At 41.4% G+C, this 141,781-nt stretch overlaps 16 protein-coding genes across 24 annotated transcripts in view; 5 read left to right on the top strand and 11 right to left on the bottom strand.

The window, feature by feature from the left end:
• The window catches only part of RB195_017874 (uncharacterized protein), a gene marked incomplete at both ends in the record, with an annotated part of 4,210 nt that extends 1,956 nt beyond the window's left edge, over positions 1–2,254 (top strand). The window contains 3 exons of the mRNA XM_013441251.2: positions 1,558–1,793; positions 1,863–1,964; positions 2,111–2,254. Coding sequence (XP_013296705.2) covers positions 1,558–1,793; positions 1,863–1,964; positions 2,111–2,254 — 482 coding nt within the window. The remainder of the gene's footprint in view (positions 1–1,557; positions 1,794–1,862; positions 1,965–2,110) is intronic.
• Positions 2,255–13,385: 11,131 nt separating this feature from the next.
• On the bottom strand, positions 13,386–19,960 carry RB195_017873 (uncharacterized protein; the record flags this gene model as incomplete). Of its 2 annotated transcripts, XM_064185064.1 has the most annotated exons (5): positions 13,386–13,757; positions 14,366–14,438; positions 15,821–15,998; positions 17,551–17,635; positions 19,853–19,960. In XM_064185064.1, 5 exons carry the CDS (start codon positions 19,958–19,960, stop codon positions 13,386–13,388), a joined length of 816 nt encoding a protein of 271 aa, XP_064040945.1. The 2 variants fall into 2 exon arrangements, with proteins under 2 accessions (XP_064040945.1, XP_064040946.1); XM_064185065.1 differs by lacking the exons at positions 14,366–14,438; positions 17,551–17,635; positions 19,853–19,960 and having other exon boundaries at positions 15,821–15,886.
• A 4,815-nt stretch (positions 19,961–24,775) lies between these two features.
• RB195_017872 (uncharacterized protein) lies at positions 24,776–33,311 on the top strand (the record flags this gene model as incomplete). Of its 2 annotated transcripts, XM_064185063.1 has the most annotated exons (12): positions 24,776–24,802; positions 24,918–24,938; positions 25,217–25,371; positions 27,646–27,749; positions 29,267–29,368; positions 29,973–30,130; positions 30,186–30,290; positions 30,826–30,939; positions 31,144–31,285; positions 31,353–31,485; positions 32,343–32,442; positions 33,237–33,311. In XM_064185063.1, the coding sequence occupies 12 exons, from the start codon at positions 24,776–24,778 to the stop codon at positions 33,309–33,311; spliced, it is 1,236 nt and encodes a 411-aa protein (XP_064040943.1). The 2 variants fall into 2 exon arrangements, with proteins under 2 accessions (XP_064040943.1, XP_064040944.1); XM_064185062.1 differs by lacking the exons at positions 24,776–24,802; positions 24,918–24,938.
• A 360-nt stretch (positions 33,312–33,671) lies between these two features.
• RB195_017871 (uncharacterized protein) lies at positions 33,672–34,574 on the bottom strand (the record flags this gene model as incomplete). 2 transcript variants are annotated; one of them, XM_064185060.1, is made up of 1 exon in its annotated part: positions 33,672–34,574. In XM_064185060.1, the coding sequence occupies one exon, from the start codon at positions 34,572–34,574 to the stop codon at positions 33,672–33,674; it is 903 nt and encodes a 300-aa protein (XP_064040941.1). The 2 variants fall into 2 exon arrangements, with proteins under 2 accessions (XP_064040941.1, XP_064040942.1); XM_064185061.1 differs by having other exon boundaries at positions 33,672–34,457.
• Positions 34,575–34,889: 315 nt separating this feature from the next.
• Positions 34,890–35,969, bottom strand: RB195_017870 (uncharacterized protein; the record flags this gene model as incomplete). The annotated part of the gene is made up of 1 exon (XM_064185059.1): positions 34,890–35,969. The coding sequence occupies one exon, from the start codon at positions 35,967–35,969 to the stop codon at positions 34,890–34,892; it is 1,080 nt and encodes a 359-aa protein (XP_064040940.1).
• Positions 34,890–36,397, bottom strand: RB195_017869 (uncharacterized protein; the record flags this gene model as incomplete). Its single annotated transcript, XM_064185058.1, has 2 exons — positions 34,890–36,286; positions 36,340–36,397. 2 exons carry the CDS (start codon positions 36,395–36,397, stop codon positions 34,890–34,892), a joined length of 1,455 nt encoding a protein of 484 aa, XP_064040939.1.
• Positions 36,305–39,326, top strand: RB195_017868 (uncharacterized protein; the record flags this gene model as incomplete). 2 transcript variants are annotated; one of them, XM_064185056.1, is made up of 9 exons in its annotated part: positions 36,305–36,487; positions 36,847–36,984; positions 37,509–37,676; positions 37,787–37,954; positions 38,013–38,143; positions 38,430–38,565; positions 38,643–38,806; positions 38,866–38,964; positions 39,149–39,326. In XM_064185056.1, the coding sequence occupies 9 exons, from the start codon at positions 36,305–36,307 to the stop codon at positions 39,324–39,326; spliced, it is 1,365 nt and encodes a 454-aa protein (XP_064040937.1). The 2 variants fall into 2 exon arrangements, with proteins under 2 accessions (XP_064040937.1, XP_064040938.1); XM_064185057.1 differs by lacking the exon at positions 36,305–36,487 and having other exon boundaries at positions 36,874–36,984.
• Positions 39,327–39,778: 452 nt separating this feature from the next.
• Positions 39,779–56,973, top strand: RB195_017867 (uncharacterized protein; the record flags this gene model as incomplete). 2 transcript variants are annotated; one of them, XM_064185054.1, is made up of 9 exons in its annotated part: positions 39,779–39,796; positions 50,964–51,080; positions 53,165–53,257; positions 53,331–53,403; positions 53,513–53,610; positions 54,297–54,383; positions 55,224–55,448; positions 56,798–56,913; positions 56,970–56,973. In XM_064185054.1, the coding sequence occupies 9 exons, from the start codon at positions 39,779–39,781 to the stop codon at positions 56,971–56,973; spliced, it is 831 nt and encodes a 276-aa protein (XP_064040935.1). The 2 variants fall into 2 exon arrangements, with proteins under 2 accessions (XP_064040935.1, XP_064040936.1); XM_064185055.1 differs by lacking the exons at positions 39,779–39,796; positions 56,798–56,913; positions 56,970–56,973 and adding exons at positions 48,205–48,271; positions 48,676–48,761 and having other exon boundaries at positions 55,224–55,520.
• A 342-nt stretch (positions 56,974–57,315) lies between these two features.
• On the bottom strand, positions 57,316–76,458 carry RB195_017866 (uncharacterized protein; the record flags this gene model as incomplete). Of its 2 annotated transcripts, XM_064185053.1 has the most annotated exons (49): positions 57,316–57,458; positions 59,700–59,787; positions 59,858–60,019; positions 60,121–60,204; positions 60,369–60,481; positions 61,604–61,724; positions 61,784–61,880; positions 61,945–62,100; positions 62,157–62,323; positions 63,237–63,320; positions 63,604–63,753; positions 63,816–63,908; positions 65,450–65,566; positions 65,825–65,971; positions 66,035–66,220; positions 66,606–66,731; positions 66,794–66,907; positions 67,067–67,153; positions 67,218–67,319; positions 67,377–67,499; positions 68,611–68,749; positions 69,097–69,204; positions 69,280–69,438; positions 69,502–69,647; positions 69,715–69,855; positions 69,906–70,001; positions 70,080–70,178; positions 70,241–70,381; positions 70,437–70,574; positions 70,643–70,781; positions 70,860–70,939; positions 71,015–71,122; positions 71,182–71,372; positions 71,506–71,654; positions 71,704–71,834; positions 72,028–72,214; positions 72,279–72,362; positions 72,418–72,512; positions 73,146–73,321; positions 73,378–73,524; positions 73,585–73,747; positions 73,811–73,903; positions 74,036–74,080; positions 74,153–74,237; positions 74,299–74,399; positions 75,822–75,905; positions 75,963–76,141; positions 76,223–76,349; positions 76,411–76,458. In XM_064185053.1, 49 exons carry the CDS (start codon positions 76,456–76,458, stop codon positions 57,316–57,318), a joined length of 6,039 nt encoding a protein of 2,012 aa, XP_064040933.1. The 2 variants fall into 2 exon arrangements, with proteins under 2 accessions (XP_064040933.1, XP_064040934.1); XM_064185052.1 differs by lacking the exons at positions 59,700–59,787; positions 70,241–70,381; positions 74,036–74,080 and adding an exon at positions 58,898–59,066.
• A 3,338-nt stretch (positions 76,459–79,796) lies between these two features.
• RB195_017865 (uncharacterized protein) lies at positions 79,797–88,600 on the bottom strand (the record flags this gene model as incomplete). Of its 2 annotated transcripts, XM_064185051.1 has the most annotated exons (9): positions 79,797–79,882; positions 81,686–81,700; positions 81,730–81,823; positions 81,877–81,990; positions 83,537–83,686; positions 84,473–84,559; positions 84,622–84,786; positions 85,949–86,008; positions 88,580–88,600. In XM_064185051.1, 9 exons carry the CDS (start codon positions 88,598–88,600, stop codon positions 79,797–79,799), a joined length of 792 nt encoding a protein of 263 aa, XP_064040931.1. The 2 variants fall into 2 exon arrangements, with proteins under 2 accessions (XP_064040931.1, XP_064040932.1); XM_064185050.1 differs by lacking the exons at positions 81,686–81,700; positions 88,580–88,600 and adding an exon at positions 87,736–87,807 and having other exon boundaries at positions 81,709–81,823.
• Positions 88,601–88,630: 30 nt separating this feature from the next.
• On the bottom strand, positions 88,631–89,991 carry RB195_017864 (uncharacterized protein; the record flags this gene model as incomplete). Its single annotated transcript, XM_064185049.1, has 3 exons — positions 88,631–88,694; positions 89,290–89,352; positions 89,912–89,991. 3 exons carry the CDS (start codon positions 89,989–89,991, stop codon positions 88,631–88,633), a joined length of 207 nt encoding a protein of 68 aa, XP_064040930.1.
• Positions 89,992–93,179: 3,188 nt separating this feature from the next.
• RB195_017863 (uncharacterized protein) lies at positions 93,180–93,431 on the bottom strand (the record flags this gene model as incomplete). The annotated part of the gene is made up of 1 exon (XM_064185048.1): positions 93,180–93,431. One exon carries the CDS (start codon positions 93,429–93,431, stop codon positions 93,180–93,182), a length of 252 nt encoding a protein of 83 aa, XP_064040929.1.
• A 7,708-nt stretch (positions 93,432–101,139) lies between these two features.
• RB195_017862 (uncharacterized protein) lies at positions 101,140–101,870 on the bottom strand (the record flags this gene model as incomplete). Its single annotated transcript, XM_064185047.1, has 2 exons — positions 101,140–101,469; positions 101,679–101,870. The coding sequence occupies 2 exons, from the start codon at positions 101,868–101,870 to the stop codon at positions 101,140–101,142; spliced, it is 522 nt and encodes a 173-aa protein (XP_064040928.1).
• A 6,223-nt stretch (positions 101,871–108,093) lies between these two features.
• Positions 108,094–131,742, top strand: RB195_017861 (uncharacterized protein; the record flags this gene model as incomplete). Of its 2 annotated transcripts, XM_064185046.1 has the most annotated exons (24): positions 108,094–108,233; positions 108,298–108,367; positions 117,992–118,039; positions 118,193–118,297; positions 118,362–118,481; positions 118,543–118,647; positions 118,723–118,874; positions 121,182–121,240; positions 122,176–122,306; positions 122,366–122,482; positions 122,597–122,704; positions 126,240–126,387; positions 126,448–126,512; positions 126,569–126,694; positions 127,421–127,489; positions 127,550–127,725; positions 127,783–127,917; positions 129,840–129,959; positions 130,058–130,112; positions 130,212–130,341; positions 130,681–130,806; positions 130,881–130,959; positions 131,094–131,199; positions 131,587–131,742. In XM_064185046.1, 24 exons carry the CDS (start codon positions 108,094–108,096, stop codon positions 131,740–131,742), a joined length of 2,646 nt encoding a protein of 881 aa, XP_064040927.1. The 2 variants fall into 2 exon arrangements, with proteins under 2 accessions (XP_064040927.1, XP_064040926.1); XM_064185045.1 differs by lacking the exon at positions 117,992–118,039.
• Positions 131,743–131,941: 199 nt separating this feature from the next.
• RB195_017860 (uncharacterized protein) lies at positions 131,942–133,260 on the bottom strand (the record flags this gene model as incomplete). Its single annotated transcript, XM_013452143.2, has 4 exons — positions 131,942–132,112; positions 132,460–132,896; positions 132,950–133,061; positions 133,117–133,260. 4 exons carry the CDS (start codon positions 133,258–133,260, stop codon positions 131,942–131,944), a joined length of 864 nt encoding a protein of 287 aa, XP_013307597.1.
• A 1,968-nt stretch (positions 133,261–135,228) lies between these two features.
• On the bottom strand, positions 135,229–140,394 carry RB195_017859 (uncharacterized protein; the record flags this gene model as incomplete). The annotated part of the gene is made up of 16 exons (XM_064185044.1): positions 135,229–135,349; positions 135,417–135,524; positions 135,692–135,786; positions 135,859–135,978; positions 136,129–136,219; positions 136,282–136,412; positions 136,475–136,599; positions 136,667–136,727; positions 136,930–137,076; positions 137,547–137,706; positions 137,906–138,059; positions 138,130–138,238; positions 138,794–138,910; positions 139,022–139,166; positions 139,233–139,353; positions 140,298–140,394. The coding sequence occupies 16 exons, from the start codon at positions 140,392–140,394 to the stop codon at positions 135,229–135,231; spliced, it is 1,902 nt and encodes a 633-aa protein (XP_064040925.1).
• Positions 140,395–141,781: the final 1,387 nt, after the last annotated feature.

The raw sequence follows: 141,781 nt of genomic DNA, 5'->3' as shown, positions 1-141,781 counted from the left end.
TTCTAGTACCATCCATTTGCTAACATCGGAACTACATTCACCCACGAAATGATGCAGAAATAAATACTAAAGAATTTCCCCCAAATATTTATCTATTTGTTTATTTATTCATATACTCCAGCGGTCCTCCAAAGAGAAAGAAAACATTATTATGTTGCAGTTTAAACAAGATTCATTTCTCGATTTTCTATCAACGAAAAGCAGGTTCCGTTTTTTTTTTGTGCTAAGTAGATTAAGGCGTTTTCCTGGGCATACAGTGGCATTCACATTGAATGTAACAGAATAAAACAATTAGCGGAAAAATTGATTTCGTTTTTGAAATTAGACATTTTTTGGCACTTCTGACATCAAATTCAAGATATTTGCTAAAGAAACAAAATTTTCAAAATGAGTTAACTTTTCTTTCTTGGCTTGCATGTGCCTGAAAAATTACCCTTGAAAAGTTAAGTTGAAAGTAAAAAGTTACTTTCAAAAAACTAATGTTCGAGCATTCATATATCAGCTTCAGGTTCATCAAATTAATTTTCGACTTTATGCGAAATTCGCGCGGTTTTTCATATCCAGAAGGCAGCTTACTGGTATAATTGTATATAAGCATTGTCATGATTTTTGTTCCACTGGGCGAATCGTTGCCAGCCATCGCGTACCGCCGAGCGATGCGCCCGCAAAACAGCTCCTGAGTCGATCCTCACAATGATGTGCCGACCAGTGCTTCAGAGGGTACGTGGTGGATTTTGGGAATGCTGTTTTCCTCAAGCTAAACTAAAATGTTATGGAAACGAGCAGAGCCTGAATATCTTGGAATAAGCCAGCTCAACCGGATTTGGGAGAAGTGTGGTCCTTTCGGTGGCGTGAAAGACCCCACATGTGTGTCCCCTACTCCAGGAATTCATATGTCGTAGTTTACTTTTCACTTCTGACGTAATCACTGTGCTGACATTGTTTCTTGACGCGTTCGCTCACAACTTTGCCGGGGTGTGTCATCCAGAATAAATTCATTCCTTGTCGTCCCCTATCCTTAGTTGAGAACTTCCACTTTCGAGTAGCCAACCGTTGAGATCGAGGAGTGACGGAGGTTCCTATAAAAAAGGAAGAGAGCACTTTCATTTTACGGATTTGTAACGCTTCTCGCTACATGTTATTTTATTACTACATATTTCATTTATTTTTATTATTATTTTGCCCGAAACGACTGCCGCATTACAATGAGCGTATGCGGGACCTTCAGCGGTTGAGGTTTCGTTTGACCCTGAGGAGAATAAACTTACTATGAAAAGTATGAAAAGCTCATTTAACTTATTCTTTTTCAAATTGAAATTCAATTCATGAACTTAGAAAATTATGAAAAGTTTACGGAACAGTGAAATTTATAACCAAGACCACCACGCAATCACACCTACGGTCCTCTATATTGCTCTACTACTGGTGGACTCAATCAGATTGAACATAGTTGATCCTTCAATTGGGAAAATTCCGCGATGAATTGCACAATAACTAATATAACCTCAATATAATAATTGTATTGAATCTACGGTATCTTTATGTTCACCATTTCAGATGAGCGCGAAGAGCAGAACATAGGCGCGTGTGGTGCTGAAGAAGAAGGAAAAGAGGATGGCGAAAAGGGCGTAGAAGCACCCTCACGGGAGTTATGCGATAGGAGATCCGACAAAGGCGACAGTGGCGTTGGACTCGTTCATCTGCCGCAACCACTTTCGTCTTCGATTATGAAGAATCAGATCATGGCTCGGTATCAGCAGCTTGAACAGGCGATGATCAAGCAGGCCATAAATGTGAGGGTCCACCACACTTACATTTTTATTCTCAATAAATCAACCAAATTGAAGGAATTTTATTTTCAGACGGGGAAAAGTGTGATGGAATGGATGAACGATGAGGATTTCTTATACTGTAGGATTATCGGTGTTCGTTTAAAGAAGATGGAGCCAAGAAAGAGGAAACGAGTAAGTTGTAGCGTACAGTCAGCTTCAGGCGGATTCAACCTAGTGACCGCAACGCGTCTTCGCGAGATGCAGCTCTTCGGTTGACTCCATTTGGCGCCGGGCACAGATAGCCCATAAACGCTCGTGTGAGATCCTCCCTTTTCCAGATCCGTGCCCAGATCATGAGTCTCCTCGAGGAGTCCGAGAATGAACTGGAAGAAGACGACGACTCAATGAGCAGTCCGAATATGGACGGAACGGAATCCTCAGGCTATGATCATTCGCTGCTGGATGTGACTAACGAACATTAAATTTTGCTTAGACCATTGGAACTGCACTGAGATCTCTGTCCTTCGCCTTCATGTATTAGTTTCTATCATAGTTTTATGGATTATCTGTTATCAGTGGAGTTTTCGGTGACTTTTCATGTACCCATGCAATTGTATGTACACCCACCGTCGAACACCGCGTTCAACCGCGCTGACGCGCACGCGGAAAGGAGCTGGTGCATTGGCGAGCCAATCAGCGCAACGAAACCTGCCATTGATCGGTTGGGTCCGCCGGCGTCAGGGGGCCACTTTCCGCTTACGCCACAGGCGCGGCGCAGTTCGATTGGTTCGGCGGGGATCCCCTTATTCCCCTCGTGTCTGTGTTACCAGTTTTCATTTGTTCAGTTCTTCTTCTGCTAACCTTCAATCGATTCTATTCCTCTAGTGCCCTTGCCTTCATATGATCTGAAGCTCTTCTATTTCTTGCCGAACGTTTTCCTGCGAGTACATATCCCACTTTTATTCCGTCTTAATTTACACCTATGTTGTGAATGTTTTACGTATCAGCGCGGTGTAGTTGTTTTTCATCTTGTATGCAAATTTTGAAGCTTTTGTTGGATGAAAATAGGAGATTCATTCTGTTTGATTTTTCTTACGCAAATTATTCGTATTGATATCATCAACAGTTGCAAACCAGACGGGGTAGGTGAAAGCCAGCCTATTGTCCCATCGTGACTACAACGTTACTGGTTCCGCCTATCGACTGCACCGAGGGTCGATGGTTCGAAATCGCTCTGATGTCGTCTTCATCTCTACAGAGTCCATAAATTGGTGCAAGACTTGTTCGGATATCCAGCACCAATGACTAAGTTTATCGACTTTTTTGTTAAGCGCCAAGGTGTCATTTGCACCAAGTTTTTGAGTTACTTTGATTTTATTACTTTATAGTCCCTAACATGAAAGAGTAAAATGTAGTTTCGAGTCCCTCAACGCTGCACTAGTCGTGCTGTACTTCAGAGCGCAAAAAAAAGTTCTTTGAGGACAAGGACCGCTCTTTCCTGACAAATGGATTTCCTGTCTAAAGGCATCACCCCACGAATCTGGCTTGGTATGAATTTTCGTGGAAGTATACCTATACCGGGTCGTAGATTATGAATACAGAAGTGGTTCCGCCCATCTCTCCTTACATCACTGTAAACACACAGCTTCGGAATGCGGTTCCTTACGACGTCCTCTCTTGTAACTCTGCGTCGCGCCCCGCCTACGATTCGTCGAATGAAATGAATAGCTCATAAGGGCGTTCGAACGGATCGCAGGCGGGTGCGGATCGCAAAGGTGGCGCACTTCAACGGAGGGCGTCGTAACAAACAGCGTTCCGCAACCCTCTGTTTACAAAGGGTTTACAGGGCAAGGAGAAATGATCGGAACCATCCCTGTATACATAATCTACGACCCGAGATAGGTATGCTCCAACGAAAATCCATATCAAGAAAACGAAGAAGAAAAAAACCCGCACCTCGTCAGATTCGTGAGGTGATGCCTTTAAGAAGGTTACACTTCTTTCATCGACAGGTCATCAGTGGTAGTGAAAAGCTGAGTCAGTTGAAGGCCTAAAATCTAAGCATTAGTCTTAGAGGATCCATGACACGTGGGCTGAAGCTACTAAGAGAAAATGAAGATAGAGCTGAAACAACTACCTTATCGAACTTCTCAAACAGGCTTACTGAGAGTAGATAAGTCAAGTTGAGTCATATCATGTAGTACATGCAGCTGAAATTGGCTTGAGGGAAGGCTTCTTCGCAATCCACATTTAATAGTTACGAACGGTTTCTGTGCTCTAAAGACGTTTTTCTTCGCTCTAAGCTGCAGTTCGATTGGAGCAGTGGTTTAGTTCACCTCCATACTAAGGATGCATAGATTATATGTTTTCAGTTACCAAGGTAAGTAAAAAATGAAAATAAAGAAGGTAAATGAGTAATAAATAAATTGAAAGTTTAGTTCGTTTACCTGTGAGGTAAAACGAACTAAATGACTTGTAAATTATACGAACAGGAATTCATAGCTTCATAGATACTTGCAGGCCACTTTTCTTCAGACAAAAGTACACTTGTGTGGATTTTAAGAATAAGAAGCTTCGTCTCCGCTAGACGCTCCCTTCGAGATGTGACATAAGGATGAAGAGATTTCTGTTGAAGGCAGCGCAACATTGATTTGACGTGATCAGGAAACCCGCGGAAAAAGCTACAGCCGAGGTTGTAGATTCCGGGATCCGGTGTGGTTCCGCTCATCTCTCTAATCGTCGTAGGAAGCGGCGTAGAAGATTCCGATTTCAGTTGCAACGCACACACTTTTGCACTCGCCGCATCCACCTGCGCAGCGGTCGAAAGCCGGTGAGTTCTTCTCGACTGACTATTGAAACCAATGAATGGGCTGCTGAGGAGGCCAGAACGTACACATAAGAGAGCGTTCTAACGTACCTCGGAGAATTTACTTTTTACGACGATTCGGGAGAGATGAGTGGAAATACCCTGGACTCCGCAATCTACAACCGAATCTCTACTTTTCCCGATGATTCACTCATTAAGTCAGATTCGTGGTATGCTGCCTTTAATAAAAACTACAGCTGAGCTTGTCTCGTGGAACATAAATTTCTGCCCAATGTACTCCAGAAGCTTTTTTGGATTTCCTGTGGGACACGTCAAAATGAACAAAAAGAGAGCTCCTACAACCAATCAATCCGCTCTGATTATCGATAAACGGTAGGCGTAAAACATGTTCTAACGCCTTCCTCAGTCAAGGCTACAATATCCCGAGAACTCCCCGAGATCGGTTTCTTTTTTTGTTGTTCCTGTCTTTTTTGCCAAGGGAGTACAAGAATAGGATGACGTAGCCTTGACAAAAAATGTCATATGGTCGTTTGTTCTGTTCCTGGAATCCCTCTAAGGTCTTATTCTGTAGGGATCCAACCTCTCTTCGACTTTTTTGTAATCTTGTATGATTGGTTTTTTGTGATCGGAATCATAGGAAAGTTCCAAAATTTCCGTTTCTTTGTCTGCCCCTTTCTTCAGAAGCTTTCTATAGACGAGGATAAACCTCTTTTTTTGCTACGAAGGTGAGTAGTCCGAAACGTCTCAGTACAAAGTGTATTATTAAGCTTGGGCTCGACTCTGTTTGAAAATCTACGTAGAATATCACATAATGCCAAATTTTACCGACATTTGAATGTGGATGCTACACCACGAACATATTTTTTAGTGATGTGAAAGTGTCCAGAAATGAAATCTTGTAGAAATTATAGATTTTTCTTATATTAAGCATGGCAGCTTCCTTAAGCCCTTAAAAGCAGCAACCCACGAATCTGGAATGGTGGAGGTTTCAGGTGGAGTATTCCTGTACGGCTTAGTAGATTATGGAGAGGAGGAGGAGATGATTCGGTCCATTTCTTCCTAATTGCCGTTAAAAAATGGCCCGGAAGATGAGGCGCATGCACAAGGCTGGTGCGCTCCAATCGAATTTCTCGTGGAAAGTAACGCGCCGGAACGCTCGAAGCCGTATCTTCCGGACCGTTTTTTACGACAATTAGGAAGAAGTGGACGGAATCGCACTTCTCTCCATAATCTACTATCCCGTGTACGAATAATCCACCTGAAATCCGTACCACCTCAGATTCGTGGGGTGATGCCTTTAAGTTGAACCGCTGCACATCATCATGCTTTTTTTGTTCATGGACAGCATTGACATAATAAAACTGATGCTAAAACTCGCGACAATTAGATCATTAATAGATATGTTTAAAAAGAATAAAATATAAGTACTAAAGATGGGTATCCTTTGGCTCCGTTCTGTGCTCTCAAGTGTTCTGTGCACGATTATGCTAACTTAATTTCTGCAAACCCGCTCAGATGTGTGGCAGAAAATCAATGAAAGAATCTTTCCAAATAAAGAAAAGTAGAATTAGGTTAGGTTTAATAGGTGTCACGAGAATTTGATGTAGAAGAGAAGTTCCGATTAAAAACTCCATGGTCTTTGTAAACAAGATAGCGTTGTCGTTGACAGAGTGTTCTTTTCTTGAATCGAACGTCGAACGCTGTCATTCGTGAAGACAATTTCGATTTTTTTCCTCCATCGACACGCAGCGACACGTGACTCCGATTCGATGAACGATTCCAGAAGGAACCTCCACGATCACGGATTAAAAGGATTCTCACGTTGTGCTTTGCACCTGCTCTCAATCACGATTCAAAAAATATTACAGTCGGCGCGATTCGCCTTCGCCAGGGCAAACGCAACACATCGTCGACAAAAGTATGGGCAGATCGCAGTGCCTCCCCAACGCAGCGACTGATTCATGGCGCCGCTTCGCCGCTCTGGTAGGCTCCGGGGCGACGCGTCAGCTTGGCTGAACGGTATTCTGACTCTATTCTGAATATATATATATATATATATATATAACAAATATAGACAACAAATAATACAAATAAACAAAGATAACAAAGTATTTCCTATGAAGTAATCCAACGTTGACTTTTTCGACTGGTCAAATGTTTTTAGTTCCAGCTCTTCCCCTTTTATCTTGACCAAAGCTCGCACGTGAATTGTTGACCAGTTTTCCGTTGCGTGTTTCCGAAGCGGAGGTCATAAATTGTGTGAACTATGTATCTTGACGGTTTGATCGTGATGTTATCGGAAAAAATCTGTGAAACATAGTTCGCAATTCTCTTTCTGGATTCGGCGTTCACAGTGAAGCAATGATTCTGGAATGAGGTTTAGAACAATTATTGTCCAGGTTAGGTCCATACACATGTTATTATGGATTTAAGGAAATCAAAGAAAAACTCATTGTGGCATTATGAATATAAATATTTCTGCGCTAATGGTTTAATTTTAGATCATTGATAATACTAAGAGTATTATAAATTAATGTTCTAAGTAATTTTCTTAAACAATAAATAATTCTTATATGAGTTCCAACAAAATATTCTAGAAATAAGTCATCTTCATTCCGCTGATCTGAAATTATCATAAATTAGTGTTCTAACGTTTCTCCCTAGGATTTTAGGAATTCTTTAATAATGGAAGTAGTTGCATCATTAATTAAGGACGAGAGTACGCTTTAGAACTTTATTTTGTTTTATTTTCTTGTTTTTTTTTTGTTTATTTACATATACTGCAGTGCACCAGAAAAAAAAGAAAAAGAAACCAACAAAAAAAGGCGAAACTCTCCGCACCCTTAATACAACTAATATTCTTGTCAATTAATTGGAAAACGTCAGTGCTTTGTTGACAATCAGAGTGAGTGGATCTGACGGCATTCTTCAAAAGAAATTCACATTCTTATCAGAGGAATTATGGGAATGTAAGCCAGTAGTTCAGCGTGCTCACGTTCTCACAACATCACATTATTATCTCTTTTTTTTTCTTGACAATCAAGATTCTGTATGCAAATCTGTTTTATTACCCATCAAAATGGCGTAAACGTTGAAATTCTCCTTGGGTTTTTATATTGCTCAAAAACATTTGAGAAACGTGTGTTGATGTGCGAACGGTGAGAAAAGTCACTTTTTTCATCAATTCCATCTTCAGTGCTGATGCACGTGATTTTCAGCTGCTGTTTGCGTGCTCTTTTTATTTCCGATATAATATTTCTAAACATTTCCTTTTTCCAAATAAAAACTTTATCATCTCTAGATTTTCAAACCACGCCACGTTCCTTTGAACGTTTCAGTGAACCAGTAATCACTGACCGCTGCTGAAACTGAAATATGTTCGTAAGCATACGTGCTTCAGTTCTGTCATATAAGCTACAGAATAACTTTTCTCAATCTCCTCTATCATTTGGCCAGAAAATAAGACAGATTTCCTCTCTCTTTGAACTTGCTCCCCCATACCATTCTCCTCCGATTTTTTTTTCTACTTCCAACCCGTTCAAAAACATAAATTACGAGCGTGGCCCCGCCTAATTCCCCGTAATCGTACTGAAAAACGGCATGGGAAACTGCGGCGGCTCCGACGTGTCACGTGAAAACGCTCCACTTCTGAGCGAGCGGTCAAAAGTCGATGAGGTCTTCCCACCTGCCTATCCTAGTTAAAGGCATCACCCCACGAATCTGGAGTGGTACGGATTTCCGGTGGAGTATTCGTATACGGGGTCGTAGATTATGGGGAGGAGAGTGATTCCGTTCATTTCCTAATTGCCGTAGAAAACGCCCGGAAGATACGGTTTCGAGCTTTTCGGCGCACTATTTTCTAAAAGGAATTCGGAGCGCGCCAGCCCTATGCGGCGCCGCATCTTCCGGGCCGTTTTTTTTGCGGCAATTAGGAAGGAATGGACGGAATCACCCCTTCTCCATAATCTACTATCCTGTATACGAATACTCCACCTGAAATCCGTACCACTTCAGATTCGTGGTGATGCCTTCAATTGAACCACTTCTTTCAGCAAGTGCCGAAGGCTTGTGTCCCGCTCAGATCCCAATGTAAGGTCATAACACAACGTCAAAACCAAATTGAGGAAGGAAATCGTCCTTCCAGAGTCTATAAATTTGTGCCAGACATGTCAGGGAGGACAAAAAAACATTGACTTGATGCAGCAGTTAGCCCCCGTAATTCACTGGATGGGCAAAACGAGCGTTCGTAAACCTCAAACGATTCTGAATTGAAGTGAATGCGTTGGTGCTTCCCTACCAGGATGTTAACGCAGGACTCTTTACCCTTTATGTTTAACACCGATGCCATAAAGCTGAAAGAAATGCTTCCATAGTGCTCTCACTTCGTTGTTCTTGAAAGTCGCTGTCTTTCACGCTTTAATAGCTTGCGTGCAAGATCGATTGTCGAATTGGTTTACAGACAAATAAATTGGACAAAAAGCCGATGACCGGTTTTTCCTCAAAAATTCGTGAAGATTGTTCTTCGTCGTTTTCTCTAATTTCAGTTAAGTCTGTACTAAACGTGATAGTCGTCGGTAAGCCAAGCAAGCGCGCTGTACGTTAGCGGCAACAGTCACCTAACGCTTAGATCACCTTCGTACTTTTAGTGGATTTGAAAAGCTGTCAATGTTACGAGATCCTTGTTAAATTGTCAGGCTCTCGTCGATTACCTCATCTAGAAGTGTCCGTTCTGTAGCGCAGCACTCTCGATTTATTGTTTTTCATTCTTTAACTCATGAATACGGCTCTAACAAAAACATCACTACGGATCCTAAGCTCTCAACTCTGTTTTTGCTCAGAAATGAAGAAGTATAAGGTCAACAACAACCCTTCTGAGCAAAACATCTCGATCACAGATCTGTTCAACGAATCCGTACCGATTGTTACGGCCACTTCGTCGACGACTAGTCAGTGTTACACCATTGTTCTTGTTTTTCCGTTCACATTTGCCTGAAAAGAAGTCAACAACGCAGATTATCAATCGTTTGGAATTACACACTCAAGTGTTGCCAATGCATGCAGATTTGATCCTGTTCATGTATTACTTCTGTTTTCTTCTCTCCTGAATTCTGACCAACTACTTTTTTTCATCTTCAATGCAGTAATCTTAGGAAGAGAATTCGGTGCTGTTTTTTCTGCGGTTTTTAAAGGTTTCGTCAATATTGAAGTAAAAACAAACGAATAACAAGAACTAATTTAAATGTGTGTAGACTTGAGATGTTTTTCCACTTTTTTTGACATATTTACTACCTTGGGACCGCCCTCCTTTCCAAATTATATTTTTCTAAATTTTTAGAGGAAACTATCTTAAGCGCAAATTCAGTTTTGAATTTTTCATTATTTTTCCCTGTAGAGCCTAAGAAATGGGCAGTCATATATAGTACACAGTACCTGGAACATTTTATGCCTGACTATTGTAATTATCTTGTTGAATTGCATAAAAATCTTCTAATTTTGAAGAATACTCTACACCTCTACAGAAATCCCATAATTGTAAATCTGTTTTTCTTACGGCTGCTGGTCCAAAAAGCAACCAGGACGGAAAACGGAGCTGTTTCCTACGTCAGGTTTTTGTTGCGGAAACGTGGTGTTGCGCTATTTGACAGCTTTGCATCAATTATTCAATTCATTTTTCATCTAAACCCGGAAAAACAGTTATGTATTCAAAGCATTCTTTTCTCTTCGATAATACTGTTCGACTAGAATGATTGCCAAAAATGGCTGTTATACGCCTTGGCTCCATTGGCGTCGACCGTACTTTTGGTAGTTAAATGTATTGTAAAGTTAATACATTATTAGTTATATATATATATATATATTATAAAGTTAACCTTCGATCGATCGGAGGTTCGAATTCGCCCTAGTGCTCACCAAGTCTTTTATCCTCCGGGGTCGATAAATTGGTACCAGACTTGTCTGGGAGGACAAAAACACTGATCTGACACCTCGGCTGGCCCCGCAAGTCATTGTATAGTTACACGTTCGCAGACCTCAAACGATTCCGAATTGAAGTGAACGTGGTGGCGCATCCCAAGCGGATTGATCAACGCCAGAAACTTTATCCTTTATCCTTCATATGTATTATAAAACAAGATAGGCATGCCCCACGGTCGCCCCCGCCATTTCAGACACTTCAGAATGTTGCCGAAGCTGTTTGAAATTTAGTGCAATACCCAATCACTCTATCCTCCTGAGATAGTGCCCTCTGATTAACACTTATTCCGTCCCCTTAAGGCTTTCTTGGTTAAGAAAACTTTTACCAATTTTGATCACATTAGTCAGGTCGATCGCCAACTCCTTCCCAGATCGGGAAGAAGGTGATCGCTGACCTCCCAATTAGGTGGAGCTCTGCAGTAACTAACAATGCCGATTATACTGATGGCGGTTTCGCATTGTATACTGAAAAAATAAATAAATAATTGTGAAAAATAACAAAACTGACAAGACTTTCTTACCAACCTAAAATTTTTAAATGTGAGTGGTGCAATCCCAGTCTCAATCCTAGTCCTGACGATCCGAATCTTTGCTCTGTCCACATCCAAACCAAACAAAAGGAATCGTTTTTATTCATAGATAATTAACAACGACAAGGGTAGCGGAAAAAATTGCACTCAGATATGCGGGTATGTCGTAATTTAGTTCTTGTATCGATTTGAAATTGATAAGCAAGGCATTCACAGGTCAGAGCTACTTTTCAGAAGACTGTCTGCAAATGAAATATGTATTCTATCCACTTTCCTCGTACAAAGAGAATTCTAAGACATTCCAATCTCAGAAATTTTACATTCAGCTTTTTTCAAATTTCTTTTCTAATTCTTCTTCTTCCCCATGTTTTGTTTTCTTTTTTTTCTTATGGTTTTACTTGTTGGTAGTTCTCTTATCTCAATAAAAACCAAGAGATTTGCCGATAATTCTCGCTAAAATGGATCCAGCATATGACAACGTTTCATATGAAGCCAGCGATTACCCTTCAACTATAAAAGCGGATATTTGAAATGTATTTTTGCATTCCTCAGTCAGTGAATGAATCAGATGTAGAGCAGTGCTATGAGACACCAACAGCGTTTTGATCGCTGCCTTGAAACCGCCCAATTCGAACCGAGCCCCGCTATGGTCAGTAAATTGGTACCATACCTGCCTCGGGAGAGGGAGAGGGAGAAAAGGTGATTTCGTACAATATTTAGCAATCGCAGGCCATTGCTTAGGCTAAATATATGTTTATAAGCTCCAAGGTATTCTAGATTGAACTCGGACGCGTCGGCAGTTCCCGAGCGGATTCGCAAAGGCTGAACATTTGTCTATGTTTCCGAATAGTGTGAATAAACGGTTTTAGATGAAACCTTTATTAGCCCGATGTTAGACATGAGTCCCAAAGAGGAAACGACTATGATGTGAAATGTATGTTATATCGGCTCAGGAAGCAGAAATATCAGCAAGGAAGACGTTGGAAGCGTTTGGATTCTTAAAAGAAACCCTTCAATGAATAATAGGAATTAATTCTTTCCGATAACGAATGAGTTCTTGCCACTTGTACCGCTCTGTGACCTATAACTGCCTGATATTGTGTGTGTAGATCAAATCATCTCTATCGTTGCTGGTGATCCTCATTCGTTTGTAAACTGAGCAGCAGCAAATGCGTGCTGTCAGCTGCTGCACGTAAAACTAAATTCGATGTATATGAATTCCGATTTAACTACCATTGAACGAGTATCGAAACATTGATCGAGGGTGGCGTGGTGCTTGACGGAATAAACATGATATTATTTCGGTCAACTCATATTTGGGCCTCTGAAGACGTCGAAAAAGCCGAAAAGTTAGGTTTTATCGCTTAATCTTCATGTGTTTTCGATCATCCAAGAACAATTATAGGCGTTGATAGCCTTACATTCATAGCATCGCTCACACACATGGTGATAATTTAGATTCCATTCGTAATCCACAAAAATTGATAGCGGAGCCTTTTTCACCAATTACTGTACCTTTTCCTATCTCACTTCTCCTTGTTTAGGGAGATTTTTCTTGTGAATACATTTGAAGAAATATGAGTTTACCATCATTATAGAACAAAAAATATACTTTATGATTTGTAACGAATCTCAACGAATGCTCTCACTCTTGTTTATTTCAAAATGATTTATAAATAATATTGTTTTTCATCGCTGCAACACTTTGATTTATTGTCAACAAGAATGGTCTCTGCTACTTCCTCCTCTTCGCGAGGATCAAAAACATTTGTCATCTAACTGAGATTTCGTTGGAGGTTCACAGGTACTTCACAGGTACTTCAAAAGCAAGACTTTTCACGGATTTTCAATACTTCAACATTTGTAGATACAAGTAATTCACAATTTGAACTAACTTAAAATGTTGCTAACATCGTTCATTCCATAAATGATACGGTATTCGACTGTTATGTTGATCCTTTTATTTTTCAAACTAAAATGAACTGGACAATTCTTGGGATATAAAATCCAAAAATTGACCTAAATCGACTCCTGTGACCAAAATTTATCCGTTTGGAAGAATCGAACCATTAATTGAACGATCCAATATAAGAAATAATTTTTAGACCACGTTCAATTGTTCTTTTTTCAGTACATGTCAATGACTAATTTATGTCATTTCTCTGCATCTCCTGTATTCAGCAAAAAAGGAAAAATAAACAAATACAGAAAAATGAATGACTTCTTAGAGAACAATGGCGATTAACCAGATAATCCCACTACAAATCTTTTTTTTTCTTTTTTTCACCTCCCACTGGTGTGGTTACCCTCGTCTTCGTCGATCCGTGTCGTGCCTGAACACGGCTCTGTCAAACCTTCTCCATCTACAGCTCGCACAGTACCTATCCATTCGTCAGTGTTCGAAGGCCTGTGAGACTTGGTGTCTCGCGTGAACTGCGCATCGACACCGAGTGGTCGGAGTAACTTCGGGTCGACAATTTCCGGCAGTTCAGCGTTACGAAACGGAGGCTTGTTCCCGAAAATTCCGAGTATTTGACTCCTCTGGGTTGGGCATTGGCAGTTTGCTGGGCAATAACACTTTTTTGCAATATCCGGGTAACGTCGGCCACATAACTGTGCAACGCTCCAGACACCTGCGCGTGCCTGGAGCGTATGCTGAAACGTCTGATTGCATTTATTATTAGCAGAGCCACACGAGTAGGTAGCAATCAAACTACGCGGCCCCCCATGAATGGCAATATGAAGTAATGTGTAGTCCTGTACCACGTTACTACTAACAACATTTATTTGTAAAAATGTTTTGGTGGAATTTATCCGATGACTCATTGTTAAAAGTACAAGCTCTAGACTATGAAAAAACCTCTAAAAAAAGCATGAGTTTCTAATAAATGCACTTAAAGTGTAGTTTTTTAATCTGATTTTTTCCCTAGTGGATTTTTATAACTGTCGGGTGTGATTAGATCTCCCCTCTATTTTTGTAATCGCACTGCATTGTGAACGTGCCACTCTCATTTTACGAACGCACTGTAAGGGAAAAGTGAATGAACAGATGGCGGCGGCGGCGGTGGCGGTGGCGGTGGTGACGGCACAGATCAAGCGCTCGTACAGTCACAACTGGTCGCTTAGCAGGGAATTGCCGGCTATCACGGACAACAGTCAGAGAGTGCAACGAAAACAGCGCCAGTTGTCGTTGAAATCGAGCGGTGTGGGGTGGGGTGCCCGTGTCTGTTGAGCTGTGGACGGCTTTTGTTTGGCAGAACTACCTCCTCGATTTCACCTGCTCTTCGAAAACTGTCCGAAAACAGTTCTATTCGAGCATCATCACTAGTCTTTTCTCTTGACCAAAATGGATCATTACTGAGAAAAAACAGACAGTAAGACTGTAGAGCTCCTGATTATCTACACTATTCCGGTTCTTATTCCGAACGTGCTAACTATGAATTTTTTTTAACAGAGTTTCCGTTCCGCATCATCCGTCCATTTCCAACAACTAAGCGCACATGATTACTCCGAATTGTTTCATTCTGAGAACTGCTATTTGAAAATAAAAATGCTCTACCTCTTCCCTCATTTCAAATCATTTTCTATATTCAATAGGAAAGATTTAAGGTGAAGATTCCAGTTCAAACATTATCCACAATTCTGCAAGGATTGCCGAAAAATAAATCTCGAATAGGAGTAGGGCAAGTAAAGTGCAATTCATAAGCGGTTCAACAGCGTCTCTACACAAGCCTTTCATTCCTCCGGGGACGATAAAATAGTAGCAGAGTTGTCTGGGAGAATAAGAAGGAGGAAGACAACACTGGCCGCATACATCAGTTGCCCTCGCCTACATCGGTTGGCCCCGCCATATCAGCCGCAGACGAGTCTGCGAAAACTGAAACGATTTTGAATTGAAGTCAAAAGCCCTCTGGGACTCATTAAGCAGTAGACATTTCATCCGCTTTAGGATCTGCTCATCTAAATATTAAGAGGTCATTTATTGTATGTTTGTAGACCATTAGATTGCTATCATTGGGATCCTATCGCAATCGTGATTTTTGACGATTTTTAGCGCTATTCTACAACTCATTTTGTTGCACACATTAGGCACTTTATCCTGTATCATTTGAAAATTCTCGGAAGCTGCAGTGAACAGCTCAGAGAACTACCAAAATCCTAGTATTTGTTTCTCACCGAATGTTCTTTTAGAAGATTGATTTTCGCAAAAGGGACTCCTCTAGTTCTAAATGCTCATTTTCCAGAGAGTTCGCTGCTTCGAAGCAGAATTTGCTGACGTTCGTTAGAACAGATAGGAAAGTAGTCGTTTTCTTATGTGGAACACACCTATTCCACATGTTGTACATCATTTCCGATTAGGAGAACGAGTTTGTTGAAGTGAGGCCGGCCAGAGACGGAAATTCCTTTATCCGCGAACATGGATAAACACATCCAAAAGAACTAATGATGAGAGTTTTTCTCTCTCAAACCCTTAATCTGCTGTGGATGCATCCAGCGGCAACCACTCTGTACGTAGGCTGGCGCTGATAAGTGCCGTCGCCCATTTTGTGGGATTGACGGAGGCCATAAAAGTGATAGCGGATTCGTATACTGATTACATACAAGGAAACTCGCATCACGTCCACGGTGGGGCGGCGACCCCTCTGATTCTGCTTGAAACGCTGCAACGCAGCCCGCCGGGCGTTCGTTGTTCTCTCTGGAGGCGACAGAATATTCACCTTACATCCCATGTGATCCATAGCTGTCGAGCGAGTGCTGGGCTCTCGCTCGCGGCTCTTCTCCATATTTGCTCGCTGGTTCCGCCCTGCGGCCTCTGCGTCTCGCCCGCATCGATGATTCTCGCTCGGCTTGCATCATTGTCCGCTATGTGTTCTCGTCGCCTCAGCTGCCCTTCGGCTAAATATCCTCGTCACTCTTCGGAAAAAAGCCTATTCGGCAGTGTTTCTCTTTTTTGTAGAAAGCAACGTTGGGAATTACATGGTGAATTAGAAACTTCCTTACGAACTGAAAGATGACTTCGTGACGTCACAAGAATCACCGACTTTTCCGGGAGAACTCACTGGTTCTTTAATAGGTTTTTCCTCGATGTTGTTAGACTTTTTCTTTAACGACTTTTCAAGAGTTAATCACTGAGAACTCAATTAAGCGTTGTATTTCACCCCAAAGGGCAACGTCAGCTTTTTTTCTCATTTTCACGAACACTTGTTGTTCTGAACGCGTAGCAGGGGTGTTTAAAATGTTTTCTTTTTTCCAGAAACTTTTCAGCATATATGCCTTCCTGGACCGGGTGATGATGAAAACGAGTTTATGTACGTTTAGACTTCTCCACCTTTAAAGTGTAGCATTGTAGAACAACGAGTCTGGAGGAGCAGGAGCCCATCCCCCATCTTCGTTCGAAGAGAACCTGCGTTCGTACGCGTGTCTCGTCTCTTTTCTCATTCAAACTGTCCTAAAATGCGCGAGGTGCGATAAATTCCACAAAAACGCGCTATAGTTTGTATAAGAGTGTGAATCCAAATCTGCACCTATCCTCAGTTAGATAGTATTTTGTAAATTTTGTTCTTTTTTCTAAAATATCTTGTTACTTTCATTCATGCGGAGTTTTAACTTACTACTGAACTGCAATACTACTGAGTCATTCCTATCAGTCCAGAAATTCCCACTGGAACCCCGAATACCACGTCTTTTCCAGCTGCTTTCACATCAGAGCTGTCCTCAGGTTAGCTTTTCTTAGTTCGTTTATTTGAGGTGGCGCTTTGTTGGTGTTTTTGCAATCAGTCCAAACATTCGAACAGCTCCATAGGCCTCTTTCCAGTTCTTTTCTCGCCCTAAATCCGGAAGTTTAGGGAGCGCATGCAAGCTTCATAACGAGGCAATTCTAGCCACAGCAATCATAGACAACTAGCCTTGAGAGGTTCGAGGCGCGACGAGGAGCGCAGCGAGGCAACATCCCACCGTCGACGCCTCATGCGTTTCGTTCCTGTTAAAACTTAGAGGATTGGAACGATTATTCGGCCCGGCAATCACGTTCGACCCCAGAAAAATGCACAGGCGTGGAGCGTGCTTTTGTCACGAGTATCTTGGCGATTATCCCAAATCGTTGAGATTAGGTCTCCTGAAAAAAAGCGCTGGTCCTTATTTCCGTCTACTGTCGCGATTATTTCATGCCCATAACTGAATGAGCCTTGGATTAGCATCGGTATCCACCTCTTATTGTTAGTGAATGTTGATCTCCATCACTTTTCACATCGCTGAGGTAGCTATTTACCTCAATGCGTTGAATTCGCTTCACTATTCGCTTTTAAGCCTATTTAGTATTCAAGTGAATTAGCAGCACATAAACAACACTCCGCACACTCCAAGGCACGCAACCTCCAATTTTTGGCGACATAACAATCCACAAAGCAAATATCAGTGTTTTCTCTCCCTCCTAAGTTAACAATCCAACCTCTGCTGAGTGAGTCTTTTTTGAAGGTAACGAAGTCTCGACGGTGAGGCATCACGTGTATCGGTTTATCCAACGATGCAACTACCTAAATTCAAAAGATAACGAAATGAAGAAGTGCATAACGAAATTTTCACAAAGAGCAACGAAATGCACTTTGAGTGGCTTCATTTCCTTATACAATTTGTAGAGTAAAAAGTAGCCCCGTTGGGTAAATCGATCACTCTGAATGATGAACTTGCAAATGCTTTGGAGTTTTTGCGGCGACATATGTAAGCTGACCTCAACTCCCATTTAATAGAACTCCAACATCAGAAATTCCCGCGAATGTTGGCTCCAAAAAAAAAGAGCAGAAAGCGCAAATATATTTTAATTCTCATTATTTGGATTGAGCAAAAAGGCAGTACCTCTTTGTGACCTCCCTCTTCTTTCCTCTCACATTACGTTCATGAACTATTAAGCATAAAAGGAAAGCATAAAAGGAGGTGTTGTTCTTTTTTCTACATCTTCATTTAAAAAAAAACCAAATTATCAATGTAATACAACAATTTTCAAAGAAAATTACAAAAAAAAAAGTCGTCTAACCCTACTTTTTCAAACTCCCCATAGGTTTTATATCAATGAAACGTTGCCAACTGCTAGACTCATAACTACTGTTTCCGGAAGAAAAAGCTGCTTGCTAAAGATGAGTGGATAATGCGCAGCGCAGCAGAGCGGTAAGAGGTTCCTACGGCGTCTACGCAGTCGCTACAGTTTGGGAGAACCCTCTGGAAACCAACCCTTTCATCCCTCTGTAGTCAATAAATCGGAACCAAACTGGTCTGGGTGCATAAAAACACCGACCGTGTGAACTACGTGGTGGATATCCCGCACTGTTTGAGCTCTCCGCACACGATTTGGTAAACCTTTACGATCCTGAATTGAAGTTGAATGCGAAGATGCATTCCAGGTATCAGAAGCTTCATCCTTTATCCTTTAGCTCATAGGATATTCGCGTTTATCGTGTTTTGTTGTCATTATTTCTAAATTTTGTATTATTTTCGCTTCTCTCCATGTTCTTTTTGGCTGGTGCCGTGCGTGTACATAAATTTAAGTATAGGGTTGGAGAATAATTCGTGATCGCTTTTTTCACACCAAAAAATTCGCAGAGAAACAGCAAACAGTGGGGAAATGTTGTATATATATATATATATATATATATATATATATATATATTTCCGTAAAGCTTAAATGTTAAGTGTTTGTTTGAATTACATTCAGTCTTGTTCCTTCTGAGCGTCAAAATGGAGTGTCAAGTGGAGAAAACGGACGGTCTTGCAACATCTGCTTTTTGCATTTATGTGAGGTAATAAAGAATCGGAAACTGTTCGCAAGATTTGTGTTGTGTGTGGAATTCGTCGAATGAGCAATAAAAAACTTAGAAAAGAAAAAATTCTGAAAAGAAAACAAAAAATCTTTATGAAAACAATGATAGCCTTCGAATGATGTGACGAAGAGGTTGCGAACGATAGGAGGCGGGAGTATGCTATTGACCAGCAGCACCTTTCATTTTAGAAAATAAAAAAAGATGAATTTTCCTTCATTTCACAAGAGTTCATCGAAAGGTGCTTGATCCGCCTTTGATGACAGAATTTCCATTTTTGAACTGAATTCGAAATTTTGGATTACAAGCGGTGTGTGTTAAGTTCAAACACAACCTCTTCTCCACACACGGCGCAAAATGTTAACCTCAACGGTTCTGTTGTGTCGATTTTATCCAAAAAATAAAGATTGTCAAGGGCGAACCTTTCTTCCCGCTTGACGCTAATTTCGATTATCTAGGAAAACAAAAATCACCATAATTAGACATTGCTGTCTTCTGTGAAGTGAAAATCCTGCCAAACAATTGTTTAAAAACGCTTAATTGAGTTCTCACTGTAATATCTTGCCAACTTTTCTTCGTTCAAGTGAATTTTTAACCTTGAAATGAAATCGCCATGAATTATTCCTCAACCTAACATATGGTTGCGACCTCAAGACAGGAAAACCTCCTCCACTTACACGACGCTTTCATAGAATCACATCACTTCTGTGTATACTTATTTATGTATATTCGTTTATTAAACACGAGTAGAATTCCTCCCTGTCATATAGGCTGATAGATTGACATGTATTGGTCGACACTTTCACACCGAATCCATAAGTCTGCAATGGTTCAGAGACAATGCTGATGCCACTATTTGCCAATAATATAAACAAAAATACTACATTTTAATTAATATTTGCGGGATTTACCATAATTTCGAACCTGAAAGTAAAAACTAACTTTGAACAGCTTCTCAATATCTCTGCATCTGTATTTCCTCCTTCTCATGAGCTCTTCTGCTCCGACAGTCCGAAGGCAGCCCGAGTCATCCTCAATCAGAACCATCATCCACCCGAGCGAAGTCTATTTTCTAATACATACATGCGTCATTCCTCTTCTGCAATCTTCCGCATTAATGCGTCTGAAATTGAGCAACAGCTGAAGAGAAAGTTTTGAATGAAATTGATAAGTGAAATACAGAATTTTACTGTCGGTTTTTTTTTTGAAATTTGAACTGAGCAAAATTTGGGGGAATTTTTGTACCTTCTGCGATAGACCCCCGAAACTAGTTTTAAATGTATATCGGAACAGCAACGCAAAACATGCCCACGAAATCCAGATCGGGAAAAGGAGCTCTGGGCTGATCAGTTAAACGTACAAAGCAACTCTTAACACTCGTATGGATGACTAAAAGCACTTTGCTTTTTGACTGTATCAACCATACGATTTCAAAATTGACTCCGTTGGGGAAACTGATCAGTTTGGTACTTTGTTTCAAGCATGATGCGTCATTGGAGAAAAACCAATGGGCAAAGTCTTCCTGAACGGCCTACCTTTTATATTTTTATATATTTTTATAACTCACATGGAAATTTCTAAAATGTTGTCCTAACGACACATTCGCTCTATAGCCGGGTCAGAACGATCTGAGGCTTGGTGCAGTTGCGCAAGAAGTTGCAAAGTAGATGGAGACTTGAAGTGGGACGGTGGAGCTGCTGCGCTCTAGATGGGACCCTTTCTCATTTCTGCAGTCCGATCACAACAAGTGAGGGTCTCGCCTCGTTCGTAGCTCCTACCTCAAACACGTCCACAATTGTACCGGGGCTTAGATCCTACCGCACGTCCACAATTGTACCGGAGCTTAGATCGAATTCTGAACTGATTAGGCCATTCACGTTTTTCCACTCGCAACGGGTCGCCCATGACTTTCGTATGGACTCTCATACACGCATTTGCGTGCACATACCGTATGCTATCGAGGGCACGAACACGAATTGAACATGAACCTATTCCATTGCAACAAAACAGAAGAAAAAGACCAATCTTCGAACAAGAACGAATTGAGAACTCGATGAAACCTATTCCCCATTGCAACCTTCCATCAAAAAAGTATCCATGACCATTCTTTAGGAAACTGCACGTTTCTTATCAGTGCTGGGATTCCTCCATCAGCCACTCCTTTGTGACAGCAGTTGTTGCATGGTCTAGTCAATTTATATCACTTCAACAGCCTTAACCATGCATAAAGTGAATTTAAACATAGAGTTCATTTAATGAGAGGTTCGACATGGATGGTCAACAGCTATCACAGGAGCTAGATAGTCTATCAGCCCCTCTCATTCACTTATCCATTTCCCCTGATGAGGTTTTGGGTTTTGGCAGTTCGTGTCCAACCATTTTTGTTTCGTCGTTTGCTGAATCAACAGCCATTTTTGCGTTACTTTCAAAGCGAATACCACTTCGGCCGTGAATTTTCAGATGTTATGCCACTGATCGAAAACCTGGCAAATCTACTGACTTCCACAAATGTCTTTGAGCGCATCTTGACTACTGAAGGTGCCTTAAAGTCCTCTTTCCTTAACAGCAGCATAGCACGAATTTGAAGTGGTAAAGGGATTCGTTGGAGAAGCTACATAGAGATGGGGCTCTAAGTAGCGGACCGGGGTGATTCCACTCATCTCTCCCTAATCGTCGTAAAAAGCATCCAAGTGCGAGCGGTCAAAAATGAGCTTTCTCACCAACCTACTCAAAAAAAACCAACGAGTGCGCTGCTGAGGGGATCGGAAAGTGTACATAGAGGAGCGTCCTAACGTACCTCGTAGGAGCTAAAGCAGTTCTCACGGAGTTTTTCACGACTATTAGGGAGAGATAAGCCACCCCGGTAAGATGTTCTTCAATAAATACTATCTATTAGAAGAGATCGGTATGGTAGCCGCAAACAAAGGGCTATTCTAGGATACAGTTTCCCCTGGTCTGCACCATTAAAAGCAAATGATCATCACTTCTAAATCTGTTTCTAACACTACCAGTGCTGTGCAAATACATGAAAGTTTCTGCTCTAGAACGAAGCCTAGGGGGCCTCAGTAGAACCCTTCAGCTTCCAGAAAGCAGGCGGACTAACTCCAGAAGGGAGTTGCGTCTACGTTCGCTCAGGAAGAATTAAGTGGGCGTTATTGTTGCCGAAGACAAAGACGATATAATCATTCAGAGCATATATTATCTGCTGTATAGTCTCTGAAATCAACATACACTGGAAGAACCTCTACGGTAACATTATTCAGCGATACTGTAATCTATTTCTGGTAATGGGAACCTGTTATTGACCGTTGTGCTCACAGATTATAATGTTTCTTTTTATTTTTCTTACATATTTTGATATTGTTATTGGGTTGAGGAAAATGTAGGTCGTGAGCGTTTTTTCGAAATAGCAATAAAAATCGTTGGTGAATGTTTCTATGCCGCTTGGGAGGACTCTTTTTGCTCTACGGGATGGTCTGTTCCCACTTTTTCAATTAAGCCGACTTTGTAATTTATTTTTTGAAGTGAAACGGACAAAATGCAAAAAAAATGGTTCTGTTTTTTTTCATTTAATCCAGACTATAAGGCCGCTGAAGCTCTGATAGGTGTTGTTTATGGAAAGGCAGCAACCGTTGAAAGTACCGATCGTCGCCCGTTTGCGCGCGCAATCAAGGAGAACTTTTCTCGCAGGCGGGTCACATACATCCGTCGACGAATTTTCTTCGTTTTTTAGAAACTGAGAAATTGCGACAGATCAATCAATGACACATTCTTCGACGTTGTTCCTCACATCGCTCCATGCGTTTTCAAAGCTTAACAATGTCATCCCTCCCGTCGTTTTCCTCTGCCTTTTCCATGCTACTTGATGCCATTTTTGTTCTCTTTTACGTTTTTCGTAACACATTTTGTGCATTTCACATAAACTTAACGAGCAAACTTTTGGCTTCCTTCCTACCCCGACTGGATGTGAAGAGGGGAATATGTCAAAAATTGTTTCCTTTCTCTCATTTACACTCCATTCTACTTCCAAAGGAAAACCAACCAATAAAATTTGAAAAAGAACACTTTGTAGAGCACAAATATTTCTCTGAAAAGAATACGCTCATTTATTCCTCCATAATCGCTATACTACCGTAGCTGCTCCTTGTCGGTTGAGTTACGCAGTCCTTCGTATGCTCATTCGGTCCTGCTTAAAACCAGTTCTATGAACATAAATTCTATGATCTAAAGACCTGTTTTCTTGGATCTTTTTGGATAAAGTTTTCCCTACTGTAATGTCCGCAGTTCAAAGGTTCTTTCGCCTTTCTGAGAGTGGCTCAGATAACATTTATGGGGGCTGAAAAGATCAAACATTTGTTCGACTAGAACGTGCTCTCCACGTTTCACTACCAAGCACAAGTCTCTTACGATGGCGCTGGTCTGCATACTATAAAATGTTAACATGTTTGGATATCTCCAGGAAGAGCTACGATTAAGGGGTGTAGATTATGACTGCGGGCATTTTCACGCTCTTTTGTAACTACTATCGTAATTGCAAAAGTGAAATTACGGTCATTATTACGAAGGATTTACACCACTTGAATAGGTCGATGGAAAATTTTGTACATCTGTTATTTTTCTCGAAAAGAGTGTATCAACACAATCCATCATGCAACTGAATTTCTCTCCGTGAACCATGAAGGTCTCGCTGAGGTCTCGATTCGTTGCTACCGACTCAGTGCTCCTTCCTGTGTGTGAGTGGTGTGTGTCTGTCCAGATGCACTTTTGACGCTTCTAAAACATGCCCTCGATGTGTTTCCCTATTCCAGACGGGTCTGCTGCAGCATTATGAAAAATGCATCGGATGATTACGTCAGGTTGAGATGATGTGATGTCCCATACGACGTGCGTTTCAGAGAAATGGAAGGATAAGCATGATTAATATGAAGCAATTAGAACTAGTATTCTACGCTAGCTTAGAGGAATTTCCAGAAGCTCTTCTCATGAATTACGGAGGAGTCATCAGGACACCGTCAGCTGAAATTTCGTTCGAATTAAAAGTTTCATTTTTATAGTAGAGTTTTTCTAGATTTTTTAAGTTAGTTTTTTTTTTACTTGAAATTCCATGCTTCGACTTGTTGCTGGAAATAAGCTCACATTTAGAAAACCATTCTATTTTAATAATAACTAGAATTATATTTTTAGTAAAATTGTACCGTAGACGCCCGAAAGTGTGATCTTACACCGGTTATTCTCACCGTTACATCAAAAGCCCTTGATCTTTGTGTTGTGTACAGTCGTCGAGCGTACGCGACCACTTCATCGGGGGACACAACACAGAGATCAGGAGCTGTTGTATTGCGATTGCAAAGCACAGCCGCCACAGTTGCTGAGCAGAATTTGGCGAGATTCTGCAATTTTTGACCAGAAGAAAGATCGATTTGTTCTTGAAGGAATTGTTCGAAGGAACGGCGGCCGAAATGCGGAAGTAATCCCAGGAGGGCCCGTGCAATTGGCGAGGAGACGACGGACCGCTTGGCGAGAAAACGTGCTCCACTGCCATTCCGCTGGATCCGCATTCATTCGTCGATCCACCTCCTCTGCAAAAACTGCATCGATTTCGCCCAAATTCAATGGTTCTCTCCGTCCGCGATGTTTAAGTGTTGATGATGGCTGCTCTGCTTCGCGTGTCCGAGAGAAAAGTCCGCTTTTCTCTTTCGACGGCTATTTCCTTGTAGCAAACTTTTAATGTGGGAGAGCTGTTGTGTTGATGTTTTTTATTTACTTCTATTATATTTCATTTCAAATATGAGCCTTGTCATGTTCTCATGCTTTTCCTTCCTTTTCGCTGTATTTTATCACACTTACTCGTCTTATCTATGCGCGATGGACAGTGTGGAATGCAAGGAGATGGTTTTTTTTTTTTGCAGTATTCTTGGAATACGACTGCTAACCACTGCTCTCTAGTGCCTTTCCTCAACAATCCCAATTAGATGTCGATTAGAAGTAAAAAAAGAAAGTACCACAGGAGAATCTGCCTGTTTTAAAGGTGCGCTTCAATCGTTCTTTCTTCTTTCCATTCTTTATGTCTTAGCTTGCTTTTTTGCTTTTTTTTTCTTCTTTTCATACGTAAGAACTTGTTTTGGGAGGCTTTCTCTTGTTTTCTAGCCTACCATGAGTCTGATATTTCCTGTCTTTCCCGAAACACTTCGTGACTGTTCTTGTGTTATCTTGCAGAGAACACTTAGGGCGTATATCTTATCACCCACATCACGAAACTATTTTTCATGCACTCGGTAGGTTCGGCGTTCTTATTTTCATGTTCAGATGGCTGGCAACCAGGTGACTACACGGGTATGCTTCGCTGTGGATGTGGAAGACTTGGGCCCATCTGACTTTGTACTCGTCACCGGTTCCCCGGTATCACTCGGTCAATGGGATCCTCTTAAGGCAATGACGCTTACACAGGATGCCGACAGACCGTAAGTTTCATCGTTATTTTTTTATTATTGTCCAAGATCAGCGAATGCCAGGTGTAAAAGTGACGAGCAACTGTCATGAAATTGAATACCTTTTTCCAGTGAAAATTGCATAGGCGAGGTTTCGTGGGATGATAATCAAAGGTGAAAAAAACAATAACTTAGAAAAAAGGAATGAATAGACAATGGATTTTGCATGCAAATTATTTAATGCCTCAACAAAGAAGGAATCGCAGTCAGTAGATTCGCGTCAAATTGATTGGCGTAAGCTATTCACATAGCTAGGCATCCAGACTAGTTTCTTTGCATTATTCAGTCAGGAATCTCATCTTGCCTACCGACGGCTGCGTTAAAAGCAGCGAAATCACGAAATTGTCGTGGTGAGGAAATCTCAGAGAAGACGTAGATCTCGGGTTGTAGATGACGTAAGCGGACATGGGCCTGCTCAATTCCCCTAGTCTTACTTTTAAAAAAACGGCGTAAGAACCGCTTTAATTCCTACGAGGTACAAGAGTCAGAACGCGCACCCTTGTACACGCCCGGTATCCTCAGCAGCCTTTTCAATGGTTTTACTTGGGTGTATTGGCGAGGAGATCTCACTGACCTTTGACCACTCGCTTGTGAACGCGAGGTGTGCACAAGCATGGTGCATTGCAATTGAATTCATAGAAAAGAAAGTTTTTCACGTTTTTAGCTTAGGTGAAGAAGAGCGGAACCAGGTCCGTTTTTATAATCTACAACACGAACTTTACGTTTCTCCTGCAGTTTCCGTACCATGTCAATTTCGTGATACGCTGCCTTTAAGTGCACTTCTGGAGGCGAGGGGAAAGTTGCATGTCTTTCCTTATTCGTTAGTTCCAGTTTTGTTTTGTTTTTCTGTTTTGTAGATACTGCTGCGCTTGAACACAATGTTCTACATACAAAGGAAGGGAACGGAAATGGTAGCATGGATGCAGCTGGGGCGAATTAAATTTGTTTTTTTTTTAACAAAACGCGCATCTTGGTGTTCAATGATTTGACACTTCGTCACCCGCACATTATCTTTGAATAAAGCATTACAATAACGAGAATTGTGGTATACTTAGAATAAAATGCTTATACCAATTTTGAGGTAAATGAATGTTGAAAGTCAGCTACTTCTCCCACCATTGCATCTGTTTTGATACCGCTAGTTCATTCATTTCGACAGAATTTGTATTGTAGTCACTCAGTCAGCTGTTGGTAAGCAGATGCCAATTTCACTTTACCAAGTAACTCATGCGAAAATGACATGAACATGAGTAAGTGTAAGCGGCTGCACTCGAGACGCTGCTGTAGAGCGTAACGGTTAGGTTTGCAGGAAGAACCTTGCTAGCCAGCATCTACCGTTGCAGTTCGGGATGGCCCCATAGCGATTCCAAAAGCCAGCTCTACCGCGCCGCTTCGAGCGCAGCTGCTTATGGAAGTGCACCGTCTTTAATTTCTTCGATTTTACTATGAATTCGTGTTGATGTTGTCTGTATAGTTACTATCGAGTCAAAAAGATGTCTATCGATAAAGTGCAGAGCTTAAACTAACTTAATTAACTAACTGAAACTTAAATATGAATGTAAATCATTTTACATGCTGATTGGGCACGAAAGTTTGCTGCTGAGGCTCTTTTTGCGTTCCATGTAGCAGATTAGATGTTGTTTTTAACAAGTAGATATGCATACCCAAACAGTAGCCTCTTGTTACATGCATCTCAGTCTTTGTTCAAAATGAAAAAGTCGCAAACGAAGTTACAATTTTTGCAATATTTCCCTTTTCAATTTGACGACAGTTTCTCGCTTTTAAAACTGGCATCATTGATATTTTCACTTTCAATTCTTGTCACGTTCATTGTGGAAAAGGCTGCTACTGTGTAGCCGTTATGAAATAAACATAGCATTCGTTACAGCGCTTGGGAACAAGTATCGATTGCGATTGCGCGGCTGATATTGCCGAAGAGGCGGCTTAAACGCTCAAAAAAAAGAATTTTGAGAATGGACAGCTTTTATTCTCGCTAATTTAGTGCCTGATTTCTAGGGCAAAAGAAAATACTATGGGCGTCATTTTCAACTTCGCATTAAGATATTCCGTAAACTGTCATGTCGGAGGCAGTTTTTCTTTGTCATAAGATGTTTGTTTACGACTGTTACACTTTGGCAGCTTCTTCCGCATAGATTGCAACAGCTTAAAAGCGAACAGCTCTCTAAATGCCGCTCTTAAACACATAGTTTAGTTGATGGTGGTTTCTCGTGTATGATCGTATTTCAGTACTCGTTGGCGTGGTTTCGTGGACACAACGGACGATCTTGTCCGTTTTCGCTATTTCGTTGGATACTTTCTGTGTGGCGAGCAGGGGCAGCGTCTAATCATAGGTGAAGCCGTGTCCCACTCCGTAACCATAGTCCAAAATCCACACATAAATTGAGTGTCGACGTCGTTAGAAGTGAGTCTTGCACGCTGATGCACATTGTGTTGTACACTGTCATTGTGACGCTCGACGACACTCTTTGATATGCCACCTAGTTCAACTACAGCTGCCAGGTCATAGTGGCGCTTGCTTCGAACTAGTAGATTTTATCGAGAGTTCACCAGAGGGCTCATTGGCCGGTGCTTTCTTCATCCTGCCCGGTACTACTTCACCGGAATAAGCCCGTGCTGATAGGCGTAAGACAGATTTTTTGATGTTTTGTATGCTTTTTGTAATTGATCCTTCACCATTCGAGTGTCCACCATTATTGAAAGAAGATTTTGCCGATGCAAAGTCGTAGCAACTTATTCTTACGCAAAATCAGACAAAGTTTTCGATTATTATGCTAAAGGTTCATTCCCCCTTGAGGCTACAAATGTCCTGTTCAGGTATTGCGTAAGACTATGTTTCGATTATGCTTCTACGAAATCTTCGCATTTTTCTGAGAAATCTTTTTGCTTTGTTCACTTTCCTAAATTCAGAGTTTGATTGCTTGTTGGCTTTTACATAGTTTCATCCTCCTACGTCACCCTCAATTTTTGGGAACACAATAATGAAACATCTCCTAGATGACAATGTTTACAATGAGAAGGATTTATTGACTCGAAACATAGCAGTGAACACGCGAACACCAACTTCAATATTATTACAAAGAAACCTAGTGATTTCCTAGCTGCTTGCTTTTAAACCTAAAATATTAGTTTATTATCTCATTCTGAAGTTCACAGTAATAGTTAATTTCACTATTAGTGAAAGTTTTGATATTAGTCTTAGAATATTTCGGAATGTGGCGCTTTTTAGTCTAGATTTTATGTAACGTCTAAGTTGACAAGATTGCTTTTGGTGTCATCGTTCAGATGGACGAATTTAAATTAAGTGACTCTGTGAACAGAAACTTTCCAACATTTTCTTGGCTTCCTATTTTGAGGTTTCAAAAATGGACAAGTTTGGACTCTGTTCTTAAAGATACACTTTTCGTGTGAACTGTCAACTCATCGGAAGACAATTCAGACAACGCTCAGCTCTGGCAAACTTTCAAAAATAGATTCTGGAAAGAAAAAAAAAACGATGGGAATAAATTCTTCGCTAAGCTTTGCTCACTTCTGACTCACACGTCTAGTTTTTTCGAAGCAGTGAGGAAATCTGTGCACTCTCGGCTTTAGATGCATTTCCTCTACTGATTACACACAATATATGAAAACATATATCCCATCGAGTTTACGTCTTTTAAAAATTGTTTTTATTCATTTGCCAATTAAACTTGAGTTTTTGTAAATCTCCGTAATAGTTGAACTACATAGTTCTGTGCGAACCAGTGCTCACTTAGCTCTTCTGAGCTATAGTATTTCCTGTAGATTTAGTGTAAATATCTAACTTTGTTGTTGCTGCTGCTTATTCTACATTTTATATGTTCTCTTACAGATAAATGGGAGTCTTTTCTACATCCGCGTTCGTGTCTTGTCAAAGCGGAGCAGAGGGGTACAGTCTGCAGAGCCAATCATGTTGATCTTTTCGGGTATTACGGTTGGTTTTAAAATCTTGTTGCCTTACATATCACCCGATTTTGAAGCGATTTTCAAACGGATTAGAGGGTATCACTTATTGTGAATTCAGTGTTCGGATTTCACAAAGATGTGAACCCAGGTTAGTCAGTGGAACAACCACTCGTCATCTACATTCGTAGATCGAAGCGGACTTTTTGAGTCGCGTAGAAGGCTTTTTCAGTGCATAGGGGACCAGCGTATTTTTTGTGATCTCTGAATTGAAGATTAGTTGATAGCGAATGTGAAGAAAATGTGGTAAATTCAAAAGTACCAGGAGCACTGATGATTTAATCATCACGGAGAAGAAACATTTAGAAAAATGTTCATGAGATGAAGAATGAAAAAAGTTCAGGACTTACCTTGTCCTATTCTATCACCACTTGTTATTTTTCTTTTATGTGTTTTGAGTGTTTTACGAGAGTCATTTTTCACACTGACAATTCCTAATGGAAGGCTTAGTGTCGTTAATAGTCGTTATCTCATTTCGGTGCCTCTTTGTCCCTCCTCTTTTTTTACCTTTAAAGTTTTAGTTTAAAATTATTTCTTATTTTTGGCCTTTTCTTCAGTTAGACTTTTCATTTTAGCCGGACGTAAAGTTGTCTCGGAAGGATGGTTGCAATACGATGATGAGAATCAAATTCTTCTTCGTCTGCACGGAAATGCTCTAAAATTTTACAAATCAGCCAAAGAACGCAAGAACTGCACGGTTAAAATAAATCCAATGGATGTGCGGCGTCGTTTGGTAAGCTATAGAAGAAGAAAATTTCGTGTTTCTGCGATTTTTTTTTCTACTTCAGAGAAGCGGCGCTCAAATAAACTTTAGCTATGGAGTAGATGAGGAGGACGATGAAGATGATAACAGTGCGGAACCGTATCCAAGCCATTCTTCCATTTCTGTTGCGGTATGTTTTTGCATTTCATTCACAATAAAAGTCAACTTGGTCAATTACTCAGCATTAGATTTTGATATTGCGTCTCCCACACATTGTATTAAGATTTCTTCTTCCTGATATGTAGGATCTACGCATTCCATCAACAATCTACTCAATTTGCATCTTTGGATTAAATAGCGTAGATAAAGTCTCATATAGGTCTAGGAAAGGATTTTTAAAATAGTGCATTCAGAGAGCGGAGAGGACATTGCTATTGTTCGGAGTCTGCAGCTTGAATTGATTTTAATTTCAATTTTGAGGAGCATGGTAAAGCTGTGCTCTAGAATCTTGTGGAACTTCAGTGTTCACGGCTCAAGAATTTCTACATTTTGTTCTTTTTCCTACTCTTTTTTGGACTTCCTAATTCAATTGCGTCCGTATTGAAAATAACTAACGGTTCTTTAATCTTCTGCTCTGCTATTTTTTAAAAATACTTTGAGATTTTATCTTGAAATACGTAGATTCTGACGATCTGATTCAAATTTATGGTCTTTCCAATATTTAGGTCCTGTCTGACAAGAACCCAAAATTCAAAAACCAACCAGATGTCGGCATAACATTCAACAATAACAAGGACTATGTCGTTTATAAGACTCACTCCGTTGCTGTCGAGTTCCTGGTAGGTTTTGCCTACTAGGTTTTTCATGTGAGAAAGAGCGAGTATGCTGCTCATTAATTACCGTGCTCACTTGATATATCTTTTACGCTGTGGAATTCTCTCTTCCATGCCGCACATTTTTATTCGCATTCTTTACTTCGATAGTCTTGAGATACCAGCTAGTTTATCTTTACTATTGTTGTATGTAAAGCTTTACTCTTCTAGGCATTCTATATCGAGATCTTCTCCGAGGAAGGAAAAAGGATTGGTGCATGCTACGCGCTCCCATCATCTTTAGCCGATTCATGTGGCCAGTCGCAACTTCCTTTCATCAACTCATCGGGAAGACCGATAGGACAAATTACTGGTAAGTAGAAGTTTTGAAGGATTTTTTAGATACTTGATTGGTAAGATTGTTGATTAATTTGTTTCAGTGGAATATCTCTTCGTGCGAAATCTTCGCAAGCCTATTCCTACCCAAAATATGGAGGTTTCATACAGCAGGCACTGGAAAAAGAGAAACACCATAGAAGTTGGGCATCGTGGAGCGGGAAACTCGTTCACAAAGTATGTTTTAATTTCTTAGGATACGAAATGATTAGATCTTCATTCATATTCATATTTCTGGGTCATCAAGACCTCTTCTTACGAGAATTCAATTAAGAAGGTTATTAACTAACACCAGCCTGAACGTCCGGCTAAAGCCGGACATCAGGCTTTTTCTGGTATTCGCTTCGCTCGCCTTCAACAAGAAATAACATCAGCGACATTTTTTTTTGTAAAATTAGAATAGTTTTTTATCAACGCTTTCTTCAATTTTTTCGACTGGAAATTTAAGTATAGATGAAAGATTTTAGGGGTTTTCCTTAAAGGCATCACCCCACAAACCGGAGGTGGTAGTATTCATATATGGGATAGTAGATTATAGAGAGAATTCCGTCCATTTATTCCTAATTGCTGTAAAAAATGGCTCGGAAGATACGGCTTCGAGCGTTTCGGCGCGCTATTTTCTAAAACGAGTTCGATTGGAGTGCGTCAGTTGTGTGCACACGCCGCATATTCCGGGCCGTTTTCTTTTTACGCCAATTAGAAAGAAATAGACGGAATCACCCACCTCTCCATAATCTACTTTCCCGTATACGAATACTCCACCTGAAATCCGTGCCACCTCAGATTCGTGGGGTGATGCCTTTAAACGAAACACTTCTATATTTAGGGAACAATCAAACTTGATTTTACATCTATGTTTCTCTCAAACCTCCCCAATTTGGAAACATTATTCAAAGTATGAGTTTTCTCCGTTCTCAACTATTAGCAAAGAATGATGTGCTAACAGTAAGGAATCGCATCACCCATATCGAGATGGAATCGCATCACCCTTATCTCGAAGGATAGACTCAATGTTCAACTATTTCCCTATTCAGGTTCGCCATGGCACGCGAAAACACCATCTACTCGCTGAATACTGCTGCACAACATGGTGCAGATTATGTGGAATTCGACGTGCAGTTAACGAAGGATAAGGTAACAGAACATGTTCTTTCCTTCAAAAAGATCAGGAGAATAAAAAATAACTGCTGAGAGAGAGCTTAATGTCGAAAATTCGCTGCACTCGTTTCTGGGCGTTCGTTTTTCTTTATTAGTTTCGCTTACGTACTGCGAACGTCGTTTCCTTGTTCGCTTTGTTTCACTTCATTCATTGGATGATTCTCATCTTTTCAAAACAAATTCTTGTCCTCGTTAGCCAAGTCTTTGTAATCATCGCTGTACGTAACACGAAATAGCACTGCTCTTTTCCACTTCACATTTGAAAACCTTATTTGCAGTTTGCTGTGGATTGCGAAGTGTTTTATTCTAGAAACAAAAAAAAAAACAAGAATAGGGCATGTGAAGTTACAAACGTTATTGAAGTACTAGCCTGTACGCTTTTTTTTTTAATGTTCGCTTCGCTCGCCTTCATCGATCAATGAGAAGTAACAGTAGCTACATTTTTATAAAATTAGAATTGCTTTTTTTCTATCAACTTTTCCTTCACTTTTTTAACTCGAAAATTTAAGCATAGATGACTTTAACTCGAAAATTTAAGCATAGATGAAAGGTTTTCCTTAAACGCTCATTTCTATATTTGGAGAATATGTTTCTCTCAAACCTCCACAATTTGGAAGCATCATTTGAAGAAGTTCGAGTTTCCTCCGTTTTCAACTAATAGCAAAGAATGATGTGCTAACATGAAGACGTGAATATCACTATCGTAATGATAAAAATAACGTTCTACGTCAGATCGCGTAAACTGTTGGCTACTATGTGTTGTATTTAAGCAACCGTTCGTACGTGCGTTTCCTCTTTTTGAAGAAAGGATGTTAGCAGCATCGGGAAGACATGCTGGGAAATAGATATGCGAAGGAACCACAGAAATCCATTCTTCCGCGTTGTGGATCTCCCCAATCCGACGCAGTGAAACCCGTCTCTTCTCTCTCTATAGCTTTGGCACCGGCGCATCATTTCGACCCCGTGGGACCCGTCCTACCCCATTTTACATTTTACAGCTATCTGGCTCCGGAGCACGAATTTGACGTCGTAGGACCCGTCTCATCCAATTTTACCGCGTTGGGGCTCCAGCGCATCAAACCGGCGCCATGGTATCCGTCTCCCTCTCTTTTTGGGATTTCTTGACTGAGACACGCACATACACAGACGCGCGCACGTGACAGAATACGCCCATTACTATACAGGATACTTACTTACTTAGATACTTAGATGGCCCGTCTTCGCTGGACGTGTGGGCCCGAGCATCTCTTCCACTCGTTTCGTTCCTTCGCCATTGTCATCCAAGATGTTCTCAAGCTTCGTGAGTGACGTTGACGAGGTCCTTGAGCCGTATCCAGCTGAGCTCTCGGCTGGTCCATCCGTGCAGCGAACACGTCACCCCATCTCGTTGGCGGTCTCCCTCGGGGGCGTTTAGCGCCCTTTGGGATCCACTCTAGCGTTCTTTTAGTCCATCTATCGTCGATTCTTCTCATGATGTGACCGGCCCATCTATGTTTTGCTTTCGATACATATTCCACTGGGTCGCGAAGACAGGACATTCCTCTTAAGTCGGAGCTACGAAGACCGGCAAGGTGTTGTGTGCGCCGGTTAAACTTCAGGAGACATCTCTCAAGACCTCTGTGGGTAGTAAGTAGCTTCCTAGACGTGGCCGCGGTGTCTGCCCGCGTCTCCGCTGCGTAACAGAGCGCTGGAAGGACTGTCGAGTCGAACAGATGGGCACGAAGATCTTGGTCCGTCAGTTGGTCCGTAGCTTCCCTGACGGCTGCGAATGCTGCCCATGCTGCTCTCATTCTTCTATTCAGTTCTTCCTTCAAGTCGTTTTCCATGTTCATAGAACGTCCGAGATATACGTATGACGGAGTTTCCACGATTTGGGAGCCTTCAAGTTGTACTCCTCCGTCCTCGCAGTGGGCGTTCTTCATGAACTGTGTCTTCTTTCTGTTTATTCGTAGTCCTATTCTCTTCCCTGCTTCGTTCAATTCGTTGAGCATCGTTTCTGCTTCATTGGTACTGCTCGAAAAGAGAACGATGTCGTCCGCGAAACGAAGGTTCGAGAGAAATCTTCCATCAACACGTATGCCCCTTTCTTCCCAGGATAGTGAATTCATTATCCATTGCAATGCAGCCGTGAACAGCTTCGGCGATATAGTATCGCCCTGTCGTACCCCCTTTCCAATGGGTATGGTGAGAGGGCGGTGGAAAAGCTGTATCCTAGTCGTGCATCGATCGTAGCAATTGGCTAATGTCCTCACATAGGACGCGTCCACACCTTGATCGACCAGCGCTGACAGTATTGCATTCGTTTCTACGCTGTCAAAGGCTTTCTCATAGTCGACGAAGGTTAGAACAAGGGGCAGGCGGTATTCCCGGCAAACCTCTATGACCCTCGACACGGTCTGGATGTGGTCCAAGCAGCTGAACCTCTAGCGGAATCCAGCTTGTTCTTGATGCTGGGCTTCATCCAGCGTCCTAGATATGCGTGTGAGGATGATCTTGGTAAATATTTTGTACAACACGCTCAGCAAGCATATCGGATGGTAGTTCCGAAGGTCCTTTCGGTCACCTTTCTTATGGATAAGAACGGTTCGCGAGGTCTTCCACTGGTCTGGGATCCTTTCTTTCTGAAGATAGGATGTCATGTGCGCTGCTAAGATTACATGAAGCGGATGGCCGCCAGCCCAAAGAAAGTCTGCTGATATAAAATCAGGTCCGGGGGCTGTGCCAGGCTTCATGCTCTTGATAGCGACTCGTACTTCCGAAGGGAGAATCCGTGGTGGAGCTTCGCCAGTGGGGATGATTGGGCTTGACACAGGAGTTGATGAACGGAAAATGTTCGAGTAGAATCTCTGCGTAATAATTTCCATCTTACGATGAGATGACATGCGAGTCCCGTCTTCGCTCAGCAAGGCTGCTAGCGGAATATTATATTCGCGAAGATCCCTGCGGCACTTCTTTAGACTCTTTCTTCTTTGTGCTGCTTCTAGAATCTTCTTCTGCCTGTACTTCAAAAGATCCTCCTGCAACGCTTTTCTGCAGCTAGTATTTGCTACTAACCGCTCAATGTGCGATGCATTCGGATCAAGCCTCAAAGCCCTTCTTCTTTCCAACAATTCCTTGGTGGTCTTCGAAATTCGATCCAAGTTTGTCGTGCGCGGCTTCGAGGCATGTTCAGCACAGGCTCGTAATCCTCTGAGCAGCATCTCGTAGTCCACGTTTGGGTCCTCCTCGATGTGCCAGTCATCTTGGGACAAGAAGTCCTCGAGTATGCAATCGTCGTAGATGACTTCTTTTCTCCTTCGTTGCCGATAGCAGATGTTCTTTTCCATCGTGGGGCTAAGCCGTATTTTCGCACGAAGGAGACGGTGATCAGAACCACTACAAAAGGATGGTACTACTGAGACGTCAAGTAAACACCACCTCCGGTTGGTGAGTATGTGGTCGATCTCCGCACGAGTCGCGCCATTGGGCGATTCCCATGTCCACCGACGATGATCTTTTTTCATGAAAAGAGAGTTCCCATTAAAGAGGCGAGCAGCGGACGACAGCCCGGCGAGACGATTGCCATTTTCATTCCGGTCTCCTAGTCCAAATCTTCCAATCCTGTATTCCTCTTCTGTGGCCTTTCCTAGTTTTGCGTTGGAGTCCCCGACAACGAATTCGTAGAAGGACTTCTCGTTGCGGACTACTTCCTCCAGCTCCTCGTAAAACGCGTCCAATTCGGAATCATCACCTGCTGATGTTGGTGAATAACAGTTGATGATACTGATGGAATTTGGCGCAGAGGGCGGAGGCGAAGAATGGCCAGACGAGGTGACAGGATCTCGTGAGAATCGACGAGATGGACGACAGATGGGTGCACAACAAAACCAACACCGCCTACATTTCGCGACGGAACCTTCTCTCCACGAATGACGAGTGTACCGTCATTCATCTGTCGTACGTCGCTCCTTCTGCACTTGGTCTCCTGCAGAGCAATCACGTGAAATTTGATACGCTCTGCAGCTCCGAGAAGGGCATGCAGGTCAGCGTCTGTGGAAACTGTTCTCGCGTTGTAAGTACACAGTCTGAGACAGTCTCCATGGCGAGTCGTGCGTGTGTCGCCTTGGTCCAGAATCAATGATGTCCTGAGCAACCTGAGATTTTATCGCCTCTCACCGGTCGCCATACCGTCCGACGTCTGAGACGGCAGGACCCAGTGTGCAGGGTACTGAGACAGTGAATATGCTGGAGTGGCAAAGAGACTTTCTCCCAAACTAAGCAGCTATGCCACGGCGAGCTTAGCTTTCACCACAGGTCGTCGCCCAATCTATATGGATCAGGGAACCACCTTGCGACATTTTGCCAAGATGGTGGTGAATCTTAGCAGTGGTTTACTCTTAGCTAGGCTTCCGATTCCGAGAAGTCGGAATGTCGGATGTGTCGAACTCCTTCTCAGCTTGGGAGACCCTGCCGGAGGACGAACCTCCGCTGTACATCGCAGTTCGACGCCCAGTGTCACCTCCACGCCACTATGAGGCGGTAAACCGTTGTGGAGGTTATACAGGATGATAGTTTGCAAATTTGGAAATATACATTCACATAAAAGTTCATTTGCCCTCAATAACACATGAGTTAAACTAACTTGCCTTATCAAAGCCAAGATGCATGCCCACATAGGTTTGGACAATTGTGAAGAGGTAGAGTGCTCGCCTATCAAGTGCATGTCGATGGTTCGGCATCTCATCGGTGCAGACTTTTGCATCATTATGGAGAATTTTCGTGACACACAGGCAAACACACACACACACAAACGGACTAAGTGCGTTATTATATAGCATGGCTATACCGTAACTATGTCGTGCACATAATATTATTGTGCTAAATCTCGTAAAAACGCAATTGCATCAGTTGGAAAACATATGATGGAGCCTCCCTAGTCAGCCATTTGTTATTTTCGTAGGAATTGGTTCTCTTACAATTTTTTGAAATTCCAGACATTTTCTGGGATTTCTTCCTAGCTATCTGCTTGTTATATTTCAGCCTAAACCGAACTTCTTTTTTAGGTGGCGGTGATTTATCATGACTTCCATGTGCTTGTTTCTGTGGCGAAGCGTCATTCATCTGGTATCCCGGAAGTTCTGCATCCGTCTGACATGCACAGTGAAAAGCACATTGATTTCCACGAAATTCCAGTTAAAGATCTGAAATTGAATCAACTGAAGCTTTTAATGGTAGGTTAGGTGATGCCCTTCTTTTAGCCATAGATGTAGCTCAATGGATCCTGCATTTTTTCTCTGGTTTTCTTTTCTCTTCTTTAACACTATTAAATCTCCATTTACAGCTGGATCATGTTAGCTTCCGTCAAAAGAAAGAGAATGTAAAGAAACTCGTCGAAGATGGTGATGAAGAAGAGGACTTCAAACCGTTCCCAACATTGGTTGAAGCGCTGACGAAAGTTGATGTAGATGTTGGTTTCAACGTTGAAGTGAAGTATCCTATGATGCAAAGTGTAAGGACATTTTTTCGTTGATATCTCACATATCAATATGATGATAATTTTATTTGAGAACGGAGAACACGAATGTGATCACTATTTCGAGCGTAACGAATTCATAGACGTTGTTCTGGCCGATCTTCTCAACAACGCAGGCAGTAGGAGAATCATGTTTTCCAGCTTCGATCCAGATATTTGCTCCTTGTAAGTCTCTTCCTACGACAAAAATCGCCGCTAAAGCTGTCAAATAAGTGTTCTTTTTTGCCGATTTTGTATAATATGTTGTAGTCCGCTATAGTCTGTTATAATAAAAAACGTTGACTAGTTTGAATCATTTAAACCGAAAAAAGCTAGGATTATTATGAAATTTTAGCTGTTTTTTAGCATCATAACACAGCATCATTTTTTGGAACTTTTCTGAACTTTGGAACTCTTGCTCATACTCATACCCGTTATTCATGTGGTTGTAATTCACTTTTATACTTTCCAGAATATCCATGAAACAGAATAAATACCCTGTGCTGTTCCTTTGTGTTGGAGAGACGCAACGCTATACTCGATTCCAAGATCAACGCAGCAGTACTAGTCTTACGGCAGTGAATTTCGCTGCTGGGGCTGATATTATGGTGCGCGAAGTTCCCCGTTATAAGAAATCTAGACTTTCTTGTCATGAAATCACATCATTCTACGAAGATGCTTTCAGGGTGTGAATTTCAACTCAGAAGATCTTCTCAATGATCCCTATCCAGTCAAAAGAGCTAACGACTTTGGTCTAATCACGTTTGTTTGGGGAGATGATCTAGATAAGAAAGAAAACATCAATTACTTCAAAAAAGAGCTCGGTGTTGACGGTCTGATCTATGACAGGTTAGTGGTACGAGGTGCAGTCCAGATAATAAGTCTTAATCATCAATGTCTCTCTTCAGGATTGGTGAAGATGAACGCCGTAGGAACGTGTTTATTGTGGAACGCGAGCAGAAACGTGCACTCTTCAAAATGAGTTCAGGAACAAACACCCCACAAAGGTAAGCTATTCATAACTTTCCTTCCTTAATTTCAAAAGTGCTAAGCTAATCTGAGAGCTTAATGATTGCCTAGCTTTGAGTTATATGTAGTCAACCTTGGAACGTAATGTTCACTGTTTTAATTTCCGTTTATTCGTTGTTGTTGTGTTTTTTTGCTATGCAAACGATTTCTCTTTTCTCATAGGACCATCTCTCCGCTGGGTTCGAACAGTTCCCGTTCTTCCCTGGACGATGCTTTGATGCTGCACGATCATGATCACGATACCTTGAAGAGTTATAAAGGAGTTCCTGTAGAAATTTCTGGTAATGCTTCTTTAAATGGCCTGGATGTTGCTCCCACGGTGCAGGTCACCCCCTCTTAGCTTTTACTGTTCGGTCGTGGAATTCTTCTTTACATACGCGTAATGTCCACGATACATATTTGCCTTCCAGTACTCACTAGTTGATTCGGATTTGTTCCTATTTTCTTTGGTTTCTTGACTTTCATTTCGGTGTTCATCCGATTTTTACGAGCGCTTATCGTTTTAGGGACGGAATTTCTGTCCAATTAGTTACCATATCTTCCATTGTGACTCAGGATACCTCAAGCGCCTGTCTCGCTTACTTCACAATACTTTACAGTTCATATTTCTCTGTGTGAAACACAGGTCCACATTCGTACATAAATATGCGAGACACCGCTTATCCTTATACATATGTTCATTTCTTCTTAATTTCTTGTTTTTAAGCGAAGAATTATATGAACCGGGATTTCCTATTCTTTTTGTAGCATATTTCTATTGGCTGCATTTTTTACGGTTCCTTTCATCCATAAATGTGTACTGATGCTGTGGTGAGCTTTTAGTGCTTTCGCTTTATGACGCTTGCCTTTTGCTGTTTACGCGATACATCGCTGCTGCAATAATGACGAGCAGTGTGCCTAAATTGCATATCTTGTGCTTGCTCTCGAACGCTGTTCCAGATTAGAGATGCTCTTCACAAGAGATGAACCGTATCCCGCTGATCGCGACAGGTGTCCAAAACAGCACTCGATTGCGTAACAACACTGCTGTCACGAAGTGTTCAAGGGTGGACAGTTTCGAATGTACACGCCTATTGTTATATTCGCACAAATGATGACGTCTTGAGAAAACAGTGCCTGTAATTAATGGAATGACGGAATGTTAAGACAGAGCAATACACGTGTAGGGGGATTTCACGGATACGAACGATCATGAACACTTCGTACTCGCTTCGTAATCTTTGCAGAGTACTGCTTCAGCGATAACTAAGTTTTGCAGAAGTTTTTGATTTTCACGCTCACAAGACATCGTACGGATGAGATTGTGCTGGATCCCTAAATCACCTCGATTCAATCTCATTTAAAAAGTTGAGCTCATTCAAATAGGCACTCTAGCAAATTGTTTGTGCACCTATCCAGCATAATGGATCGAGTACTGTGTTAATAACCCAGTGACCGTAAAACAGCGAGCATTAACTGCGGACAGCATATGTCGTATGAGCTCCACAATGCGGAGAAAGCACATAAAGGCAGTGCGTGTCTCAAATACAATAGGTAGGTTTCGCGACGGTTATTTTTCAATCTGAAGTAATTTACAGAGTATTTTCTAGACAACGAAGAAGGGTAGTTGGTGGATTTCCATTGGCTGTTTTCAATAGATTTATCTTCGTGGGGTCCCGTGTGCATGATTTAATCATGTTCAGGATTACATTCGTTGCTAGTTTCAAAACTGTAGAAGACCACGTTCTTGAGACTTACGACAAGAAACTTCTTGGACTGAATTTTAATTTTTGCAATCTTTGAGACCTATGTATACTGAGGACATTGACGAATGCAGCTCTTGATAATGGTGAGGACACTGTCAAGAAGTGAATGAGAATACGTGCAGAACGTCTTCAATTTCACGATTTACAGCTGCTAAAATATGATTTGGAGAGCAGCGAAGGCAAAGCAGTGGGCTTCTTTTCCACTCCAACTAGTACTCAGCTTCACTTACTTCATTCCTGATTTTCATTTGACAGACAGACATTTTTGAAATTTTGCGATTTGCCTGTTCTATAGTTGACAGCTAAACTGTGCTGCTAAACAAAAAATTTTAACGACGTGTTTGCGAGCAAATCCGGGAATATTCAGTAGAAAAAGCTTTCGTCAACTATTTAATCTGCTTTCTCTCCCATTTTCGCAGGGAAAAAACTTAAAAAGTTAAAAAGAAAGAGACTTTCTCAACATATTTTATAATTGGTGCTGACTTCGAATACTTCCTCAGAAATCTGTTGTTCAAATTTAGAACTTTTCACATTTATTCGACGTGTTTCATCCATGAGCTGTTACGTTACATCTCCTCTGTAATACGTGTGAAAGCCTACATAACGGTCGAAACAGTTCGCCAGTGCTTGTTACAGTACGCCGAAAATTTCTCGGATAAATCCCACGTTTTATCCTGCTATTAGTGCTCGACTTCTTTCATAATGTTTAGTCAGTTTTTCAAAATATCCAGGAGAAGCTGGCAGCGATATTCACCGTTTCCTTTCAATCAAACAATTCAACGCAGTTAAGCAGGAGTAGATATGGTACTCAATAATTTTGCTTGTAAGTTTTCCGTTGAAAAAAGAGAACAACAGGTTTACTAACTAGCAATAAAAATAACACATAAGTTAAAACTAAGGAAAATACAACCTCCATTCGAACGATCACATCTTCTTGTTCTTCTTCATCCGGACTTCTTGAAAAATTCTCCCCTTACAGTGCGAGCGGTGGACTGCGATGAAATTGCGCAATGTTTGCAAATTTGCGTTTTTTTCCACGTTCGCTCATAGCTTCCTTTAACTGGCAGATATCCACGATGTGCGCTATTGTTATTTGCGTTTCTCAGTGCTTATTCTCCGCTCTCTATAATTGGAAAAACGTTAGCATAATTCGACAACTACTGTATCTACACTGAATTTTCCTTTTTCTCTTTGTACCGGATTTATGCATCTCAGAATCATTTGGCAGAATGGATATGTATCATGTTATCATTGTTTTTCCCAAACTTCCAGGGAGTTGTAGTAGGTCAAAGTCCAAATAATCAAATAAGTCATGTAGGGTCTAAGTTTAAAGAGATCATTTTGCTGAGATTCCGTTTCTGGACGTGGAAAAATAGAAAATCCACCGTCCTGGGAAGTATGGTTGATCAAGGAAGGATTTTCCCCTGAGGGCTATTTGAAGAATGGTTGATCCCGAAGCCAGTGTGTCTCCTGCTGTCCTGTCAGCACACTTCCGGTCGACATCCGATGAGGGCGTTGTGTGGCGTCTGATTGTTTCCCAATCAGTCTCTGTAACCTGCTATTATCTTCTGCCTAATTAGGAGTGTACCGAAAACAGCAACGTATGTCCGTTGATCGTTACCTTTCAACACTGAGTCGTAACCTAATCATGTAATTTACCGCACTGCTCATGTGCCAAAAATTAAGGTTTAAAACGGGAAAAAACACCTACAAGTACACATGGAGGAAAGTTTGAGAAAAGGGGAAAAGAGAGAAAAAAGACTGGTTTTGCAGCTGTTATATCCGAAGATGCATAAATACGTCCACTAGAGGCTGTTCCTCAGATTCCATTAGTTAATTTAAGAAATTAGTATGCTTTGTTTTGCTGGTTTTTTTATAATACAGTATTTGTTATGAGCCTTGTAGAAAATCGAACCTACATAACATAAAGATTATGTAGTAAAGTGGTCCTGAAACGTTCTGCTATGCTCCGTGCAAAGCAAAAGATCTTTCTTCGAAATAACAGGATTGTTAGAAGAAATCCTCTAACAAAACCTGAAGAATGATAAGTCGGTTATGCAGTTCAGTTAAAAAAGGTCTTTATCTGGAACATTGACTTAAAAATCAAAAAGAGTGTTATAAAACGTTAAATGACCTCAAATTATGTACATTTAAAATGCGAAAAAATACTGAGGCTCGATAGGAAAATCAGTACATAATGTCCATAAATTTGTTGTTTTTGAGAATAAAAAGGTGTAAATCTAACGAATTTCCGAAATCTTTCGGTTGATTTTGCTCAATTTCATCGCCATTCCTTTACTTTTATTGCTGTTACTTTACTAATTGCTGCTGTCATTCACCTTCTGGTACCGCTGTTTTGATTTATGCCTCTTGTTCATTTTTGATCATTCACCGTTCATTTTATTCGTCTTTCTTTTTTTGCTTTTTTTCCACTTCTTCTTGTTGGTTTTTTATTTCAAATTGTGTTTTATTACTCAGATTTGCGATACCTAAGAGGTTCGAAGCGTTCCACTGCGACAAAGAGATCATCACTCGTAGTCCTCCTGAGCGAATTTCATCACGTTGTCAGTGCTTAGGGCCGAGTTTCGCGCGCCAATTACTACCTAACCCTAGGGATTTGCATGAATATCCATGTTTCGATGATCGCATAATTCCGTATTAATAACCAGCCAGGGCGGTCAATTGAATGAGGCATATTGCAACACAAATTAGCTTCTGTCTGACCCTCGGCGCCGTCTCAAGAGCTGACACCGGCTGCGCAAATCTGCAGATGGAGGATCCTAGAACACGGGGATACGTGCGGCCACCTTCTTCCTTTTCCATAATTAAAGCGTCCTCGTTATGGGATTGCAGTTGTAAATCATGTGCAGAATGTGCACCTCATGGGGCTAGCCCATATTACTGTGCGGGAACGAGGAAGGCTCATTTGACCCTCGCAGACACTTCCCGAGACCGCCGCGACATTATTGGCCTCTGTCATGCGTTGGCCCTGCGTATATCAAATTAATGGAGCACCATGGGAACCCCGCTAGGACATTTTCAACAAACACACGCATTCTCACACATCTCATCAAATCTTCGCCAAGGATAGCACGCAGTTTACGTAAACTTATTATCTGTACAGCTTTTACTAATAAGACCCACAGTTTATGATTAATCAAAGGGAGTTCATCAGCATCCGATAAGTGTGAATCCAAGAGTGCTGACCTCTAAAGATCAGTCGATGAGATCATAGCTCGGTGATGAGCAGTGAATAAAAATCTTGGAAGAACTTATACAGATATGAAAATTGTCATAAATTCATAATTTCTGATAAAAAAAATATTGAGGTAAACAAACGTTACATCGCTGAGGAAATCAGTAGTAGGTGAGTGAGAACTTTGATTGTGGACCGCTTACACTTACAGTAACCTTTCGTAAGCCGTTCGTTCGACTAATTATGGTTATGTCTATGATTAGGTCTATAATTTCACAATTGGAAAATATTCATCGCTCTGTAAATGATAAATACATCGTATTTCTTGATCTGAGACAAACCCCAGGGAACAGAACCAGGGTTGTGACCCACGAATTTCAGAGAGAAATAGGAGATCGGGCACCGATCGGAGACCCCGTTAGAAATCGCTCGAATGAGTTCGACCTCGATCACGTTCGAGAGCACTTTTTGTTCCTATTGTGAGTCTTTCCGGGTGTTTCCTTTCTCGGCAGACGATTCTCCGCTCAGTGTCTTATATTTCGCGGAGGCTATCATAACTGTCCATTATTAATGTGGTAATATCGGTCCGGCGTACTTTGATGTGCCGACAGCCGGACATCATACAGTATTCATCTTGAGTTGAGGATCAGAGGCGGCGACTCAGAGGGGGAAACGCAGAGAAATCTGGAAGGAATCTTCGTAATGAATGCATACTTCCCCCTTCAGATGAAACCGTTCAACTACGAATGAATAGTAGTGCAGAGGTTCGCCCTAAAGGGAAACAGAGACCCAGCTGCACGCTCGCCGCTTATGTTGCAATCCACACACTGCTGATTATATCCTGCAATCCGTTTATGTTACGAAAAGTGAGCTTTTCCTCTCAGCAACGGCGAATCTTCAATCATTTCCTTGGAACACGAATTAGGACATGACTAAGATTTGTATGAGTATATTCATCCTAGAAAAAGAAACCGATTCCGAACATCACAATTGTCTGCCTGTGTGCCACTAATCAATCTTTGAAGAAACTTCTGGAAAATGAAAAAAGTTCCCAAATCAGCTGCCAATAATGCTGCTATTATAAATACTACTATTGAAATAGAAAATGATCATTTCGTGGTGATGGAAATTGATTTAAAAGCTGACACTTCTTCTAAAGAAAAGTTTTTAGTTTTCATATTAATGGACAAAGAAATGTACAAGTTTGTCTTACTTTGTTTTATTTATGATGTGCGCTACGCATCTATGTGGCCCGCAAATAAATTTAAGCAATACATCACAAAACACCTACGGATACATTTTCAAATAAAAGATGTTCATTACTCGAAGATAGTGAATCGTAGCAAAAAAAAAAAAGAAACCTTGCCTAATTCATTGAATTGCTGTTTAGAAAGCGTTCCGATTTTCATAGTTGAATGAATAAATGAATGAATGAATGAATTTCAAAATTCTGCACAACGTTTTGCAGCGACATCTCTTGATCGACAAAACTGGCTTTAAATTATTATCCGCTTCTTCAATTTTTCATGTAAGCTTCAGCAAGTCGCATACATAATTTTAAGTTCCTGTCTCTGGAAATGTTTAATTTTTCAATGTCAAACTTACAACTTTGCTCTATTTCCTTATTTTTCCCACTTCAAGCACTGTCAACGGCCTTCAATGAACCCTTAAGTCTCAGGATTCGATATTTGTTTAGAATTCCCACACATATGTCAAAAGAGAATCAATTCTTCAATTATATTTGAAACCAGCAGCTCATTTGCATTCGAATGGGATTTCCGAAATTTCATTTCACTTACCCCCAAGAATTTTGGAACGGTTTGCGACGGGTTTAACCTGATTCTTGGGCAGAAGTTAGTAACGGTGCTGTTTACAAAAGTAGAAGTACCATGTGTTTAACGGAATTTTTTCCTGATTCAATGCTATAATGATTAGGAGGAATGAATGAAGGACGAATTTCCTGGAAGTATAAAACTTCTTGAATCTTAGAAGCGAAATACATTTTAAAACATACGTATTTACAGCAGCTGAGCAGAAGTTTCCTATTTTGCTTCTTTTTTCTCAGAAGAAGCACATGAAAAATACGTAGGCGAAGTTGCTCCCGGCTAGTTCCTTAATCGTTTCGTTAGGCGTTAGAAGTTCTAAATCCAGAAAACTGGAACCAGAAAGCCAAAAGCGCTCGAGATTTCCTACTTGTTTATTTGATGGTGTTAGCAAATGTCAACAATGTTCGGACACAAGTCATACACTTAAGGACTGCCGCAAAGCTCATCAACTGTCTTACATTTCCTTGTTCAGCCTTGATTACACTGAACCAAAACCGGATCCATTCTCTCTGTTCTTTAAATCCCAGAATCCTCTCCTCTTTATTAAAAGTTTCGTTTCGTTTCGTCTTACTTCTTGCTCCAGTGATAGATTTATTCATTTGCAGTCTAATTTCTCCGAAAATCACTCCTAAAGGGGACTAAAAGAAAATGTCAAAAACCACCGTTTCCACCTGTAAATTAAAATCTTCTTCAAAAACAAAATCAAGTGTAGTAGTGCTACTTGGTACCAAACGCTCATTGCCATTAACTTGTAATTCCTTCATTCTGTAGGTTCAGACGACCGAAATTCACAAACATTCTAGGATCTCATAAACATTTTAAAACATTGTAAACATAAACAGCATTGTATTTGAGATCCTGAATAGCATGTAGCTGATTAGAGGAAGCACGTGTAAATATGAATTATGCAAAATTGAAGGAAACATATCTAATACTCCTAGGGATTTCTGTGGATTTCTGCCTAAAAAATAGCTCGGCGGATATTTTAACGTGGATCGTCATAAATACAGTACATGGTGACCCAATTTTTTTTTGCGAACACGAGTTCCCATGCGAGTATGCGGTTCTCATGGCGTACATATGAATACGTGATTACACACACCCTCAACAAGCAATACATCACAACTGGATTAGTGTCCAAAAGTTGACGTCCATGTTCTATTTTCAACGAGTTCACGCTTGATGGATGATGTTGCCCTGAATGCACTAGCCAAGTAGTCACTACAATATAATAATTTTATTTATTCACCTACTTTTCTCAAAGTTTCATCACATAGAAAGGTAAGAGGATAATATCTTGTCCGAGTCAAAAAAAATCTGGACTCAATTTTTTTTCGAACAGGAATTGACATCGTCCACAAGACAGCAGGTAAACAATGCCATTCTGCTTGTACAAAAGTCGAAAAATCCTCTTAGGAGGTCACTTCACAGGATAGTGAATGCCTTATTTAGTTATAAGTTAATAAAGGTCTGATAAATGATTTTTTTTTAATTTTTCCATTCATTTTATTTTTATTCTTATTTGATTTTTTATCTTGTTTTTGTTTTTAAACATTTCATAGATGTAAACAAAAATCAAGAAAAAGATCAGTCAAGCATAATTTTTGGAAGAATCACAAACAAAACATCGAACTCACTAAGGTGCTGCTCGTTCATCTGCTCATTTCCGATAAATTCAACCCACAAGCGCTCTTTACGGTCTCAGCACCCCGAAGTGATCGCCATTTAATGCTAATGTTGCCGCCTTTGCTAAATACGCGGAGTCCTCATTCTGGGCTCACCTCATCTGCTGTAAAGCTCGGCCAACAGGTGAGAGATTGTTGTGCAGGATGTCCACATGTGTAGCTGAGAGGTTATGTTGATGATAGATTGATGTTCGACGATGTGTAACAATCCGTTCTACCCAGTCCACAACCAAAAACAACAATGGTGTCGATTTCATCTACGGATTCTATGGAAACTTTCTCCGGATTTGAAGATTGAAACTAACTTCGATTAGACAAGTACGTGTGACTTGAAGGATCGACTTCGACGGGGAATTCTATCTTTGAATGCGATTACCGTATGATGTTTCGTTTTTTCAGCATGGTTCTTGCATATTCGACTCATTGGATGCAAGTAACTTTTGATTTAAAAAAAATGGTTCATATTAAGTGAAGTAATTAAACATTACCTATAGTGGATATTAATTAGCGATTAACTCACCACAATAATGGCTATTCAATATTTCGGACCTGTTCACATTCAGTAGATTTCCAGACCTTTTTGACTAGTCCAGGAACAAACTATCATTGCATATATTTTCGCCTTATGCTTACTTACCGAACGAAATCTAGGCAATCGTTTCTATACACATTTATATTCGTCCATATTTTTATTCATGTTTTGAACTCCTTTACTAACATTATTTTTTTCATGAAATTCAGAATTTCTGCTCTCTCCGTAACACGAATGTATGATGTTGTAGCGCCTCCGCCTCCTGTTGAGGATGAAGCTCAAACTGAGATTCTCATAAAGGGTAAAGTAAAGGATAAAGTGCACCGCGTTGATCAATCCCTACGGGGATGCGCCTACGCGTTCGACCTCAACTCAAACTTCGTCTGAGGTTTGAGTTGAATTCCGGATTCGCGTTTTTTTCGTTTTCTTGCGAAGGCCGTGACTTCTGTATCATGGGATCCCATAGCCGGCTACTAGCCAATTACTCATTATGAAAGTGTTGAAGAAGCGTCGAGAAACTATGTAGTAACTAAATACTGATCTTTTTATTCTCTCCAAACCTGTTTAAAGAGATATATAACTGTAATACCATCGGTAATTCTATCTTCTTCATTATTGTGTTGTTGTTTTGTATAAAAGCGTTTGGATTAAGAGGCATCATTTTCGAGGGCTTCCTCCTTTGTACATCTATCAGATTATTTCAAGGTATTAAGGATGTCAAGCCCTTCCTTTACTATGATGCACTATTCGCCACAGTATCTGTCACTTCTTGCATAACTCGAAATTGGGCGGTTAGGTGTTGCTGGAGTGAAGATACATATACGTGCAGTCTAAGAGCTATACGAGGTCCCTTATAACTTACCGTAAATTCAGGTCACTTGATTTTGTCAACATTTCCGATTCTTTACATTTTCTTGTAATTTGGATCTCATTCGTATTGGCTAGGTAATTAACGCCACTTGTTTCCTTTGAAGAAGAGGTGTGCAGTTCCTTTCACCGTACCTCCTACCTACTTTTTCACGTTTTTGGGGGAAGGGGTTTAGATAGCATCATGAATATGAAGGAACTCTTTAAAAAAGACTTTTTCCGGGCAACACAGCGGTGGTCGCCGTTACCTGGCGATCGGCCGCAGCTACAGTGTGATGATGACTGATGAAGAGGCCAGTGGCATACACGTTTATTGCCCGGAAGATTTACGACGTCGATAGTGGTCTGCTAGCGGAGCCATATTGGCAGTAAACCCGTACCTCGGACAGTAATTAACGAACATTCCCTCGAGAATTTAAACCGCATTGTAATCTTTTAAAAGAATGTGACATCCAGAAGAATCTCTATTTTCTGGAACTGCGGGACTTCGCAAAGGAGTCTGTCGCGAAACGCTATCCGCACCTTCAGCCGCGCCGACGCCGCGCATCCGAGCTAATTAGGGGGCGGGGCGCATATTGTAGGCGTCAGGGCACAACGGCTGTGGCCTCGAGAGTTCCATTTGTGCTAGGATCGTCAGCGATGATTTGGTCACTTCGGTCCTCTTCAGAGAACCTCTTTTATTCCTGACTCATCTACCGTATCGTTTCTTGCTTAACTCACACACCAATGTTATTAGTATTATTGTTGTATTGTTATTGCTATTCAATTTAGGTTTAATGAGGAAAGTTTTTTGTGATGAGAAAAAAAGTGCTACTGTCAAGTTCAAGTCAGTTTTTTTGAAGTGGTAGGAACAACTATCTTGGCTTAGTTATTAATAAACATTTTTAACAGTACACCACTTGTGTGTTGAAACTACTACTTACTACTTCGAATGAGTCAAAATAAGTCATTGTCTAAGAATTCAATCCAAAATAACATTCCTGATCCTACTGTATTTGATGAAAATGTGTCATTTGCGCGCGAGATCTACATAAAACGCGAAAAACGGAATTAAAAGAAGAGGACCATTTTGAAATTCCTTTGAAAATGTAGGTCATCTAACTGGGCGTGACTTTGTCCTTGGAATTTTCGCCCCGTACGTGGCAGAATTCCTTTTATGGAATATCACGTAAAATAATCCAAGGGATAGAGTTTTTGTCCCTCCATTGTCCTTCTACTTGTCATTGCTCTCCTTTACAAGTGTGGAAAACATAATCCATGATGGTTTTGGGTCAAAGAAGGATAAGCCAGTTCATTGGTTGAAAATTTCATGGAATTTTGTAGAGATTCTCAAAAAATTGTACTAAACCCTTTGGTCATTGTATTCACGAAATTTATGAACAGCTCAAATTGCTGGAAATTTGCTAATGCGACTATTTTCCCAAGATATGAAATGAAATATTCACTTCGCCATTTAAAGAAAATCTCACCTCACAGAATTTTCTTCAAATTTTTGAAAAGGGAACGTCGGAATCTGAGGATCCTACATCTACTACCAGAACACTCCGTTTCAACTCATTCCTTAATGAATCCTTCAAAAAATCCTGGTTTTCAACCATTGATTTGAGAATTTTCTACAAACTGTAAACTTTGACACCGTAGCACCCATTCATCTACACACACGACCTTCTCAAGAGTTCACTAAAGTACGATGCGATTCCGAGCGTGCGCGCACATCCTGCGATAATCCCCTTACGTATGATTATTAGATTCGTTGAGCTGCCACACTGAACGCAGACGTCTTCATAGGAGTTGTACATGGGAGCATGTCGGAGCTGAGTCTGCGTAGAGGCGGCGAATTTAGTTTTTACGCAGGATACTGTAGATCTGCGATTGAAAAAACATAGATAATTAGTTTATGTATGCTTTCAAGTAGGTCAAGCTTTTTTAGGGGTTCCGAATTCTAGACCTAGCCACAGCGCTGCAGTGGCCAGTCTATCAGCGAAACCTGTGTTTCGGGACCTCAAACGCCTAGGAAATCAAGAGCTATTTCCTTCCCTTCAATTTTCCTCGATTATTCTCCGTGTCTGCTGATTACTGGTTTAAATCGCTCCTTTCTACTCTGAGTCTACATCATCATATTTCAGATGACCATCCTCGTCTACTTCATCCAATTCTTATTCGCCGCCACCTTAGCTCAAGAACGACTCAAAGATCTTCCACTACCTCCGGATTACTGCAAAAATGGAGGAGTTTTTGTTAATGTGAGTTTTTTCGTGCTTGCCTGGCTTTTGACTTACTCTGTTACTCCTGAACGAGTCCTAGACTCGTAGGAGCTGCACTGAGAGTAGAACAAGTCTTTCTCTGACATTTACCTTTCGAAAAAGATTTCCTGCAATTGTTCCTCAAATAGGAAAAATAGGGTCGACGACGAAAATTGACCAATTTTACTGTCAAAACGTCAAGTTACTTTGTAACTCAACTTACCTCTGAATTATTTTGTACTTAAGGAGAATGAGCTAAACCTTGCTTGCACTCTTAGTACTTTCCGTGAAAGATTGATATTTTATTAATGTTTTCATCATCTCTAAGTACATATCAATGGTGAAACTGGCAGCGCTTGCATTCGTGAAAGTTCGGCGATTCGCCTTCCGCAGTTGCGTATAAGGTTGTCTCTTCAAATCAATCAGTCAACTTCAATCAATCTCATAAAAACACAGCGCTGTCTATTTTTCACTTAAAAAAGTCGAATTTCTGAAATAATTCGCAAAATTGTGAGGTCAATGGTGCTAGATCGCCAGAATCCTTTGTAAGTTAGTCATAAATACCTTTGACAATAAAATTGTTGTGGTTTTATTTTGTATTGAAGTAACGAAAATGTAAAGAACAGTGACAAAATTAAAATGTTTTTTAACATAACAACAAAATTATAACACCAAAATTAAACCCAAAAAAAACTATATCAAAACAATTCTACTAAAACTAAAAAGAAAACTTGTTTATACTTTCACATTAAATCAACAAACTTTACTAAAATTTCTGTAAGATAAGTTTCTGCTAGCAATTGTCATTTTAATTCAATTTGTGAAATTCCATATTTTCACTTGTCTGTCTACCTTTTGCACATAGAAACTAAGCGATCCATCTTTTTTGGAATATTTTTGTAGGATTTGAAGTGTCTGCTCTTTGCCATAACTCACATCCAACTTTCTTTATGAAATGTTCTACTAGATATAGATATTGACTAATATTCGAGCAGGAACACCAGTCCGCTGCTGTTGTAACTTCAGCAGAACTCAACATTCGCTCGCAACAAAACATCCCGACAGGTACTGTCGTCGGCAAGTCAAGGTCCAACGGACATGGCATCTGGCGAGGTGCGCTGTGTGGCTGTCGGAGCGCGGCGGGCGGGGCACGGCCTGCTCGGACGGACACCTGCCGAGCGATGCTCGAGTGCGTGGGAATCAAAGAAGTGCACATGAATGGGGATTAGCTTTTTTGATTGGGCGGATTAACCTGTATGCGTGGATTATGGCGCTTGGCCGACAAGTGTACATCGTACGAGTATCTCAATAACGGCGCATCGGTGTCTTTCCCGACAACAATGACGCAAATTACAGACTACTACCGGAAATAGGAACCGAAATAAACCGTCAATGATATGGTAGATTCCCTACTTTTGTAGGACGAGCAATACCGATTTCAACATGTTTTCGTATGTTCATTTTCATATCAGGACCTCTTGCCAGTTTTTACTGTCCATTTCGAAAAAGCATGCAGTATAGTGTGTATAAAAAGTAGTAAATATTGTTAATTTGTTTGTGGTTGTCTAACTGCAAAATCTTTCTCCACTTGTTCAATTCGTACCCGCGTCTGGATAGGTAGAGATGCCGATGGACCTACGAGCAGAAGAATAATTCGCGATGCCGGAGGATATGTGCAAATTCTTTCAAATCGTTAAATCCTTCAAATGTACGGACTTACATTTCTGTTAGAATTCGCAACCTCCGTACTGTGTTTCACTGTCTCCGGTGAATCTGCAGTGCACTAGCTGGACCATTTCTTTATTTCGAATTTGTCATGGATACAAAACGTGCGTTGCGTGGTGCGTTACAATCATATGTTCCTAATCACTTGCAAATGGTTGAAAACTTTGTCGTTTTGTGTGGCACCGTTTAGGAGATACTGTATTATAAGGCAAAACCTACTCATGAGAATAAATTGAGTTAGAAACAGAGTTGAACCGTGGCAGTATATTGGAAGCCATCCTGGACATAAAATACAGCTAGCTAATTTCGCTACGGAGAGCGCATATGCAGCGACCGCAAAGAAAATGAGAACCGTTCAGGGTGAATGCGTCTGTACCCTCCGCTACGAAGGGAAACAATGCGAGCAGGAGCGATGTCTGAATGGAGGTCGTCGCCATAAAGTGAACGGACAGGTACACCTACTCAAGTCAACTCAAATTTCCCTCCTAACATCTCGGCGAAATCTAACTCTTCTAATATTTTCAGGTACGGTGTCATTGCCCTTTTGGGCTTTCCGGCGATCGTTGTGAGAAGGTCACATATTGTGAGCCTGGAAAAGGTTAATTAGCCCTAATTACTCTTACATTCTTGACCTTACACCCAACCAAAGGATCAGATGGTCATTCCACATTCTGTTACCACATCCATATTGAAATCAATAGTTACAGGAAAATTGGTGAACGGTAAATGTGAATGTAGCGCAAGATGGACTGGACTCTTCTGCCAGATGCGCACTTGTTATAATGGGATCCCTACCGGTGGAATGGTGAGATGATTTCCCTAATGAAGCTACAGCATCCATGGAAACCATTGATCAATCGTCAACAGTAGTTTTAACGATATTACTAGCATCGTAGACGTTAGAGGCATCACCCCACGAATCTGAGGCGGATCATCAATTCTCTTCCTATTCATTCGAGACAATAAGGATAATTTATTAGGGGTTATTTAGTTGCTGTTTTCTCACGAAAAGTGTACTGCTTTACCTCACGAAAACTAAAGGCATCACCCCACGAATCTGAGGTGGTACGGAGTTAAGGTGGAGTATTCGTATACGGGATAGTAGATTATGGAGAGGAGGGTGATTCCGTCCATTTCTTCCTAATTGCCGTAAAAAATGGCCCAGAAGATACAGCTTCGGGCGTTCTGGCGCACTAATTTCTACAAGGAGTTCGACTGGAGCGATCCAGTTTTGTGCACGTGCCGCATCTTCCGGGCCGTTTTTTACGGCAATTAGGAAGAAATGGACGGAATCACCCCCCTCCCTCTCCATAGTCTCCCATCCCGCATACGAATACTCCACCTGAAATCGGCACCACCTCAGATTCGTGGGGTGATGCCTTTAAAGAAGCAATGAACCAGAGATGGATCTTTGGTTCTCATTCATAGATATTTACCGTTATTGTCCTTAGTTATTAAAAGAAGTTCATGAAGCTACAGTTGAAAATTCAGGAAGGTTTCTGTCTCTGCGACGTTGGTTTCACCGGCCCTTTCTGCGATGTACCGTTGATTTGCGAGAATGGAGGCAAAGTTACTCAGGTGTGTGATCAAATCAAAAATAAATGACCAAATCCCGGATAGAAGCCTAAAATTCCCCGACCTAAAGTATTCCCAAGTCTGGATCTTGTAAAGCAACGTAACACGTGCTAATATGCTCCTAAACTTTCGAAACAACCAACAAAAGTAAATGTGCAGTGATTTCTGAGCGCTATACAATGCCCCGGTAGTTTAAGCCATGCTGTTTCTGAAACCATTTTGAAAGGCAAGATTTTCAGTTCTAGCTTCTCAGGAGGCAAAAAGATCAGCTCCAGTGGGAGAGAGAAGATATTTTTTTCTCCTAAATTTTGGAGTATTTTCGTCACCTTATGTTTTGTTCCGTATGATATTGCCCGGTCGGAACAACGCGAAGCTCGGCGCTGTTGGGATTGGAGTGTGACGAAAGTGAACTGCAGCGAAGAACGGCGCCAGAAACTTGAAGCGGCACGGTGCGTAGCCACTTAAGCGACATGTTGAGAATTACTAACCTAGTAATCTAAATACGTTTGCTTCAAGAGTGTGAAGTTTGCAAAGTCGGAGCCGAATGCCTTCAACCGGGTGAGTGCGACGCGCCATAAGCTTGGGCTGGGAGGAGTGTCAGGCATAGGAAGAGCCGCCGACGCATCGCTATCACCCGGTTGCACACATACGGTGCCTCTCTGCATTTGTCTATCAAAACCTTCGAATTCTATCGCCGCTTAAGAGTTATCAGCCGGCAACCAGTCGATGCCAAACTTTTTTTACTTTAACTGCTCACCTTTTTTCACAACTAGCAAAAATTATTATTCATAATTATTGGATTATTTCCTGATGTTACATAAAGTTTTGATCCATTCTTTTCAGGATAACGAATGCTCCTGTCCGTCAGAATACACTGGAGAACGATGCGAACTGTGTGCTATTGGTCATATCCTTGAAGGGAAACGTTGCGTTCCTGAAGTGTTGGAATCGTCCCTGGTCGCACATGCAGGCTCCTTATCGTCCAGATCTTTCGCGTGGCCTATCGTAGTTATAGGATGTGTTGCTGCTCTCGCTGTAGTTCTTCTCATCACCGCTATCACACTTGCAGTTCGTCGATGGAGTTCCAAACCATCGAGAGAGAACAGCGTTCGGGGACAACCTGACGCAACTGACGTTTAGGCGCTCATCATATCTTGTAATGATGAAAAATTACTCGTATATGATGCATTTAAGACCATTTAGACACATTCCAATCCTTTTTTCTTCTTGCCAAAGCTAAACGCTTCTTTGATGCAACGTGAACCGGCGCCTCCACAAAATCTGTGCAAATCTCCTATATGGTTGGAAAAGTAACATTTCACCTACAGCAGCAACTGTACAAAGAAGTTATGAGATTTGCAAAACGGGATTGATCCAGACACATTACTGTAACCGAGGAATCCTTATCCAATCACAATAGTTTTCAAATTATATGGTGCTTTTGCAATTTAAGTTCTTATGAATCTACTAGAGCAAGTTGAATGTGTGATCGTAGCTAGAGCAAGAAAGCATGAATATGGTTACGGTGGATCCATGGCGAAAAAAAATCTTGGGCAAACAAACGACCAAGCGTTTGGCTATGCACAGACATTCTAAGGAAGCTAACACAGTAACAACGGTAAATTTTCGAAGGAAATCCAAAAAGTCTGTCGAGGAAACACTTGGTATAGTGATTGGTTCCTTGAAAACATCAAAAAGGTGTTAGCACTTTTCCACAGCTGGAGTTGCCGATAAGGAAAGTGCCAGAACCTTTTTCGCATAAAGTCTCTGGCGTAATGAAAAAGAATTACCACAAGTACCCAAAAAATCCCAACATTAACAACTACTCATGTTATCATATTTTAGATTTACAACGCATCTAAAATTTTTGACTCTACTATATCAATAAAACCTGTGTTCTTAGCCGCTATTTTAGCCTACTGTAAATCTGTAGCTGTGCTCCAGAAGTTGCCAAAAATTTGATGCGATCATGTCATCTTACTTCTTCGATTTCGTCAGTTGTGATAGTTTTGACCATCGCTGACCATCGTTACTTAAAGGCATCACCCCACGAATCTGAGGTGGTACGGATTTCAGATGGAGTATTCTTATACGGGGTAGTAGATTATGGAGAGGTGGGTGATTCCGTTTATTTCTTCCTAATCACCGTAAAAAACAGCCTGGAAGATGCGGCGAGTTGTGATAGTTATGATAGGCTGGCGCGCTCCAATAGAACTCGTTGTAGAAAATAGCGTGCCGGAACGCTCGAAGCCGTATCTTCCGGACCGTTTTCTACGGCAATTAGGAAGAAATGGACGAAATCATCCCCCTCTCCATAGTCTCCCATCCCGTATACGAATACTCCACCTGAAAACCGTGCCACCTCAGATTCGTGGATTGATGCCTTTAAGCATAATCAAATCTGCGCCATCTCTAAGGTATGCAGCTTTGAACGTATCCTAGCTGGTGCCGTTTCCGAAGCTAATATCAACCACTTCAAACCTACTAGATATGTGGTTCATGGACTTCTATATCCAGCTATTGATGCATTCAGGTATTGTAACCGCTCTCATTCTCAGGATTTACCTTTTATTCATTGCATATGTACAGGTAGACTCGCATATATTATACCTCCTCATAATTTGAAGCAACTGCTTGTATTGTTATCATTTTTGTTGTATTTTTGTCGGTGAAAAGTGCACGCATAAATTTTAAGTTAATTTATCTCCATTGAAAAAAAACTGAACCAGGGACAAAATATACAAGAGGTAATTATTTAGATGAATGTAGAGTAAAGCATAATGATGCGCAATAAATTAGCAGACAAAATGGAATGGATAGCCAGTGTGAACCGTACTTGAAACTGAGAGCTGCAAAAGCAATAAAGGAAATAGATTAGATAATAATTACAATTATGCTAAAAGTTACTCTCAAACTGAATGATGTAACGTAATTATTATGTTTTCACGGAGTCTCCATCTTCACTTGGACCATAAGTCGAACCGCCAGGTGTGGTCCGCGACGACGGACGTGCTTCTCCGACCTCACTGCCACCAACCGAACTCGATCCACGTGCTAGGCTAGGAGCAAAGTCGTCACCTAAAATAAAAGGAACCTATCATATGCTACTTACTATGGATCACTACTTACTATGGCGATTACTATATAAACACCTTCGCGTACAACCTCAGAATACGAACATTGTTACCGCGATCATCAATTCTCTTTCTATTCATTTGAGACAATAAGGATAATTTATTAGGGTTTATTTAGTTGCTGTTTTCTCACGAAAAGTGTACTGCCTTACCTCAAGGGCCCGGAAGATGCGGCGCCGCATAGGGCTGGCGCGCTCCAGTCGAACTCCTTGTAGAAAATAGTGCGCCAGAACGCCTGAAGCCGTATCTTCCGGGCCATTTTTTTACGGCAATTAGGAAGAAGTGGATGAAACCCCCCTCTGTCCCCCCCCCCACTCTCCATAGTCTCCCATCCCGTATACGAATACTCTACCTGAAATCCGTACCGATTCGTGGAGTGATGCCTTTAAATTGTTAGGTGAGATCTGCATCCGGCGCGCACAAGGGAAGTGCTTTGAGGTGACAACCGAAATCTGAAACGCCTTCCACACCGTTTTTTAAGCCGATTATAATCCCGGATCCCGCAATTCACAACCGCATCTCTAGTTTGGGGATTCCCTCACCACGACAGATTTGTGGCGTTGAAGGCAGGTCATCACGAAATTAACGATGTTGAAATCTCCCGCTATATACGGTTCAAGGTGTAGATTAAGAGTATAAGCGCGTTCACGCTCAATTCCCCCCTACAGTTGTGAAGAAGGGAACATCCATGATATCTTACAACGCGCCACCCCCTACACGAGCCGCGTCCCTGAGCTGTTTTCCACGTTTTTCAGGGCGATTGGGGAGAACTTAGTGTGAACACGCTCATACTCGTAATCTACGTCCCGAAACGTATATTGTCCATGAGAGATTAAAACGTTGTCAACTTCGTAACACGTTGCCTTTAACCTCTTCTGAACACTTCTGAAAGATGAATAAATTGCTGTTCTTGTGCGAAATGATAATTTTTTAGCGAACCGAAGTTAACGAATAGAAAAATCACTCAACGCGTAAAATCTCATCGAAAAGTGGTCAAAAAGTTTCCCTAGATAAGAATGGTAAAACTCATCGGTATGACCATTCTGAAATTGAATTGAAACCCATAGAATTCAACTGGTCAAATAAACGAAGGTTAGTGTTCAAATTCAACAGTAAATACAGTCACATCTTAATGCTGTCACTCAGCGAAAAACGCATACCATTAGAACTTCCTAATGTATAAAAGAAAAGGAATCAACCAGATGAAAATGACCGAATTTGAAGATGAAGCCTTTTCAAATTGTCTCACTGCGTGGGTACGTTATATCTACAGAATTAAACAGTATAGTAGAGTCAAAACAACATGAACCCCGGTAACCTTGCGTAGGCGGCTGCGCTCGAAGCAGCGCTTTGGAGCGTAGCACATAGTATAAAAGGAAGCACCATTTGTCGCTGTAGTTCGCGATGGTCCCTCGTAGATTCCAACCATCATCTCCATCGCTTCAAGCGCGGCCGCCTGCGCAACTGCACCGTGCTTCATGTCAATGTCATGTTCAATGTTTGACCCAAGTGGACGTTGTCTGTTTGAGTGAGATAGCACGAAAACGTATCTCTTCAAACTCCCCGTAATTCTCAAAAGCAGTACTTATTTTCCCAAAAAAAAGAAAGAAGGTCTCGCACTAGTACTGCACCCTAACGCACTCTTAAAACACTTAAAGGCATCACCAACGAATCTGAGCTGGCACGGATTTCAGGTGGAGTATTCGTATACGGAATGGGAGACTATGGAGAGGAGGGTGATTCCGTCCATTTCTTGCTAATTGGCGCAAAAAACAGCTCGGAAAATGCGGCGGGTGTGCACGGCTGACGCGCTCCAATCGAACTCGTCGTAGAAAATAGCGCGCCGGAACGCTCGAAGCCGTATCTTCTGGGCCGTTTTTTGCGGCAATTAGGAAGAAATGGACGGAATCACCCCCCTCTCCATAATCTACGATTCCGTATACGAATACTCCACCTGAAATCCGTACCACCTCAGATTCGCGGGGTGATGCCTTTAACCACAACTGACTGACTATATACTGAAATTTGCTTATTTCAAATGGGACTACGACATTTCGTGTATTAACGGGATTTTTTTAAAGAAATTCTTGAAGGGATAAAAAAGAGAGGAGAGAAGAAGAGGACAGAAAAGGGAAAAAAGTAAAAAGATAAAGTTGAGATGATAAAGTATGTCATGAAAACCAGCCTCTCGTTAGAGAATTGTTGCTGCCAAATCTTCTCATATCACGCGACGAGCTAATCATACGACGATCACCAGCAATCGCAACACGAGCCTAATTTCAAAGGCAAGTTAGTTAAGTCAGAAGAAGTGTTCGAATTCATAGCTGAGAAATTAGCACTCACTCGTAGAGCGTTTACTTCTCTGGTGAGAGTATCGTTAGCTTCATTTGCATCCAGCAACTGTCTTGACAATTCACGGCATTTCGAATTAGCACTATTCAGCTCTTCTTCCAGGTCACAGGCACGACGCCGTTCCGATTTGTAACGACAGTTCGCTCGTTCAGACTGAATGAACAATACGAATATTCAAATTTGCGGGAAATATTTATTTTTGCTACACATTATGAATACCTTATTGGCACCATAAAAGACAACAATAAGCTTACTGATTCACGGTGTTGCTCAGTTTGTCGTTTTTCCTCTTCAAACTGTACATTCATTTCCATCAATCGAGACTCAAGTCGCCGGAGCTTAAAGCAACGCAAATTTGAATGTTTCGTACCCAACGTAACTTGAATGAAGTAAATTCAAAAACCTAAGCATATTCGCGTATGTACTACCGCACATATTCAAACTCACTCTCCCTTAATACTGGCACAGACACAACGTATTCAGGAAGATGCTACGCGTATACCTGGCGACCGAGTCGATTTTTCTCTTGTTCTTCATTCTGCAACTGTTGCTCTAGCATTTGCGTTTTGGCTTCAGCTGTGGCAAGTTGGGTGCGTACACGAGCAGCTGCACTTGCTAAAGAAAAAACAGGGATTTCCACACTTTGAATTCTGCTTGAAACTGAGATAGAGCTCCATACTACAGTTTCCTAACAAAAAGAAAAATAGAAATTCCCATAGAAAAACAACTCTAGAAACATTTGTACACGTCACAGAACGGCAGTTTTGCTTTGCCAGTCGTTTACAGCTAAGAATAAGTAATTGCAGTTTTGATGGCTAGTTTATGTAGGATTTCTGTTCGGAATAAAATAAACCGCCAAATGCAAGTATAGCTCCACTACGAACTATGATGTGTCCGCAAAAAGACACAGGCACTTACAAATATCCAATAAGAAACCGTGAAGAAAAAGAAATTAATTTCAATATCTTTGCGATGTAATCAAGTGGTACAGCAATAACACAAAGTAGTATACTACTGAAGCGTACCGGAAAAGATATACGAAAAGAGAGAGAGATAGAACAATGGGAAGTACTAAGAAATAGAAAAAAAGGGACTACTGTTGTACAAAGACCAAAAAAAAATTGGAACGATTACGCACAAGGAAGATGAATGAACTTTCTGTTGATCCAAGCTAACAGAACAAGCGCTTTATTAGCAACCTCAACGAGAAGAAATGCAAGAAATGAAATAAGCGGGAGGACCCCTATATTCAACGTTGTGAAATGGCCGCAAAACGGTCACGAAATATCAAGACAGCTTCAAGATTTGAAGAACAAATATAAGAAGTGCTCATTTTGGAAAATAACGTGATTAAAAGCGGTGTATGACGGAATTGAAGATGTTGGGATCTCTCATGGACAATATGAGGTTTTTGGGTGTTGATTTCGAGTATGCGCGTGTTAAAGCCCAATTTCTCCTAATCGTCCTGAAAAATGGCGAGGGAAACGGCTCGCAGACGCGGGTAGGAGGATGGCGCGTTATAAAGCATCGTAGGGTAGTGCTGTATAGTAGTGCCCACACCGTTCTTCAGGACAAATGAGAAGAACTGAGTGTCAACACCCTAATACTCGGAATCAACACGCCGAACCCGATACTGTCCATCAGAGATTTCAACATAGTTAATTTCGAACTATGCTGTCTTTAAATCAGCGTGCACAGAACTATTTGACAGTATTTCTACGTTACATAAAACACTACCTTCTGCATCTTGCAATTGCGTTTTAACATCTCGCAATGCACGCTCTAGTGTGACTTTATCAGCATCTGCGCGCTCACACAGCGATCTCTCCATTGTAAGTTCAGACGTTAGTTGTTCCACCTGCGAAGAAAAGCTCCAAGAGAAAGCTTTCTTTTTTTAAATTATGTAACAAAGTGTACCTGCGCTTGAGCTTTCTTAAGCTTCTCGTTTACTAACTCATTACTAGTCTGCTCTTCTTCGAGCATTTCTTGCAAATCCATTATGCGTTTTTCAAACCTGAGATAGAAAATATAAAATACGAATTGTCAGTTCAGTTTCTCTGAATTCGTTTATTCTTCACCTCTTTTTCTCATCTTGTCCAATAAGGCCACCTTGGCGGATATTGGATATCTCTTCAGCAAGATCATCTCGCTCCGCTTCTGCTTTTCTTCGTGCGGTTTGGATTGTTGATAAATCCCCAGATAGTCGCGAAAGTTCCGCTTCAAGAGTTCGTAGTCTGACCGTAATCACTACGATGAACCAACAATAACATGGTGATCATGAAGCACTTACCTTTTTTCAGCATCCCTAGCTTTACATAGCGCCTCATCCATAGCAGCTCGAGCTTCGGCTCCTTCCGTCTCAGCTTCTTTGGCACTCAAATTAGCACGTCGTATTTGACGATTTGCTTCTTCATTTTGTTTAGCAAGACGTTCCACATCTTCTTGCAACGTTTGTAACTAAAACAACGGACACCCATTAGAAACTTTGTAGAACGCAGTGTTACACTGTACATTAGACACATGTACTTTTATGGTGTGATATTACTTTATTCCTGCAACGAATTAAAACATCGATTTTTTTTTCTGCAAGAAGGTGAAAACGACGTGAGCACTAGCACTCCGTTGCAAATAATTTCAAAATGAAATGTGAGCTAAGCAGAAGAAAATTCGAAGAACATCAAAACGTCACTGTGTAAATGTTGAGATAGAGCGCAAAATATTACTACGAAAATTAGCATAAAAGTTTAGCACGTACACTTCAAGCAAGCCGTTTTCACTTAATATATGATGGCTGTCTTCCTGCATCAATTATCTGCATATCTGCAGAGAAAAATGAAAAAAGCACTGCTCATTGGTCAATACGAACCAGATGACCATGGTCAACGCCAATTTCAATGTCGTAAAAAATTTCGTTTATACAATATAATCGCTGCTCTATAGTGACTTCGCAGCGAAACACCGTTCCATCCTGCTAAGAAATCCATAGGTCCTACTAAACCGCTACTTTCTCCACGTCAAGTAAGGAAAATCGAAGAAGCAGTTAACATTAACTGAGATTGCCGTATGGATGATTCTGGTCCAAAGATGCTGCTTAAAATAAATAAAATACGCTTGAGTGTTCCTCGAAAAACGAAGATGGCGAAGCGTGGCTGTGAAACTTGATCAGTCATGTTCACCGCCACTTCCCAGTTCATGATAGCTAGCCTCGTAACCATTTTTTAATTGTCGTAAGGCATTCACATCATGAAAATCAAAGGTAGAGTACAAGAGAACTACGTTACAGTACTCCAAACTCAGCCTCCGTCATAATAAGTCAAGTTGCCAACAAAGTGAAACAAATCCTTGACGAAACGAATTGATGTTCGTTTACCTGAGCGTCTAGCTTTTTCTTCGCCTGAACAGCTTGAGATCGAAGGCGCTGCTCCATGCCTATCTCTTCTTCAAGTTCACGTAACTGAAATGAACTCAAATATAATTTAATGGGTCTTCGTTTGCAAAGAAACTACTCTATGAGGGCCGGTTTGCGCCATAGTTGATTAAGCAAATGGAGCAGAGCTGGTGAGGACCAAAGCACGGCAGTGCATGCTAAGGGCAGTATAAAAGCCATTAACACCTTTTCAGATATTTAACTTGTTTACAATAACGGCATCACTTACAGATGTCAAAAAACACCAAAAATGGTTGTCAACAAAAGCTAAAGACTCAAAACTATTCGCAAATAAAAAGTAGTTACGCACTCTCTTATTCAAGGACCGCCTTTGATCTTCCTCCTCTTCACCTCTTTGTAACAGTTGCCTCTCCAAATCTTGTTTAGCTGCTTGTAGCATGACTTCTCCTCTGGTCTTTGCATCGTCAGCTATCTGTAGCGCGTCTTCCAGTTCAATAATCTAAAACGAGTTGTGGATGTAGTGAGTTTAATTGGTCAAAGTAAAAATTAGCACTAATAAACCTGGTCCTTAGCTTCTGCCAGTTCTTCCTCAAGACGTTTCTTTGCCTTTTCCAATTCAAAAACGCTTTTTCCAGCGTCATCCTTTGTGGACGCCTAAACGTCCGTCATACTTCTCTTCTTCATATAAGCGGAGATATTAGGGGTACTGATAAGAAATCAATTATTATTAGCGTGCAATATTCTCTTCAGTCTAGTTCATAGCGTAAAGGCATTGCATAAAGGCGAGTTTTAAATGGCAATATCAGAACTCGCGACTTTGTTGACAATTAAGTTCAAGTTTTTATTACGATATTATAAATCAGTCTGAACGTCGGGCTAAAGCCGGACTTCAGACTTTAAGTGGTGTTCGCTCCGCTCGCCATCACCGATCAATAAGAAATAACAGCAGCAACATTTTTTTTTGTAAAATTAGAATTCTTTTAATTAATGAAATTGCAATTAATAATAGTGACATTTTCTGTAAGATTAGAATGGTGTTTTCTAACAACGTTTTCTTCTTTCTCTTAAAGGAAATTTAGGCTAAAGATTTCATAGTACTCTTTGTAAACGCATCAGTTCTACATTTGGAGAACATTCAACCTTCACCTTTAAGCATCCCTTCGATACCAATGTAATATAGACACGACTTGGAATCATTACTCAAAGTATAGGTTTTCCTCCTGTTTCTTATAACAGTTATCACAGAACGATGTTTCATAAAATGAAGTGAACGACATCACCGTACTGATAAAGATAACGCTCCACATCAGACCATTTAAACAGCTGGCTGCTGTACAAGCAGCAGTTAGCATTCGTGTTTCCACTTTCTGAAGAACGGAGGAGTCGTAGAGGTGAAACGCAACGCGGAAAGTGGATACGACTATGAAACGTTTGTGACGTCCCATTTACCTTTCGCGACATACACACGAAATTACTGCGCAATACTTCTACACCACGACACAGGAATTCCAGTGTTGTTATCCCATTGATGGAGTTGTTCGACCGGGTGTTCGGTTGCAACAACGAAAATTTGTCCTGTGTATGGAGATAAGTGCCAACGATGGTCTAGAAAATTTCCCACCGGTGATTTTGACTTGTATGGTAGCGATCGAATTCGGCGCCCCGTTGAGTTTGGTAATGACGCTTTAAAATCACTGCTAGAAATTGATCCCAAACTGAGTAATCGGGAAATAGCAAACACTCTTCAGGCTACTTAGTCAACAGTCCAAAGACAACTTCAAAAACTAGGAAAGTTCCACATCTATTGCAGCACGATGACGCCAAGCCGCATGCAGCAAGATTAACCAAGGGAAAAATGAGGCAGCTAAACTGGGAGGTTTACCACATCACCCATATTCTCCAGACATAGCAACATCTGATTTTCGTTTATTCCTCTCGATAGGACATTCTCTAACAAATAAAGATTTCAAAAATATCGATGGAATGCGAGCTCAACTAGTATCATATTTTTCTTCAAACCAAATTTTAGGAGCAGGGTATTAAAACTCTACCAGCAAGATAGCAAAAGGTACTGAATAATGGAGATTACATGGCTGACTAAGGATAAAATTAAATGTAAGTAATTCTTTTTTTCTTGTTGCCACTGAAATAATTGACTACTTTTAGGTACTCCTAATAATATTCAAATAAATTACCAAGTTATCCACTTCCAGCCGCAGCATGCGGCGTTCTTTCTCCATAACTTCGATTTGATCATGAAGATCCTTAGTTTCCTTGACTGCATTAAGGTATCGAGTTTCTGCGTCTCTTACCTGAAAGATGGTAATTTGAATTAAAGTGTTTTTTGACTACGATCTAAAAATATTTAATCTTTATATTAAAAACACAGCCCATCAACACGTGAGAGTGAGTACTCCTATGTCTCCAAAATAATACTGAACCGCTTCACATCTAATGTGCTATCTTGACAAAAGTACATACGTGAATAATATAATTTACGCAGAAACATAATTCACTGCGTAAGGTTACATGTTAGAAAATCTCTAGATAGAAATTTTAGATTAGACTACCTGTTGCTGGGCAGTATCCCTCTCGCTAATTGCTTTAGTTGTGCTTGCTTTTTCTTCAGCAAGCTGTTGATCGAACTTCCGTTGTTTACGTTCACATTCTCTTAATAAGGAGGTCGTTTCTACAACCTCGCGTGCTGCATCATCCGCCTGTAGTTAGTTCCATTTGTTAAATTAGTACGCACTAAGTAAATTGTTGGTTTGTGCCCAAACCTCTTGCTGAGCCTTCAACTTGGCACGCTCAGCTTTTTCACGAGCAGCATCCGCTTCCTCGACTCGACTCAAAGCTTCAGCTAGATCTCGTGCTGCCTTTCGTTGCAAATCACCGACGTGTTGTTCCAGCTCCTCGTCAAATCGTTTGCGCGTTTCGGCAAGTTGAGACTTCAGAGATGTTACCTCCTTTAAAAAATCAATTTTTGAGGACAGATATCTGAGATCTTCAAAATCGTTCTATACAATAATGTGTGAGTGAAAAAAATTCTGGTTGAAGGGGTCAATGGGCTTATTCTCTTTTCCTAGATTCCTTTTAAAAATCACCAACCCTCATTTCTCGACCCAAACTTGGGGAACTTCAACTTCTTTCCACCACCCGCATCGGTGGTGTTGGAATTATTCGCATGACAGTACTACCACGAAATGTGGCGAAATTACAGAACTAAGTTGGGGCAACACGATATAATTACATAGTTCAAGTGCATTTTACTTGGGGTCTTCCTCATGTGTTGTGGTGGTAGCAGTACTTCAGTGCAATATTAGTGACTGATGTTTGTAAGATTTCCTCTACCTTATCCGCCTTTTCTGCAGCCTGCTTCAGATCCTCCTGAGCGTCGAGCACTTCAGCGAGTTCATCCTCTGTCTTTCGAAGTTTTGCAGTAAGATTCGAACGGTTTCTGTCTGATTCCTCTGCTGCCTGCAATGCTGCTGATGATCCCATGCGCTCAACGTAATATATCCTTGAACTCCTTGAATAACCTCTGTCATTTCAGCTATCATCATGTCAAGATTAGCAATTTTCTTCAATAAGTTCCCATTTCTTTCCACATCAGACTCACGAGCCTTCGTTGCGGCTTCAAGCTCACTTGAAAGCTAAAAAAACAATCTCAGCAAAGAAAATCCAAATACGAAAGCAAACAATAGTTTACTACATTAAGTAGTTACAGACATTAGAAGATAAAATTTGCATTATGCAATCTATGATCGTAGTTTGTAATGTATCTTTGTATCACCATTTCACATCAGAATTACCTTTGCTACTTTAGCAACTAGTTGTTCATTCTCTTCGCAATACTGTTGCAATCGGTTTGCTTGATCCGTGAGCTGGTTCTCTGCCATCTAAATGACGACATACCCAACCTGGCTGTGCTCTGCAAGGAAATGTCGTTTCATTATCACCTACCTTTCTTCTTCGCTCATTTTCGGAGCGAAGTGATAGAGCATTGCTGAGTTCAGCTTGGGCGCTGACTAACTCACTTTCGAGCTGAGCTTTCGCCTTCTCAGACTAAGAAGAGAATTGGATGCAGAAACAATAAATGGGAAACTGCCGTATCTTCCTCACCGCTGCTTTCGACCTTTTCAGTTGATCCATTTCCTCGCTTAGATCTTCCACTTGCTTCTGGTACTTAGTACGCAATGCTTCGTATCTCTCATCGGCCTCACGAATGCTTTCAGACAGTTGGTTCTAGAACATGTAAGCAGAAGTTATGCTAGTTAGTTGAACGAAAATAAAAACCTCAGCGCTTCCTTAAACTCGCAATGAATAATTTTGGAATCGATTCTTTAAAAGAAATAAATGGAGAGACCATAAAAATGCACTCATGTGAAGTGCAACTCAGCACCCAAGTCAAACAAACGAAAACATTTTGCAAACAATACTTGTGCAAAAACCAGGAAATGAATTCCTAAGATGTTTCTTTAACTGGTTGTGTTGCGTTTCAGTACGAAATAGTATCGATCTCAACCGTTAAAAGACGACTAGCTTCGCATCTATCGCATAGGCGTCAGAACCAATGAATGCACGCTCAGCTGCCTTATGCACAGAAGTTTTGATGGGAGTTTAGGAAATACGTCGGAGTACGTCGCGCCGCTCCGTCTTCTTGCTTCGCAACCAAGTCTTTTCTACGAATCCCACATATACACGCGAAGTCACGGATGACATGGCGACGAATTCAAGAAAAATATAAATAAGCATGAAGATGATAGCAAAAGCAAACGAGAGTTAAGGAAATAAAATAGTGTGCGTGAAAGCAGTTCAAAGAAAATTCAATAGAAGAAAGGAGCGTAGGGCAAGAGTGAATTACATAACTTTTAAATTTGCAAAAAGGAAGTTAATTGAGAACATAATGCTGACTCTTCTATCAGACCAGTGGTGTGACTCCATAGGTGCGATAGAGAGGAGCCGGACCCTCCTCAGGTGAAGCGGTTTCAGCTCTTGGGGTGCAGTTTAAATGGTGAGGATCCCTTCGTCAATCGACCAAAAGTGAAATGGGTCGGAGCACCGTGTCCGACTACCGCATGTATATGTGACTCTACATCGAAAATAAGTTCAGTTGAGCGATATGAAGAGAATCGAGACGAAACAGTTCACATTGTGGCAGGAGCAGATTCTACCTGCTAACCTTGGTCATTGTATCTCAAGTGGGGTTTTCGTTTTGTTTTTTTTTTGTTTATCAATATCGTCATCACCATTACTGCAGTACTCTTCAGACTGTAGTCACAAGCTTACACTGATAGTGATAAGGAAGACAGATGTTTCAGCTTGATAGAACTAATACAAAATCAGTGCCACAAACCTGCAACAGGGTATACTCTTCTTCACGTTTTGTTCGCATAGCATGATGAGAAGCGGTCTTATCTTGAGTTTCTTCTAACTCCAATTTATAGCTTTCCACTTCTTCACTCAAATCTCGCCGGGCCTTTTCAGCCTTGGCTCTAGATAGATACCATTAGTATGAGGTCTTAGCAACACGCCATATCTCATTATTTGAATAACATAAATACTTAGTGCTCAACACTTTATAGTTGGGTCAAAACGAATTGAAGCAAGGACAGTTGCTCAAGTGGCTGCGCTCGAAGCGGCGCGGTGGAGCGTAGCGGTTGGGATCGTGAAAGGATGCTTGCTACCGCCACCCATCTCTGCAGTTGGTCCCACGTGATTCCAACCGCTGTCTCCACCGCACCGCTTAGGGTGCAGCCACTTGTGGAACTGTCCGTGCTTCATGTCGTTTTGACCCAACTATATGTGTCTTGAACAACGCGTGATGAAAATAATGTTTCACCTTAGCGACTGCTCTTGTTTAAGATCCTCAACAGTTTCATCTAACTGGGACTGCAGATCTCGCAAAGACCTCTCCAATTGTTGTTTCAACGCAATCTCTTCATCGTAACTGCGAAATAAAAAAGTAAACGACATAACTAATACGATAACAAAAGTCAGAGAGTCAGTCCCGAGAGATTCTTACTTAAGTCTGACTTGTGTTAACTCGGAGTCTTTGCGACTGATTATCTGAGCAAATTCTTCGATCTTCCGAAGGCGCTCCGCTGCTAGATCTCTTTCTTCCCTTAGATCAGTATCAGCTGATCTTTTTGCAGCTTCAGCATCGCTACGAGCCTGCCTTTCCCTTCAATTACTTCGTTTGAAAAAATCACATTCAACTTCTCTTTTGTTTGATTTATACAACTACTTTTCTAATTCTTCTTGTAAGTCCACTAAAGCAATATCTGCTTTGTTCTTTAACTTCAACAGTGACTTAGCCTTTTCCTCTTCGTCTATGAGCCGTGCTGATAAGTCTTTCATTCGCTCCTCCAACACTCGTTTTTCTTTTCCAAGCTGGAATCTCAACGGGCTCGCGCAACAGAAAAGACGTGATGATAAAAACTACGTATGTGAAACTTACACGAGCAGCATTTTCCTCATGTTCCACGACACGCGTTTCTAGATCGCGCAATTTCTTCTCCACTTCAACTTTCTCAAGGTGTAGGCTTTGACGTGTGCGTTCTTCTTCTTCTAGTTGAAGCTCCAGGTCATGAACATTCTCCTGAAGCGAGCTGAAATTAAATGGAATCGTCGTGCTCAGGAAAAAATTACCGAAAACTTCTTTCTGTCGCGTTCAGCTGCCTCGCGACGCTGCTCTTCGACGTGCAGTTGCTTCTCCATTTGGTCCAAGGCTGCTTCCAGCTCAACCTGAAGTCGCAAAAATAACACCAACTATCCGAACTCAGCCAAAATCTTGAAAACGCGATTATCTACTGTTGATCTCACCTTACGAGCAGCTATACGCTGACGGGCTTCATCCGCCTCTGCTCGCTCCATACTTTCCAAGTCTAGCTTCTCTTGGAGGCGATTCCGTTCCTCCCCAAACTGTATCAGCAACAATACGATGCGTAGAATTTCTCTTACAATTATATGGGTAATGCGCTCACCTTTTCGATTGTTCGAGACATATCATTGATAAAGATCTCACTTCTTCTAAGCTTTTCTGAAGTTGATTTCAGTTCTTGCTCTTTTTCGGCGATCACCATGTCTTTGTTGGTAATTTCAAGCAGCGGTTTCACATAAAACAACTTTTATTTCCCCCTTTTAACGTAATATATAGTGTGACAGCGAACATTATCAAACCTTTGTGAATAGTCTCCACCACTGCCATTCGCGCAGTCGCATCCAGGCACGCCCATTGCGTTGCAAAATCCGAATCGCAGCAGCTTGTTCGCGCCGTTGATTGAAGTTACGACGAGCCAACTGGCCACGGCAAAGCGCCTGTAGAAATGTCGCAGTTAGTCGACAGAAGCAACTATAGAAATCCTGACAAAACTTGTAAATGAAACCTGAAATTGGACAATAAGAAAAGCAAGTTTCTCGTCACGATCTTCCTCCAGTCCGGCAATGACACCCGTACGGAAAAACACTTTGGATTGACCGATGCGATAAAGTGAAGGCTGCACATCAATAGCTTCAAGGATTCGGCTAGAAACCATATTTCGTATCAGAATTAACGAAAATTACAACAAGAACTCCAAGAAAATTGACAGAAAAGCTACCCACCGAACTGCTTCCCGTCCGTCCATAAAACCCTGAGGTATTGCATGTGGAGCAAGAACTTTCTCATATCTTTGCCGGAATTCCTTAAACCGTAGTCAGTGAGGAAAATATAGCTTTCCTATGAATTTGCAGAAGTTTCCAGAAGCAATGAGACAAACTTGGAATGTGATTCGATTCGGGAAACCTTGACGGCAGATTCGGATTCCTTCGAGAACGCCATTGCATCTTAGCTGATCCAACACAAGATGAGCATTCAAAACACCATGCTTAAATATTTTTTTCTAAGCACAAGTGAAACGATTTGCATGCTATGAGAAGCGCATACCTTCTTCTCATGATTAGGGATAATGCATCGCACAAAATGTGGCGCTGTATTATTCAAGGTTGTCATTAAACGTGACAGTTGCTCTTTATGCATCTGAGATACAGTGCGGAACATTCCTTTTTTGACGCGAGCGCCAAAAAGTGTTGCAGCTTCGCCAACTTCTGTTGCTCCCATACAACACATGTCGCTCACTAAATGATGAATTTAAGAAGCTGTTAAGAGAACGTAGACAAAAAAAGCAAAAAGAAGCAGGGTAAGAGAATTATCAACCATTGCCTATAAAGAAAAATACCTACGGCCCTATATTTGCCTCTGCAAACTTACCGTCCTTCCAGATCTCACAAACGAGAAGATCTTTGCTGAGCTGTAGCAGCTCAACAACGTTCTCATTCAGAGGATCCATGTTTTTGACACGCCATCCTTTCGCCTGGTAATCGACACGTCCTGCATAGTGCACAATAGCGAAATCGCTCCTAAACGAAATTGTTAGGATTAGAAAGGAATCCCAACAATGGAACTAACTTCGATCTCATTTCAGGCACAATATATTTAGGGTGATTTTGGTGTTGCGCGGTCAGTCTTCCTACGAATCCTGAATCGTTTCCTTGTGGAAATAGACAGATATCGTCCAACGTAGACAAGACACCCATCGGCTGCAAGAATAACGATGACATGTTGATAGTATATGTGAAGCAGGAGTCAAAATTTAGTTCAACACGAGTTAACGTCACGAAATGTCGCATTCCAATTAAAGAAACCCGTAAAGAAATCATAAGAATGAGGTTGTTAGTGACAACTATGTATGTAGAAAGGCATGGAAACCCTGAGACGTCACGGAACGAATACCTTTTCAATCAGGTCAATAGTTGGCTTCAAATTGAGACCAAAGTCGATCATATCCCATTCGAGCCCCTCGTTTAGATATTCTTGTTGTTCCTTTTCAAACATCGTATTATTGAACAGCTGCTGCAGCTTCTCATTAGTGTAGTTTATGCACAACTGTTCAAAAGAATTCATCTCGAATATTTCGAATCTAAAATGATTAAATGTTAGAATAAGATAACTAACTAAATAATTTTAGACGAAAATTGTTTTACCCGGCGATGTCAAGGATCCCCACAAATGAAATAGCATGCTGCCGAGTTCTATCTAAGGATTTGTTCAAACGCTGCACCAGCCATCTGTAACCGTAAATGTGACATAGGCGCTGAGAATGTGCAAGGAGAAAATTCTCACCTGAATAACCTCTCATAACTCGCTTTCGAGATAGCCTCAACTGAAAATTTCGCTTGTTCTTCATTCTGGCTGCGATGCACGTATTCGCGTCCCACCTGAAAATCCCAAATCCAGCAATGAAGAAGCCTAATGCTTTGGAACAGACGGTAAACTCGTTGGCGTTGTAGTATTCCGACTGCTCTGAACTGACTTCAACAGAAACGATACCCTCCTTTGTAGAGAAAAATTTCAGCAGAGAGCTTGTTACACCTGATGCAACTTGGATGAGAGCAACTATGACGAGGAAATGCCTGATAAATTTTTGAGGTTTGGATCTCTGGACCAGTAGCTAGGGGTTACGCGTAGTTCATAAGTGTCACGGGAAAACGAACGATGTCCCACAATAGTTCGGAAATTTGAGTAATCCGGGGCAGTAAGAGCTATCACTCTGCACAACATCTCAGAAAACACGTTCGACAGCAATGATAAGCTCGCAGTCACAAATTGAGGTCGTGCTCGAGCAATCTTTAGAATCTTTTGAAAAGCTACAGCTGATAACTTGTCTGGGTATCATTCTCACTTTGCGATGGGGCTTCACTGTTTCGGACAAATTTTAGCTTATGCACTGCGGAGCGATGGCTCCGAGTGTTCCGGATGTGGCAAATGTGGCAATTTAATTAAAACAAGAAGACTCAAACTTTTAATTGAATGATGCTGATTTCCACATAAAAATGACTCTCCGAAGTCACCTTGATTTTGGGCTTGAGAAATGCTTTCATAATTTCTCCAAGGTTAAGCCCGAGAAGGTTACAGATCTTAAGTGCCACGCCATCGTTCAGAAGAACCGCTTGGTCGGAGTTTTTACTTTCTTGTGAGAACTGTAGATTTCCAAATAGCATTACTGCCGAAACGATACGAAGAATCGCTGGAATAGTGAAAACTGTTCGAGTGAAAATAATCGAAATAATTCTACCCAAATACCTTGGATTTCAGAATCCTGGAAACCAACTATGTTCATAGCACGCATAGTTTCCTCGTATTCGTTTGCATCGTCAACTCCTGGTATAGTTATATCGCCATTGGAGAAAAAGTGATACTTATCGACATTCGCCTCCAGTAGCAACTCATCTGAACTTTATGAAAGGTCGAACATCCTTAAAATTGATGGTCACAGATAGTAGATCAAACCATGCAAAGCGGGACTAGCGCCATGCAGAAGTTGGTAGAAAATGTGAAAACATCTTTCCATAGTCGATTGCCGCAGAATTCTTGACTTCTCCAGAAGATAAAACTCTATATTTGCACCAGAAATACAACCAGATGCGTCAAAATGAATTCTGATGAATTTGCCCTACAAAGCATGTGTTAGAAACTAGTTCTAAAGAAATAGAACGGATACTGCAATAAAACACACAAAGCGTGATGAATTATCATTTTTGATCGTTTTGCTGTTTCCAAACGCCTCCAGAATAGGATTTGCCTGTAGTAACTGCTCCTCTAGGCGTCCCTATAGTAAAAATGTCACATAAACTTCTCTTAAGAGTACTAAAACTAGTTGATGAGCAATCTCTCCAATACAAAGAATGCTGTTCAGAGCCACACCATGCACAACTTTACATAATAAGAGAAAACGACCTACAACAAAACGGGGACTTGGAGAATCAGAGCCATGGTTTCCAAAGTGCTGAAAAAAACTCTAACAGTCCAACCTCGAATCCTGTGGTTCTATGAAAAACGGCAATCCTTCTTCATTTACCTTGTGAAGACGCGTTCCTGCTATGTACGCAAGATACTGGATTACCTTCTTCGTATTTTCTGTTTTTCCAGCACCGGATTCACCACTAAATACAGCTCTTAGAGAAATGGAGAAATTTAAAAAAAAACATACAAGAAAAAACTAACGTGCACAAAATAGATTGATCTTCTCTGTCTTGTAGCATGTTACGATACGCTTCGTCGGTTACTGCAAAGATGTGCGGAGGCATTTCTTTTCTTTTCCTACCCTAAAAAAAACTAATACCGTCACAATACAATTGTATTAGTCGTCAGATACATAAGGTCCAATTTTCAATTATTTCACATGTTAATTCTTCATCAATCTCGACCTTTACGCACTAAATAACATCTAAATAACAACAAGGAAGAAGTTTGAGGAGCGTATTTGTTATCAGGTTACTCTTGCTAGGCTATACATGGAAGTATGCGAGTAATGCGAGACAGGCACTTTCCATCTTTATTTCTACAGACGTTTTCGAACTAAGTCGATCGCACCATCCAAATGATTCACAAAATAACAGAACATTTGAAAGCTAATTAGTCCAACCCGTGATTTTCACTAATTGAATTCATATTCTTTCTCAGGTGAGTAGTTCGTTTCGTCGTTTTATCCAAATTTTATTCCAATTTTTTTTTTAATCTGAACTGCTTGCGCGATCGGTGAGTAAATAAGATATCCTGAAAATACCAGAACGGTTTTTTCTAGCTCCTAACTTCTTAACATACTTTCTATACCACCATCAGATCAAATAAGGAGTTGAGGCAGACTAAAGTTCAAATAGAAGGGATTGAAAGATTCATTTTTCTTCCACATTGTACAAATTTCACATAATATATTATCCCTGTCGCCCGAAACAGGCTGGTTATAAATGTTACATGTCACAGGAATAATTGAAATCCAAATACTGCAACCAGTAACTGGCCACAAATAATCAATAATTTCTCTGAAAGGTACTCCATAGCCATTAGCTTCCTACGTCAAAACCAGTACCGAACAAAAATATTGCAAATATCAATTTGTAATCTTTTTGGTGTCACTTTGACTGCAGTAAGAAAGTGAAAAAAAGACATTTTACTAGATTAGATTAGATGCACAGACATTTAATGTTCCCGATAATTATTCAGAAAAGAAAAAGCTGAAAACGAATTCATCCACGGACTGTCTCAAACACTGAAGTACTGTGGATTTCAGGAAAGAAACTCTATCTTCTGATTTCGTCCCAGTAACAAATAAATAGACAGAAGAATGGAAACGAAAAAACAACTTCTGGAAGTGGATGTCCACTTCTTTGTTATCGAAGTAGCTACCATTTGACGGGATCTGTCAACCATAACTTCAACATCCTTCGCAGTATCTTACCCTAGCAGTGCTAATTCCCACTCCTATCTTAAAAATGGTGACAGTCCCCGCTTGTTATACGTTTGTATGGACGAACAACATGATGCCAGTGACCTTCATGAAAATGATTTTGGAACGAAATCGTAGGCGAATTCTAACAGATGAACAACAAATATCCAGAAGCAAAAATTATCTCACTTGTTGTTTGCGGGTTTAGAGCAGGGGAAACCCAACTCGTAACGTATTTACAGTGTCTTCTACGCAAAATACTCTACGTAAAAATATTAGGAGAACATTCGAAAGAATCTACCTTGTACTGTTCCGCGATTGACTCAGTGTATATTGGAAGACGTTTGTATGGATTTACTACGACACAGAAAAGACCAGAGTAAGTCTAAAGCAAAAGCATTGGGTTTCAGGGTTGAAAAAAAAAGAAAAACTGCGCACTCACGTATATAAGGTTGGAATAGTAGCGCTGCTTCAGGTTGTGCAAAACCGAAGCTTCGTTCAAACATGACATACTTGACATATCTTCACACTTGTCGAACCTGGGTGGATTCACCTTTTGATAGTCGTCGCGACTGACTCGGTGCCTTTCATGTGAATCGAGCAACTCGACTTCGACACAGCCTTAAGATGAGAAAGTACTCCTACATCACAGCAAGATGATTCCATTCCAACAATTAAAGTTCATAGGTAGCAGAAATCAACCTTCGCTGTCGGGCTCATTAATGATAAACGCCAGTACAAAGCCATCTTTTTCATGTGGTACCCACACCAGAGTTCTGCCGTTGGCTTGCGCTGCCTTGATCCGGCTGCTCAGCCCTTCTTTCGTAACCTAGAGCGAAAAGACCGAGTTTACTCTGCACTTCATGCAACAGGAATAATGTAATACTCACTTTAAGAATGTCCAGTTCATCACCATTCCGTTCCAAGTCCGAGGTCATGATAAAGATATCCGGTAGCAGAGAAAAGACACACCACCTCCTTGTAGCAGCTACGAGTGAGAATGGTGCGACCTAACTATTTGTGAGCAAGAGATTTCTTAAATATGATCCACATACAAGAAGATAACACGGAAATTGGAATAAATAAGCAGAATTATTTATTTGAAAACGAGATGCACTTCAAAAAATGAGGGACTAGAGAACAACAGATGACTCAATAACACAGCCCAGCCGCATACGTTGGCGGCCAAATCGGCTGCCGAACTTGAATCGAGGACTTTCGCGCCCATTTCACACGATTTTAACCTCCGATAGAGCGACCTTTCTGGCGCAGTGCAGGTTCCATTGAACTAGTCCTCAATTCTACCATATCGGAGGACTGCATCCATAACTATAATATGGGTGATTCCCCTGTTATTTGCAGTGGTGGTGGTAGTAGGAGCGGTGACAAGGAACTAATAGTTGTCTGTACTTTTTTATTTAACCTCGCTAGCAACGGAAACAGATGAGAGCTCGAAAAAACGGTGAGGTTGGATGTTAGTCTGCGCCTGTTCCATTTGGAAACGTATCTTTAGTGAACTTGGGCTAATGGTGGGTGGATTAGCTACATCGGGTTGGGATATTTGGTGTTCCAGATCCCAATTTGGAAAACATTCCTAGCATTTGAAAAGGGCGTAATTGTTGTAGGGAGGTCAGATCGCAATCATTAGAAAAGTTCCAACTAGGAAATCATAGGCCATAGCACATTTGAATCCGATAGGTGCGGTGGTTGTGGAATATCATCCTGTCACATGAATCTGCGAGCTGTGTTCCATATCCCGAACTAGGATTTTCGCTACGCTTCTGAGTGGACAAGCATTCTTTTTCGCCTACTTCCGTTGCCATCCCAGAAAAATGAGTGTGGTTGATCGATACATTTTCACGACTCAAGCGCACCAAGCGATAATCGTTAAAAGGCACCATGAAGTGGACAGTGTTGGGATCTCTCTATGAATAGAATAGGAGTAAAGGTGTAGTTAGCGATTTTGAGCGTGATCACAATCTCAATTCCATGGAGTTACTCGGAAAAAAGGTGTGAGAAACACCATTGGTTGCACCGGTTCCCTGCAGAAAGCAACTTGTTGCCCTACCAAACGCCCGCGATTCCGTCGTCGTCCAACGTCCGCAATTCAATCAGTGTAACTCAAATAAGCAGCAAAATAAGTTCTCCAGGGTGCACAACCATAGACATGTTGCAGATTAACGTCGTTTTACTAGCTGTGATGGGTTGCATCGTTGGCGGCATCGGCACAACCTATACTGTTTCACACGCCTTTATCCGGACTAGAGGAGAAGTGAGAGTGATTGCGATCATTTTTATGAACTACACCCCCAACCGTATCTATTCGTGATGCGATTAGATACATCGTCGGTTCTGTGGTGTACCTCTCCTTCCATCAATTAAACATATTTTTGATGTTCTGTTTAAATTTCTCGTTTATTTCTGTAGTCTTGCGGACATATTTGGCTCCTAAATCACTATCGCACAGTTCTAGATAGGTAACTAACAAAATATGGCATAGAGTTTGTTGCAGAAGCGAATCATCTATCCGACAGGACGAGAATGTCCGCGAAAAAACAGTTCAGTGGCGCGGACGTTGTGGTAGAGATACGTTATAGTCGCCATGGAAAGTACCTCTTCGGCCTCACGCGTTACATCCACAGTCAAGATCGTTTTCGTGATGGGACCGATGTAAACGAAATAGAATTTTGCAATGCAACAATGACAAAAAACAAAGAAGGACAAACTTCCAAAGAAAAAAAAAAAACAAAATACAATGTTCTCAGCGCTCTCACTCTATCAAGTACCATACCACAGAGCAACGGAGGTGGATCACTAACTCCTTTCGAACTGCTGAGATCAGTGAAGCCAGCGACGGTCCCACCCCGCTCGCAACCGCGCTGACTCCACCGCACCGTTTCAAGCGCACTCAGTTACGCAAATGCACCAAACTTCAGGTCTTTTTGATTTGATCATATGGGTAATCTGTAAATGCAAGAGCCGAAACTGCGGTGTCGGGAGTCTGGACTTCTTTTTCGATTTAGCTCGTTCGATTTATTGACTGTACTCTATGTTTATGAAAGAACAGTGAACTATCTTTGAATAATGATTAGATAAAAGCGTACAAATAGTCCATCATTGGGATATCCAACGTTTGGTTCAGATCGAATTTCTCCAGCGTCTCATTACATTAAGCTACAAACAAATATACTACAATAAGCTACATACAAGCTGATATATAACCTTGATGTTTGTTATACGTTACTTTACCTCTTATCACTGTCCCGTTTTGCACCGTCTACCGTTCTTTAATCTCATACGTTTCTTTTCATGAACTCCTCTTTGTTGTCATGTATTAAACAAGACATATTTCTGAAACTTTGATCCATGTACCTCATCTAAAAATTCGAGTCTGTCCGTTCCAAATTACTTATGTGAAATTTGAAAATCTAAATCACAACACTACTTCTCAGTATCACAAATCGTTCAATAGTTTCAGGACCAAAAATTTACAATAAGTTTACAGTAATTCACAGTATTATCCTATGCTTTCATTTTAATGCGCAACGGCAGATCAAAGATTAGAACTGTCCTCCTAGACGGATACATTAACAGGCAAACCGAGATCGTACATCAGACTGACCAGTAACTTAATACCTGGCAGTCTCGTCAGGAGCTAGGATTTGGAGTTCTGTTTCACCAGATGTATCTAAATTTGAAGCCAAAAACTGACCAGTACGAAATGACTAGTTTTAACGCACTTCATGTCTGTGCACTAGGCTGTTGTATGAGTTACGGCAGAAATGAATCTTTCACAAATGAAATTCTGTAGAAGATATCGCCGCAACATCTTTTATGAGTTTCAGACAGATACGAATTTTATCTCTAAACTGAAATGAACACCAAGAACATAACAATTTATGTCAAAGAACGATTTCTGGGCATAACCCAGACGTGAACGATGGTGGAAAACAGAAAACAGGGCAAAAATGTTGGTGTAGGTGTGGCGATCCAAAACTATTCATGGTATTACATTCACTGCTTACAATTTATAATCAATACAATACTGCGGAAAACATAAATAATAATGGTGCGATGTTACAGTTTTATTTGCAGTGAATATGAAAGATTTGGTCGCTTCATGCCGCCCGGCTACCGCCGATCTTGTGGCGGTACTAAACATAGTTTGGTTTAATTACAGTTGGATTTTAGGTTGTACGGTAGCCTAGCGTACGGTTAGAGCAGTTGTTCAATAGATATATTGGTGCCATTTGAAACGGGGGTTCTTCAAATTCGATCATGTAGAGTATTTAATTGATGGATAGAGAATTTGACAGTTGTTGCCCTCGAAACTGAATTGAGGAGTGGAGTTGAGACCATTGCCTGAAACAATAGAGATGCGAAGAACTAAAATAAACATGCGATTTTTTCTCCCTTTACACTTATACATTACCATTCATTAATGGCCACTGTAGTTTTTTCAGATCGGGATCTACAATAATACAGATAAGAAATCTAGCATACTTACTAATCGAATGAAAATAAAACTGACAAATTAAACATTTACTGTAAAGCTTCTATGGGAAATAAAGTGTGTCATCTGACATAATTAAAGAATAGATTTTTTCTAAGCACAAAGTGTTCTGTGAGTGCACAATGCAAAAGTTCAGGTTTTTCAGTTTCACGAGATTTTTTTTTCGGGAAAAGGGAGAGTACGATACAAGCTACCCCTGAAAGAGCAGTCCGAAGGGCTCACTTATAATATTTCTTTTTCATTCATATGTCGAAGGAGAAGTTTAGAGACATGATCATGATCCAAAATGTCATCATTCTTCATTATGAAACGTACCGTAATTATAAGTATAAGTACAAGCATAAACAAGACGCTATGTAACTTTGTTTTTCCTTCTGAAAATGGATCCAAAAAGGTCCAGATTTCGCACCACTTCGCATCGAAAAATGACGGTGTATGAAGTTTTTAGATTATACAAAAAAAAAACATTTGAACGACACTGTACTCGTTCCAAAGTAGGAACATCTCATAGAGAATGTAAATCATCAGTTGCCTTGTTCACTATACGTCAGTGATGACGAAAATGACACCACAGAACAACATGAAACTGAACTGAGCTGTAAAACCAAATTCACGAAATTCATGTGCCATATATGTTTGAAGGCAATCTGATCGTTGAGAAAATGCAAAGACACCACGTAGATGACGTAGAGAGATTTCCGTTCTGCATCACGTTTGATTATGCATTTTCGAACACGAATATCAAAAGATCGCATCCACTGCGTAGACAAGTTTTGCATTCAAAAATCTACGCGCAAGTGACTAATAAAACGGTAAGGAGTGAGATAAACTTTTTTCATAGAGTGGTTCGTCCACTCATCAGCTGGTTCGATTTTATCCATTTCCATATCCGACGACTAGCATGATCGTTGTTTTGCACAAAATGTCGACTTATTGAAAACCGCAAAGCAAAAGTTTGCACGCAGGCATATTTTTCTTTAGCACAACAGTGATACCAGCAACACGCAAAATATCTATTTCATTGGTAGTGGTTTATAAAAGTCCAGAGCGAATACTCTCGCAGTTCTGCACGTTGGCAAAACGGTATAAGGTTCTGTTAATTCCTTCAAACAATGCAATCAAAAGAATTGAAAAAGATAGTATTTAAGGTATTTGGTGCAAGCAGAATGTACAGCAAGAGGTGTTGCAAACTCGTGCATTGAATTGATTTGAAATATATTTTCTTCAATGATATTTAAAGGCATCACCCCACGAATCTAGAGTGGTACGGGTTTCCGGTGGAGTATTTGTGTACGGGGTCGTAGATTATGGGGAGGAGGGTGGTTCCGTTCATTTCTTCCTAATTGCCGTAGAAAACGGCTCGGAAGATACGCCTTCCGGCCAGCCCTGTGCTGCGCCGCATCTTCCGGGCCGTTTTTTACGGCAATTAGGAAGAAATGAACGGAACCACCCTCCTCCCCATAATCTACTATCCCGTATACGAATACTCCACCTGAAATCCGTACCACCTCAGATTTGTGAGGCGATGCCTTTAACCAAATTTCGCGCCATACACATCATCTGACTAACCCAAATTCAAAATTGTATCGTGGATACTACTTCTATCGAATTTATTACACTTTGTTCCGAAAAGAATATGCTGATATGTTCACCTAAGCATCTGTATCCTTAGTACCGTTGCCGTTGTTTCCACTACCGCCACCTCCACGACCACGGCCTCCACGTCCACGTCCACCACGACCACGACGTCCCCTTCCACGTCCTCCCTCACCGCCATTCATCGCATCACTCTGATGAATGCAGATAAACTACCTTAAAAGAGGTAAAAAAAGGTATACCTTACCTTCTGTCCTTCAGCTGACCCATCCTCGTGATTACCTGCCAGAGCTCCACGTCCGCGCCCTCCACGGAAACGATAACCACGTCCACGACCTCCACGGAAACGACGCTGGCCACCCTATAATGACTGGCCTTAGTTTGAAGAAATACAGCTAACTGTATTTATCTTTCTTTCTGCATACTGTCAACAGACAAAAAAAAAACATAAAGATGTTATATTTCTTGTATTGAGTGCTTGCTGGACTGCACAAACAAAGACACACTAAAACAATATTTTCAGTTCGCCAGATATAATAGCAAAACGGTCAAAGGATGACACGCTGATTGTAACAATTTTATTTCACCTGAAAGTGATATGCGATAAAAGAGCAAAGAAATGGTTGATCTGCGTCCCAATAAGACAAAATTAGACGACTTCGTCTACTTCTAGGCCTTTTATTGTGATGTATAACACCGAAGATTCAAACTGTATTACATAGGGAACGTGGGTTGCCATTAGAGCTACACAAATTTGAAAATAGCTGTTAATTACTTAAAAATTTCTAAAGTGCTAGCTTCTTATAATTTATTTTGACAGTTACTTCTTTAATTCTCTGATCTTCTGATGTACTGCTGATCATTTACTACATTCTTTATTTTCTTCAATAACGTTTTCCGATGCCGAGAAAATTCGTATAGTCTATCACTAGTGTTCTTCAGCAAAGCCACATTTTGGAGATCTTACATCTGCGGCAGTAAGTCAGAGATTGCTTCACACGAATTGTTTGGTGACGTATCACAGGACGCAGTACTCACTCGATCAACATTTTGAACTCAATTGTCTTCTTATTCTATTCCTCAAGAGCAGTCTACTTCTACAAATTATACATGACTATTAAGAAAAGATAGTTAATGTAGACAGTGGAACCACTATATTCGTTGTAAAATTGGACATTAGCTTATGTTCTTTGTCTGCTTGGAACGAACAGCTCACCACCTTTTCTTCTCTAGATCACCGTAACGTACGGAAGAGGCAGGAAAAATTACGGCTTGACTAATTAATGTTCAATTCAATTACATATTTTTGTTTAGGAGAACAAATTTGCCGTTTTGTGCGCGTGGAATCTATATTCTACTATAATAAATTAGATCAGATAACGATCACATAAAATGTGAGTTCCAACATCAACTCCTGATGCTATACCAAGAAAAATGAAATTATGGTTACATTTCAGCACCGTTCGGAAGAACCGCTTAAAGGAGAAAAAGGAAAGAATTAAGACGCAATTTTTGAAAATCTCATAATCGCAATATAAGACGGAAATGGAAGCGAAAGCAAGGGGACTGCTTCTAGGTTATTAGAATAATTAAATGACTATTATCATTATCATGTTATTGTTGTTCTGAAATGTTATTGTTATTATTAAAAGAACAATAGGCAGCGAGGTATCACATCGATAGCAGACGTATCGATAGGACACATGGAGCAGCCATGGCCACTCCAATAGTACAGACAATCATTTGTTTCCGAATTTGTGACGTTCCGAACGATCTTTCACAACTAGAAATAATCGCCCAAATCCGAGGGTTGTGATGATTGAATTCCTATCAAGGTCGTATTAGCGCGCAAAAAAAAAGAGTATTTCTTGTTAGTGAATGGCACCAGTCAGAGGAAAATTGACTACCTCTTCTGGTCGATCTCCGTCATGCTCATTGGCGACACCATCCGCATCCGGTCCCTCTCCACTGGTAGGAGCTCCACGACGTCCACCACGATAAAAATTGCGGCGTCTGAACCTACGCCCTCCACGCTCGGAATTGCGATCAGCAGCATACTGAAATTTGAAAAAAAAAACTCCAAATTATTTTATTCAGGACAATAGCGATAGTCTCCCGAGTCTAAGCAAAAAAAAAGAATATAGGTGCAGTAAAGAAAACTGTATAGCCTTTACAATCACATTTTATCAAAGAAAAAGGATGCTAGTTGGTGCTACTAAAAAACACCGTCGATCCAACCCTTCTTATTTATTGTCACCTGGGCAAGTTCGAATAAATAAGTCAGGAATACTAATGTGTATAATTAGTCGAAGATCATCACAACTATATTATTGAGGACCTGTAGAACACTGATTAATAAGAAAAGAGTAGAAATAGTTGGCAGAAAAATCTTGAAAATCGTTAAGCAGCATGGCTAAAAAGTGATTCGAAACGGCAATTAGTAATAGCTTCCGGGTTCTTTAGGCAACCACTATGCTACTTGATAACTTTGTTATTGACCTTTATTTCGGCCAAATCGCTTTTCAGAGCCACTAAACCACGAACAAGCTACCTTATGGAGACAACACATATGATTTCATGCCAATTGTCAGGTAATAATCGAGTTGGCTAAGCAATGAGAAAGAGTTGTGTTTAGAGCTAAGAAAGAATGAACCTAAAATTTGTACATGCCATTTGTGTACATTAATACGACCGTTCATGCACATGAATGAAGACGGATGAACATCAAGTAAGGTAACGCGTTCAACTCAAAAGAAGGTTCGTAGCAAGCAAGAATGAGACTGAAACGCCAACTAGAAGAGAGAAGAACCACTACACCTGAATTGAAATAAACCAAAGCAAACCTTCGATCCTTGTACTGGTCCACCATCTTTAGCAGTTACATTGGACGCTTCTGGTCCCTTCGCGCCCTCCACGACATCGAATCTCACCTGAGAAAAGATAAATATCAAATCAAGAACATAGAAATGTGTGAAAAACTAGGTGATCCTACTTCCTCTCCATCCCCGAGGCTACGAAGGAACTTGTTGGGATTGTTGTTGGTAATAGCTGTTTGATGAACAAATATGTCTTCGTTGGTATCGGTTCGATTAATAAATCCGTAGCCGTTCTTCACGTTGAACCACTTCACAACACCTGACACGCCCTTCGCAACGACCTAAAAATGAATGAGTACTTTTACTAGACTCGTAGTTAATTCGCCACATAGAGACTATTCTAATTTACGGAAACTGAACGTCCTTTCACACAACTAGTTATTGCGAAAAAGAGCACTGGCGGAGTGCTTTTTTTGGAGTGACGAAGTTCAGAGGCAGTGTTCGGAAAACCTTTCGATATCTGGCTCTCTCCAGTAGTAGATAAGGATCCAATTTGCATTTTTCGTGTTATTCTTGACAACTGCTACATACCAAGCGATAAGAATTCAATACTGGAGATTTCGTCGCTGCCTACAAATTCGATTAACAACTGTTGCTTCCTATCACGTAGTCAAAGGGAGCATATCACAATTGCTATGTGATATGCTCCCTTTAACTACGTGATAGGAAGCAACAGTTGTTTCGCTATGTGATGCGGAACCCATAGCGAAAGCGTAAAGTTGAGGTAATAGATTGCGGAACCTAGCGTAGTTCTGTTGATCCTTCCGTAATCGTCGTAAAAGACGACGTTGAAGACGCTTTTACGACCATTTCAAGTGCAAGGCGCCACACTTGTACACGCAACGCGTCCACGAGCGAGCAGTCTAGGATAAATGAGGTATCTTCACCAGCCTATTCAAGTAAAACAAATCAATAGGCAGCTGAGAGCACCGAAAAGTGTACATAGAGTCACGTTCTAACGTAACCAACGCATGAATTACAGCCGTTCCCACGCCGTTTTTACGACGATAAGGGAAAGGTGAGCGTTGTTCTGCAATCAACTATCCGAAATCAATGCTTTCGGTGTCAAGAGAATCCTTTCACTTTGGACGGTTGGCTAAGGGATCCTCCTCACTTGAGCTGCACCCCATGAGCTAGAACCCTTCATCCGAGGAGGCTCCGGCTATCCGTATCGCAGCTATGCTCTTGAACAAACCTTTCAAAAAACTAACCTCTTACGTGTGTAATAAAAAGATAGCTGTTCTGCTATATCATGAGACAAATCCAGACAAGCGCAGCGTATGGGTCACTTATTCAAATAGCATGACAGGTTCGTAACCACAGAGACCACTTCTTCAGGTGAGATGCATCACTGCACTTTCACCTACTATTATAAGAGAGACCTCTATATGAACCCAAGACTATTACTTATAAAAAGGAAAACGAAGCATCAAATTAACTTACAGGCTTTTCACTGTTGGCGGGTTGTTCAGTTTTTTCCGCGCTCGGCTTTTCCGCGACATCCTGAAAAAAGAGTAAATTGAGCGGCAAAACACATATAATTGTATTTCAGTTAGTCTTGTTGCGGAACTGCTGCCCATTCCACACGTTTCTGCTTTAACTAGACCCGAAGTTCAGAGACTTGCTTATTTTTACGTTTGCTGAAAAGATCTTTTTCACCCAATGTAAGTAGCCATTTCATCAAAATTAGGAGAAAAAAAAACTGCCAAAATATCAAAAAAAAAACGGCGTAAAAACTGCAGTATTGCACTGCAACCGGTGATAGCAAGTAAATGCAGACAAGAAGGGGAAGAACAAGAACTCTCCTAGAAATAGACTTAAAAAAAGACTTGCGCCATTGATAACGCATCCGAATAAAATTTCATAACAATGATTCAGTTCTAATGCAAAAAATTGGAATGAAATTGTTTCACAATACACTATAACAGATGTGTGTGTGTTTGAGCCAATAGAGCAGAGGTAGAGAAACGCTCGCAAAAGTAAGTAGGAAATATATTCGAGTTAAAGACATCAGGCAGCGAAAATTATCTAGTAGGACATCAGCTCACAAGTAGTTGATCATTATATCGAATATTCAACAATATCTCATTTCATGTTTGAAATAAAAACTGCGTAATTTCGAAAACAGCAACTTATTTTAAAAAAAAAGTATGGCATAGAAAGAAAAGCATCGCGATTCAGAAGGAAATTTATTACGAAAAAAAAATCAAATAGAATCGTTGTCTGACCTGCCTACTGATATGTATAAATATGTAAATACAGTAACAATATGTAAATATATGTAAATACATTGCGTGAATACAGTCAATCACGTTACAGATTTTAAAAAAGTGAATTGGAAGTAAGGAACAAAATACGTCAAGAGGTTCTGTTCTTGTTCATTATATGTCAGCCCTAGAGAACTAGGTGAGTGATTTCAAAAAGTACAGAAAATGTTTGGTGGGGAAATGTACAGTCTTCTTATGAATGATATGGTTTTCGACGGAAATTGAGGAATATTTCCATTGATAATTGAATTCTGAAAAAGGGTACCGAAAATCTACCAGAAAGATGGTAGGCGATAGTAAAAAAAGAAGCATAATAAAATTGTATAAATTCTATAAACTCAAACATATTTTAGACTGCGAAGTTTTGTTCATGTGTTTTAAAATGGAAAGGGAGTATAAAATACCGCATCGTTTATGGGATTATCCAAAAGAGACCATGTAATGTAACGTACTTCCGAATAAAAGGGAAATTGAAGAAATGGATCATATAGAAACTCTTTGACACTCTCGGTCAGAGATGCGAATAACAGTAACAATGAAGGAGCGCTCGTTCTTCGATGAGCCAAGTAACTATTCACTAAACAGAATGAATTAGCTGGAAACAAGTATCCCCTTCATCGTAAGGTCTCCGCATTTTCAGATGTACTAAAATATTTTCTTGTTGCTGATCAAATAGCACCACACAAGCACTTTCCGTCTGAACTGCAAGGAAAAAGCACAGCTTTGAAAGCGCATCGCATTTAAAATTGAGCAAGCGTACAAGAAGAGCATATTATTCTCAATAGTAATAGTAGCCAAGCAATTATTAAAATAGCAACGAATACACAGACTTCACACTCCAAAGAAATTAATTTGATTATTATTATTATTTTAGTAGAATCGTAAAAGAGGACAGAATGGATTTCCCTGGGAGAGACCTTTTCATTCTGGAGAGGTTCGTCCCTTTCTTCCCAGTGTACTTACTTTTCGAGTTACAAACACGTCCCTTAGATGGAAAAACTTCTCGACAACTTGCCCCAACAAGCATCGTTTCATAAATGTAACTGGATCTCATGCGATTGCGAAACAACTTTTTTTTTATGAAACCACACTCCACAGACTCATATTCATATTACTGATCAAAAGGATTAAAAAAGCAAAAAAAAAATCCCTTCCTGGAAGTTGCGAAATCCGAACATGTTTTAAAAAGTGCTTGGGTATAGCCGCAAAATCCCTCCAGGTGTAGAGTGAGGTGTTCAGTAACTATGGGAACACTCCGAAAAATGAAAAAAATGAAGACGAATTTCTAGCAAAGCAGATAGTAAACGTTATGCTAGCAGAACCTGAACAATGCAATTCTTCTGCTACTGTTTGAGACAAAGTAGTGCTGCAAGAAAGAAGTGCATGCTTGGTATAAAATTTTTTGTTTTCGGTGTTCTTTGGTAAAATAAACACTATCACGTGCAATCGCGAGATTAATCGGGATTCGTTTCCACAAAAACAAAATCCTTCTGTTCATACCACCTCCGCTCTAGTATGGATCATGTGAATGCAAAGAATCCAGCATAATAAGAAGATTGCAACTAACGAAATTCCACAACCTATGAAACGTTTCAAGAAACACCCTTACTTCATAAAAGATCTGAAAGTTTGCTCGGGCACGCATGACTTATGATTCATGATTGGATGACTATATTTTTTATCCAACCGACCTAATTACAAATGAAGAGGAGTAGTTATCTTATAACGTTCTTGCTAACCACAGTAACTTATTAAGTGTTGATAAATTGACTGAAAATTTGCAAAATGACTCGATGTCGCCACTTACGGGACTCTTGTTGTCGCTCATGTTGTCTCGGTGTCTTTCAACGCTCAGATGTTACCAGTTGGTAGTTGCGATTTGACACGCCGTGCGCACACTCCCGCTGACGCGATGTTCTGCGCTGAAAACGTCGCGAGTAGACAAACCAGAACACGTCATTATAAGCATTCAACTGCGAGAGAAATCAACAAATAGATGAATGGCTAAGGCAAAAACATATCTAGTTCTCAACGAATTTATTCAGAGATGATTTTCTAGTTATTCCCCTTCCTTGAAAAGCAACAGTAGATATCCTTCCCGCTCTAGTGTTATGCGTCCTACCCGCGAACCACAGGAAATCCAAACAAAAGTAATTAGATTGGGGATACTTAAAATGTCCTATCTCACAAGCAACTCTTTACTTGGCGGTAAATGCACTTCTATAGAAGTAGAAAGCTCGTGGAAGCACTTATAACATCAGGAGGTCTGATGTTCGCCCTCATTCAGAACAGCAATAAATACATCCCTTCTGCCGTAGTCGAATATTATAAAGTTTTATCAGCACTGAACGCGCAGTTCAGGAGCTCAAATAAACGACTAAGCAGATTTCGTATGAATCATAGTGTTTCTGACTAGACTTCGCATAAATGAAGATTTACAGCGAATGACGTGTCCGGCCCAATCTGCATTGCGAAAAATGGACTAAATATGTTCGATATTGCACGGAAAAAGCTTACGGAGAGGTGAGTTGAAAAGTGCAGTTGGGAGCGTGAGGGAGACGTGAGAGAACGATTAGAATTCTTCAAGAATGAGAAGAAGGCAGCAATGGGAGGAACGCAACATAACCGACTAATAAAGGGCCAGCAGCTGCGCTATTTAGGCTAGAAAGAAGTTCACCCGACTATAGATAAGATATCGTTGCACAGCGAGTCATGACATGGCAGACGTCGCACCCAATTCACCTCGTAGTTGTCTATCAAGAGTGGACAAGGAAAAAAGATGAACGAGGGGGGAAATAAATAATATGAGAAAGCCGGATCGAGAGGACTAGCAGGGGCGAGGAATCAGGCGACGGGCAGCGTTGGGGGCGGAGCAACCGTGGCGGCGGCCAATCGATTCGCGAGCACGCGGGTTTACAAAGGGTAGCGAAGTAGCAACGCTGCGTCGGCCACAATCAATCTAAACAACACTTGTGTTCGTCCTAAACCCGAAAAAGCCAGCATATGGCTGGTCCGCGTGCGCGGAAGAAATCCGCGACGGAAACACATCAGATGCACTGCGGTCCTTTCGGGGAGGACCACTTTCGAACTCGCTCCAGAACATCTCTGATGACATCAAAAAGAATGAGATTGATCTCACGCGTTGGACGGAGCCTCGGACGCATGTACGTGCGCCTTGGGCCTCTTTTCACCTATCTTCAAATCTGCGAACACTTTCATTAATGCTTAAATTACTAGAAAAAGAACAAAGAAACCATAGTTGAAGTACAAATCTTACTCCAAAGAGAACAGTACTAGTTCTAATTTTTATTGATCAATGAAGTCGAGCGCAGCGAACACCACTAAAAGTCTAAAGTTCGGTTTTAGCCAGACGTTCAGACAGATCTTCAAATAAGCGACGTTCTCCGTTCTGCGGTTTTACGTCAAGCAGGTGAGGCGAAGCATCAACCGTGACGACAACTTCGTTTATTTCGCACCCTAAAATTTCCACGGATCTTGTCGATATTAGGACGTTTCTGTGAAGTTTCAGCGAAAGCACTGGAGAGATTACAAAGGGCTGTGCGAGTGATCGTCAGCACCGGACGCGTGCGGACATTGTTACAACGTATCGGGAGTTAGGGTTATATTTCCTTCGTTTGCGGCCATACTTTCCTAGGAGGTATAGGGAAGCCAGCCCTTCGCTACTCTGAAAACACTTCCTCTCTTTCCTTTGTTAGCAAAGAGTGCATGCTGGCTGCCACAGTCAGGCTAAAACGATCTGGAACACGAGGCAGCAGCGTAAGCGGCTGCGCTCGATGTTAGCAGAGAAGCTAGCAGCTGTGATCGAGGCGGGACCTTACTCATTTGTGCTGTCCAGCTGCAGCGAGTGAGGATCTCGCTTCGACCGCAACCGCTACCCTCACTGCGCCACTTCGAGTAGTGTCGCTTACGCAGTTGCACCAGGTTTCAGGACGTTTCTACTCACCTATAGTTTTGAAACTTGCTGAACCTTCGAAGTACTTATGTGACTTGTAGTTATGCAAACAAATGTAGCCTAAAACAATGTTGTTGCTGCTTTTAAGAAGTTTGCTTGTTGATTTGATTGTTCATTCTCTGAGAACAGTTTTGAAGATACCCAAAGCAAGAGGAATCAACTGTGGCGTAGCCGAAACTGAAGCTCCACTTCACTGACGGTTTCTAGACGTTACTTTCATGAGAAAGAATCAATAAATATTCCATAGTCTCCTTCAATGTGACCTAATGATAAGTGAGGGTCACTGACCGTTCATTCGAAGAATTCTTTCAAACGTTCTGACATGTGAGGCCACATACTTATACTAAATACAAACAGAAGTTTGAGTATACACTCGTAAAAAGGTGGTGTTGTAGCCCAACCCAAATAGGTCAAATGTCTAGAGGGAGCAATTTTTGGTAACAACATTCCGTTGCGTTGCGCCGAACTTGGAGCTGCGGACATTGTCGACCCGAGGGTACTCAGGTCGTTCGCTGTCGATAGACAATTCACGCGAGGCACCAAGTCTCACAAGCTATGGAACCGTGACAAACGGATTCTTTGCAAGCTGTAGATTAAGGAGGCATAAAACTGCGTTAGGTGATAACACCAGCCGAAATCCTGGCATTTTTCAAATCACCCTGAGATAAAAAAAACGAGAATGAATTTGTAGTACATATTGTGGCCTCATTGTTCGATTCAACTTGGTTGCAGCAAAGTGCATCCAGCAGCTGCGTTTGTCAAATAGAAGGGGTCACTTTTCCTGGTTTCATCGATTACTTACCATAATTGCCGCTCTGTTCACTTAATCCAGCGTCAGAGAAAATGATTTACTCAGCGAAAAATCCGGGAGCATCAAAAGTTAAAAGGAGAAAAGTTAGAAAATCACTTATGACCAGTGGTCCTTAGAAGTCGCTTGGACCGCCATCAGATACTAAATAACTTACTAGAAAAGGATCAACGACGAAGAAAAACATAAGAAAATTTACTTCTTGCGTATAAAGCATCGTAATGCATCGATTTCACCTCAGACGATGTGGACGATGGGATGAGATTAAAGACATCACCACACGCATCTGGCGTGGTGTAGGTTTTCGTTGAAGAATACCTACATCGGGTCGTAGATTATGTATAGACGGTGATTCCGCTCATTTCTCCCTGTATCCCTGTAAACAGACGGCTCCGGAACGCTGTTTCTTACGACGTCTTCTGTCGCAACGCGCCATCCTTGCGCCCCGCTCCCATCTGTGATTCGTCGAAAATCCATTCGGACACCCTGATGGGCAATTCATTTCATTCGACGAGTCGCAGGTTGGGATGGGGTACAAGGGTGGCGCGTTCCAATAGAGGATGTCGTAAGAAACAGCATTCCGGAGCCCCCTGTTTGCAGGAATACAGTAAGAAATGAGCGCAACCACCGTGTATACATTATCTACGACCCGATGTAGGTATACTTCAACGAAAACCCATACCACGCCAGATTCGTGGGGTGATGCGTTTAAGCCGCACACTGAAATGCCAGCTACACCTCATTGTCGACGCTGAATATGTTCAAGCTGGTAAGCGTGACGCATCTGCCTCACCTGGAATCCTTCCTCTGTTTGACCCACGCATGCTCCTGATCAGGTCGGAAGCTTGTACACGTGTACTCCTTGTACACTCAGCAGACCATTAGTTGGTCTTGCTTGCGGAGACTGCGGAGGAGACCTCATTGGTCTTTAACCGCTCGCCAGTGGATGCGACGCTTGCATAAGTGTGGTGCGTTGCAACTGATTTCGTAGGAATGAACGCCATCTTCCACGTCGTTTTTTTACGTCGATTAAGGAAAGATGAGCCGAGCACCGCTCGTTTCTGTAATCTATAACCCGAACTCAACTTTTTCTCTGAGCTTTCCATACCCAGTCTCGTTATTCGGTGCCTTTAATCCGAACCGACCTACAAGCCGCACACATCGTCATTACACGTTCAGTAAACCTTAGATTCTGGATTGAAGGCGAACGTGTTGGCTCGGCTTAGACGCGGTCTTGCAAATTTGGTGTCTTGCAACGGTGGCCTGAAAGGGAGCATTGCAGGAAATTGATTATATTGGGACCTCTCCACAAATACAGAGGGTTAGGAATGTAATGAAGTTCATGTAATGCAACGGTCTTGCAGTACCTTTTCCTTCTACGAGACGCCTTACAAGGTTTAAGTTCTTCGAGGCGCACGCACCATCTCTGGTAGCGAGACAGAGAACGCCAACTGCCCTTTGATTGCCCGCTCATCGGCAGACGCTGCGTGCATGCTTACAGACGTAGCACGTTGCTAGGAACCTTATGGGAAAATCGGAATAACCCTCAATTTCATGAGATGTTGCATTCAACTTCCACAGATTATTTCAAACGACTCAATTTACTTCACCTGGCAGATAGTGTGGTCAAAAGGACTCGATGCATGAGGCAGTTGCGTGAGCGGAGTGGTGACGAGGAGCTAGCGGCTGTGGTCGCGAGAAACCCTTGCTGACGAAATATTGTCCCATATCGAACTGAGCTTCCGGCTGATGGACCGCTTCAAGGAACCAGTGGAGCAGGTCGCAGTCATAGGCAGCGAAAGATCCGCCATAAACAACGTCGACTTTCGTGAGAGCAAAAGGAAACCAATTCCATCGAAAATGCTGGGAGGGCGGCATGTTCCCTTTGGATTTATAGCGAATAATTTAGCTGTTTTGTACAAGATGATACGAAATGTTCCTAAATTCAAGTTTTTACCTTCTAGGAGGTTTTTGACGGCAATAATAATTCTTGCTCTAAGTCCGTATATACCACAAGGTCCTAACGCAAGTTCATGCGGGGAACCTCCTATATCCTAATCCTGATCCTAATCTATTTGCTCGGGAGCAACTAGATTTTTCAAACATTAGCGTTAGTGTCATGCGGAAGCGAAAAACAGTTAGTACTTGACTGCTTAAGTGTTCAATTCTGTAGCTCCAAAATTTACAGTCTTCCTCACGTTCTTTTTCAAATATGCATAACATATTTGATAACTTTCATTTCTTTTTTCGACTTCAAATTTTTATTCTAGCTTGTTTCTGGAACAGGTAATGGGGTCGCGATTGAGGTCGCGCTGCTGCATGAGAATGCGAGACCTAACCTGGCGAAGGTGACGCGAAAATTTCTGAAGCTCTTGGGCTGGATGAACCTGCTACACCCTCCCTACAACTCGGAGCTTGCCTCATCCGACTGTCACCTGTTCCGGTTCTGAAGAAGCATCTGCTCGGAAAAACTTTCTAGATGGCCTCAAAAATGCACTCAGAGACTTTTTGTCATCACAACCCCTCTCGTTCTGGAAGAAGGGCAGTGAGATTTCACTCAGCAAAGGATACATGCTGGTGATAATAATAGTAATTACGCTGTTGATCTTTGATTTTTACCAACAGGACTGAAAATTTTCAATCTTTCTCCAAAAGAAGAAAAGACATGCAATGATCCAATATCTGCCGTCTGCCTTTAACTCATTCTTAATGGATTGCTCCAAAAAGAAACAAATGCTATTTGGAAACTGTGTGCTTGCAAAAGGGGAACCATGAGAACTCAAAGAGCTTTCAATCAGTTCCTGTAACTGGAAAACAAGGATAAAATGAGAAAATTTGATTTACAATGGAGGAATGCTAACGCGAGCCGTGCGCTCTTGGGCTCCTTGAACCGGGAAGTGTTACTCCCTGGCGGACTGGAATGATCTCAAACCTGGGTGCCTGAACGTTTCGATGTAAATCACCATGGACAAACACGATAAAAGGAATAGTATGTGGTAAGTACACAAAAAAACATAGTGGTCGTCCGATGATTTGTATAAATGCACGAGTCAGAACATAAGCATTCCTATATGGCACAATGCTATAAATAAGCCGCGACCATCATCAGAACAGAACATCTTCAGAACCGCTTCAGAATCGATAAGTCACATCGTGATGCTTCTAGATTCGTCGGTCTTGTCGACAAGTGACAAACAAACGATTGCCTTGAACTGTTATAAATAGATCATAAATAGAGTAGGAATAACACAATAAGTAGATAATACGAATATTCGTAGCTCCGGTTTAGTTCGCCGGTCTTGTCGACAAGTGTTGATAATGAAGAGGGTACTAATGAACTGCTAGCTGCAAATTGGTTAGGGAGTTCAGTCAAATTGCATTATGGGCCATTGATGAAATCAAATATTTCAACATTCAGCAGCAGGAACAAAGTGTGAGTTCTAATGATGTGTAGAAATACGAATCAACACGAGGACTATTTTGTTGTTGGTCCATTTCCTCGTTTTTTTCTGTTAATTACATGGCGCAATGCTTTCGTTCAAAGTCGTTTAATAAGGAAATTAAGCAGTTAAGTTGAAGTACTCGAAAACATTCTGGAAGTGGAGCAATTAATGTGAATCAGTTGCAATGCAAACATTTCGATTTGTTTTTTTTCAAAATTCTGTCAAACACAGATAATGCAAATCATAACCGTAAAAGAAGAGCACAAATTCGCTGCGACTAAATTCTGCAACTTTCACGAAAATTTGCATAAGCCAACGGTGGATTACTGGTAATATTGACAAAAAGCCCTGATAAAAGTACGACGACTATTTCTTGGTAAATTTCAAATGCGCTCCGGTTAGATTTGTGGATAATACGTGATGAGAGGAGCCGCGTGTATCAGTGTGATTGTTACTTGTCAGCCCGGCGTTCACGAAACGCAATCAAGCGTCGGAGCGTGAACCTTGCGAGCGGCGAGCTATACAACTTGCACTCTTACATGCCGCAAGTTTTTCAAACATCGCAAAAAAGTGTTGTCTGGCCCAGTGCCAGATATGTGAGATACCTAGAGAGAACGAACATTTGGTAACAGACAAACATATGTTGCTACCTGTCAGTTATGTGGGACTGAGTTCACTGGCGAAACAGGAAGATCACTATGTACCGGCGTCAAGGAGCACGTAGACGGACTCGTAAAATCAAAAACATCATCCCTTTTAGGTGCTCACCGCAGACAGTGTCATGACGGTACCCCTTTCAAGATTGCTGTCACAATCTTAGCGCGCAAATCAGACGTTCTGGCGCGAAAAACATTGGAAGCGTTTTATATCACAGCCAAAAGTGCAATCATGAATCGTAAAGAAGAATGCATCGCTGTGACCAACGAGCTGGCGCCATATCAAGACCTTTGCGGGTTTTGACCTACGGGGTCAGAGGCGGGGCATCGTTACACATTACTAGTTAGCGGCGCAACTCTAACAACTGGTGGTCCGCTAACATCACGATTTCGTGGCTATCAAGGTGAGCGCTGGTCTGCTTTTCTGACGTTGCCTTTGAATAATCTGTTTGCTAAGTCATATCTTGTGGGATGACGAGGCGTTTGAGAGAGTAGATTACACGTGTCTTTGATTTCGCAGGTTCTGAAGAAGGCGACGACGCCAAAACGCTATCCAGAATAAAGATAAATAACAATCTTGGTTCTGCTTAAAAAGTAGTACACAATCAAACAGACAAACATATGATTTAGGATGAGACTCACATGCGACAGTGTCATGTCGCTGTTCGTCCTACAGGGTACGAGGTGAGAAGCAAGTGTTTTGAAATAATAATAAAATCGTTAGTTTTTGCTTCGAACGAAATTTATTGACAAAACAAAATAGGTAAGAACATATCATTTTAAAAACTCATGGACAGAAAGTTACATTTCATTCTGCTCATAAAGAGCGATAATTTGTTGGTTGTGGAAAATTCAATCGTTGGATCCCATACAATCAACTACTGGACAATCCCCATTCTGTACGGGTGAAAATGTAATTCGCCATGCAAAATCTTACAATACGATCGCTGATTCGCACAGTACATGGAAGGTTACGCGGTTTTTTCATTATGTAGCGGACTATTTTCAGATTATTAACTCAACGTAAGATTGTGTCACGCACGGGAACAGAGTCATTGCGATTAGTGTTGAATCTCCGGGGAAGTTCACATTGAAATTTCGCTACGGATTCGCCACTTCTAAAATAGAATCATACGTGTTGCCCTATTGTCCACGGCTTCACCTCAGCAGCTGAAAGTGAAATGCCATGAGACGGGAAATGGATTATAACACGCTCACACGCTCCTCCAGTTCTGATGCCCGAGTAGTAGCCACCTCAAAAAAAGAAATTGGTTCCCGCTCCGCACCATTTCTGATCACCCGGCTGAGTTAGGACACTTCGTTAAAGGCATCACTCCACGAATCTGAGGTGGTACGGATTCCAGGTGGAGTATTCGTATACGGGATGGGAGACTATGGAGAAGGGGATTCCGTCCATTTCTTCCTAATTGCCGTAAAAAACGGCCGGGAAGATACGGCTTTAGGCGTTCTGGCGCACAATTTTCTACAAGGAGTTCGACTGGAGCGCGCCAGCCCTGTGCAGCGCCGCATCTTCCGGGTCATTTTTTACGGCAATTAGGAAGAAATGGACGTAGTCACCCTCCTCTCCATAATCTACTATCCCTTATAAGAATCCACCTGAAATCAGTACCACCTCAGATTCCTGGGGGTGATGCCTTTAACAGCATTAGCGTAGTACTTACCTTACACTAGTGTAGTGTCCTGCATTTCTTGCCGGAAGCAAACTAATTCGTAGCAGACGGCATTCCGTTTTCGGCTAATACGACGCTTTCGACGCAGGACCCGAACCTGCAGCGCCACTGGTCCACTGTCTAGCTTGAAGCTGGAAACAGATCAAATGATTTTGACACGATATTTGGCGGAACCAGCGACGCTTGAAGCAACTAGGGAAGGACTAGATAGTTGCTATCCAGTTTACTAGTAGGGAGTATCGGTGTGACTGTGATTATATACAGCAAGCAAATTCTGCGTTGAAAAAGACGTATTATGATACGTTTTGGCAAAGATAACTCCCAATAAATGTTGTTGTTTAGGGAGGAACAACGTCCTGCTCGTTGCACCTAAAATAACAGTAGAAAGTCCTACTTATTAATCGTACATGTAGAAACGAACACGGTCGAAAAAGACCGTGAGACTCTTTCCTTCGTAAACTGTATTTCAATATATATTTCACCATTTCAAGCACAACTCAAAATATTGTGGTATTACCCTCCCTTCTGTTGTTTAGAGTCTGTATGTCGTACTCCATGAGTTTTGGGGACGAAAACGAACCACTTGGGAGGCAAAATGTATACACTGAGTATGCGTTCCGAAGATAGCGAATAATCTCTTAGCTGACCAATTTCCAATAAATCAGACGTCCAACAAAACAACAAAACTTTTGTGTGCTCCTTCACTCTACATAAAGTTAAAAGTTTGAAGTTTCTGGCGTTAATCAATCCGCTTGGGATTCGCCCCCACGTTCACTTCAATTCAGAATCGTTTGAGATTTACGAACATGTAACACGCCTATACAATGACTTGCGGCGGATATCACAAGTCAGTGATTTTGTTCATTGATTTGAAAGATCCAGCATTCGAAGAAAATTGGCTTAATTTGAAGAGCAGAGTAGTCTATGGTCTTCGATTTAAAACGACGGTTCTTTCCAAAACATCAACTTCGGCTCAATTTTTGCAATTTTTTCTTTTCTTTTTTCCTTTTTCTTTCTTTCTTTCATTCTTTCTTTTTGCATCTCAGTTAGGCCTTCCTTGTGCATACATAGGGAATTTTTAAATAGCAGCATCAATGTTCATCGTTGAAATAGTTGAATAAAATTCAGCCGGACGTTCCATCCTCCTTAGCTACGGAAAGTTGTGAAAGACGATGCTATAAAAGAGCGAATCCCTTCAGAGGAAAACTGACTTTACAAACAAGAACATTATTATTTGAGGGTTCTGTTTGAGTTCCTTCGATATGAACTCCGTCTTGGAGATCGGGTGCCAAATAGAGGAAAAAATAAAAGAATAAAAAAAAAAACTGAAGAAAAGAAAGGTTTTTCAAAGTTTCAACTGGTCCAATGTACGAACAAACTTCGTCTGTCTATATACCACAAAAATTCAAAAAAAAGCAAAAATTCTAAAAAAGTTGGGCTAAATCGCAATTTGATTCTCAGTTTTGATAACTTCCAACAGAGGTTTTATGTAAGAACCATCTGCAATTTTCACAGTACCAAAAATCGTACAAATGAACAAGAACAATAAATCAGCGATCTCGTAAAGATGACTTCAAAAATGTTTCGACGTTTCGATAAAATGTGAAAGATTGAGTTTTTAATACTCTTCATCTTTACCCGCAGTCTGTTAGGTTGCAATTGTTGTCTGTTGGCGAACATTTTCCCCATCTCAACGATATGTCGCTTTTTGGATAGAGGAACCCTGAAAAGAGGAATTTTATGATGGCTTTAGAAATAGTCGCTCGCCTTCCTCCATGTACAGTGCCACGCGGGTTTGCCAGCCCTCGCAAATATTCGCCACTGTTGTCGTGCAACCTCAATCTTTGGTAGGTAAGTATTTATTGTAATATACACAAATATTTCACGAATCAAAGATTAGAAAGATGAGAATTACCAATGATATCAAGATAAATTGTAAATTAAACGTGGTGAAGAAATGTAAAAAAAACAATAGGGGAAGAACATAGAGAAGCATTCCTCGGAGGGGTCCACTTATAGTGCAGTGCAAACCGTCTGGCACAGGTGCACCGCGTTGTTAGGGGGCCAAAAAGAGCTGCAGCTGTACCAGAGGAAGAATCGCTGGAGAAGGACGTCTCAAAGCAGCTACAATAACACATGGCTAAATGAGAACACAATACTTGGCTACGAAGCTTCATGGCTCTATGAATGAAGATGTATCGAAAAACGAAGTTGGAGTCGTTATAAAAGTAGTGATAAAATTTTTTTTCGAAATTTCGTATCTTCTGAGAAAATAAGAGCGACCGACAGTAGCGGAAGGTGCCACACGATTACTCACCGCATGTTTTTCAATGTTCATGCATAGTAGGTACAACCACCACGTTGGTTCACCAGCACCGCTAGTCGGCGAGACTGGCCAGCTTCTTTTCCTTTTGGAGTTCTTGCGTAGTGTAGCTAGAACGATGTCGAGGCTTGGCAAGAAAAGAGTAGTAGTTTTATGGGATAAGCGGAGCATCAAAAACCTCGAACCATTTTCAGACATTTGATAAAGATGATGGATTTGACAAGGATTTCACCAAAACCTCGTTGGCATAACAAAAAAGCATGAATACAGTTCCCTATGCCGAGGTTTCGAAAAGAGAAGACTTGGAGATTGTTGGACACTTTGCTGTTTCGCTTAGTATTATGAGTATCAATATAATTCTATAGCCGAGCCGTTAATTCCTTCAGCGACACCTTAAAAAGAGTCTAACTTTTGAAACACGGTGAATTTGCAAGTTGACTTTTCTAAAGACCGAATTTTTCTTAAAGTGTAGTTGACGTTTGAAGAGAGTTACTTGCTCGAGCTGCTTCAAGATAATAGCTATAAATGTTTGTTCTTCCTTTGGTTAGGGAAGAGATTCCTCCCGTGTTTTTCTATACATAGGAAGCGGTGAAAGCGAGACAGAAGCTGATTTTTTTCTTCTCCTTCTGTCAATCAGTTGCTGTTATTACATAGAACGTGCAAAATCGCTTCAAAAAGATTTTCACGTACCTCACGAAAAGTTTCTTCCTGGAAATAAACTTTCTACTTACTTTAAATTATTTCACAGTGCGGTGCTACGGTGGGAGATCTATTAGAAGTTTTCTCTCCATGTTGAAAATTGGATACTTGTGGCGCCAGTATATGTACGTCGCTAAAAACTTCAACGATGATGTCATGTGGACTGTCAGACAGTCATTTACATTTCTCAATAGAGAACGAAAGGGGGTGGAGGGTAGGGGGAGGGTGTGGCGTAGTCGAATAGTGGTCCATTGTGGGGCCAACCAAGCTTTTCACCTCTCCGACAAATTGGTACCAGAACTGTCTGGGAGGATAAAACCACTAACTCGTTTGACAGTTCCCCCCCCCTCTTTCCGAGTCCTTGTATAGGTCAACATGCGTTCCAATAACCCCAACGATTACGAATTGTAGTAAAACGTGTTGGCACATCCTAAGAGGACTGATGCGCCAGACACATTATTCTATATCCTTTTGTAGAGAATGTACTTCCTAAGTAATGCTTCATTAATGCTGAAATTCGAACTTTTTAGTGAAATAACTTGAAGGACTTCGTAAAGAGGTCTTCCTGCGGTGCCTTTGATGTCGCGTGCTTTCCAGTCGCTTACTGCTCTGGTCCAACGATTTTCGTTGAAACGCATCACGTGTACGGCCCACCTAATTTTGCTTTCCTTAGCATATGCTGCAGCATCGCTGACCTTCGTTCGGTGACGTAGGAGTGAACTTTAAATCCCTTCTTTCACTTGCGTAAAGCGGGTTACTCCTAGCATAACCCTTTCAATTCCGCGTTCCATGACGCTGATCGCATTTTCCTCCGGCTTGCGAGACGCCTATGTTTCTGGTCAGAGCAGGAAGAACGGAGGTGTTGAATAGGTGAGCACAGAGCCGGATGTTCTTGGTCCTCTTCACTACATCCTCGATGCTCTTGAATGCTCCCCAAGCCGCTCGTTTACTTTTGCCCAGCTCGGAGGTCAGGTTGTTCATTATGTTGATTTCCCATCCTAGATATACAGGGCTCAAGCATTCGGATATGTTCGTACCGTTGAGCGTGAATGGGGCATCAGAAACCCATCCGTTCCTCATAAACATCGTCTTGTCCAGGTTCAGCTGAAGACCGATCTTTCTACACGTTTCCTCAAATTAGGCCAGCATTCGTTCCGCCTGATTGATGCTTGTTGTTATAAGAACGATGTCATCAACGAAACGAAGACGGTGTAAATGCCGGGCGTCAACTTCCACTCCTGTGTTATCCCATTCCAATCCTTGCATTGCGCTCTCGAGAGTGGTACTGAATATTTTGTATCACCCTGACGAACCCTTCTCTTCACGTCGATTATGACATCATTGTAAAATGTTGAAATTGTGGTCGTGAAGTTGCTATAGAACTCACGAAGTATCTTTATGCATGGAGTAGGGACGCCTTTGTTGTCCAAGGCCTCCATGACCGCTCCGGTCTCAACTGTTTCAAAGGCTTTCTTCAAATCGATGAAAGTGAGACACAGCGGCATCGTGTACTCTAGCGATACTTGTATGAATTTTGAAACTGTGTGTATGTGGTCAATCGTACTGAACCCTTTTTGAAACCCTGCTTGCTCGCATGGCTGTCCTTCATCTAATGTTTTTTTCTATTCCGTGCAGGATAACTCTTGTGAAGAGCTCGTAGGTGGCAAAGTTGGTGTTGAACCACATCTTCTCATCCGTAAATGTCCGATTCGGGTTGTAAGTTGTTCGAAAGAGTTGATGTTTACTGCCATATTCGTGTTGACGAGGACACCAGCTCCACCAACTCCTCTACTGTCGCATTTACCTAAGAACAGTTCCTTTCCAGTGTCATACACGGCGTTCAGTGGGCGGCGTCGCCTCGTCTCAGTCAGTCCGATGACGTCGTACTTAAACTTCCTGGCTCAATAACCGCGTTCGATGCAAGCGTTCGGGCGTTAAAAGAGGATCGTTATCTAGTTCTTTTCCGTTTCGATAGCCTACATGACTCCGGCAACCCGGTCCTTCCTGGCGCTACCGTGCCAGGCTTTCCTCCGGAACCAGGAGACTCATTTCTATCACTGTGTTTTTGCATAAAATTTAAAACCAATGGCCAGGTTGCAAGCCTCTATTCCTATGAGTTTTGGGAGAACGTTGCGACCTCCTGGAGTGTACAGATGGAGCTTATTTGTTGGAGGCGACTCCAAACCGCCTAATTTGCAGCTCCCAGTCATTTGATTGCAGGCGTTTAGCCGGACCGACGTGCGGGATAGTATTATGAGCCGATACTGGCACTGCAGAAGCAGAGGATCCATCCCTTGAATCCACCTGCGTCTCAGGGCAGGTATAAGGTCGCATTTGGTCCGCCATTTGTCCTACTATCCGCCACATGGGGACGCGCCACGTAGCGTCGCGACTAACCGGCTGTGTTCCCTCTAATGAGGAAGATCCATGCCATTAAGAACTAACATCTAAAAATTAGGATGTCGAAATCTCTGCTCAGAAGACAACTGAGGGCAACATTACTGTTTATGGAAAGAAAGGAAGGTCACTGCGCAGATGTTCGACCCCATGGCTAGCAGCGAAACTGCAGCTAAACGATGAGGGGTTTATTTGAACCCTAAGAATACATCGCTGAGTGAACCAGTTTTGCTTTCCTTTCAAACAATCGATATTTGTACGTAAAGCGGAAAGAAATTCAAGTTCTTCAAGTTCTTAATATGGGTTCTTTATAAGTTCTTGATGCAATCTTTCGCAGTAAGTCATTTGGCTTCGTACACAACCACACAAAGTAAACAAATTAGAAGGATCTGCACCAAAACGTTCTGTCTATTGAATTACTGGAACTGTTCATGCAAGAATTCTCTTAGAACTGGAAACAAATAAAAAGAACTGAACACAATGGCAAAACTTAAGAGCAATGCATGTTTGTTTCATCGTTCTCGTTTCTCCCCATCAAAGCTTGTAATGACGGTAATTTTTGGTATTGTGGCGATTTATTCCTTTTGAAATCATATTAGTTGATTAAAAAATCGAATGATGCTTAAATAAAATATTAATCGATGTTACGAATACATTCATACATTCATTCTTTCGTTCATTCACACACACCAAAAAAAAATGGAACATACTAGATACATTTAAATAATTAGAATGGAATATCCAGAAATGATTATAGAAATGGGAACATTGTCAAAAAATTGCCTTAGAAATCTAAGTAGTCTACAAAAATGCGTCGAAAATTTTCCAGCTACTCCCTCCATGGGTGTGTAGACGTCTCGACCACGTACTTCTCAAAAAGTGCTTTTTTCAGAATGTCCTCAAGTGCTTTCCGTTCCGCATCGGAAAGTGATGTTGTTCCAAAAAGAGTTGGTCGCCGAACACGCCTTTAGAACTGGTTGCTTCTAGCATATGATGATGCTCGAGAAGTAATGTCGTGTTTGTTGATACCAGACCGCACGTTTCCACTACTTAAAGTCACTAGTTGACCACAACTGCCCGTTTTGTTATGTCGCTTTCTTCCTATCTGATGCCGGCCGTACAGTTATACTGTAGGGTACTTATGCTAACCATACTGCCTTTGTCCAAGCTACTATCGACGTTCTTACTTCTTTTTTCACTAGAACTGGGGCCATGCTAAAACAGCGAGCACGTCTAGGAAATCATAATATCCAGAGTGAATAGCTAAGACTGCGAATTTCTTACAGACACTCTGGAATGCTTCAATAATTGTTAGAGCAACCTTTTATTACTTTTGAACAAGTTCATCTGTTTAAACAGCTCGGTAATTGCGGAGTAAATTTATTTATAGTAGTAGTGCTAGTTGGTTTGCTGTTAGTTCAAGAAAGCTTCGTTATTTGATCACGTTCTAATTTTTTCTATACATAAAACTACTTTTTGGGGTTTTGTCACATTTTCAAAGTTACCTAGAAGCTGTGTTGTCAAGAAAGATTCCAATTTCAAAAAATGCACACGAAGTAGCGGAGCAAAATTTGTGTTTCATTCTGTGTATATCTCGAAGCTTTAAAAAAAGCAATGTTTTTTCTAAACATTCCAGTTCAGTTCTCCTTGCGTTCTTCATCGATTCTCTCCTACGCCATCCTATGTATTTCGTTCATATTTATATGCTATTATATTTATTATTGCTATTATATTTGTTCTACTCATACTTATTTCCTTCCTAATATTGAATATACTGTATTGGTGGGAAAACCACCAACAACATTCATTATAGTTGTGCCTAAGCAAATTCTTCACGCTTTTGAAATGTAATAAATCACTAATAAGTGAAGAAGTGTTCTTGTGAGCATAGTTTTTCCACGCCATAAGGATAGAAATTTTGCAATTAAAATGCTGTTTTGATAGGAAAATCCAGTGTTTCTCATATACGAAGCGAGGAGTCCACGAAAAAAACTCCCACTCAGAGCATCACGTCAAATATTCATCGAACGGATAACACTTGATTTCACCCTTTTTTCACCCAGTCTCCGAGAAGGAGACGAAATCTTTGGCGGATAGGAATAGGTATGTTGTTGTTTTTCTGATCTCTGTCTTAAGAGCGTAAAACAGAGAAATCAAACTATTTTACCCCATTAACCTTTTTGTGTTGGTTCCTACATAATGGGATTTTTTCAAGTTCTTTGTGTACGACTCTGAAAAAACAGAAATGACTCATTTTTGCTTGTCCTGATGGTTTTTTCCCGACGTTATCACCTCGATCCCCAGAACTAAGACATACTGACATTTAACACTAAATTCATAAATGCTTCATCTGGTGAAGACACTAGATAACCTTGAAAAGTACGAACTCGTTTTTTTTCCAACCAGAATGGCTTGTTCGTCAAACAGAAGGATAACATTTGCTGATTATCGCTTTGGAAAATTTGTCGACATCTCAAGGTCGTCTGGCTCTTTTTTTGTCAAAAACACCTTTCGAATAAACATTGCCACAAATCCATAAAAAAATATGAAAAACCCATAAAATTCACAGAAAGAGTTGTCGTTTTGGAATAAGGTTTAAATATTTTGGAAAAAAATTCCACTCTCATTCATTGAGGAGAAAATTCAGGAAGTAAGCAACTTATAGAGCTTGAGACCTCGAACAGAGCGCTGTTTAGGTGGATGCAGGTCGCGTTCTGCGAGGGCGAACTGTGCGGCTAATGGGCATTCCCTTGGTGATCGTTCCCTCTACTTAATACTTCAAAATCGCCTCGTTTTTGCCCAATTCCTGAAGGAGTCTCCGCGTTGTGTTCGATTCCAAAAATCATTGTCATCGATTACAGCGTGTTACAAACCACACTAACTCCTTACTGCCTTACCTTTCCACTAAACATGTATTTCAAACAGCGAAAATCACCGAATAACTTTTTCATTTTGTTTCCAATGTATCGTACGCTGCTACGGAACTCATACGACATTAAGAGACTTTCTAAGGAAATGTTCATGCATTGATAGTTTTTATCGTGTTGAGGGGAAAACTCTCGTTTGAGCAATAAAATTATAGCAATTCCCATTTCCCAACTGGTTTCCTCTTCCTTAGAATTGATGCGATTTCCTGAACACCTGAAGCCAACATTGTTCCCCATTGCCATGAAACACATTAGCGTCGCTCGTCGTTGTTCTTCTAGTGACCTTATTTTTTTGCTTATATTCTATCGGAAGCTTAGCCGTGGTTATTTCTTGATCCACCAACTACGCACTTCCTCAAATATTTCAGCCCACATTTTTTGGCAAAATACTTTCCGGTGATGTTGAGCGGAATATAAGAGAACTAAAATTCGTCACTCATCTTTCATTCACATTCGCTGAGATCATTTAGGAGCATTTCTTCTGCTACTTATTCTTTATTTTTATTTTACTTAATGCTACCTCTTTATGTTATTTATTTCACTTACTTGCGTACTTCCTTAAGATTAAATATTGTTTTTATTTACAATAACATGAATTATTCAATATTGCCTTGAAAACATTCCACATTTCACGTTATGTTTCCACTGGACGCTTTTTTCTTCGTTAGTTTCGCGTGATGTCTCAATTATCGACAAGCAAATTTATCTGTAGATGTGACTGGAATTGAAAAAGGTCACATTCCCATGATTGTTCACAACTGCATTATGAAATGGCATTTCGTCAGACTCCTTGAACATTTTTTATTCAATACTCAAACAATTCCTGAAATTCTGGAACATGATGTAATTGAATGCTTAGAGTTCATCGAATCATCTCAATATGCATTATGCTCTTAGGTTGGTGCAAAAATAATGCGCGCTTTCAAACATTCGCTTCGAAACGCTATAACTCGCCTCAAAATCACCTTTATCAATCGAAATAAGAACTGCTAGAGTCCACGCATCTCTGGCAACGAGACACAAGTTTGCTTATTCCCGCTGCATGAAAGTATAAAAGTCGGGGCTTTTGGAGTCCACCAACTTCCGGAAGTTGATTTCGGCATTACCTTGGTTTTAATATATCTTACCTCTTAGGCAGCTGCCCAGAAAAGTGATAGTCGGTTTACGAAAGGTCTGGTGAATATGGTAAGTGAGACAGAGCCTCGCTTCATTGTCGTGTGGGAAAATCGGCCCCTTTCTGTTCACTAACGCCGGGCGAGGAAGTTGGAGATGCATTTCATCCAGTTCTTTGCAGTACTTCTCGGCGATGGTGGGGTCAGGTTTTATGAGGCTGTAGTGGCTTACCTTAGCCCACAACCACGCAATCAAAATGGTCTTTTTTGGGTGCTTTGTAGGCTTCAGAGAGTGCTAGGGAGATTCATCTTTGTCCATCCATTGAGCAGGACGCTTCCTGTTGTCGTAAAGGATCCATTTCTCAACACAGGTAACAATACGATCGAGAATTGGATCGTTCTTGTTGCGCAACAGAAACGTTGAGCAGATCTCAAAACGACGGTTTCTTTGCGAGTTGCTCAGTTCATGCGGCACTCACTTCTTCAACTTTTTCACCTTTCAAAATTTTTTTTCAAGTGGCGGATGACTGTTGAATGGTCAACGCCTAGTTTTTGGGCAACCTCTCGTGTTGTTTTAAACGGTCCATCTCCCATGATTGCTTTCAACAGGTGGTCGTCAACTTCAGAAGTGCTGCAGCGACCATCCTTGTCGTCGAGGGTCATATCGCAATAACGGAATCTTGGGAACTAACGCCATACCTTGGATTCGGTGACGCTTCTCTCACCCCAAATGCCGTTCATATTCCAAGCTGTCTCCGCTGCAGACCTGCAAAATTTGAACTCGTAGAAGAAAATTTAGTGAAAATCTTGCGTGGATACATTATCTTCTAAGTCTTGCTACTGACCAAATACTGATCCTCGCTCAAAATCACTTTACTACTAATAGCCCCAACAAAATGCGCTACAAAACGCTGTACTGCTTCTAATATTATGAGTTTAACCAGAAAAAATTTTTGTTGTTAAGATAAGGCAACGAAAAACACGCCTTATTTTTCCTATCAACCTAACAGCATTGTTTTATTCCACAAATACTACAAACGCAATTGAAACGTTACATTTAGTAGACTTTTGTAACCTTTTTCAGATTTTTACCAGTATTCGCTGCCTCTGTTTTTTTTCGCTAATAAGGGACATTTTGTACAGCTTTCACGCAGTGCAAGTTGTGAAGAAGTTTCTTCTGCACAAGATCTCATAGGATTCTGACGTATGTTCGATCTCGCCAATAGATGTCCCTAACCCTTCTCTTTCCTCATTCTTTTTCTTGCATTTTAATTTTGCTGCTGCTAAAGGCTATGGATGAAATGTGGTTGACAAGAGGTTGTGTATGGGTGTGCAGGAATGTCGGTGCAGCGGTTGCTACATGGCCACGCACCACTATTACCGTTTGTTTCGTCATTACGGCTCTCTTCTCACTTAAAGCAGCATTTACTCCGTAAGTGCCTTTACAGAAGACAGAGCACAAAGTTCTGGAGTTCTTCTACTGTTCATGTTTTTAGGCAAGTCAGTGCTATGGATGGATGGGCTAATGAAAACGCTAGGTCTCGTTACGAATTCAGTGTCTTTCAGGTGAGTTCGACTGTAGGTTGGACAGGCCCAGTTCTAGTTTTTATGAGCATGTCCCATTATTGACGATCACTTGACGAAAATCGAGTTACTCATTTTGCTAACTTCAAAGTAAAAATGTTGATAAGTTGTTCTTAGAGAAAATTTTCTAACCAATCTTAAATTCCAATATCTCGGAAAACTATGAAGTTTTTTGATATGACACGGTTGTTATGGTCTTCAAGAGAAACTATTCCTCCATAGAAGGATGAGAAAAGTGCTCTTTTTAGTAATTCAAGCGTTCCTGTGTGCTGGTGCCACGGTATACTTCTGCCTATGCTTTCTGTTACCGTGCCTTCGAGGTTTTTAGACGGGACCTCCACTAACCTGCCGTTTCGGCTTTTTCAGCGTTGAGAGGCGCAAATAGAGGAGAAAAAGCTATTGAATGGAATAACCTCATGTTTATTCCGTCAAGTGTCTCACTACCCTGAGTAAGTGTATCCTTATAGTGTCCAAGATCTACGATTTTTTGAGAAATTCTTTCTATCGCATACCAGTTCAAACTCACCATTTCGATAGAGCCTACCAAAATGCACTCATCACATAGCTCCACCAGCTGTTCGTGCATAACTGGTCCTGATTATTCATTGCCACTCATTCTCTGGTTTTTTCGAGCCAAATATCCTTCCTCTAGTTTTAGAAACAATTTTTTCGAGTAATAAGTTATGTTCTTAAAATGCAATATGAATTTTCAAATCCAATCAGCTAATGATCGACGACGCCGCATTGTGTCATAAACAAGTTTTCCCCATGAAAGTTTTAAATGGGATATCCAAATGCAAACTTATGGTCAATAGAATGTGTGCTGGCCTGCAGGAAAAAAGGGACGTCTTTGTCCAATTCAATAGCTCCTAATTAGTTCTGTTGCTGTAATGCAAGTATTTTTGATTGATTTTTCAAAGTATTTTCATAGATGAAATACAGTACAATACAAATAATAATGATAATAAAATTAATTACAAATCAAAGCTGTTGTGCATACATTTTGGATTCTTCGCAAACTGTGACCTTTACTTATTTCACTGTGAACGCTTTCGTATTTTCGTGCGTTGATTCTTCACAAACATGAACAATACTCCGGTCGTTCTTGTAAACTTATTACCATTATTCATATTATTGTTATTATTTATTATGGTTCTGTTATGCCCGCACTGTCGGTGGTTCGGAACCATCCTGGTGCCTACCAAGTCTTTCATCTCTCCGGCCAACGAAAGCTCAGTGCAATGTTTAAGAATGGAAGAAATTATAAAAATGGAACGCAATTATTAGTTCGTTCTCGAAAAAAACAAACAAACGCTAGGAGCCCCGTGACGTGCTGAGAAACCAACTCTGATCAAATCCAACCAAGTCAAATTGGGCGCATCAGATGGAATCAATTCTTCTTCTTTAGATACAATGCGCAACCATAACAATGAAATACGTCATTTGTACTTGCATTCTTCCACTTTCTCTTCCTTTTTTTTCTTTCGTTCATTGTTCGCCTAATTCTTTCTGCGGAACTAGTTGCTGTCTTCTCAAAACTCTCTAAACTGCCTTGCGTATACGTCATGCACTCATTACATCTTTGTTATATTGTTTCGCTTTCTAGCAGGTACAATTAAACGCGAATGAAGCAATTTCCCGCGCATTTCAACGAAATTTGAGTACTAAAGAGGCAGAAAAAACAGAGACATACGTGGAAAAAGAAACAAGTTCCTATGGTCACACGGTCCGCATCAGTTCTGATGACAATGAAATCGTCGAAGCATTGGGGACGGTTACAATATGAACAACGTTTAAGAGAAAATTAGAACAGCTTAAGGGTAATATGTAGTTGAGGGAGGCCACTCTGACGTGACAGAATCGAACTGTGTTCCTACTGTAATACAGCGTGTACTGTCCTGTACTGCGAACGCGAAAAAAGGCCATCGAGCACATTGGAACCGTTCTCGTTGTTAAAGGCATCACCCCACGAATCTAAGGCTTCGGGCGTTCCGGCGCGCTACTTTCTACAATGAGTTCGATTGGAGTGCGTCAGCCCTGTGCGGCGCCGCATCTTCCGGGCCGTTTTTTACGGCAGTTAGGAAGAAATAGACGGAATCACCCCCCTCTCCATAATCTACTTTGTCGTATACGAATACTCCACCTGAAATACCTACCATCTCAGATTCATAGAGTGATGCCTTTGAGCCGCTTCATTTGCATAATGGCTGCTGCGAACTTGCTGACTCTTCGTGGCTTCACTCTGATTGCTACGTGCTTGGAGTTTGGATCAGAATCCACTGTGGAAATCCACGTAAAGTCGCGGAAGAGGCGGACGCAAACAGTTTTCACGAATACTAGTCTAACGCCCCTCATTAGGGCCACCAACTTGCGAATACAGATCGAAAATGTGTGGATAAAAGTTATTGCATGCATACCTGGTGATCGTGGATTGCATTGGAGTCCATTTTCGGTTGTTTTTTTTTGAAGTACTACATGAAATGACTTAGCTGTTCTGTTTTCCCTATTTGGAAGGTTAGGTTATGTTAAATCAGCGGTAGTTTCAGCCCTGTCTTTCCTTTTTCTCAGCAGCTTTAACCCACATGCTGTGGATCCTTCAGAACTGATGCTTAAGTTTTTGGGCCCGGAGTGACTCAACTACTCACCTTCAGTGATGACCTGTCGATCGATAAACCATCGTCTTCTCAAATACTTCTCAAATTAGAAAACCATTTGTCACTCAAGTTCAAAGCTTTTATGCTCTGCGGACGTTTTTGTGCCTTTGCCGTTGCAGGCCCTGTTACAGTAGTAGCACAATTCGATTCTGTCTGATTCTGAATCATTATCACGTTTGTGCGTAAGATATATCTCACAGGATACATAACGATACTCAAAAGAAACCTACTTAGCAGAAGCGAGGCATTAGCGAGGCATCCGTCTCTTTTGCTTGAGTTCTTCTGTTGCTTAAATTGCTTCGAACCGCTTTCATCTCCTCATTTGTTGGTTTTGTCAAATCGAATTCGTAACTTATAGATAAACCGATAATTTGGTGGACTATGAACAGGAATTCCGCTGTGGGACACCAGCAGCGAAGAAGACTCGTTACGTTTACCCTGTGTTTGGCGAACAAAAGCCACCGCAAACATTTCCAACAGAAAAAGTCGATAATTGGTATTTTGACACTTGAAATTAGCTTCGAAGAAAAGTTCAGCCAGAAAGAGGATAGTCCTGCTGGCACCAAAGCTGTGCAGCATCTATGGCCGCAAAAAAAAGCATTAGGTCGAAGTCCGAAGTAAAAAAAAATGAATGAATAGCGCCGCCTTCATCCTACCTCCTCAAACCTTCGCCAGGCTTGTTTTAATTATTTTCTCACAATTAGGATGTTTTTAGTTGGAAAATCACACAAAACCAAAGAGGAGGAGAAACAGTACGTTCGGTTGCTTTGACGAATGCTTCTATGGTTTTTTAGTGGCGGCGTTGACTGTGGTTGAAATGACAACAATTTCAACATTCAAGCACTAGAAAAACCAAGATTTTCAGATTGTTTTCATGTTTTTCGTGATACTTCCCTTGGATTCCCTCGGATCTGCCTGTCCCTGAAAGAACCTGGAATTTGTATGTGAATGCCAATTTTTTGAGCAAAGTGTTTAAGGTTCATCCTGTGCTTTTGATAGGCACATGATTAGTATTTGTAAAAAAAAAATCTGCGCGGCTATCACCTCAGTAAAGAACAACAGGCCTAACCTTCCATCAGCTGTACTATATTTTATCGATCTTTCGAATTGAAAAAAACAATGGTCGTGAAAATTATTGAGTAAAGGTCGCACTGAGATCAAGTACCCGAAACACGTGTATAGTGGGCACAGTGAATTGCCGCACAAATTGTGTCGATTCGCATGTGAATGACGATGGTTCTTTCTATAATAAAAAAGAATTCGAGTTCCACTCAAAGATCACCAGACACTCAAAACCTTGACTCATCAAAGCAGTCGCTCTTTTTGTTCTATTTCTCTGGCCCAATTAACCCGTATCTGATCTTTTCTTATTTGGCTTTCCCATCTTTAGTGCTAATGTCTGTAGCAATGACCTGATAGAATGTGTCGCCACATTGGCAGTGGATGATGAAAATGAACTCTGTCGCAGAAATTGTAGACGAAAGATTTCACCACGATGTGAAAAAAATTCAGGAGGATTGACGAGATAGACGACAGACTCGTGCACAACAACGGTTACGCCCTTCGTTTTGTGACAGAATCGTTTCTCAGCGAATAACAGATGACAACATTTTGATTCGGATCTTTTGCAGAGCAAACAAATGGAATTTGATGTGGCCATCTCCTACTGGTTTGTAAAGGGTGAAGTCGTAATCATCAGTGTGACCTGTGCTCCATTTGCACGTCTATTTCCTGGCGGCACCAGCAATACTTCCATTCGTCCCGACCACGCGCAGGGCTTCTCTTCTCGCCAGTGATATTAAAGAGCATCCTTTGAAGAACATTGTAAAAAGTTCTGAGAATCGAGTCGGTGGTCTTTCTGGAGTGCGTTTGATACTGCATGGTATTGATACTGTATGGTAGTCGCTAACAAGTCTGGTCTAGCACTTGTCGCTGGAAGATATCGTCTATCCTGGCCACTTTATTTTACTTTTTTAAGCATATATGCGGCTCCTGTGGTCTCCGATTTCTAACCAAGGGCTGAACTTCAGTTTTCACCTTTCACTTACGCGAAACGAGATCTAGCATCACCTTTTTTTTATACGACCGAGGCTTCTGAAACGTAGGTCAAGACCATGAGAGCAGTGGGGTTGAATAGGCGAGCACTGGTAGCTGGATGTTTTTGATGATTACTACCTCCTCATTGTTCTTGTATGCTTTTCCTGCAGCTCGCTTCCGCCCGCTCAGCTCGGTGGTATTGCCGTAATTCATGGTAGTTCTCCAACCCAGAAAAGCACGCTTCAAACACCCGATTACATTCGTTCTGCTGGGCCTTAAAATGGCATCAGAGAACCATCCGTTCCTCATAAACATCGCCCTGTCCCGCTTCATTTAGAGACGCTCTTTTTACGTTCCATCAAGTTCGATCAGCATTCGTTCCACTTGACTGATGCTTCATGTCATCAGAATGACGTTATCAACGAAACGAAGACTGTTCGGTGTAGCTTAAGTGTAGCTGTTCTCGAGAGAGGCACTCAATATTTTTGATGAGATTGTGTTACTCTGTCGGATGCATCTCGTCACGTCGATTGTGGCGTTATTGCAGAGTAGGGAATATTGCTCGTGGAGTTGCCGTGTAACTCACGGGCTACTTTTATGTATCGTGTAATGACACCTAGTTTCTCCAAAGCTTTCACGAAGGCCTCCGCTCCAACTGAAACTGAAAATTTCTTCAAGTGACAAAAAGCGGCATCTCGTACCATCGCAACACCTTGACGAGTTATGAAAAAGTTTAGATGTGGTCGGTTGTGTCCTGTTCGAAACTCAGTTTGCTTGTATGATTGCCCTTCATCTAATGTTCTTTTAATCCTGTTCAGGACTATGACAGACATGTTTGGGATGACGAAGCATGATACAGTGCATATTGTGAAATTGCGGTGCATGATGTGAAATGTACCGATGCTATGCTGCTGCATATTCTCAAGAGACAGGCAGACTCTTCGCTTACTCGAACAGCCTTACTATGGCGAGCTTAGCCTTCACCAAGATGATAGACTACATTAAAGGCAAAATAAAACGGAACTGTCGATGTTGTTCAGTCACCTGCTCAGTTCTCTTATCACAACAACTAGCTATTAGCATCGGTGAATCGATGCCCATGTAAAGATAGTAAATACCTACTAAAGATTGTAATTACAACTGCTGTAAGAGACATTAGCAGATACTCCATATGGGACAACTCTCCTTCGAATGTTTACAGGTAACTGAAGGTGAGAATCACCAAAAAAAACAACACCATTGGTGTATGCTGAATGGAAAGTTCAGTGCATTTGTAATTAGTGAAGAAACACGTTTTCACTGCGCAGAGAAAAAAGTGATTCAGCCAACGCAGTCGATGGTTGAACCGATCTCTGTGGAACGTGGTTTACCTCACCGCCTGTTCCGAAGTGTTTGCACCGAAATTTGGATCATAGCGATTTAGACATTAGCGTTTTACGTAAGCACTGAAAAATGATCGTTTCCAATGCTTCTATTGAGTATTGATTCAAATGGTATAAAAGATGACATAGCACACTAAGCTTCTGCTGGAATATTTGAAATCGAAATTGTTTACGCATTAAGAAGTTACATCCTTGATGAAAATCTTTTGGAGAGAACGTTGAACTGCGACTTATTTCACTTTCCTTCACCTCAGTCATTTCATCAATCATGGATGAACAAAGTATCATAAAACATTACGTATGCAATCGATTGACCGACAAAACAATCGACAGAAAATAAAATACTGCTTGAGAGATTATGATATATTTAATCATTTACACGAATACAATACAATATTAGTGCAAACAATAATCATGATCATGATATCATATCATCATGATATATAATAACGGGCTTATTCTGTCACGTGTGTGTGTGTCAGTCACGAAATTCAAAAAGGGGGGTGCGACGGGTCCACCGGCGTCGAGTTGTTGCCTCGACGCTAGAAGGCTATAAAATGGGGTGCGACGGGTCCATCGGCGCCAGATACCTATAGAAGGGGTGCGAAGGGTCCACCGGCGTCGCACTGGCGCGCCGGCGCCAGACACCTATAGAGGGAGGCGCGACGGGTCCATCGGCGCAAGATACCTATAGAAGGGGGTGCGACGGGTCCACCGGCGCCAGATACCTATAGAAGGGGTGCGACGGGTCCACCGGCGTCGCACTGGCGCGCCGGCGCCAGATACCTATAGAAGAGGGTGCGACGGGTCCACCGGCGCCAGATACCTATAGAAGGGGGTGCGACGGGTCCATCGGCGCCAGATACCTATAGCAGGAGGTGCGACGGGTCAACTGGCGTCGCACTGGCGCGCCGGCGCCAGATACCTGTAGAAGAGGGTGCGACGGGTCCACCGGCACCAGATTGGTGCGCTGGCGTCAGATACCTATAGAAGGGGGTGCGACGGGTCCACCGGCGCCAGATACCTATAGCAGGGGGTGCGACGGGTCAACTGGCGTCGCACTGGCACGCCGGCGTCAGATACCTGTAGAAGAGGGTGCGGCGATTCCACCGGCGCCAGATTGGTGCGCTGGCGTCAGATACCTATAGAAGGGGGTGCGACGGGTCCACCGGCGCCAGATACCTATAGAAGGGGTGCGAAGGGTGTACCGGCGTCGCACTGGCGCGCCGGCGCCAGATACCTATAGAAGAGGGTGTGACGGGTCCACCGGCGCCAGATACCTATAGCAGGGGGTGCGACGGGTCAACTGGCGTCGCACTGGCGCGCCGGCGCCAGACACCTGTAGAGGGAGGCACGACGGGTCCATCGGCGCCAGATTGCTATAATATGGGGTGTGACGGATCCACCGGCGTCGGTGGACCCGGTCATTGGTGCACAATAACTTATTGTGCATGACGGAAAAGATAAATGGTTGCAGCCGTTTCATAGCCGTAACCACTTGACGCTTTGCTCTTCACCTTTATGACTACTCCTCGTGCCTATTTCCTTCTTCTTTCGCCTCAAGTTTGTAGCGTTCTCAGAAAGTGGAAACATGCATGCAAACAGCTGCTTAAATAGTAGCAAGATGTTTATGTGATCTGACGTGAAACGTTATCTTTATCAGTAGGATGATGTCTTTCACGTCATTTTATGTTAAAAAATCATTCTGTGATAACTATTGGGAGAAATCAGGGGGAATACCCATACTTCGAGTAATGCTTTCAAATTGTATCTTTATTACTCTGGCATCGAAGGAGTGTTTGTAGCTGATGGTAGAATATTCTCCAAATGTTGAATTGAATTGCTTTTAGAAGGAAAAATCCGTAATCTTTCGCCTTAAATTATAATACAAAAAAGAGAAGGAAAGCGTTGTTAAAAAAACACAAATCTAATTTTACAGAAAACACCACTACTATTAACTTTCATTGATCAGTGAAGGGGAGCGAAGCTAAAATCACCGAAAGTCTGAAGTCCGGCTTTAGCCGGACATTCAGACTGGTAATGCATATATGAATACGCGTATCTATTATAACTGAATGCTAGCTGAACTTTCTTATGTCTGTGCAAATAAGTCTACTCTTTTTTTTATACATGAAGGAATTATTTTCTGCAAGTTGAAACGAACACTAACCACGGATATTGTACATTATAATTGTATGTACACTATAACCTTCTAAGAGTTTCTTGTGTCCCCTGGATGCCGTAACTCTTTTCCAGACAGTAGAAGAAATTGTAACCACGGAAAATGAAGGTTAACGAGAAGGATAAGGTATTTTCAGGACACACAATATTGGATTTAATAGATACACGATCTAATAGATACAGATACAGATATTAATGCGAGGCATTCATGGAATGCTTCTGGTTCCCGTCATGGTGTTGGAATGGTGTCGATTTTTAGTGAAGAGAAACAAAAAAGCTCGTGCGCTGATTTTTTCAGCGTACGAACGTGACGATCCCTACTTCGTCCAATTTCAAGTGCATGGTGTAGGAAAAACATTTGCCACGTGAACTAAAGCAGAACCCTTGTTCTACAACTAGTTTTGAGTTCACTAATGTTTGAAGCCAGAAGTTTCCATATCGTACATTCGCTGCAGTGTAACTATTCCAAATTGTGGCAAATATGGTACGATTATGAGTTTTTCAGAACGAAACTATACACATATATACATGTCTGGTTAGCAGGTAATTTTGGAACTCTTCCCGCTCAATAATGGCGCCTTCTACCTCAAGCGCAATTTTTCATGTCAACGGCAAGCACGCATAAAAACATCCCTTTTGTTATTGAAAATGGTCATTTTTACACAAGCTCTGCATTCAGTTTGGCGAACACTGAACGCGCGCACCTTCCGGTATTCCCTTCATGTTTAGCCCTTGAATAATTGGAATCAAAGCTCATAGGTTCGACGAGCGTCTTGAAATGTGATGTAAGCACTCTTCCATTCATTATTCTACAGATTTTTGGGGAAAAAATGTGACATCTAATTTTGGCAGAATCATCAAAGGCATCACCCACGAATCTGGGGTGGTTGCGAGTTTCAGGTGGGTTATGCCTACACGGAGTCGTCGATTATGGAGAGAAGGGTGATTCCGTCCATTCACTCCTTATTGCCCGTAAGAAACGGCCCGGAAGATACGACTTCGAGCGTTCCGGCGCGCTATTTTCTACAACGAGTTCGATTGGAGCGCGCCGGCCTTGTTCACGCGTCGCATCTTCCGGACCGTTTTTTTTTACGGCAATTAGGAAGAAATGGGCGGAATCACCTTCCTTCCCATAATCTACGACACCGTATAAGAACTCTCCACCTGAAATCCGCACCACCCCAGATTCTTGGGGGTGATGCGGATTTCAGGTGGAGATTACCTTTAAAGCATAAACCACTACACAAGCTCAATTCCAGACTTTAGCTGCCAGTCATCAAAAACGCCTTATGAACACTGTATCGAATAATTAAAACAATAGCAAGCCGTCGAAACGGGAATTGATCTTTAAGCTCTTTACTGATCTACAATTTAAGGAGATTTATCTTCGTCTTCGGAAGGTTAATAGGATTTATTCATTGTTGAAGTTATTGAGGATGTTTTTTGTGGAGAGATTACCTTGTGACCATTCATACTAATGCTAATATTATGCTAAAATACCAATGAAAGGCTGTTTCACGATTATGGACGTGCCCTGATCAGAAATCTTCCAGGAGTTCCTTGATACCGAAGGGCAAGGCATCACCTTACTTTTATTGTTGCGAGCACGAGACAATGGATCTATGATACGCCCAGATTACCTAAATGAGACCGTAAAGGTGAATCGCGGCAGTTTTGCGAGCATTTCTTTATATTTCTTTTGCGAGGTTTGCGATGCTTCAGATCCTGGACCTTGTTTCGTCTAAGTTCCTCATATATGACGCCGATCTAAGAAAAAATCAGTCTTTCAACGAATTTTGCGGAGGTTTCTGTCAGGCAAGCGAGCCAGTGCGACAATTTTACGTCGGTGCTACTCTTATAAATGTCACCTACACCAAATCTAGAGATACAGCGAATTTTCCAGAATGGTATGCGTGTTCTCGCAGCAAACGCTAGCTTTGAGATAGAAGACAGAATCGATCTCTCTTACCCAACATCCGAAATGTTTTCGAGGAAATTTAGTCTCTTGGTATGTCTTTTTTATTTTTGTGTGCTCTAGGATAGATTATTTCAATGTCTTTTTTGAAGGAATGCTAATATTTAGCCAAACTTCTTCGGAGTTGAGTTTGAGGACGATGGTAAGACTCTCAAGTTTGTGGCTATGGTTGCGTTGATTTTCCGAGCGGAAAAACACCCTTCGTGGACAGCGAAAATGGTTAAACAGTGGGAGCTCGGAGTACAAGATTATTTTGAAAAGTAAGAACTACACCCTCTATCCTTTTTCCTGTAATTTATTCTCTCTCCTGATTAGCATTTTAAAATTATAAGAGCCAGAGTCGAGCTCTGTAGTTATACCACTGTTTGTCTAAAGGAAGTTCTAAAGGTAGAAATGGTGTCAGCTAGAACACATTTTTTTGAAAAACTTTTTGAAAACAAACATTGTGCCACAGATTCATTTTACATCAACAATAATGTTTTATCTAAATTCTTATAATATTCCCAAGTAGATATCTATATGATCTCCGTTCTCTTACTTACCTGGCCCATCTTCCCTGATCATTTGCGTCAGCATCTCTTGTAGCTGTCATCCAAGAAGTCCGTACGGCTTTAGACCGACACTGAACAGATGTTTAAACCGTATCCAGTTGAGCTGTCAGCACGTTCATGTCGTGAACACATCAGCCCACGTCGTTGCTTGCCTCCCCCGAGGACTTTTTGCAAATCTTGGAACCCACACTAACGTTCTTTTAGTCAATCTACCGCCGAATCCTCTCAAAGCCGGCCGGCCCATCTATGTTTAGCCTATACGGTATACATAGCTTAGCATATATAGCTACAAATATTGTTTAAGTATAGATATGTTCGTCGTTATCACGCGGACATTGTTCTGAAATTGGAACTGCGAAATCCGATTAGATTCTGATGAAACTTTGGAAAACATCTTTCAATTGTTCTCTTGGTGGTCATTGTTCACGACAGTAGATCAATGTCTGCTTACGCCTATTCTGCGTAGCAGAGCGCTGGAATAACTGTCGAGTCAAACAAATGAGCAAAAGGATGCTGGTCAATCAATTGGTCCATAGTCCCTGAGGATTGTAAAGCCTGTGCGGGCTGCTGCCATTGTTCTGTTTTGTTGTTCTTTCATTCGTCATAATCCATGTCTGTGGAACACACGTCGTACGAGAATGTGTAAGACTCCGTTTGTGGGAGCTCTCAAGCTGTATTCTTCTTCTTTCGCCATCAAATGTTCCTCATGAACTGCGTCTGCTTTCTGTTTATTCCCACTTTTATTCACTTCTCTCCTAGTTCGTAGAGCTTTTTTTCACTGGAGCTCCTTAAAAGATTATATATATGCTTTTCGAGATTTTATTTTTTTTTGGCTTTTTTTGACTTCATATTCCACTGTAATGCAGCTGTGAGCAACTTGGGCGATGCAGAATCACTTTGTAAAAACACTTTTTCATTGGACGTGATAATGAAGTGGCAGAAGAGCAATGTTGCAGCTTCCCATGGTAGTAGCTGGCCCCCACATGTGACGCATTCAAACCCTGATTGCGCGACGCTGACAGCATTGCGTTCGCTTCTTCGCTGTCAAAGGTTTTCTCATAGTCAGGATTAGGGCAGATGATATTACGGCAAACTTTGATGAAACTCAGCAAGGTCTCTTTGTTTTCCTTAATGAAATCCATCCATTATTCTACAGATTGGTTTCATCGTACCTTCCTGATGCATGGGTGTAAATGATCTTCATGAGTAGTTTGTATAAAACTCTCAGCATATAAAAGAGTTTGCAAAGTTCTCCAAATGTCTCGGATCCTTTTTCTTGAAGATAGGACGTCATGTGCGTCGAGACAATAAGAGCAGTGGCAACCCGACCGTAAAAATTCAGATGATTCAAGAATAAGCACGTGGACTCCGCAAGTTCCATGCTCTTTGTCGCAGCGGTGCAATGGCAAAACCCGGTAGTTTGTCGGAGGTGGAGATGCTTGGACACACAAGTTGAAGAATAATCCTCCTTCATGAGGGCTTTTAACAAAACATGACGGCCGAGGATCCCGACAACACTTCTTCGGACTTACTCCTTCTTTGCAGAGCTCTCAGGATTCCTTCTCCACGCAACTTCGAAACTTCTCTTGCAAAGCTTCTCTGCAGCTGTGTTCGTCACCATTCGCACGATGTGTTGTGCACTTGGACCAAGCCAAATTCCTACTTAGCTTCGAAATTCGTTCCATGTCTTTCAAGCGGGGCGTTGGATCCTGTCCAGCAACAACCTCGCATTCATTTGCGGAACAGGTCACAGTCCATGGTCAGATTCAACTTGATTTGAAGATCAGTTCATGATAAGTCACCCTCTAGCGCGCAACGGACGTAGTTGTATTACGTTCAGAGTTATCTCGACGACATGACGATGCACTAAATTGCTGTGGACTCTTTTCTTCTCACTAAACTTGTTTTCTTCTATCTCGCAAGGTTCATCCCGAACAATATGATATTCAAATAAACATAGGAAGATATTTGAAAAATTGCAATCCATTCAACACATTCTATAACATTTCATTTCAGGAATTTCGAACATGGAAAAATAGAAGTGAACCCTATATCGGTTGCAATTGTTGAACATGGTGTGTTTTTCTCCTGATTTTTTAATACATAAATAATAGTGGAGAAATAATGAAAAAGAAGAAAGACAAATGATAGACTAATAGAATTGTCTTCTAAATAATTTAACAAAATCACTAATCACGGAACTGTCATTAAAACCATCAATTACCCAAACGAAATCTTCACAAAGGCAGGGGAAGAACAAGAACAAGCCCCATGTGCAGAATTTCCCCTTCTGAGTCGTTTGGCTCTCTCAAACTTTAGATTGGAAAAGTAAAAAAAAATCGAGAAATGTTCAACTTTTCCTATCCAAGTTCCAGGAAAGAAAACTAGGAGGTTGCAATGGACAGCGGTATGACTATTTTCTAGTGCTAGCCTTCACCTATGAAAATCCCTCCAAACTACTTCTCTAGGCCCCTTTCACACGAAGTTATTTGCGATCTTTCAGACCTAACATGGGCACAGAACCTAACCTTTTTTACCATCAAATTCTGCTTGATCCACTTTTAAACTACTTATAAATAAATTCTCCATCTCCTACAAGAAGTTTCAAGTCTCTATCTCCTTTGCAAAAATTTGACTCAGGCGGGGGGGTCAAACCTGTAAAATTTTGTAATGTATGTGATATTAAATGCAACGTAATATTTTACCTTATCAGCAATCCTCAATTCATTACCGCCTACCGCACACTCCCTTACGACTCCCCCACCCCCCTCCCCCCCTTTTTTTTTCCTTACAAACCCCTCCCTTTGCGATCCTCGATGTGAAAACCCAATCACACGCCTGATCCTGCCGCGGTGCTATGAGCACTCTAGTTCATTTTTACTTTCGTTTTTTTTTCTGGTAGTGCTTGTTCTAGATTATCAGGACGTGAGACGTATTAGCGGTCTTGACTGTTCTTTTCAAAATCTGCATATTTGTTTTTGGTTACTACACTTCAAATGCAACGTTTTAGACATCATGCTGGCTGGTAAAAGTCTTCAACCGTTCTTGGCCATTGGTTTTATCATTATGTGCACATTCTGCACTGCGACCACAATCCTCAGCTCAGTTATCATGTATCATCAAAACGCCTCGATCAACAAAGTATGTCCGTACTATCCAGCGAGAAAACTGCTAACTAATTAAATGTGGATGATTTCAAGGTGATTCTCGCTATTACTGCATGCATTCTTCCTTTTATGGCGTGTGGAACAGCTTTTGGTACAGTCTTCCTCTTGGGAGTGACTTTCTCGCCGATTCTTAATGTGACTCCATTCCTCGTAAGTTCATTTGCTTCGGTTAGTACTTCTCTTCGTTGAGACAAAAGGACTCGTTACAATGACTTTCTCCTTAGATCCTAACCATAGTATATGCATGAGGGAAATTGCGTTCAGGTTCTGGCAATTAGTGTTGATGACGCTTTCTTGATGGTGCATGCTTGGAACCGAATTGAAAAGAACGACTATCTGGAGCCTAAATCACGACAGGAAAAACTTGTTCAGGTACATAATTATTCGTATTATTATTATTCACGTCACCATTGACAGACAGATTAAAGAAACACAAAAATATGAAAATCTGTATTATTTTACTAACAAATAACAATAATATGTTAATAATAATAAAAATAATAATAATGTTCGAACGCTAAGTCGGACAGGAGGAGGCTGGAACCAAACCTCAAGAAGATTCCAGAGCAAAAAGTAACTCAAGGCAGGTTTTAATGGAATCGACAAGTGTAATTATTAAGGAACTCGTTCAGCCTCCTAATCCATTGTACTATACTACTGGACCAACGAAGAGCAGCAAACTCGTCGTTTTGCAATTGCTGCCAAACAACTGTCATCTAGTCAATATTTACCGACTGTATCCGCGTGTGTGTGAAAGGTGACGGAGCTAGCGAGAGTTCCACCTCGATCGCGCCATCATCTCGCCACATGCGCAACAGCAAAAGGCTTCAGGTCGCTTCGACGAGTGTTATCCATCACCGTCGACGGTGCTGATCAAGTCTCCGATTCGTACATCATGATAGGGTGAATTGCAGATATGTAGACTCGCAGCTTGACTTCGTTGGCAATTGGTGTCGACCACAGGAACTAGGTCGAGTTGAGTGCCGAATTAGTTTTAACTAATCTTTGCTGAACACCTCTCTCATAGCTGCCATTGTTTTTCATCAGCCCAAGTAATAAAACTTATCCACTAGCTCGATAGGCTGTCCGTCCACACTGATTCTCGTTGAGAATCTCGATGACACACATCTGCTTGCATTTACTAGGGAGGAGTCCCATTCTGTCCGTAGGCTGCAGCTATTTCGATACAAGGTTAACAATATGGTACAATTTTGCGCTGCGAGAATGGAATATTACTCGACATGCACCATGGGACGTGGAGACGGCGCTAAAATGACATCGGCGGAGTGACGCTGCGCAAGTGTTCTTCGTATTATATCATCGACGGCGAAGTTGAACAGAAAAGGTTCACCAAGTTCGAAGTGGAAACTGAAGTGAGAAGTCGAAGTGAGACAAAGGTTGCGGCTCTTTGTCTCACTCTAGTTTCCTTTTCAAACGGTGTAGTACATCCGATTGGTGTTCGAACCGCAGCAGTTGTTCTTCTATTCATGTCATTGGTTAGGCAAACGAATTTTCCGGGAACTTCATCGATTCAGAGCCCGTTGAGAATACTGCCTCGATGAGGAGAAACGAAAGCATCGAAGTCCAAAAAGTCTAACTAAAGAGGCTGCACGCTACTTGGTCAATCGTCCATCAACCAGGAAGAAAGCCGGCTTTTTCGTCGGTGGCTTCTTCGACGTTTGATTAGCTAGGAGGATCAGCTTCAACACATTGTACATTACACCCAGCAATGGCATTCTTCGGTAATTCGTGAGTTCAGTGACTGATGGCGAATTGTAGGAAGGAACTATGATAGCGTATCTTCACGAGTTAGGTATACTTTCGTCAATCCGTATTGGTCGGATGATCTTTGTCATCTCACAAATCTGAGAAAGAAGAGATTTCAGCATTTCTGCGCTACTTTCATCGTCTTCGCTGAGCGCAGTGTTGTCTGTCTTTGGACATGCACGACTTCAGGAACTGACGGCGCTTGTCGGTTCAGCAAAGTGAATGTTCCCTCCGGATGGGTACGGTTGACTCTCAGAGAGCCGCTCCGTTGGCAGTGTTCAGGCAAGCAAACACCTATTCATCTTGCCGCTATGCTTGATTAGCAGAGTATCTGCTTTTCTCGGGTTCTTGTCCTTCCACGCCTCCTCACACTCCTTCGCTCTTGACGTTCAGGGGCAGCAAATACAGAATTGTACGTGGATATCGTTTTCGCAGGTGCAAAGGCAAACACCTCTCTCAGTTTTAAAGTGGGAGCGTGTTCTTTGCAGTGTCCTGAATGCATTTAGTGAAGGAGTCAACGTCATCCACACTCTTCCCGGTCGGTAATAAAATGTTGATCGACACGGCGGAACTTCTTTCTGCATATCTCGTTTTTCGGACCCGCCAAGTCGAGCTTCGGCTAAAGTTACTAAGAGAAAGAAGTAAGATATGGTGTCCAGAAATAGGGGCGCCACTGTGTGCCCCACCCCCTAACTACACTTTCCCCGTACTCACAGTTACACAAAACGTGAGGGAGAAATCTGACTAGTACAAACTGACTTTTTCGAGGAAATGCTCTGGGATCAGGAGAATCAGTATCACGATTCTAATGATGGAAAGTGTGCACAGTTGCACAAAAGATATGTTGGAAAGTATGTCTCAACAAACTAAGACGTCAGAGAAGGGCTAGGAGTAAAACAAATGATGGAATTGATTTAGTAGGATTCCAACAACTAAAAGACCATGCAATCCAATTCATGTGCCACTACACGGAAAACGTTATGCATAACTTTAAAAGGCAAAAAGAAAAGAGATCCGAGGAGTTTCCCGTATCCTGTAGGAAGAGCTCGGTGAATGCCTTTACAACACTTTCTACGCCGGCTGTAGCTGTACATGATGTAACACCTACAAGGAAGTCTGAAGCAAGAAACAGATAAACTAAATTACGGTATGTTGAACTTTAGAGGAAAAAAGGAGTTGATTTGGGTTACCCAAAAAGTAGTCGTTATGGCTATCTAAGGACGTTTCTTCAGGTTTGAACCATTGTACAGAGTTGGTTCTCAGAGTAATTACTTTGCTCGGCATAATCACCTTAGGCTGACGGACGTTTGTAGCATTAACTTCCAACGCCCATCTTCATCGTTCGCTTTCGCCTCTTTCGTGAGTTTACAGGGATTTCCACAGCTGAGAAACGGTCGCTCTTTCCGCAGCAATCCACGACCACTAAGCCATTCATTAAATTCTTCCTCTAACCTTCGATGCGAGCTCTGGCCACTTAGTAACCAGAGTGAAATCACGAAGAGTCAGAAGTTAGCAACAGCCATCTTTGCCGTTACAAATGAATGGCGGACTCCCGCTGATTTGGTCTTATATGTGGAGATTATCGCAAACGTTTCACAAGCAACCTCAAACCAGCAGGAAGCCAAAACGGACTTTGGAAGACTGTTTTCTAGCTGCTTTTAGGGTTCGGGACAGAGGCTTAGGAAGCCATTACGACGAATTTTTATGAATGACAATTGGTCAGTTAAGGTAATTATGCTACTCAGCATAACTACAAAGTCAACCAACCTTTTTAAAGGCTTAGGCCTCAAGAAACTTGTTTAATTACAAAGTACAACCTTTTTCTAGTTGGCACTTCCTCCAACTGCCTTTTTGCCCTTTATGATGGTAAATAAGGTGGAGGAAATAGTGCAATGGTGTTAGCGTTTGGAATCGGGCTGAGACCATCGCCAGCTTCACTCGGACTGCAGTGATCAGCGATGCTAGCGAGGGCCTACCGTCGATCTCAACCGCTACACTCCACTTCGAGCGCAGCCGCCTACGAATCAAGCTTCAGGTCGTCCTGGCTACACATATATGTGCAGCTATACACCATATATTCATTTTCACATGCAACCAACATTGTCTGGAACAAAATTCACTTACTATGAAGAAATTTTAGGTTCTCATAGAGACTGGTCCTGCAATTACGATCTCTGCATTCACAAATATACTCGCATTCGTCATCGGCGCCTACTCCTCTCCTCCGGAAATCCGTCTGTTCTGTATAGGAAACGCAGTGTGCATCTTTATGGATATGCTGTATCAACGTAACCGGATTGACTTGTGTAGTATCTTTGGTGGAGAGAACTCCAGTGTTTTTTTTTCAGTGACATTCTACACCGCTGTGATGGCGTTATTCGCTGATTCAGCCGTTCAGTACAGCGAGAAAGAGGTATTTCTGAGGTACATGGTAAAATTTTCTCATTACTCAAGGATTGTTCTGCTTAGGAGTCTTCCCGACTTAAGACGGCTGCTCAAGATTTCCTGCACTGGTACACAGGTTTGGTATCGAACTGGAAGGTGTCACTAGCCGTAATGTTGATATGGGTGGTCTATGTGGGAGGAGCCATCGTGGTAAGTAACACAGGTAAAAAAAAGACAAATCATCTCGTACTTTGTAGTTTTCTCGCTGGTGGGCAAATATTCAGGACCAAATACAGCAGGCCTGTCGGAGAGGTGCAAGTGTTTATATACTCAATTCTAACGGCGTTGATAATCTCAACTATGCCGATTAGTGGAAAAAGTCAAGATGGGGAACTTTGTTGCTGGCTCCGAAAAAAGAAAATCGTGATACGCTGCCTTTAAAGGCAGCATACCATGAGTCTAACCTGGTATGGATTCCCCATGGAAAGCTTCTGTACAAGATCGTAGATTAAGGAAAATCGAGTCGTTCTGCTCATCGCTCAGTGATCGCCGTAAAAAACGGCCCCGGGGCCGCCGTTTTTCTCTGCGACGGTTTGCATTGCAAGGCGCCATCCTTGTGTACGCGCCGCATCAACGAACGTGCCATCGAGAATCAATAAGGTCTCGTCACCACCCTATTCAAGTTAAACTAATGAAGAGACTGCTGAGGGGGACGGAACCTGTGCATAGATGCGCGTTCTAACGCACCTCGTAGGAACTAAAGCGATTGCCATGCCGTTTCTTACGACGATCATGGAGAGATTAGCGGAACCACATGGTTTTCCGCAATAAACGACCCCATATAGGAGCTTTCTATGAGAAATCCATAACACGTTAGATTCATGGTATGCTTTAAACCAGTCTTCAAACGTTGCAGTGATTTTTTATTGATTTCAGGGACTGTTCTATGTATCAATCGATCTTTCACCGCAGAAGATGTTCCTTCCGGACTCGAAATTGATTCATGTATATTGTCAAGAGAGATTTTCCATAGAACAACAATATGTAACAAGATCTATTCTGCAGATCGATAGGATCCGAAACAAGTTCATGGTACCGTTCTACACTCCAGCTACCGTTGTCGTCAATAATCCAGGGAATCTCTCTGATCCCGAAAATGTGCAAGAGCTTTTGGCCTTGAAGCATGCCTTCGAAAGTCTTCCGGATGCTATAGGCCCTGAAAGCACAAAATTCTTTCTCGAGTGAGTTTCCATTTCCTCGAGACCATTCGCTCTAGCACTGCCCTTCTGGTGATTTAGTGACTACATCACCTACAAAGAGTCACTTGGCGATGAGCTGGAAGCTGATCCGGATGCAGGGACACTGGATTCCTTCTTGAGTTGGTTAGAGTACTCGTTCTGGAAAGGCTTCGTGAAATTGGAAAACACTACCGAGTGAGTTCTTTCTCTCATTCGAGAGCCATTGAGAAACACCTACAATTTCCTGATAACACCAAATATCTTAGATAGGCATTACATTAGTCTAACTGGAACTTCTATGAACTCTTTTGAGCCTCTTTTTTCGCTATATAGAAACTCCTCTGAAGGTAGGTGACAGGGAGAGATTTGGTCATGCCCATGATTATTGTTCCGATTCCCAACTATTGACAGTTAGTCATCAAGAACGCAGCATCAAAAACAGTATAGAGGACGGTCAAAACGGCCTGTTTTGTACTCCAGCTGCGTACTCGAATTGGTGCTGTGGTTCGGCTTTTGGGGCATAGTTACAGCAAATGTCCACAAACAACACCACAAACGCAGCCAGGGGTACAGTTGTCACACGACTCGTTGGCTTGTTTTGACCTAACTTGATATAAACTGTTCATGTACTCAAAACCCAAAGTTTCCCTCTAAAATTGTAGTATAGCCCCTTGTGAACTCAACTATAGTCGGATCAAAACGGCCTGACTTTCAGTGGAAATGAGTGGGCTGCTGCAGCGCGGTGGGACCATTGCGCAGCTCCGCGATGCGGTTGGGGCTACCGAGGATCCTAGCTCGAGCGCGCCCGCTCAGACAATTGCACCAGCTTTCACGTCGTTCACATAATAAGCTAAGCTGCGTTCTTGAAAGCCCAGAACAGTCTCATGCAGCTTCCCGAAAAAAGTCGAGTAATGAAAAAACTTTCTTTTAAAGGATTTTTTTTAAGCTAGAAATTCAAAAGTTGTTTCAGGCTTGACTTGGTGCAGAAGATTCATAGCACTTTTTGTATTGGTCTGTCGGATTGGTTTCTGGTTTTCATATTTCCAATTTTGAAAAAAAAATAAAGGCAGCATAGAAAACAGCGTTATTTACGGGATTGTCCAATAAGACGAACTTCTTTAAGTCAAAAACTCAAGGATTCGCGCCTTAACTTTTGGGCCGTACCAGTCTTAGTCTTTTGCTTTGTGACGTTCTATACGAAGTCATGCTGACTTGCTTCTTCAAATGCAAACTGCATGGAACTTCTTCGATAGTCACAAGCTGGGACAAAGTAAGCATTTTTCTCAAGAATCTAACCTCTGATAAATCCACAAATTTCTCTCCTTCCTGGAGGCGGACGAAAGGCACCTTCCACTATTCTTTTCCCTGTACCATCGATTATTTCTCGATTGAACCCTATCAGAACACAAATCACATTTCACATCTCTGTAAGTAAAATTGCTTTCGGTTTCTTTATCTAATGTGTTACTGTACTGCGTGCCTCCGTATAAAAAGCGAAAAAAAAACTGTGTAAAAGTTAAGTTTGTTAAATAGATGAGGTATCTTTGAAGGTATCGTTCGGTTGAATTTTCATTGTTCATTTCAAAGATGGATTAGGATCATCTGCATTAGAATAAAAAAAACAGAGAAATCAAATCGAAGAAAAAACTTTTTTACACTTGATATGTGATAAAATCCGCTTACCACGACTACATTACAGTGGGTGTTAAGAGCAGTGCCACTAGGTGAACCGAGATCCTTAGTGCTACAGAGATTGCCAAATTTCTAAGGAGCAGTTCGCATTTTTGTTGTGACACACGGGAATTGCGCCTGCTGCCAGAAGACTCAATATCGAAAAGTTGCCCGACATGCTGCCTTTATTCCGCACATATCCAAAATAAAGCATTTCAAATATTCAAACCGACATTTCATAATATTGCAGGGCATAATATTGTCAAATGCGAAAATATTTCAAACGAGAATTGTTCAAGAGAAGAGAACAACGCTCAAGCATCTTAACTCTCGAACAGTTTTCTAAAACCCCTTTTCTTGTGATGATCATAGGAACTGATTAACAAAAAGATTACGGTATTGGTGTTGTGTGGAAGTCTTAGATCCTCCAAAATTGCTGGTTTTAGCGGCCCCACTGCTTCGCGATTCATTTTCATCACTGGTTACCATGGCCAGCATTTAGTTTCGTGGAAGGAAAAAGGACATCTGCTAAAGTCGTTGCGAGAGCAGGTGGATCGATTTGGAAGGTACGTACACGTCTGTGGACATTTGTACACATTCGAAAAGGAAAAATCAAGAACTAATCACAATACCAGCGCAACGTTAGTAAATGTCATGTTTTTAGACAATTCAATGCGACGGTGTTTTCTGATGACGCGTTCTATATCGATCTTCTTGAGGTGAACACAAGTGTCTTAAGCAATGTAGAATCGTTATTAGTGATCGGATCCGGTGAAGGTGAAGACTGCATGAGAACATCTTAGCGAATTCCCTTACAGGCAATTCCAACCATTACCTGGCAGTCCTTCTTGGCCACATTCGCCTGTGTTATCCTCGTCTGCGCCATGTTCATTAACCATATTGCAACAGTTCTATTCGTCTCAATGGCAATCTTGGCCACTTGCGTTGGTATGTGTAACTATTTAAACTAAAAGGAGTCAGAGAGTAACCTCAAACTTATTACGGTAAGTAAAAGTGAAGAGAACTTTTGACATTATCGATTTATTACATTTTTGTTCCTACGTAAAGAATGTGTGTGTATTATCTGAAGAATCTCTGTATTATTTCAAAAAAGTCTTCGTATTTGTTCTGGTATGCCATTATGAGTTTCTCAGAACTTTTCTGTGTCATTGTTGATAGTATATAGTATTTCTCCGTAGTAATTACTTTGCAAGATGGGCAATGGTATTCAGACGCTCTGAACTCCTATTTTCATTTTCTTCAACATTGAAGAGAGTGGTCATTTAGGAGTGTTCGGTTACATGTCGTTGCTTGGTTTCTCTCTGGATCCGATTATAATGTCAATAGCGATCATGTGCATCGGTTTCAGCGTCGATATCCCAGCTCACGTCTCCTTCCACTATCACGCCGCTAGTTAGTTAAAGAACTTGACAATTTTGAGTTTCCCAAGGTGTCGATTTCCTCCGAATTGAATGAGAATATGTCAGGATCCTACATGACTAAGAAAGGAACTAGTTCAACTCTCAGTTCAGAGTCCGAAGGCAACAGTTCGAAGTATAGGTTAAGGTGAGCTCGTGGATGTTGTGTTATTCTTCAGTTTTTGACTTGTTGTATTCTTCTTAAAACCAAAGGTATCTGATTTTATTTCTTATCCTTTTCTTCTACTTTTTGCCTAGACGGTTCAACCGCTTCAATTCCAGGCTTCAACACACGTTGTGCTCTGTTGGGTTTCCAGTTGTCCAGGCTGGAGTTTCCACTAATTTGTGTGCTCTCCCGCTTGCGTTTGTTCCGTTGTACATGGCTCAGGTATGACTGTGCTCTCCTTATTTTTTCCTACGAATCTTTTTAACTTTTCGGTGAACTGCACCGACTTTTGTCTCAGCCACCTCAAAACCAATGAAAATTACAGACTTCTTCATTTAAAAATGTTTCTAAGAATTATTTTGTTGTGCTTTCTTGTTTCCAGCCGAAACCTTCCATAGCTGACAAGTTTGAGGAAAAAAAACTTCGGTTGCATCCTTGTTAATCGTCCACTATTGTTCTGCACCTAAAACGCTATTCTGTGATTCTCCAGAAGACCACTTTTTTCAGTGATAGATAGCTGAAATTATCGTAGTCAGAAGCAGAAATCGCAGTTTTACATTCATTTCTCGTGCTGAAGGCTGTATTTTTCACCAGTCTATTTCTTTTCAGGTGTTCGCTTTTGCCATGTTGATGTGCATCTCCATATCGTTGATACATGGAGTTCTCATACTGCCAGCGATGTTCTGTCTTTACGATCGTGTTCTCCCTCTATCTCATCATTGCAGCTCCTACATCCAAAAACGGAGAAAATGTTCTCCTTCGTAGAATCATTCTTTCCTATTTTCGCTCTTATTCGATCTTCCCTTACATTATTACGGGTTGTTTTGTGATGGTCCTTTCACTAGACATTTTTCTAACGTGTACTCACATCATTGTGTGTAAATATTTACTACGATTATCGCGACAAAATATTATTAATTGAGTCATTGTCAACTGTAATGACGACTTCGCATCAACGTGATTTTCAAAGTCGCGAGGTGCGGGGTGGACAAGGACAATATGCAGCATCAGATCCAGGTGATCCATTGGGTCCAGCTTGTCCTGGACTTCCATCCTGCCCAGGTCCACCATCTTTGCCAGGAGCTCCAGCAGGCCCTGCTGGACCAGGTGTTCCTTCTCCGCTACTGCCTCCATCCTAGGAAGGTTATGATATATCTGGGCTATTTGCTTCAATACATACACTTGAAAGAGAAAATATCAAAGTTAGAATTATGAACTTATAAGCTACGAAGTTGCTTGTGAAGGGACCAAAAGAAAGGGGGAAACTAATTTCAGTGACAAATAGCCCTAGATAACTTTGCTTCGATCTTTTGTGGTTACTAAAACTGCAGTTCCCAAACATTCAAATGTATATCAAAATTGATGTGATAGTCAGACATCCTTGAGTGGAATTTGTTCTTGAAACCCTTGAAATGAATCCTTTTCCCTGGTATTCTTCTAGCGATCATACTTAGAACATGTATATTATGGTAAAGTGCTCACCGTTCCATTCGGTCCAGCTGGTCCAGGTTCTCCAGCTGGTCCAGCTGGTCCTGGAGGATTCGTCTGTCTCATACCAGGCGCTCCAGCCTCTCCCGGTGCTCCTGCTGCTCCTGGGTTGCCATCAGGTCCTGGTGGTCCAGGTGGACCAGCTGGACCAGGTTCACCAGCTCCACCGCCAGTTCCATCAGCACCGGCGTTTCCTGCAGGACCTGCAGGTCCGGCAGGTCCGTCGGGTCCTGGAGGGCCAGCTGGTCCTGCAGGGCACTTGATGCAAGACTTGGTCGCATCACTCATTGCTGATTGTCCGGCTTCTCCAGGATGTCCATCTTGTCCTGGTTGACCAGGCTCGCCATCTTCACCCTTTGCGCCAGGTGCACCAGGCGGACCAGCTGGGCAAGGACTTGCTGCAGGAGCACATTGGCACTGACTTCCTCCACCTAAGATAACAATCTCAGTTGAGCCACTATTGGAATGGCCCAATGAATGCAACCTGTATTGTATTGTCTCTTTGCCCTAGTGATAAAGTTCTCGAAAATAACGGGCCGTTCCACTTTTCCATGCGTTGCAGTGACCATTTCATTCCAAGCGTCGTCAGCCATTTCCTTATAACAGAAAGATAACTTTGGAAAATTCGATGTAAGAACCTGCGTTGCTCACTTTGAACTGCTGCAAATCCATACGAATCTCATCTTGGAAAGAATTGATGTCGTAGAACATCGACACTGTGGACGCTATAGCAGTCAGGGCAGCTATAGCAGCCGAAGCTGAGACCACTTGCAATATCGTGTGCAGGTAGAGCATTTTCGCCGTGGTTCACCAAGTCTGCAGTCTTGAAATACCTGAGAACACAATTTTGTCTTTCGTGAAAATAAGTGTGGACAGAGTTGTGTAATATGAAGGAATAAGTGGCGCAGCGATCTGTGTTAAGATCGTCAGCCTTTTATCTGCAGTTTAGCAAACTGGTATCGAAGCTATCTCGCCGAACTGGTGTCTGCAACCAAGCTTTGTTTGTCATAATGTGGTCTGCTTGCGTCATCTGGATCTTATGACCAGTAAGAAATCCGTCATTATAAGATGAATAGCCCATCTGAAGAGAGTTCATTTCAGATTTCACAGTACAAAATTGTTCAGACAAGTAGTACATCGTTTATTTCCTTTGGTGAATGTACTTTGCTTCTAATTTGTCTTGCAAATTTCTAATTTTAGGTGATTTTAAGAAAAATTCCCTACATCACAGTGTTTTTTCTTCTCTCTAAACGGCTTCGGGGGTTCCGGCACGCTATTTTCTACAAGGAGTTCGATTGGAGCGCGCCAACCTTGTGCACGTGCCGCATCTTCCGGGCCGTTTTTTACGCTAATTAGCAAGAAATGGACGGAATCACCCACTTCTCCATAATCTACGACCCGTATACGAATACTCCACCTGAAATCCGTATCAGCTCAGATTCGTGGGGTGATGCCTTTATGGATTTCAAATGTTTGGTGAGTCCCCCCACTTAGAGGTCCCCACTATGGTTTCTGACAAAATCGTTCGTTACGGATCACAGTGGAATCAAATTAAAATTAAAACTTTGCCAGAATTAGAAGTGATCATGTCACGATCTCCAGGACTCGAGAAAAGGATGAAAAAGGACTGCTCTAAAGTCAAAAAAATAATTTTGTGGATTTTTCCCCTCTTGTAAGGTGAAAATGACGTGACATACCACCACACCAGTTTGTAAGGTACTTTAGTTTAGAAAGCGAAAGTGCACAGTGTTCCACCTTTCCTTCCTTCTATTTATGCCACGCCTCTTGACAGAGTCAATTAATAAACAGAAATGGATAGCTTGTAATGAGTTTAAAATTACACTCCTTGAGCAATCTCTCTAAACTCATTTAAAGAAGTTTAAAAGGAAGCAGAAGTCTAAAAAATCAGGCAAAATTTCTGAGCTCTTAACAGGGGTTGTGGACAAATCAGATCTAACGCCATCTTACGTATTTCTAAACAAGCTTCTCAAAATACTGATCAAGTAAGTATGTAGTTGCATCCTTCTACTAATTTTTTGTTACCTTACATGGTAGATTGAGAGCATGTACGCAGAGAGTGTGCACAAAAGTCAAAGAAAACCTAAATTACACAATCACGTATGAAATCAAATCCAAAACTGCAATGTTTTCGCTACACAACCGATGCCGTGATATAGATATACGCCGGCATCGCGTGCGGTCAGTGGAAGAGTTCCACTGTGAAATTAGGCAACACATGCTGTAATGTTGCGAGAACTCCTAGATACACTCCAATAAGGGACATCCTGGAAAGTCTTTTGACTTCTCTGCTATTGCTTTAATAAGGAATCCAAAGAAAAACCAACTCTTTCTAAATGATCTCAAACTAGAGGGTCTCCAATGTGAGGAGATCTTTTAACCACACTTACAATAAATAAGTAGTCTCACACGATTATGAGCAGCGAAAAATCAGGAATACATATCCTTCCAAATAATAAGGAAAAATTTGGACCTAATATAAAAACAGCCTCCTTTGACTCCTTTCGTTTACGAAAACGACTAGAATTGGCAGATTTTTACGTCTGCTGAGATTCCGCTTTGCAACCACTCAAAAATCTGAACAATTACTTCACGTTGTGCGACGTGACCGCTAACATTCCAACAATAACACGAGAACAATCCCGCTGACAAAACATATTTTATTTCATTTAGAAAAACGGACCACAGGATGAATAACCTGAACCGAAACAAACGAAAAAAGAAAATGTCTGTTTGAATTAGAAATTAGAACTTTGCAGGCTTCTTCTTCTTTTTTGGCTGCTGTTTCGGTCGCAGCTGACGAGGTCCCTCGGGAAGTGCTGCAGCGACTGGTCTTGGAGAACTTGGCGAAGCCGATACGTACTCTCTACAAAACAGTAGCCGATAACTGTTCTCACAATGCTAAGCTGAAGACAGTTGGATTATACACTAACACATTAGGATTTGTTGATGCAGATCCTTGGGTCCCTCGTCCAATGTCTCGATCACGGTTCTTCTTTTGCTTCTTTTTGTAAGCGGCTCTCTCCTGCTTCGGCAGCCACCTGCAAGAAAAGAGAAAATCAAAAAATTTCAATCGGAGCCGCCCGAAGTGGACAGAAGATGGGTTTCTCCATCGTAAGCAATTAGAACCACCGTAGAGGTGAAAAGGAAAACAAAAAAGCGTCTAGTTTATCGATGCAGCCATGTCGAAGTCCAAGTAACAACAAACCTTTCTGGATCAGGAGGTACATTCGGGTCGTAGTTCTTTGGAAGGCGGAGCTTCCGCTTTCTTTTGCGGTTCTTCAACTTCCTTGTAACTATTTCCTTGAAGGAAAAAGTAATCACAGACAAGTTCAAAAAATGCAACTACACAACACAAATAAACGGGACACATACCGTATCTTCAACTTCAGATTTTGCCTCCTTCTTCTGTTTATATTTTTCACCATAAAGAATCCAATCACTCTCTTCTATACTATCAACGTCAACGCCTTCCTCCATTGTTTCCGGGAACACCTATATACTAGAGTCGACATTATTCGAAAGAAACTGGGAAGAAAACATAACACAAACGGTGGCAAAAACTAAGAAGAAAAATGTTGACTAACTGTTATGCTTCACTTCAAAAACTGTACTTCTACAATAGACAAGAAAGAGTAAACACACCTGTGCGCTGAGTTCCTCAGCCTTTTTTGGGTTTACATCAGTGTACGCACGAATAAGTCGACATAATACACGGATATCATTAGGATCAAACCTAAGCTAGGGAGTGAGTAGTCGTTTGTTTACACGAAATATAAGACTTGGAAAAAAACATACTCAGCAAGTTTCTCAAGATAGGCGGCGGCTTCGGCAGAGTTTCCTCTTGAAGACTCCAGCAAGGCCGCTTGGTCAAGAACTTGTCGCTGGACTTTTAGATCACGCGTGTGACTAGCAGCTTCATTAAGCATCTACAGGCACAGACATACAATAGCTGATAGAATGAAGCAAGCAAGAAGTTTTGTGGCCTTACCTTTAACGCCTCATCTTTTCTTTCTAAAGACACCAACAGGCTGACCGCAAGACTCACTACAGCAGGTTGCAAACGAATATTGACAGGTAATTTGTTCAGAGCAGTTACCGCTTCGTCTAGTTTTCCTTCAAAAAGATTAACCACGTTAGAACCAATACTAGCAGCCGGTAAAGAAACACTACTGTTGCATACCGCTGTTGATCATTAGGTGTATTCGAGTCAGATCCATCTGTAAATCTCCATTTGCTAGCATCTATAATAAAACTCATTGAATTCTTGCATCAATCTAGAGGAAAAAAGTAATGGATGCGAATAAAGGATGGCAATAGTTAGTTTCTCGACTAAAAGCAAAGACAGAATGAAATAACTGAGATGAACTACATGCTTCTTCAATCTCCTACTTTCACTTAATTAATTGATCCAGGGATATTAAATGAAAAGGAAACTAAACATACGTTGATGGCCTTCTCATATTCGTTAAGTCTGAAACACAAAGCTGCTTCAATCAGTCGACTGTCTCTGGAAGCTCCAAACAGGTTCACCAATTCGTCCAAAGCTCGTCGACAAGGCTCTCTTTGATTGGAGTGGAGCAATACGAGAGCCTATCAAATTCTATTTCAAACTCCAACACAATCGATACTGAGAATAGTGTCGTGAGAAGCTAGATATAGTCGCGTCAAAACAACATAAATCATAAGTGTAGTTTCGGTGTATTTGCGTACGCGATCGAAACGGCGCGGTGGAGGCAGCAGTCGGAATCGAGTTGGGACCGTCGCAAACTGCAGCGATGGGCGGTGCCAGCAAGGGTTTTACAGCTCTCCTAGCAGCCACCCTCCACCGAAACGCCTCGAGAGAAGCCGCGAACGCAATTGCCTACGTGCTTCAAGTCATTTTCACCTTACTATAGCAAAACTCAATCCGACGGCAAAACAAGAAGAATGATGCAGCGACTCAAATTATCACTATTGATTATACAATGTCCAAAATGAAACGATGGTACAAATCGGGAACGGTTTCATCAATCAGTACCCACATTTACTTGCTTCTAGAAAACGAATTGAATTCGACTCACATTGTTCAGCATAAGAGTACGTCTCTGACGAGTAGATAATTTCTTTTGATCCATTTGCAGAGCAGCCTTCAGTTTCTTTCGAGAATCTGCTAGGCTTTGGTCCTTCAATGCACTCGCCATGTTGTTTGCAACGGTGGCCACGACGCTCACGTCAGACGGCCTAAAGGAAATAACTTATTTGCGAAATACAAGGAGAAATGCAACCACATAATGCATATTTATTATGATTTTTAAAGTGTTCCCGAACAGCGATCACAATTTTGCCGTGAGACAAGCGAGTGACGTCATTAGGAAAGTCGACGAATAACAACATAGGCTCCCATTCAGATTAATCTTTAATTTTTCCGAAAATGACGTACCCAGCTGCTTGAAGAGACTTGTAGATCTCAATGGCTTCCTTTTTTCGACCCATCTTGTGCAATACAAAAGCGCGCTGAACACGTAACATTGCTAACTCGTCTTCAATTTCATCCTCGTCCAAGCCCTCCTCGCTCAGAGTATCACGGCAAGAATCTGAAGAAATAAACAAAAGTACTGGTGCAGAACGAAAAGGAAAGACATGTAAGTTTTAAAATAAAAGCACTTATGGCTTTGTCAAGGTTTGTCAGTGCGGCGTCGTAATCTCCCGCTTCAATTAGCTGACAAGCTGTATTGTAGAGCTGCTCAAATGTCTCATTGTCTTCGTTTGTTTGCTGCAAATTTTCAAACATCACACAAACACTAGCAACCTACAAGCCAAACCAAAGAAAAACGTTCAAGTCGGAAACTAAAGATTTGCGGTGCATCTGCACGCTAATGCACACAGGTGCTAATGTTGAAGCATATTTATATTGACCTCAAGTATTACAAGGTCGACAATGCTTCTAGCAGATATTGAAATCTTCTGAGTCAGCTGTATATTTCTCCAAACTATCAAAACTGTTCGCAACATCTCATATACAAACGCAAAAAAAAACTGACTAAAAGGATTAAAGAAGAATTTCGCACTCATGCACACAAATTATCTCATGCAGAGGAGGACGAAGAAAATTTAGGGAATAATCAACTATGGAACAAGGATAATTCGAGCACTGCAAAATCAGGAATAATGGGTAATAGTTCACCAAAGCGACCGTAATATTTAGTTTAACCAAAGAAGTGTACCAGAATACTAAGGTTCCCATTAGAGTTGTTCGCCTAGTAACATTTGCATCACTCATTTTCCATCGTTAGTACAAAATTTCGTGCCGAAACAGTAGACGACTAACCTGTTTAACTCCTATAGCCTCGAGCTGAGCCTGTACTGCAAGATAATTTGCCTTTCGTTCATCATCGTAGCTATCAGAGTGGTTACGGAGCAAATCTCGAAATATGTCATAAGCTTCCTAAACATTTTAATGCAGAACCAGAAAAAGAGAATTTTTCTGGACTTTACATATTCTGCAACAGAGCAGCAAATAACACTAAACCAATGTAGATAAATAAGGTGAGAGAACCTGGAACCGATCTAAGCGATAGCAAAGCTGAGCTTTCAACTCCAAAGCGCGAAAGTCTTTCGGATCACACGCTTCAAGCGCCTCCAATGCTTCATCGTTCTTCTCGAGCCGGTAGAAAATATATGCTCTTTCAAAAGCACACTCACTTGAAGAAAATAATGTTGTGTACCGCGAAATACATATTCGGAAGAAAAGCTACGTGAAACATTACCCCATTTGGCTAGGTGGTGTCTTCTTGAGCAGCGTAAGAGCGTCGTCGTACATAGCTAATTGGATAAGACATACCAACTTGCACTTGAATGCGTACTGTTCTTTTGGATAGCGACGGATGACTGAAGAAAATTCCAATATGCCTGTCCCTATCAATGTTGTTGCCAGAAATCTCGAGTATCGAGCTTTACTTTCCTCAAAAATCACAACACTGTGCATTAGTGCACGCCGTTACAGGCACCTTATTAGCAGTGCCAGGCAGGACGCACAATGTTTGTAACCATAGGAGCGATAGCTAGGAGCAGGAGCCTCAGATGAAGTGGTTCTAGCTCATGGGGTGCAGCTCAAGGGATGCGGATCCATTTGCCAACTGTGCAGAAGTAAAGGGGGGTCGAAGCACCGGCTCCGACTATCGCATTTAAAGGCATCACCCCACGAATCTGAGATGGTACGGATTTCAGGTGGAGTATTCGTATATGGGATAGTAGATTATGGAGAGGGAAGTGATTCCGTCCACTTCTTCCTAATTGCCTTAAAAAAAACGGCCAAAAGATGCGGAGCCTGCACAAAGCTGGCGCGCTCCAATCGAACTTCTTGTAGAAAGTAGTGCGCCGGGACGCCCGAAGCCGTATCTTCCATGCCGTTTTTTACGGCAATTAGGAAGAAATGGACAGTCACCCCCACTCTATAATCCACTATCCCGTTTACGACTACTCCACCTGAAATCCGTACCACCTCAGATTCGTGTGGTGATGCCTTTAAGTTCGTGACTATAAGACAGTGACCATGTCGCCATTTTACACTGGTCGGTTATCACTAAGATGCCTGAGATTTCAAAATTGTGAATGCAAAATTTTTTGAAGGACGGAAACGGACTACGAAGGAAACATTATTAGTGCCCCTACAGCATGAGACCAAAAAAAGTGCACAGGATATCTGGATTTAGTGTGATACATACAAAGCACCGGGAACATAGGCGGTGGTGAATGGCAATCAAATGAATCGCTAGCCTGCTACTTGGTCGAAATGTCTTCTAAGAGAATGAGTTCACGGAACACAGACTCACTTCGATTAGCTGCTTGTAGAGCTTTTTGATAATCACCACTAGTGTCGGCCCTTGTCAGGTCAGTGAGACATTGGCGTAATCCCCCCTCCGTTGTCATTCTGAAACAGAATACAAAAAGTCTCAAAATTTGAAAATAGCGGTAATTATGAATTCCAAGATAGAAGAAGTACTGAGTTACTCCATCGGAAACCACAAACATTTCTAGACATTAACTTTGCAAGTCAAGGTCAATAAAACGCTAGAAGACGCAGAAGCATGATGACAGCCACTTTTCAGTCAGTTTTTTTCTAAAATCTCAAGTCTCTACAGGACAGAAATTATAAATCTAGAACCTAAAAATCCCTTAGATGACCAATGAACAAAAACAAAACAGTGGGAGAAACTCCACAGTAGAGAAGAAAGCAAAAGAACACGACCTAAGGCCAAACCCTCATGGTTGCACCGTCTGAACTATTTACTTTTCAAATAACAACTACCTACAGTTAAAATCTGCCAAAGAACCCAGTACAACAAGTGGAAGTTGGAAGGAGACCAGACTGCCTTCATTGATTACTGTAAAACCTTAAAGGGTCTATGATTTGAGCGCGATAGTGAAAGAGTTCTCTAGCGAGGACGAGTTAAGGAGGCCGTATCGGCGCTTGCGCGCGAAATTTGAATGTTTTGCATCGCCGTGTTGAACTCTTGCAACATTTTTTTTTCTGATGTTTCATGTTTTTCATTCATTTTTTCATATGTGTGGACGTTGTTATCCTTCGTAAGATTGGACTCTCTGTTAGAGTACATCAAGGGCTCTACAAGGTAAACCTCTTTCTTGATGTGTTCGTGGTCCTTATGCGTTCATTTCTCTCCGCTTATTATTGGATTAATCCATTGGAATATCTATGTCTTGGATGCATTTTTCCCGGGAAGGAAAGATTTAGTTCATGTGAAGACAACAACGACGACAACAAAATAAGAAGTTCAGTAATGGAGTGCCACATACTAGAACTCGTCTGCCAGATTGAAAACTAAAAAACTAAAACAAACCATATTGAGAAGTGTGCGAGAATAATACATATCACTAGAAAAAAAAGGCGACTACGAGTAGGATTTCAAAAACAAGTACAACCAAGCTTTAAGCTTCTCAAGTTTTGAATCCGATAAGAAGTAAGCTATCTCTTGAGTTTTACACACCACCCCATGCTTAACCACCGTCTACGCGGATCGCAACTTTCATCATCGCATTCTGGAGTTCTTAGACTTTTGGTCAATCTTCCTAGGCTCAGCTGTAGAAAGTACATGTAGAAAGTACATGGGTACATCCTGCATGCGCAGTGGAAGGGTCTGTTGTCGCTGCCGACGCAGCGACAACAGCGCAGCGCAATCACAGACGCATACAACTCCCAAGGATATATTCTGACAGCCGCACTGGCTCCTGATACGCACCCGCTGAGTAGGTGTAGAGCGGGCATCGGGAAACGGTAAATTTAGAATGCAGTAGTGAT

Source organism: Necator americanus, chromosome II (assembly GCF_031761385.1).
Source record: "Necator americanus strain Aroian chromosome II, whole genome shotgun sequence".
NCBI lineage: Eukaryota > Metazoa > Nematoda > Chromadorea > Rhabditida > Ancylostomatidae > Necator > Necator americanus.
Note: the sequence above shows the minus strand (reverse complement) of the source record. Positions and strands in the feature narration are given on the sequence as shown.